General features: G+C 50.0%; 1 protein-coding gene across 4 annotated transcripts; it reads right to left on the reverse strand.

Moving 5' to 3' along the window:
* Window positions 1–4,555: 4,555 nt before the first annotated feature.
* Window positions 4,556–108,141, reverse strand: Mgll (monoglyceride lipase). Of its 4 annotated transcripts, none has more exons than XM_075983540.1 (9): window positions 107,993–108,129; window positions 106,784–106,928; window positions 71,386–71,492; window positions 25,945–26,081; window positions 24,529–24,639; window positions 19,574–19,657; window positions 14,524–14,613; window positions 9,696–9,911; window positions 4,556–7,292 (listed from the first exon to the last, which is right to left on the reverse strand). In XM_075983540.1, exons 2-9 carry the CDS (start codon window positions 106,906–106,908, stop codon window positions 7,167–7,169), a joined length of 996 nt encoding a protein of 331 aa, XP_075839655.1. In that variant the 5' UTR covers window positions 106,909–106,928; window positions 107,993–108,129; the 3' UTR covers window positions 4,556–7,166. The 4 variants fall into 4 exon arrangements, with proteins under 4 accessions (XP_075839655.1, XP_075839654.1, XP_075839657.1 ...); XM_075983539.1 differs by lacking the exon at window positions 107,993–108,129 and adding an exon at window positions 107,385–107,919; XM_075983542.1 differs by lacking the exon at window positions 19,574–19,657 and having other exon boundaries at window positions 107,993–108,141.
* Between the last annotated feature and the right edge of the window lie 4,838 nt (window positions 108,142–112,979).

A 112,979-nucleotide genomic window follows, 5' to 3' on the forward strand; every position in this document is an offset into this window, starting at 1 on the left:
CGTTTATAGATCCAGAAAGGGACATTTGCACCAATCAGGGCCACGCTTTGGCCGTCATTTGTGTAAAGAGTTCTATTTGAGCCAATCACAGCTTTCTGTCGACCACCAGAGGGCGCACCTCTGAGCACTAGGAGGGTAAACAGGTCCCTGAGGTCCATGTGTCATGGAACCTGCTGAACTGCAACCATGGAGGTCTCAGCTGATGGTGAATCATTCAACAGCCCTGGTCAAGGTGTGGTTTCAGTCCTGATTGACAACAGTGTTATCTTTTGAGGGGACCAACCTGGTCCTATAGGACAAATACTTTTGCTCCTGGGTACAGCCTCTCTCTCAAGGACAACTGTCTTCATCTGAGGGATGGTGTGCCCTGGGGGCGTCCTGTCTTGAGGGTTGGCCTGACACGGAGGGGCATCTGTCCTTCCAGGCTCTGCAGTTCCCGAATTCCAAAGTCAAGGCAGTTTTAGGGCAGTAACTATTTCTGTGCCTTTGAATTTGAAGTAGGTTGTTATTTATTGCTGGGGTACAGAGGTGAGCTGCCAACCAAAAGGAATGCGTCACAGGACGAAGGCAGAGATGCCAGACTTTCGCCCTGCTGCTGCTTTGTGGGACCAAATGAGGAGCCAGAGCTGTTTTTGCAGACGCGGTTTCTAAAAACCTTTGAAGATGAGGGGATGGGTCAGCACAGCATTTATATTGGGTTTTAGGATGACGGAAACACATCGGTCTCTCACTTGACAGTTCATACTTTATATTTCATTGTGATGGAACCCAGGACCTGCACTCCTCTCCCAAGCCATACCTACCCCCCCTTTTTTTTTTTGATTTTCGAGACAGGGTTTCTCTGTAGCTGTTGGTTCCTGTCCTGGAACTAGCTCTTGTAGACCAGGCTGGCCTCGAACTCACAGAGATCCGCCTGCCTCTGCCTCCCGAGTGCTGGGATTAAAGGCGTGCGCCACCACCACCCAGCTTGTAATGAACATTTTTAAGGCCTTGTGCATCTGGGGAAAGTGCCTGGTTTCTCTGGTCGGACATGAATGATGGGTTGTGCAGGTCACCCCCTCTCTACAGGGTACGTGGGTACACTGTTAGAATACTATGGTGGGCTTTCTTGGGTCCTTGGGGAGGGGACATCTGTCCAGGTCTGGGAGACAGGTTGAAGGTCCTGAGGCCTCAGTAGTTTTCTGTGATGCTGGCCTTTAGGCCTTGCTGTGGGGGCAGAGGGGTGTGTGGTTCTGCCCCGACTCTGCCTCAGCTGTGGTTGTAGGAAATCATTACACCCTTGGGTTTCCAACCAGTCAGAGAAGCCCACCACTCATGGGGCCATGATGGGGTTCCACCAGTCATTCATATGACCCCTTCCCCCCTGGGAAGCAGGACCAGAACTCTAGAAAATGGATGGTTAGCAGCATGGGCCGCCTGGCAGTCTCCTTCCCTCCAGTACCCAGAAAGGTGGGCATTCTCTTCTCTCCCAGAGCCTGATACGCCCATCACCTACCTCTTGAGCAGCTTTGTCCCACCTGTCAGACACTGCTGGCTGGGCCCTGCCCCGCTCTTCTGTCCTCTGCCCACGCTGCCATGCCTTCTCTCTCTGAAGGCCTCCTCATAGGCAACAGCCCACTATGTCGAGTCCCTCACCCTTCCTTTCTCTGGCTGGTGTCTCATTTCCCAGCCTCCCCAGCTGTGGCCATGCCACAGGCAAGTGGTCCTATTATAAAGAAGTACTAGATGCAATTTCTAATTTCTGTTCTGTTCTTTGAAGGGTGCATGCAGACTGCTCTTTCCCCAGCGCCTCATTCTTTCCCTCTCATTACTGTGAGCCCAAGTTCCTGGAAAGAAGCTGTCCTTTCCACTGAACTTTATACACGGCTGATTAGAACGTCAAAGGCCGTAGAGAGGCTGAAACAGTCCAGAGGCTAATTTCAATTTATTGTGGGCTATCTCCAGCCTCTTTTATAGCCATTTCTTACCCACCTCTGACCAAACATCCTTGTGATTAATAGGCAAAACCCTTTGAAATAAGTTAACCTAAAAGACCAGTGGCTTCCATCAACCAAAAGCTAAGATAGCTTCTGAAGTCTATAGCAAAGTGCTGTGGAATATTATTTTAAGATGTGTAACACTGGTTTATCCTGTGGAATATTTGTTTAATGATGCAAGGATGTGTTGCATTCTTTTATGTTGCATTTGCTTAACTCTGTAAAGCTGTTATTTAGCCTGTCTAAACATCTGATTGGTCTGATAAAGATCTGAATGGCCAATAGCTAGAGAGAAAAATAGGCGGGGCTGGCAGGCAGAGAGAATAATTGAGAGAAGAACGAGAAGAGGGAGGAGTGAGAAGAGGAGGAGAGGAAGACAGCAGGGACCAGACACCCAGTCACACAACCAGTCATGGAACAGAAGAAAAGAAAGGTGTATAGGATAAAGAAAGATAAAAGCCTAGAAGCATAAGAAGGTGAATCCAAAGATAAACATATAGGCATCCTCCTGAATATTAACCTTCATCAGGCGATGAAAGGAAACAGAGACAGAGACCCACATTGGAGCACCGGACAGAAATCTCAAGGTCCAAATCAGGAGCAGGAGAGGGAGCACGAGCAAGGAACTCAGGACTGCGAGGCGTGCACCCACACACTGAGACAATGGGGATGTTCTATCGGGAACTCACCAAGGCCAACTGGCCCGGGTCTGAAAATGCATGGGATAAAACCGGACTTGCTGAACATAGCGGACAATGAGGACTACTGAGAACTCAAGAACAATGGCAATGGGTTTTTGATCCTACTGCACGTACTGGCTTTGGGGGAGCCTAGGCAGTTTGGATGCTCACCTTACTAGACCTGGATGGAGGTGGGCGGTCCTTGGACTTCCCACAGGTCAGGGAACCCTGATTGCTCTTTGAGCTGATGAGGGAGGGGGACTTGATCGGGGGAGGGGGAGGGAAATGGGAGGCAGTGGCAGGGAGGAGGCAGAAATCCTTAATAAATAAATAAATTTAAAAAAAAGCCTAGAAGCAAAAGGTAGATGGGATCATTTTTTTTTTGAGACAGGGTTTCTCTATGTAACAGTCTTGGTTGTCCTGGCACTCACTCTGTATGTGGACTAGGTTGGTCTAGAACTCAAGAGATCTGCCTGCCTCTGCCTCTGCCTCCCGAGTGCTGGGATTAAAGGAGTGCACCACCACCGCCGGGCTAGATGGGATAATTTAAGGAAAGCTAAATAGAAACAAGCCAAGCTAAGGCCGGGCATTCGTAAGAGTGCATCTCTGTGCACTAATTTGGGAGTAAGACACTTGCAGCAGAGACTGCCCTGATCTGCTCTAACTTGCTGTATTAGTTGCTTCTGGTTGCTGTGATAAAATACCATGGGTGACTTTGTCCATCCACAGTGACACGCTGCTTCCAGCAAGACTCCACCTCCTAAAGGGTCTGCAGCCTCCCCAAACAACACCACCAACAATACCAGAGCCTACGGGGGGCATTTCCTGTACAAACTACTACATCTCTGCACATCATGTTTCCATCAAGGTACTTGAGAAGTGCCTTGATTAATGACTTTCTTAGTTCGGTTACTATAAAAACTCCATGAAACTTGAACATTGGAGCATAGAATTTGGAATGACCTGAACCCACATTTCCAGGCCATCACCAATCCTAGTTAGCTCCATAACAAACTCTTTTATCCTTCTTTGAGGTGGGAACTGTTTTATTTTTGACACTCCTTCTTTCCTCCTTGCTCACCTTCTTCCTTCCCAGACCCCTGCATTCACTGTCAGCCATTCTCTCACCCCGGATGCTCAGTTACTTCCTCTCTGACCTTCCTCCCATTCATTCTCTCCCTCCATCTACAGCCCCATGACACAGTATTTCTGGGGAGCCTCTGGACAACAGATGGAACATGTGCTTCTCACCTCGCAACCCACGTGGGAGACAAAGCAGTGTGTCATATCCAATGGCATGGGGGCAGTGGGAGAGAAAGCAGGGACAGGGCACGGAGAGGCTGACTGTGATGTAGTTCGAACCCACTCTCATCAGTAGGGACCTCTAGTGAGCTGGAGCCACGGTGGCCTTTGCATAGGGATGCCCGAGGAGGCTGCTGTTCCCCAGCAGTTACAGTGACAGTTCTGGGGAAAGTGGGGCAGTCTGAATTTGGTGACATTCTGAAATCAGAGCTGTTAGGTCAAGAGATTATGGGGAGCAAGGGAAGGTGACCAGGACACCAGCAATAGATGTTCTGGATTCCCCTCAGTCAGGGAGCAGACGTGGGTGAAGATGGGGCTTGGCAATGCTGGGCACCCAACATGACAGCAACAGAGCACCAAGCTGTTAAGATTGCCTGAGCACTGGAGGTGCTGAGGGGATGAATCTGTGCTCCAGCATGACCTCCCCAGGAACGGACGGGAGAAGATAAAATCCATGCGTCCAGTTGGCATTTGGCCCTGGAAGGACTGCTGAGTTCACATCAGGTGACTAGCGCACGACACTTCCAGCACAGGCCAGCAGTTCTCTTAGCGGAAGGGCTGACACACAGAACATGATGCCAGGCACACAGACACGGGTCTCTCCAAAAGCACATGGTTTATTATGGTGAGCTGTAGTGCACATCGGTTTCTTTAGTAGTTCTAAGCCGGTACAGGTTCCCCACTAAGAGTACACATGGGGAGTGACTGAGCGTGGTGACAGCAACAGACCAGTGAGCCACTGTGATCCCTAGAAAGTTACAATAGCAATCAGGAGAGAGAGGGAAGTGTGAGGTGGCCTGGGGGTGGGATATGAGTAGAGCCCTGTGGTATTAGAGCACCCCGACTGCTCTCATGGTGGTCCCCAGGACACCCAGAAGCTGAGGGGGCCATGGTGGAGGGAGGAAGTTCCCCATTCTACCGTGGAACTGGGACTTAGTCGTTGAGACACCCTACTACCTGCAGGTGGCACCCTTTCCTAAAAAGCTTTTCGGGCACTAAGTCCATCCTTGTTGGAGAAGGTGCTATGTTCTTAAAGGTGCTCAGGTCTGGTTCCCCTCTCCTTCACCTGGGGTGGCGCGCTCTCCTGGCCCCCTGCTGGCTTCTGCCTTCTTCTGGCCAAGCCTTGTGCGTCTTAGCTTCCTCCCACACCCCAATCCCTCTGCATTCTGGTGGTGGGGTGACTATGAAGCCCAGCCTGTCAAGCTTCCTCCAGAGCCAAGGGCAGAGCCTGCACAAGGCTGGCCCAGCTCTCTACAGACAGTCCTGTGCTGGTCCCGACTTTGTCATGCAGGACATGATGCAGTCATGTCCCTGTCCCCTCTTCCGGGTTTCACAAGACAGTCCCAGTTTCTGGTCATTTGCCCCCTTTTAGTGTTAACGGTTCTTTAACCAGATGCACACGCATCTCTGTAAATGAAGTCATGCACGAAAGTTACCAGCCCAGGTGGGGCATGTGGTTTGGAAAGTGGCATTGTCAGCATGTGCTTCTGGGAGCAGCCCTGGGTGGCTCTGGGCCCAGGGGCACAGTAGTTTGGAGTGGGGTCCTTTTTTTTTTCTTAATGGAGAACAGAAACACCCCATGCCTGTCTGCTGCTGACCAGGCTCCCTGAGCAGCCTGGAGTGCTGACTGACCCTCTTAGCACACTTTCATATCTTTATTTTCTCAACAGATGCAGAGCTAAGAGGGGGCTCAGGACAGCTCCTGGGCCCTGCCTTCCCTGCATGCAGTGCTTGGCCCTGATGAGGGGCGTAGTGTCCTTATGGCCTGTAGTATGGCCAGCTTTTGACTGCCATGCATGGTCAGGGCCACTGGAGAAGGCAGAGAACCCTCCCCAGGACCTAGAATAAACTCTGGAAAGGACGGGACCTAGGTGGACAGGTGCCCTTCCAAGACCACAGGGCCGTGGTTGGCAGCTTCCTGGAGAATCGAGGGCCCACTCTCCCCTCCCTGCAGCCAAGCAGCTCTCCCTGGCAGCAGTGCCCCTTCCCAGGGTCCTATGTGCACTAACAAGACTCCTGAGGTAGCAGCAAGCCCCTCTGTGAAGATGAAAGTGCTCCAGGAGGGCAGTGAGCCCCAGTTATTGCTGGCGCTAAGTGAGGCCTGGGGCGGGCCTCTGGGCGGGCACCTGAGAGGGCAGGGGCTTGCACATCACTGCTCCAGGGTAGCCTCTATGAGGCCTGGCTGGGTCATCCTGCTGCAACCTGTGACGGGGTGCAGACAGCTGTGGTCCTTGTCTGCAGATGGTCACTGAGTGTGCCTTTGCTGCCCTGGGCAGGCAGCCAGCACCATGGCTTCATGAGAGTCTCCTCTGCCACCAGAGGTAGCTGTGCTACTGGCAAACAACTCCCAGTGACTCTGGACAGAGGGACAGCCCAGGCCGCAGTCCTCTGTCCCTTGTGTTTTCTCTGCAAGAAGAGCCAGGCAGTCTTCAGTTAGGGGACTGGCCCTCAGAAGACCAGCCCTGTGTGGGGTACCAGTTCTTCTAAAGCTGTCCAGGCTTCACCCATCCACCCATATAGTCTTTATTTTAGAATATACCATATATATTAAATGCTTATCTTTAAAGCCACCCTCCTCAGCATGGGGTACTTAGTGACCTGAGAAAAGGTGCCTCTCTGGATACACAGACCTGCTGAGGGTAACCCAACTCCCAGCAGGGGGAAGAGTTGTGTGGGGAGAATGGCCACCCTCCCTCCCCACAGCCCGACTTCCATCTGAGAAGTCGCTGACCAGGTCATAGGGTGGCTGCCCATTTTGAGGAAGTGCTTCAGAGGGGCACATGAGCCTAAGGAGCTAGCTCTGGGGACACAGGCCACCTCGTCACATGCCAAAGAACAGCCCGTCAGAGAAGGCTTGGGAGAGGAGGAAAGAGACCTCTGATTATTGCAGGCTGGGACATGGGACTGCAAGAGAGTCCCTGAACCCCATGGGAGCTGGGAGAGGTGGGCAGAGGCTGAACTGTTTATTCATAGGACATTCCAACAGTCTCTGTGTAGAAAATATACTCCTCTTTCATAAAGTGCCTACCCTTTCAGGTGGTAGAGCCAGTGGCCACAGCCTTATATATAACAAATTAGCTTTTTTTGTCAGAGTAAATTGCACTAGGGTTCCCTTCAATTTGCGATTATTTTTTTTTCGAGCCAGTCAGCACTGCCCTTCCTCTGCCTGCTTCCCCCAGACCACAAGCTGGTTGCCTGGCTGATACATTCAGGGTGGGCACCCAGCTCCTGTCGTTGCTATCCTGTGAGAGACCCACGTATTTATTTCATGGAGGACAGAGTTGGTGACTTCTGGAAGCTCCTTGTGGAGAACGTGGTAGGCACCTTCATACATCTGCAATCAGAAGAGCCAGGGAGTTAACCCTGTGTGTGGGATAGGCAGGGCACAGGAGTGCACAATGTCATACTTCTGAGCTCATGTGGCAATCATTCCCAACATTTCCCCTAGTTCATTTTCAGGCAGAGCACTGCCATGTTGCTTAGGCTAGCATAAATGTCTAACCCTAAGTCATCCTCCCACCCCGGGCTGCTGGTGGCTGAGAAGGCAGGTATGGCTCGCCTCTGCCCTGCTCCAGCCAGCATTTTCTAATCACAATTACAATTCTGCCACAGTCTGGACATTCCATGCTATTCCCAGGGCTACTGGTACAGCTTAGATCCCCAGGACCTTCCTGCCAGGAAGCTCTGCCCATCTTCACGCCCCCACCTTCCACCACTTCCTTTCATTCTCTACTCCTCCCTCCCCACAACCCAGAGCGGTGGCCCTTGGCAAGGTCTCCAGGGATCTCATCTGCCCTACTCAGAGCCACTTGATGCTTGAATAACTCTGGACTTCCCAGCAGTGTCCAAAGGCAAACCAGTGGCCCTCAAACACACCGTGGCTCTGGCCTGTCCAGGTCAGCTCCCTCCCTTGCCCGTGGCTCCTATAGTCCCAACAGTCTAGAAACTACTCATTGCTTGGAAACCCTGTACTATGTGGCTGACTAGGATGTCCCTTCGGTCAGCCCTCTTCAGAAGTGAGACCTAGCTACTTGCCATTTGTCTTAGGATTTCTTCCTGCTATCTGCTGGGGTCACCTGTCTCAGAGGTGAAGTCGCCTGCTTTTAGAGACCCCAAGCCCCAGGAGCATCCGCCAATACTGTGTCAAGCAATCAACATATCCTTTACTTCTCTGTGCTAAGAGCACTCAACATGCCTCTTCTGTTCTGATCTATTCAGTGGGCTACAGAACCTCAGGACATAGCCACCTGACTGCATTTGCCTCTAAAGTCCTCCTGCCTCTCCCTCCTCACTCCTCAAGCCTTGGGAATTGAAATTTAAATGTTTATAGTGCAGGCTTTGGGGATTTAGTTTACACATGTCCATAAGTGCACTCCACTCTTGGCTTTCCGAGCCTGCCTCATTTTGATTTTGATACATTTACCACCCTCCAGAAGCCTCCACGTGGTGCAGGCATTCGCTCTTTAGGTGGGACTGTGCTCCAGCGGGCACAGGCGTCTCCCATCTGAGGACGACACGCTTGTTTCCTCACCTCAGCTGTGAACAGTGTTTCTCATGAGCGCCTCCTCCTGTGCCAGCCTTGTTCTCACAGCTGCTCCCTGGGCCAAGACCAAGGGCCTCCCACCCCCATCCCCACTTCCCTTGCTTGGTTGGTCTGGAGTGTTCTTCCATGGCTACTCTCCCTCTAAGTCCATGGGAGGGGAGTGCTCTGGTATCCCTCTGTCCTGCAGACCCCAAGCCCTGTCTGCAGCCGTCCTGAGCACCCATTTGCTCTTGGCTCACCCACGGGAGTACAGGCTACAGGGGAGGGGAACCTTTGTCAGACTGTCCTCAGGACCTCCACCAAGTCAGCACTCAAGAGACAGCAGCTGAGCGAGTGAAAAGCTAATTCTCCTGGGAGCGTGGAGCTGGGCCCCTTGAACGAGGCCAGAGCTCTGCCACTGAGAAGAAGCCCCTGACAATTTGCCAAGATACACATCTCTGCCAGAGCGGTGGCAGGTTGGGAGGGACTGCAGATTCAAGCCCAAGGACCTCAGTTCAAATACTGACTCCACCACTTCTGAAGTCACCTAACTGTCTCTGTAACAGTGAGGATGTAGTCCAGATTCTGTGGCACCCCACCCCACACCTGCCCAGGCCAGGAGCCCAACCATGTGGGCAAAAGGGTGGGTATGATTCAGTTTCAGGGTTCCACATTGTCTGACTGGTACCCAGCAGGGTCTAACCTCCTCAGGTGGGGTGCCTCCTAGTTTGATGGGACAGAAGGCAAGTATATCTGGACCCCAGACCCTATGTCTTGACAACCACTGAGTGGTAGGTACTCTGACTGTTCCCTGTGTCTAACATGTCACATCATCATCTGTGGCCTGTCCTCAGAGACCCCAACCATAGGGCCAACTCCTGCAGATGCCCTTGCAGACAAGACTCATCCAAGTGTCCCAGAACTGGCACTCCCTGACCCCACAGTCCCTGTGTGTCCTGAGGCCCCAGGACCTGTGGACTCTGAACAGGTGAAGGGCACTGGGGCATCGCAGGGAGTCCTGAAGCTCGGAGAAGACAGTGTCTCCTGTGCCCAACTGCACGCCTTTATCTTGCCCATAGCATCATATTATTCTCTTCCTCTGTGAGGGTCACTCTTGTGAAGCGAGGGGCTGGGGACCAATGCGCTGTCACAGAGTTCATTTGCCTCTAACCCCGTACCAGTGCTTCCGGGGAAGTCATGTCTCCTGTCCCTTACCTTGAGTGTCTTGTCCTGACTCCGGGATGATTCCATGAGCAGGTAGGCTCCTTTGCTATCGCACAGCCGGTCAGCAGAACCCTGCAGCAGCAGGAATGGCAGTGTCAGCTTGGGCATTGCGCGCTCCACTCTCGAGACAGCGTTCATCAGCTGTATGCCAAAGCATACCTTCACCCCTGCGCGACAGATGAGTGGGTCCGAGTCGTATAGGTCGACCTGAGAGGAGGAGAGCCTGTCAGATTGTGGGCTCCAAGAGGGTGTCCTTCTGCCTGCCCAAGGGTTATGGAGACTGGCAATGTGTTCAGCTCCTGGAGAACCGGGGTCTAAACTGGGTTCAGAACCTTTGCACTCGGACCTAAGTTTCCTACAATCTGACTCAGCGTACACTGGGGAGCAGATTCAGAATCCCCAAAGTCTAAGATGATCAGGTAGCTTGATACGTATTGTCTGAGCAGAGCCCCCACCTACCCTTCCCTATGCTTCAGTCATCTCTAGACGCTCAGATGAAGGCCACGGTCAGCACTAGAGGAATGCTGGGCTTTGCAGGACAGATAAGAAACAGCTGTTTGGATTCTCCCATATGGAGTCCAAGGATATGGAGGGCTGACTGTCTACAAAAAAGTCTGTAGAAATTTTCCAATGCTAAGGTGGATTTTTACAAATCGGCAACATGGAGGTGACACATGCTTATAACCCCAGTCCTGGCCAAAGCAGGGGGAGCGTTAAGTTCAAGGTCACATTGACCTTGTCTCAAGTTTAAAAAAAATACACACACACATATAAACAAAACAAAACAAAACCAAAACACGAGAACACCATGTCCTCTACACGGGTTATTTGGCTCGAGCAGCTCTGAGGTACCAGAGAGGGTTTTCTTGTCCCCATTCCCAACACTGTCTCTATACAGGGTAAAGGGCTGGGGATTACGGGTTGGAGTAGGAAGTCCCCCTCCCATAAGTCTCTTAGGCTCCCAAGAATAGCTGTGAAGCTCTGACACCTGTTGCTTAATTTTCTCCTTGCAGGTAGACTCTGAGCAGGTTTGGGACAACCAGATGGTGGGACCAACGTGAGGGGAAGGGAATGCTACTGGGCCTGGTACGGCAGGGGTCTCTGAACCCTGACTTAAGATCATCCACTTCTGTTGCCACCCCTATGAAGGTGGCCTGGCTAGAATTCCAGACCCATGGACGAAGGGACAGGCTGTCCTGCAGTCACCCTGGCATCCTGGATTTGAGCCCCACCAAGCTGACCATTTGTGCTGAGCTGCACGAGACAGATTAAACACTTCTTGCAGCTGAGCTGGCGAGAACCCCACAGAGCCAGACCATCTGTTCAGCAGGCTAAGAGAGGACTCGAGTCTGACGGAGCAGCGCAGGGGCAGTGTGGGGAGATCTGGCCATGGACCCAGGGACTCCAGGGAGTCCTACCTGGAGGAGGGTTATGGGGACACCGGAAGAACCCTAGACTTGAGGGTGGCAAAGTCTTGATGGCAATAGTAAGAGTGGCAGCAACAGCTGTGCCACCTGTCACAAACACACCACCATGGGCACAGCCTGGTGTTGGGGGTGCCATCCAGGACCCCACTGTGTATACAGCTCAACAGCTGCCATCTCAGCTCCTCCTACAGATGCAATGCCTCACAATGGAATCAAGGCGCTTACTACCCATGTGATACAGGCGAGGAAACTAACGTACTGAGAGGTCTCCTGGCCCACTGGCATTACTGCCTCAACTCCTGTTTTCCTTATAGAGCCCTGGGCATTGGGCAGGGTACATAACCTCTCATTTAAAGAATACACATCTCAGTCTCCCTTGCAGTTAGATGTGGTCATGTGATCATATCCTGGCCAATAAGAAGCAAGTAAAGGAACTGGCAATGTGCTTTGGGTCAAGGATTTGCTTTCTTCTCTAAAGAGTGAGAAGTACTAAGGAGAGGGTCACCCTTAGGTGGCACAGCAAACAGAAAGGGTGTCTTGACTCTGAGAAGGCAAGGGGCAAAAGAAGGAAAGGAACCAGCTCCTGCCTCCCAAACTGCTGCTTCTGAATACGTTCATGTTGCATCTATGCTAATCTCTTACAGAAGCTGGGGATGGTGGCCTTGTGGGCTCCAGGCCACCTGCTGTACAAAGTCTACTATTAATATCCTCCTAGAGGTTTCATCCTGCTCCCTGGAGTGTCCCAATATGCTAGGTCCCAAAGGAGTCTACTCCTGGGTTTAGCTGCTTCAGGGCCCCAGCCCTTCCTGATCTTGGCTTTGTTTCTATTTCCTGGTCACACAGACATTGTATACACAATGGCACCTTCCGGGGAAGGAGCACCAACAGTGTCAAGGAAAGGCAGGTCCCAGATAGAACCACAGCAACGACACGAGGGAGGGAGATACATGTGCCATTCAGGGAAACTGAGGGAGGCTCCGAATCCTTTGGTCTGGTCACTGTGTGGCTCTCTTGTGGCTCTAAGAGTGGAAGTCAGGGCTTCACGCCCATCTAGAAAGAGCGGCACTGAGTCAGCTCAGCTAGCATTTTGGAAAAATTCATGTTGTCAGGACTAAAGATGGGCTGAGCACAGGCAGGGAGTGACTAGCTAGGGTCAACACCCAGCTGAATGCTGCCCTTCCTGTTGTGGGCTGCAGGGTGACCGACACATGAAATGTTTGCGTAGCTCAGTGATTTCAATAAAAGAGACCCCCTCCGTCTCTCTCCCTCCCTCCCTCCTCCCCCATCTCTCTCGATAGTTATGTTTTTGTTCCCAATGTGTTAGTATCAAGCGCATTTGGCCCAGAGATAAACTCGGGCTCAAATCCTGACTTTCTAACTGTGCTGTTGGGTGATTTGCTTTCTTTTGACCCAGGTAGGCTTCCATAACTTCATGGTTACCAGGAGACAGAAGGGGCTATGGTGTCCAGAAGATGTGAAAGGAAGATTATAGCTTCAGGAAGCTCCACAGAGAACAAGACTCAGGGCTGGCCATGTCAAGTGGCACTAACAGCTTTGGGTGGACTAGAGTGCTGTGTCAGGACAAACCCAAGGAAACATCTGCTTCTCCCAACCCCACCTTCTGCCCTTTCGTCTTTCCTCCTGTGCTATCCCCCAGCGCCCAGCTTCAGTCCTTCAGTCCCCCAGCCTGCACTGGCCAGTTAGGGGAACATTGTTTGGTGTGTGGAGGCTTTCCTAACTGTAGGGCGCCATGGGCAATGTGCCCTACAAAAATGAGCCTCAAGACTCCCGCTGTGCGCTGCTGGGTGGGGCCTCTTCTCGCCATTTCTCGTGGGTGGGTGGAGTGGCTATTTTTAAAGCTCAGCACAGGTTGAAAGGCAGCAAGGAGGCAGAGACTCTACTCTAAGGATGGGGGCCGGGGAGAGCTCTAGCCACTCGAAGGCCGAGATCTCTAGGCTGCCCAGAACCCCCAGTCCCGTGACCCCTGCAGGGAGACATCTTAAGTTCTCAGCTTGCCCAAAGTACACAAGAGGCAACTGGGGGCTGTGGAACCTGAGAGCACCTCCACAGTATCCTACATTCTCCATAAGACATCAGAAATGACTTGCTGCTTTTCAAGAGAGGGCCTTGAACGATTTCTTCCTCCTTTCTTTCCCTTTGCCATTTGTGTAGGAAGATAGACAACCTGGCTGTTTGGTGCAGACGTCCAAGGGAAGCCCCTCTTTGCCACCCTCTTTGATTGGGCTCACCAGCCAGCACCAATTCAAGCTGGGCCCATTATTTGAGATTCAGGTCAAGGAGTCCCTGCCTGCCACGAAACCCCCTTCACGCCAGTAGTCTCTACCACAGAGCAAAGGCACCTGGAGTGGGCTGAAGGGCCCAGCACAGCAAAAGGAACAAGTTTTAAGAGCTGATGTCCATTGGTTGGCATTGGCATTTCTGGGTCTTTTCAAACATTCAGAAAGAATGTCATATAAGCTGCCCACCCTCTCCATCCCCTGGCAGTTAAATTTGGCCCCAGAATGTGGGTTTGAGAGTCACTACAGGTTTTAGAGTAAAGCTGTATTAAAAGTTTAAGGGAAGATGAACAGCTCCCTGAAACGAAGCCCTCAGGTTTCCTGGAATGCCCCTGCATGGATTTTTTCCCCTTGAGCTGAGGATAGGAACCAGGGTTTCTGCTCTCCACCCTGAGCAACACTCCAGCCCCTACCTGTCTCTTACACAGCTGGCGGGAAGCCTGGGGGCTTTCCACTTTCCAGCATGATGACAAGGGCATTCTCTGCCCCCAGACCTAAATGTGCCCAGGGTGGAACCCGACCAGGAAGCCAGAGTCTGACTGCCCAGGAAAGCAGGCCAGGGCACAGGGGTTGCCAGAGTCCCCACCCTGGGGGGAGGGGTTTAGGGTCTTTGGGGAGCCTGTGATTCAAGCTCCTAAGGTAAGAAAAGAAACCAAGGCAGAAAAGTGGCAACAAGTTTGCTTAGTTGTCAGAGTAATTCTGATATCTTCTACACGTCCAGGGTTACTTCTTCAAGCCTTCAGGTTTTCACGATCAATCCACCAGTGGGCACTCCCAGCAAGTTCTCAGGCTAGCCCAGCAGTGGGACCCCTAAGCAGGCCCTCCATCCTAACCGCACAGCGTGTCCTCCATCCTAACCGCACAGCACGTCCTTGATCCTAACCGCACAGCAGGTTCTCCATCCAGTTCCCTGGTTGTCTGGAGTGGAGCTCAGACTCTCCACCTTCCCCTAACTTCTCACTCCACTGTGTCCCCATCTTCCCACCACCCAGAAATGGCAGCAGAGTGGCGAGGATAGAGCCGAGGTCAGATCTCCCTGGACCCCGCCTTCACCTGAGTATTGTTCCCAACACCCCAATGTCCATCTGCACTCACTTCCGACTTGTTCCGAGACAGCGCGCTGGAGTCAATGCGCCCCAAGGACATGTTTGGCAGGACAAAGTTGAGCACTTTGGCAGCAAGGACCTGGGCAGGGAGGTAAAAAGAGAGTCATGAGTGCAGGCCATCCACGCTGGAGGGCTAGAGTACCACCTGGGCAAGGAGCTGGCACTCCTGCTGAGTGTGCTGGCCTTGATGCTCTTGATGCTCGGGACGCAGGGCCCCGACGCAGGGCTGCTCTCCTGCTGGTGTGACCACCGCGTCTGTCTTTTTGCTCTGGATTCTGTGCAGATATAACCACGCATCAGATGTAATTGTGAATGGCTTCTGAGAGCCACTGATGAGGCTGTGCCCTGGGATGCACCCCTTCTCCAAGGCACCACAACGACGCAGCAGAGTTAGAATCATTGCATCAGCTGTCAGCGAGCAAAGAAAGCAGGGCAGCTTGGATCAGAGAGAATCTCTTGCATGTTATGTTCCACCACATGGAAAACAAACCATCACCAGCCTGAACAGGAAGTCCTGTGGCAGAGAGAAGGAGCCCCCTATCTGGTTCCCAGCTCCGTGAGCCAGGAACACAGGCTGGGACCTCAATACTGAGCTGTGTTGGCACAGCTGCCGGTGGGGACCCTGTCATTCCCCCAAACAGACCACAGGGAAGATTAATAACATTCTGTGTGATAAAGCCTGGCATTCTATACATGCCCAGCCAACACGATGAGCCTGACTTGGTCTCAGCCCAGCCCCCCTTTGGATCTCAGATATTCTCAGTCTTGCACGTTTGCCTTCTGAGAAAGGCTGTTTAATTTCACGTTTGCAATGAGTGCAGACACTTCGGGCGAAAGAAGCTATGTCAGAAGTGAAATGCTGAAATTAGAACCATAGGAGCTGGCAAAGAGTGAGTTCTTAGGTGTGGAGAACTTGACACACAGGTTGGTCTCTTGATGGTAGGTGAATTGTTTGTGGCATGGGAAGCCTCTGCTAGGTGATATTGACTAGATCCTTTGAGTAGGGCTTAACTGTCATCCAGCATTTGTAAAAAAAAAATATTAGAACCTTGGGATACTGGGACAATGGAGGCGCTGACCACACGGCCGACTGGAAACACACCTGCCTTTTTTACTGTGCCTCCCTTTCTCTGCCTGTCTCTCTTTCCATGATAGCACCTGAGCGTTCTAGCTCTTCCTTCTGATGCCCGCAGCAGCCACTGACGTTCTCCAGATGATGCTGTAGCCAGGACTCCCCCAGCCTCATTCAGCCAACTTGCCTCCTCTGACCAGGCAGAGTAAGGCCTGCTTTGCCCATAGAGGACACTGTGCTGGAGTGTACTCTGAACACCCTATCTTGCCCGTCCATAGAGGGCACTGCCAACTCCTACCTCTGAGAATATCTTAGCTCGTTGCACTCTGGACGCACCTTGGCATCCAGGCAAACAAAGCTCACTGGTGTTAACTGCTGCTGCTGCTACTGTGTCAGGGTGCCAGAGCCCTGGGCTCCAGTGCCGGACAGTCCAGTGTAGACACAAGAGGACTCCATCGGTACACCCTGTGTCGGGCGTTAATAGGTTTCACTCTGTGAAGCCATCTGGGGTGGAAGTATGAGTGATTAGTGTGTGTGTGTGTGTGTGTGTGTAAGAGATGGGTTTTATGCAGCAGCTCAGCACTTGTGCTGAAAGGGAAGGGATTAGGATCTGGAAACGCCGACAAACGCTTGGAGGAAACATCTGTAAAATACAAGAAGCAGGGGCTTTCTTGGGAGCCTGAGTTCTGGAGTTGGAAGCTGTGCTTTCAAAAGTTACAAAATCTAAGGACAAAGCAAAAACAGCCAGTAAGTGCAAGGAAGCTGTGGGCTGCAGCCTTGTGGCCTTCACTGAACTCAGACTGAAGCAAAGGGGTGTCCAGGGCCATAGCCTCCTTGAGCACTGGAGTCTGGTAGCAGCACTGCTATGGGGAAATCTTCACACTACCAGCAAGCTTCATAGAACTGACTTCCAGACACTCTGCTGTTCTCCACGACTTCCGTCCCAGCTCCTGAATCCATGTGAGGGCTGATGGCTGGTCCCCTCTATCTCTGATATTCTCAGAGGTTGCAGCAAGGTCCCAGGCTACAGAAAGACAGGTGTGCTTATACCACTATCCCAGGCACTGTCCCCTTCTGCTTGATCCAAATGATTTTTTTTTGCCACAGCCACAAGCCAGGGAACAGCTGGCAACCCACTGCAAAATTCTTCCTGCAGAATGGATGGATCAATTGATAGACCGCTTGACCGTCTACCGTGTCACCACAGGGAGCATTCGTGGTTGCGTGGTTGAGTGCTTATATATGGTACAGATTAGCGCTCTCGGCCGCATTCACGGGAGACAGTGAGACAGGACCAGGAAAGTAGAGGGACAGAGACGGCCTTAGCACTGGCCTGAAACAGAGAGAAACCACATGGTGCCTCTTCCCTTTCAACAGCTCCACCACCAGATCCCTCTCTTGCTGCCATGTCACCTGATTCCATGTGGCCCTGGGCAAAGAGCTTCCAGTCCTATTCAGTATTGCTCATGGAACAGACAGGGCAACCTGCTGCGGCCCCACCTTCAGGTACTGTGGCCTCCACCCCAGGCTCTCAAGCAGACAAGGACATTCAAGATGGAGACAAGGACTGGGATGGCCGGAGCCATTTCTAGTTCCACAGGGGCTGCAGAGAGGGGCTCTGGTGCCAGGCAATCTGCCTCCAAGGGAGAATTACAGTGAAAACATCTCTTGTCTCCTCTTGCTAGCCAGCAGTCTTCTTCCTCCATTTGTGGGGAACATTTGGGCAGCTAAAGGAAGCTTTTTGGGAAAACTGAGGGGTTGAGGGAGAGGTCACTACCTCCTGAGATGTGCTGCTTTAAAATAGGCTGTCCCCCCCACAGAGATGAACAGTGGACTGTGGCCTCACCTCCCTTCCCAATACAGAGGCTGTGCCCTGACAGTCATTTTCTTTTCCCCAGCAGCCTAAAGCCCAGTGGGGAGATGTGGTGGGAACACACCGGGCCTGGCCTCAGCCTGTATGGGGGAGGTGATGCCATAGTGGCCGCTCAAACACAGTCGCTCCTGCCCCCTGGAGTTACTGTGCTAGCCCTCAGGATGGGGGAGTACACTGCCTAAGCACCAACTCCTAACAATGAATGTCCAGTGCTGGCTGTATAGATGAAGATGCTGGTGTCCTAGCAACAGGACTGGCTGCCCACTCACAGACATGGATGAGGGCCATAGCCTGCAGGGATGCAGCCTTTTGTCAGGGTCTGCCCCACGGGATGCCACCCAGAGAACAGAAGTGTCTCAGTATATTGGTGGCTGTGGGAGATCTGGGTATGAGCCAACTCTGGAGAGAGAATGGCGATGCCCGGGGCAGATGCCCCATTCCTGGATAAGGATGGAAGAGAAAACTATGAAAGAGGGGTTTGCATGTGTGGTGGTGATGTGACAGTATTTATTCGTTGTCAACTTGACAGCATCTAGAATCACCTGTGAGACAGCCCCTGGGTGTGTCTGATAGGGACTGTCTTCATTGCTATAGCCCCTGGGCGTGTCTGATAGGGACTGTCTTCATTGCTATAGCTCCTGGGGGTGTCCGATAGGGACTGTCTTCATTGTTATAGCCCCTGGGAGTGTCTGATAGGAATTGTCTTCATTGCTATAGCCCCCAGGGGTGTCTGATAGGGACTGTCTTGGTTGTTATAGCCCCTGGGGGTGTCTGATAGGGACTGCTTGGTTGTTATAGCCCCTGGGGGTGTCTGATAGGAATTGTCTTCATTGCTATAGCCCCCAGGGGTGTCTGATAGGGACTGTCTTGGTTGTTATAGTCCCTGGGGGTGTCTGATAGGAATTTTCTTCATTGCTATAGTCCCCAGGGGTGTCTGATAGGGACTGCTTGGTTGTTATAGCCCCTGGGGGTGTCTGATAGGGACTGTCTTCATTGTTACAGCCCCTGGGGGTGTCTGATAGGAATTGTCTTCATTGTTATAGCCCCTGGGGGTGTCTGATAGGAATTTTCTTCATTGCTATAGCTCCTGGGGGTGTCTGATAGGAATTTTCTTCATTGCTACAGCCCCCAGGGGTGTCTGATAGGGACTATCTTGGTTGTTATAATTAAGATGAAAGACCTGTCTCCTGTGGGCGTGACTTTCCTAGGATTTGCTTAAAATGGAGAAGGGAGCTGAGCACTAGGGAGCACTAGCAAGCTTCCCTTGCTGCGCTCTGCTTCTTGACTACAGACGCAACTCCCTCGACCTCTGCTGCTGTGTCTTTGCCACCATAATGGACTCTAACCTGGAGCTGAGTGCTAAATAAACCCCTTCTCCCTTAAGTTGCTTTAGTCAGGATAGTTTTCTTTATCACAACAACAGAAAAAGAAACAAAAGACAGTGATGTCTGAGGACCAGGGTTCACACATATCCAGGCCACCCCAAGATCTCTGACTTCCGGTCCCAGGTATGGCCCAGCAAATCCCACCTGAAACCTCACTGACCCCAGCGCACAGGCAGAGTAGGAGGCATATACCAGCCCCTTCTGCTGGGCAGGCTGATGCTTGCCCAGTGCTGGTCACCAACTTTCTAACATGTGTCGGAAGTTCTACATAAGGTTTCTAATGGGACCCGTTCAGAGGGGAGCGTGCCTTTGGACAACAACCACCACAGGGCATAAAGAGATTAGGTACATTAGCAGCTGCTTCCACCAGGAAATCAAGGCAGGCAGAGGGCTGTTCCTGAGACACAGGGCACCAAGCATCTGCGAGAGGCCCTTCCCCACCCTGCACGGCAGCAGGGATGGAGGCTGGGAGGAGGAAGACCTCTGCAGTGGAAGGGGGCTGATGGGATGAAGGACAAGAGGGATGAGCAGCAGACAGGGGCCCAATGCCGAGGAGGCAGAGAGAAAGGCGGCACCACAGTAGATCCCACAACCTGGGGAGCGAGGAGTCAAGGTTGCTAGATGGCTCCTGGAAAGCAACTGATCACATCTGTAAGCCTTGGCCATGCTCCTGATTTCCCCAGGAGGTGGAGGGTGGGGTTGTGCTCACCCACAGGTGGAAGGCATACGGTATCCAAGCAGTCGTCACTTCAGCTGCCTTTTCAATAGGGCTCTTCACGTACGTCAAGTTGTCCTGTAGGCATGGAGACAGCCGTGGACCCAGCTCAGGAAGAGGAGACTATGAGCTGCCTGCCTTCCCCACGATCCCAACAGGCAAGCTGGACTCAAGTTAGTCAACTTGCGTGTAAACTGTGGGGCTGAATCCTTGAGAAACTCTCTTTAACAACTTTTATTAGCATATGTTAGCATATAGTCATTATAAAACCTGCTGGGTTTTGTAGACATTTCATTCAGGTAGACCATGTATTTTGCCCCTATTTACCCCATTTTCTCTCCTGCTCCCACATTCCCTTATTTATTTATTTATTTATTTATTTATTACTGAACTCATTTCTTTTTTTCAATAGTACCCCTTTTCAGATTATATGTGTCTGCATATACATGTGTATGTGTGGTAGACACAGCCCTGTGTATATGTGTACACGCATATGTGCATATACATATGTACATGTGTTTATGTTGCATGTGTATGTGTGTGCTATGCACAAGTATATGTGTATATGTGAGTATGAGTCTGTGTGAGTATGTGTGGCTGTGTGTGTATGCTGCAGGTCTTGTATATGAGAGGAAATGTGGCATTTGTCTTTCTGGGTCTAGTTTATTTCATTTCACATAATGATCTCCAGGCCCATCCACTTTCCCGTGAGTGACGTAATTTTGTTCTTTGGGGCCGAGTACAACACCGTTGTGTGAACAGACCACACTTCCTTTACCTAGTCATCTGGTGATGGGCATCGAGGCTGGTTCCTTATCTTGGCCACCAACTACCGCAGTGGCGAACCTGGTGTGCAGATGTCTCTGTGATAAGCCAACTGGGATTCCTATGGGTAAGCTCCAGGAGGGGTGATGTCTGGATCACATGGTTTCTTCATTTGTTAAATGGGGTCAGTAAAGGCCACCTTAAGGATTCTTGGGGTGTTTCTGAAGACTGACCCCTGCAGAGCTTGGCCCTTGGTCCTTGCTTCTCAATTGAATGAGAAGCAAACAGCGCCCCTAGTGGGGACTCTGGAGACTTGTATGACCTGAAACTTTTATGCTCTTTTTTGAGACATGAGCTCACAGGGTAGCTCAGGCTAGCCTTGAACTCACTACTCTTTGTCTCCACTTTCGGAGAATTGGGATGGCAGGTGTGCGCTCCCACGACTAGCTCTGTGGCTGAGCTGCCGGTCATGATGCAGCCCCTATAAACAGAAACTCCGCTCCCACGACAGGCTGCTCTCCTGATGAGCAAGGCCTGGAGGAGGGGGTGTCCTGAGTCCTGTCACACCCTGGGGACAGCTCTGAATCAACTGCAGTGCCCGTCACTGTAAACAGCAGAGACATGCATAAATGCCTTTATTGATCAAAAGGCCTTAACGGCTCCTGTGATCATTTTTAAGCTTCTGCCTGTGAAGGACTTGCTGTGAGAAGTAATTACGGCCCCTTCGTTCTGACGTGGTTCCCGCAAGCTGTACTGCATTCAGGAGGCCATGGGATGGCGCATCTGTGATCTGGCAAGGCTTTCTAGGGTCGCTTCAGGCCGTTCTGGGCAGGAATGCAGCTCGCCAGGCAATCGTGCAATAGAAATGTAGCCGTCCCATGTTTTTCCAGGGACTCAGATGACTCCGGGGTGGAGAGCTTGCTTTCAAGACACAGGTCTGGAGATCTAAGCCCCAGCTCTCAGAGAGCAGGTGCCTGCCCATGAGGGGTAGTCACACCGAGAGCTTATGGTGGCTGCCCCACTGGCCCCCGCCAGGCCACTTACCTGCAGCCCTGTCCCATTCCCTTTCCACTCCATACTCTTTCCAGCTCACTGGATGGAGTCCACTGCCAAAAACAGGCTTGGCGTGTTCAGATGGGAAGTAGGATCTAGTCACAGGAAGATGACCGAGGTCACGGTTTAGGGTGAAAGGGGGCTGGATCCCTGGCTCAGTAGCAATCAAGCTGACCTTGAGGAAGACAATGGCCTCATTTCCTCTCCTGTGAATTAGGAGTCACTTCCTGTCCCAGCAGCTGGTGTTCTCTGGGAGACACAGGGGCTCCTGGAGATAGCCCCTCTCCATACTTTGGCTAGGGACCCTGCAGAGCTCTTCTCTGGACTCCAGGGACCTCAGGCAGGGACATGGTTTCCACTCATGACAGTCCTGGCAGCCCCAGCCCAGTTCTGCCTAGGAGTTTTGCTTTCCTTGAGGCTCCTAGAAAAAGCAGAGATCCTAGAAGACACGCGAGACTGAGGCGACAGCCAGGGCAGCGGCTCAAACTTGTTCTCTGCAATTTTGGTCTCTAAATTTCTGCTGCTGCCGTTTTCCCTGTGAAACCACTTCCTCAGCAGAGAGCGCTGGGCGCTGCTGTCTTTGTCCCCAGTCTCTTCCTCAGGCTAAATATATCCCAGCTTGTCCGAACAGAGCCTCGGTGGAAAGAGCAGATGGTGGTGACTGGGCACCCTCCCATCCCAGGGGTGAAGCTGGTCACCTTCCACACCCACATGCGTACGAAGACGGAAGACGGATGTGTTATTTGGGACCAGCTGAGGTTAGGCTAGTACTGGCTGGATGATGCCAGTCTGAGGACCCGGGATTTCTCTTCCTGTGTTGGGTTCTGCTGTGCGGGTCCCACATTCACTCACCGGAGGCCAATGCCCACCACTAAGCTGCATGCCAGTGCCATTAAGTGAGCTCAGGATCCGTTTGGCTCTGGGGCTATTCCCAGGACAAGTGGGGAAGCTCCTCCTTCACCCCTACCCTTCAACTCTGAGTCCTCACCTCCTCCACCCCTCAGAATCCCCTGCCTGTGAACCACACCTCCATTTCATTCCCCAGAGCACAGTCCATCTGTGAGGCTCACAGGAGCAAGTGACTAGAAACGGGGGGGGGGGGGGGAGACTAGTGTTTGCTTCTCCGGGAGCTCTAAGCCAGGATCTGAACCTGTTGGTAGATCCCATTCAGATTTTGATGAAGAAAGATCACCAAGACATATAATAAAAAGGACAAAACCAAACCAAACCCCTCAAAGAACAAGCAGATCAACCAAAGGAACACGTAATAATATTCCCCATGATATGTGGAACAAGCCCCCATCTGCAGCCAGAACAAACGACGCATGTGCACACCAACTGTATCTCCTAAGCGAGCTCTGTTAGCATGACTGCTGCTCGCTCCCTGAGGCAGGCTTTTTCTCCATACCTTTCCCCACCTTTTAGTATTTGAATTCTGAATTATTCTTCAATATTTAAAACTACACTGAGAAAAAAAAAAGATGAGGTGAGTCCCTCTCAGGGAGCCTGTCTGAGGAGAAGGCCGTGTGTGGAGAGCAGCCGCATGACCCAAGCAGGTGAACCGGGAATCACACTTTGTGCCAGTCCAAGACAATACCGGCTGAAGCCTGAAGGCAGCAAGAGACATGGGTGGGGTTGGCCCTTGGCAGACCAGGGGAAATCTAATTTGTCTTGGTAAATCAGAGGAGACCTGTGTCCCCCTAGAGACCCCGGCTCCTGATTTGACAAGGTGATCTATTAGTACCAAGCCTGAAAGGTCACCAGCTCAGAAGTGTGGCCACTGCTGGTCCTAGACAGAGCCCTAGGGGACCCTGGGAGAAAACCTTGGCGGCCTTCCTCTGGGCACAGCTGCTGTGGTGCACTTTATCTAAAAGGCTCTGTGGATTGTCTCTAAGGGGGAAACATCCATTTTCTTCTCTGTGGGGGCAGCCCCACCGGGGCTCACATCTACCACTCGCTAACCCTGGCTAACGACCCCTTCCCAAGCCTCAGTGTCCCCACCCCTAGCACACGGGTCTTGCCTCTTCCCTAGTCTGGGACTGTGTGGGTGAACACACAGCTCCACTTGGCAACTCCTGACACAGTTGGAGACTCCTTGGTGCACAGGCCTCCAGAATGAAGCCATCAGGACACAGTAGAGCCTTCCCCTCTCACCTCTGTCTTACTCGAGTTGGAACAGCGCCTCAGACTAACTTGGCCTTGCCCCATAAAACCACAGCCACCAGGGCAGATGTGAAGAAGGCCACAGCCTCTGTACCTTTCCATGATGCCACTGCGCAGCCTGGGAACACAGACAAGTACCAGCTTCCACTGGGTGGGTCCCAAGAGACGGGGGAACAAGAGGCCACACTGGTATTGAAATAGCCTCCTGTCATTATTTGATGGTGAGAATATAGGCTGCCCAGGGCACCTGGACCCAGGTCACATCACCTCACCCTCATTCCCCTCCAAGCATCCTGAGAGCTGGCCCAGGCCACAGCAGCCTCTGCCAGGGCTGGGGTACTCCTTGGGTGCTTCTCCTAAGGACAGATCTGCACTGAGGCCACATCCGCAGTCCCTCAGTGAGACTGGCTTTGGCTTCTTTCTTGGAGTGGGGGTTAGATTCAAGGTGTTTCCTTGCCTCGTTAACCTTGTCAAAAGGGGTCAAAGCTCTAGCAACGGCAGCAAACTGTTATACAGCACGTTATACCCACAATCCAAAACGATGCATCCGTTCATCAGGTTGGAAGAGCTCAGAGATGGAACGGAGCAGCCGGGAACAGGATCCACAGCTGCCGCTCCACTCCGAGTTCACGTTCTGCTGAGGCTGGCAAACGTTCGGGTACAGAAGCTCACACTTGCGTGGGACTTGTCAGCAAACGTGACTTCGCCAGCTCGAGAACAACTGTAACCTTTCCTTCTCTTTACTTTGGCCAGCACAACACGCACAAACAGGAAGCCTTTTCTTTTGTGTTGAGGGGAAAGACATACCTGACTTTAACTTAAGCCCTGGTGACTGACGTCAGTCCGTCACACAATAGTGTCTGAAGCTGAGGAACAACAGTGGGGCCTTTGACACAGACTCCAGCTATAAGGGGGTGCATCACACTCAAGAAGCTTCTGGGTCCCTACAGACTGCAGTGAGCTCTTACCTTGAAAGTTGATGCAGATTCTGGACTGGCAAGAACCAGAGGGGAGATCAGGACCATGCCAGAGAAGTGGGTTGGTCTCTCTGCAGCCGCGAGGATGGAGATGGCACCGCCCTGCAAGGCAAAAAGAACAGAGTGGCACCAGCTTCTAGCCAGCGTGACCCCGACCCCCTCACCTGCTTCCATGCTGGCCAAGAGCATGTGTGTGGACCTGGAGCAGACTCCATCCACTGGCATGCAGATCACTCCTTCCTTCTTTTCTCCTCTTCCTTCCTGCTTCTCTCTTTACCTCCCTCCCCTCCCCTCCCCCTTCCTCTCCCTCCTTCTCTTTTCTTGCCCTCGCCCCTTTATTATTTTATTTTTTAGTTTTTTGAGACAGGGTTTCTCTGTAGCTTTGGAGCCTATCCTGGCACTAGCTCTTGTAGACCAGGCTGGCCTCGAACCCACAGAGATCCGCCTGCCTCTGCCTCCCAAGTGCTGGGATTAAAGGTGTGCACCACCACCGTCCGGCTCCTATTTTTTTTTTGAGACAGAGTCTTACTCTATAGCCCAGGACAGCCAAAGACTCATGACCATTCTCCTGCCTCAGTCTCCAGAGTGCTGGGATTATGGGAGTGAGCCACCGTGCCTGACTCTGTAGGGTCTGATTGCACGTTTCTCTTCTCTGGGTTTTCCAAAGCCAAATATTTCAGACAGATGCAAAGAAGGTTCCCTGCTTGTGGGTTACAAATGTACAATGTATTGCTTTCTAGTCTCAGGCCCAAAGCTAGCAGACCCACAATTCATCTCTTCTGACAGACAAATGTGTTGTTTCCTTTCTTTAGGGGGAATCCAGTGATAGTAATAGATGGATACGTGTGTGTGTGTGTGTGTGTTTTCAGTAATGATTCCAAAACTTAAGTTCCAGGAAGAATAACCAGTCCTGATGTGGATGGAGCAGGAGGAGGAGGAGGAAGCAGCAGAGGCAGTTTTGTTTGTCTGAAGCCCAGAGGAAACTGACAGAAAGACTTGTAATCTCCAACATTTACAGGGGCCAGGCAGTGAGGAGGTGCCCTGCAGAGCAGCCCTCTGGGTCTCAGCAGTTCTCAGACCCCTGTTGCTAGCTTTCCTGGTGGAAGGAATGGCCTGGGGGCTGCTGTGGTGGTGTCACCTGAGATTAAACTTGGTTCTTGGAGCTCAGAGATCTCCAAGGGAAAGGGACTCAAACTGCTTTCAGGTCTGCTTCATGGGATGTTCCTGCTCACTGTCATCCATCCAGCCCTGAGCATGAGGACCTCCAGGAGCTAGTTCAGCTTCTGAGTGCTGGGAGTGCAGGGGACTCCACAGATAGGGTCTGTGAAAAGGACATTCCATCCGGGCCGATGCTAGTGGGGCAGGAAGGGACCAGGCTTGCTTTGAACTTCTCTCTGACCTGCTTACCATAGAGTGGCCTAGGAGGAAGACAGGGACCCCAGGGTAGTCCTTCTGAACGGTGTCTACGTGCTGCAGCACATCTCTGACAAAAACCTGGAAGTCCGACACCACCATCCTCTCTCCTTCACTCTGCCCATGGCCAACTGGAAAGAAACGGGAAGAGTTTTAGTCCCGCCCTTAAATGCAGCAGGCACATCACATTTAACCCGGTTTAATCACTCCTCTCCTGTAAGCACTGAGCGCTTAAGGAACTTGCCTCTTAGAGCACTGCCAGAAACACCAGGCAACACCCTTCCTTGGAGGAGTTTTCCAAGGAAGAAGGGAGGGGCAGGAGGCACACAGAGTAAGCCTTAATGAGGCTCAGCTATTTCCCTGCATCCCCAGCTCCTTGACCCTTAGAGTTGTGCCTCACTGGTGGCTTTGACCAAGTGTGTTCTGTCTCCTCTCCTTTCATCATGAGATCACACATCAAATCAAACAAGATGGCCAAAGGGTGCTTGCCAAGGCTCTCAACAGAGCAGCGTAAACAGTAGGCCCCATCTTCTTCTGGGGTTTGTCAACCTATCACCTGTCTGTGCAGCTCATCTCCCCTTTCTCCTCTGCTTAGGGTCTCTGCACTCCCCGCCCCCAGTTGCAAAGGGCATCAGTTGCTATAGAAATGGCGGCTGGCAGCTGTGGGGAAAGTTTGGAAACTGTAAGATGGACCGGCTTCCAGATAAGGCGCCAGTGCATAAGGCTGTGGCTGCAGCAGGCTGCCAGGAGCTGACAGTGTTGCTCACAGAGCCTGGGTCATCTATTCAAAGGGACTTTGCAACTATGGGGCAAAATCACTCTTTCTACAGCACAAGTGGGGAGAGGCTAGCAAGCCTAGAACCAACTCAGAGATTCTGCTGTGGTCAAACTCCTCTTTGACACTGATGTCCCCCTACTCTCCCAGACGCTTTCCGACCAATGTGTCTTACCATTGAAAGGAATGCTTCCAAGTCTCATGCCTGTCTAGGGTGTCCCTTCTTTAAAATTTATTACATTTGGGTAAATGTGTGTCACAAAAATTGTACCACACCAACCATTTCTAACCAGCTCAGTGGCACCAAGGGTGTTCACAGCATTTTGAGATTACTATTTACCACCAGGGCACTGCCATCTTCCCAGTGGGCTTTGTATAGCCTTCGTCATCGCTTCTTCCCTTTGCTGAAGTCCTATGTTTGCAGGTGAGGACTTTAAAAGGTGATCAAGTTAAGATGCTGTGATCTGGTGAGACTGATGTCCTCATAAGAGGAGGACATGCAGATGTCAGTACACAGAGGGACAACCATTACAGCAAGACGGTGCCCGCAAGCTGAGGAAGAAGGCCCCAGGAGGGCCCACACCTTCACCCTGGAAAAAGGAGTGCTTGTTATTTTACAAAGATTTTATTTATTTTTATTATTTTTGATTGTGTGTGTGTGTGTGTGTGTGTGTATAGTGTGTGCACTTACATGCACGTGCGTGCCTTTGGTGCTCAGATGATGTGGGAGTGTCATATATCAATCTGTTGGTTTCATTGGTTAAGTAATAAATAAACTGCTTGGCCCTGATAGGCTAGAACATAGGTGGGTGGAGTAAACAGAACAGAATGCTGGGATGAAGAGGAAGTGAGCTCAGAAACCATGCAGCTCCTCTCAGAGGCAGACACGATGAAGCAAGCCGCCAGGTCAGACATGCTGAATCTTTCCCGGTAAGACCAGTGCTACACAGTTTATTAGAGATGGGTTGATGGGGATATCAGAATTAGCCAGTAAGGGCTAGAGCTAGTGGGCCAAGCAGTGTTTAAATGAATACAGTTTGTGTGTTGTTATTTCTGGTGTAAAGCTAGCCATGTGGGAGCCGGGTGGAACACAGCCCGCAGCTCTTACAACATTCAGAAGAGGGCATCAAATTATCCTGGAGTTGGCATTACAGGCAGCTGTGAGCTGTCCAACATGGGTGCTGGGAACCGAATCTAGGTCCTCTGCAAGAGCAGCAAGTGCTCTCAGTCACTGAGCCGCCTCTCTGCCCCCTTACCCACTCTGTAGACTAAGCGGTCCTTGAACCTGTGATTTTCCTCTCTTGACCTCCCGAACATCTAGAAACAGAGGCATGAACCTCCAAGTCCAGTTTTTGCTGTGTACTCTATGTCCATTCCTTAGATAACATGCTTCATTCGTTCACACATTCATTTTTAAGGCAAAGAGTCGCCCATCAAAAGATCAGTCTCATGATTCACAAACCGAAGCCGCACAAAGCTGGGACACAAGGAGGGTTCCTCCCAGCGCCCCCATCTTCTGCCCACCCAGCCATCTTCCCCTAAATGTTAGCATTTCTGCCTCTTTGCAACCCTCTGCAGGTATGAGCCTGCTCTACAGCCTCCTCCTACACAGGCAAAGCACAAAGAACCCACCTGTAGCTCCATGAAGCAGCCTTGCTATCAATCCCCTCCCAACTTTTTCCTCAACCTTTCTGTCAGAAAATTTTCAAATACATAAAAATTTTGGAAGAATATTTCCATTTGTATCTGAATTCCTACAATCTTTACCCACAACTTTGTTGCTATTTTACTTTCTGTCTGTATACATATGATGATTAACAGTGACGTCAATTTGGCTGAATGTAGAATCACTTTGCAGAAGGGCCTCCGGTGTGTGGGGGGCGGGGTTGTCTTGGTTGTCAATAAACATAAATTCATTGAGGTGAGAAGACCCATCTTAACTGTGGGTGAGACGTTCCCAGCATGGGATCCTGGACTTCATAAAGTGGAGAAAGCAAGCTGAGCAGTAGATGACATGCCCACTGCTCTCAGCCTCTGGCTGCCGATGTGATGTGGCCAGCTGCTTCAGCTTCCTGCTTTCCTGGCCTTCCCCACCAGAAGGAACTGTCATCTGGAACCATGAGCTCAAAAAAAGCCCTTCGTCCTTAAGCTGATTTTGTTTTGTTTTGTTTTCGGAGCGTTTTATCACTGCAACAGGAAGAGAAGCCGAGGCAAAACTTGTAAACAAAGATGGTTGAGTCACTCAAAAGTAAGTTACAGATTTTAACAGCTGGGAAGTCTGGATCATGACATCCACACCCGTGACCTCCAGATATGACCTTGAGCCTTGAGGTTTTTCATCTTTCCTCTGCTTGGGTTGGTATTCCCGGTATTCACATGAAGTCACCCATGTGAGTCCCAGCAGCTCAGCAGCTTTTCCATAAATGCAATACTGTATATGGAACAATCAACAACTCTTAGTCTCAACACCCAGTTCTCAGTTGTCCTAGCAGAAGGTACGAGAGAGACTTCTCTCACTTCCTAAATTTTGATGTCGCCCTGATGTTATAGTTCCTGTTCCAATTGAATCCAGCCTATTTTTGGATTTTATTTATTTGTTTTCAGTGTTGAGAGATGAATCTAGGAGGGTGTTGCTCACGCTGGGAAAATGCTTTCCTACAAGCCCACACCTCAGTGTCCCACTTATTTTAATGATTGATGGATATGTACATATGAATGCAGATCCTGAAGCGGTTAGAGGCATCGGATCTCCTGAAGCTCGAGTCACAGAAGGTTGTGAGCTGTCTGACATGGGTGCTGGGAAACTGGTGTAGGAAGCTCTTCTATGTGTTGCTTTTATTGGTTAATGAATAAATCTGTTTTGGCCAGTGGCTTAGCAGAATGGAGGTAGGTGGGAAAACCAAACTGAATGCTGGGAGAAAGAAGGCCGAGTCAGTGAGAAGCCATGTTGCCCCACAAGAGACAAACACCTGAAGGAACGTTAGCAGTTAAGCCACAGCCACATGGCGATACACAGAGGAACAGAAATGGGTTAATTTAAAATATAACAGTTAGCCAGAAATATGCTTAAGCTATTGGCCAACCAGTATTGCAAATAATATAGTTTCTGTGTGGTTATTTTGGGTCTAGGCAGCCAGGAACGAACAAGCAGTCTCCCCCAGCTGGAATGAACCCAGGTCTTCTACAAGAAGTCGCCTTTCCAGCTCTCCAACACTCCACCCCCTTTAAAATGTTTTCAAAATTTTAAAATTTATTATTATTTTTATTTTTATTTTGTACACATGAATATTTGCCTGCATGTATGTTTGTGCACCAAGTAAATGTCTGGTGCCAGTGGAAGCCAGAAAAGGGTATCAGTCAGATACCTGGGACTGTGGCTATAGATACTTGTGAGCCACCAAGTGGGTTCTGGGAACAGAATCAAAGTCCTCAGCAAGAGGAGCCAGTGCTCCTAACTGCTGAGCCATCTCCCCACACTTCCTCCACCACTTAAGACACTCCTCACTAAGGTGCCCACGTTGGACTTGAACTCGGTCCTCCTGCCCCAGTAGTTGAGACTGCAAGCCTGCACCACCACACTCAGTTTGCACACTGCTTCTGGATTTCAACTCAGTTCCCCTGATGAGTTCATGAGCTACTCTCTCACCAAGTGTTACCTCTGCCCTTATCCAGCAGACCTCACATCCCACAATCCCTCTAGGTCATCCGGTCTCCAAACAAGGCTGGCTTTAGTTTTATGCTTCCATCCATCCCATCTTTCCCTACCCTTTGGTTATGGGATCCCAGGCTACCAAGTCAGCCTTTATATGACTTGCAGGATTGAGAGCTCTAAGCTACCTGTGCCTGTCTCCTCCTTTTCTCCACCAGCTTCAAAGTGGGGGCTCCATGCTCTCACATCTCCCTTTGCTTCAGAACACAGTCCTCACCTTCCGGTTCAGCCAGCGTTCTTGACTCTGCTGAAGGCTCCCACTGGCCTGAGGCCTGCTAACTAGCACATTCCAAGACACCTGCCCACAGTTCCGAGACACGCCCACACTTTCCTGCCCCGCCCCTCTGATCAGGCAGCCCATTGGTCTTGCACAGGCCTGGCAGAGGACAAGAATGTGATGGATGTTCAAAGTGCTGTAGGAAGAGAGCTGTGATGGCCCCTTGCCAGAGAGACTTGGCTGGCTGGTGTATGTCCCTTAACTGCCCCGTGAGCAGGCCCCTCTGGGCAGCAGGCTCTGCACTGTTGCAATGAGAACTCCTGGCTGGAGCTGCAAGCTTCAGCCAACTTCCAGAATCACAGGTGCAACTGCCACACCCAACCCAACCATACTTGTCATTTTCAGTCATCATTTATGTATTTGCAGGCTTTTCTTATGCTGGAGGGCTCGGCCCTGCCCCTTCCAGGACTGGCTATTACTGGAGAGGTAACCAATTGTAGTAATATGGAGCGGCGGCAGGGCTACATCCCCAAAACCCCAGCCGCCTGCCCTGCCCGGCTCCGGCTAGCTTATGGCCCGAAATAATTACACGGACACTGTATTCTTTTAAACACTGCTCTGGCCCATTTCTAATAATCTATGTAGCGCCCCTAGGTGCGCTTACCGGGAAGATTCTAGCCTAAGTCCATCCTGGGTCGGAGCTGGGGCATGGTGTGTGTCTTCCCTGGAGCAGGTAGCATGGCGTCTCTCCTGCGTCTGCTCCGGAGAGCAGAGCTGCGGAGTCTGACCTCACTTCCTCTTCCTCCCGGCATTCTGTTCTGTTTACTCCACCCACCTAAGGGTGGGCCTATCCAATGGGCCTAGCAGTTTCTTTATTGCTTAGAGCCAATGAAATCAACAGATTGATATATGACACTCCCCCATCACTTCCCCTTTTTCTGTTTAAACAAAAAAGAAAGGCTTTAACTTTAACATAGTAAAATTACATATAACAAAACAGTTATCAAGTAAAAGTTACATCAGAAACATTTATACATATAACAAAATTGACCTTAAAATCCATACCAATGCAAATTATTCATACCTATATCATTTCCCCCTTTAAATGTAAAAGAACATTTATAAACTATATTTGGGAACATGGGCGCAGTTTTTTCTCTCCAAACTGCTTCCTGCTGAATGGGGGCGTCGTTAATCAGATTATTTAGGGTGTAACCTGTGTGCCAGGTTTATCTCAGTTGGCAGTTGAGCAAAGCAATTTTCTGAAGATGTTCACAGCAACCCTTCAGGAGGACGTGGTCCATCATACCAAATCGGAATAGAAGAAATCCATAGAGTCTCATCCTCTGTGAAAACAAAAGAAGACTCTCTCCAAAGCATCATATCCTTAGACCCAAATTCTGAAATCGTAATACCCTTATATCCATTCTGGTTTAGCTTGGCAACCCATGTAATGAAATGTCTCTCTGTACTTAGCTCCTTCACAGTCAAAAATTTTAAAGAAAACACAATGTACATAATCCAGACTCTCTGTGAATTTTCCATCTTTACGCGGCTTATTTTATTTATATCTATAACTATCTGTACTCTGTCTCTTTAAAGACTTTACTTTTACTTTTTTCTTTTTAAACCATTAACTTTATTCTCTATATTCTTTTTCTTCTCTCTCCCAAGCCAACGTACATTCATCCAACAGTGTGACTCATTTAGTGGTCTGAATCTGTCCTATTGTGAATCTACAATTTTTTACTATCCAGGAGCACTTTTGATTTGCGCCTTTAAATCATTAGGCGCTTAAGAATCTAAGCTGAGACATTCCTAAGTTAACTTTTTGCTTTTTGAGCGTATATCTGTGGACCAGGCTGTCTTTGAACTCTCAGAGATCCGCCTGTCTCTGCCTCCCAGGCATTGGGATTAAAGGTGTTTGCAACTACACCTTGAACTCACAGAGATGTGTTTGTCTCTGCCTTTTAGGCACTGGATTAAAGGCGTGTGCTACCACACCTTGAAGTCACAGAGGTCTATCTCCCTCTGCCTCCCAAGTGTTGGGATTAAAGGTGTGTACACACAACAACTCTCTTCCTTTTTTTTGTTTTTTGCTTTAAGAACTTCAACTTTCAGCTTGCATATATTTTTAACACACTTTAAACCATTTAAAAATTTTCTTTGTCTTTGAATCTCTCTTTACTGTATATCTCTCTTTTTCTGACCACAAGAGCCTTTAATTTACCAAGCAATATCAGTAGGACTAAAGGCGTGGCTTTGCCAGCTAGATCCAGTCCATTTCTTAGCTTTCCAGCCTCAAGGCTGAGGTACTGGCTGTAGCCATGTTTATAGCATTTCAAGGTCCCTGCCAGCCAACAAGCTACAACAGACAACACTCAAGTCCTCTCTCGGTAGCCGGCCCTCCTACCTCAAACAGTCAGAGTTTGCCCTGGCAGGATGGCCCAGAAAGCCAGCATTTTTAAATGGCGCAGCTTTTTCCTGCTACGGCTGAAAACCGAAAAGCATGCGTTCAGCTTTTCGTCAACACCGTTTAAGTGTTTCGTGGCAGGACCTCTTAATGAGCTGCAGGGTTTTGCAGCTGAAGCTGAGTCAGGAAGCCTCTTGGGGCTACCAGGTAGGAGCGGCACTCAGCACTTTAATTCTGAGACTGAGCGTGCAGCACAGAAATTCTTTTCATCCAAGTAACATCCAAATCTGACAGGCAGAGCACTGCTCAGTCTAAAAACACGTCTCTGTATGGCGGCAGGAATCCGCCATGCTCTTCCGCCTGCCTAAGCCTGATTCTGCCTTCTGCCCAGGAGCAGGCGGGGAGCTCTGAGTCATCGTCAAGGTCTCAGAGCACTCTCCTTCCGATCCCAAGCGGGAACACAAACATAAAGCCAGAGTTTGCACTGGCGGCAAAGCCCCAGGAAGCCGCGCTTTAAAATAACGCAGCTTTTTTTCTGCTGCTGTCGCTGAATCAGGAAATCTCTCTACAGCACGCCACCAACAAACAGCAAAAATCTGTGTTAAACGCTCTCTTCCTTATTTTTAAGCCTTCTCAGGTTTTTTAAGTAGGTTTAGTTAGCCACACGTCTGGGCGTCATTTGTAGTAATATGGGAGAGGCGGCGGGGCTACGTCCCCAAAACCCCAGCCGCCTGCCCTGCCCGGCTCCGGCTAGCTTATGGCCCGAAATAATTACACGGACACTGTATTCTTTTAAACACTGCTCTGGCCCATTTCTAATAATCTATGTAGCGCCCCTAGGTGCGCTTACCGGGAAGATTCTAGCCTAAGTCCATCCTGGGTCGGAGCTGGGGCATGGTGTGTGTCTTCCCTGGAGCAGGTAGCATGGCGTCTCTCCTGCGTCTGCTCCGGAGAGCAGAGCTGCGGAGTCTGACCTCACTTCCTCTTCCTCCCGGCATTCTGTTCTGTTTACTCCACCCACCTAAGGGTGGGCCTATCCAATGGGCCTAGCAGTTTCTTTATTGCTTAGAGCCAATGAAATCAACAGATTGATATATGACACTCCCCCATCAACCAATTGCTTGTGAGCTAGCCTTTAAACCGTACCAGGCTGCAGGAAACCACAGCCACAGTCACCACCCTTTATCGGGTGCTTACGTGGGGATCTCCTTCCTGTAATCATCCGTAGGCAAGAAGTCAGTTAGGGTCAGTCCCATGCCCAGCAGCCTTGCAGCTATCCCACTCAGCCCATCTGATCCCTGCTCATCCTGGTTCAGCCACAGTAGGCTCTCCCTGTGGCTTCTCCTTGCTCCCCCTCTGCCTCCTGGCTTCCTGTGGGACCCGACATGGCACATGCTGGTGTTAGGTGTGTGCTCGGTATCTGTGCAAACCAAAGGGTCTCCTCACCTCTCACAGGTATCTGTGCAAACCAAAGGGTCTCCTCACCTCTCACCAGGTATCTGTGCAAACCAAAGTATCTCCTCACCTCTCACCAGGTCTCTGCACACACCAGTGTCTCCTCACCTCTCACCAGGTCTCTGCACACACCAGTGTCTCCTCACCTCTCACCAGGTCTCTGCACACACCAGTGTCTCCTCACTTCTCACCAGGTCTCTGCACACACCAGTGTGTCCTCACTTCTCACCAGGTCTCTGCACACACCAGTGTCTCCTCACCTCTCACCAGGTCTCTGCACACACCAGTGTGTCCTCACTTCTCACCAGGTCTCTGCACACACCAGTGTCTCCTCACTTCTCACCAGGTCTCCGCACACACCAGTGTGTCCTCACCTCTCACCAGGTCTCTGCACACACCAGTGTGTCCTCACTTCTCACCAGGTCTCTGCACACACCAGTGTCTCCTCACTTCTCACCAGGTCTCTGCACACACCAGTGTCTCCTCACTTCTCATCCCTATTCCTCTTCAGGTCCCACTGGACTCTGCAAAGTGGCCTGTCTCCATCTGCCACCAAAGCCAGTGCCACGGACAGATGGAAGGGCTGATGGTGGAACAGGCCTTGGGCCTGGCCTTGTCCCAAATGGACAACTCAGGATGGAGAGAGCCATGTGCCGTGGGCTCGCTTACCAGGCTGTCATGTCTGTGTACTTCACCCAGGCCCAGGCCTCCTGTTGGGGTTTATTTTGATGAAGTCCACAGGGCTAGGGCAACACTATACTCTAGCTAACTGGCCTTGGCTTCCAGAGACCATCTGGCTGTCAAGATGACAGACATTTATTTCCTGCCCCTACAGTCTGCATTCCCAGACATCCCACAAGAATAGCAGGCACCAGAGGATGGGATACTGCAGGACCTAAGATCAGGACAGAGAGCTGGTCCTGAGAACTGGGGGGTGGACCTGGAAGAGATGGTTGTGGGAGCCTTCACTCCTTCAAAGGACAGTGAAGTCCTTTGTCCATGAATACCACAGTGATTGAGGAGCATAGGGGGAGGCTTGAGTGTGTCCCTACTTCTAAATCTAGGGGTTGCCACAGACTCACAAGTGGCCCAGGGATGCACCAACTCCACCAATGCATGGTGTCCATAAGCTTGATGTCCAGCCTGGCAATTCACCCCACCCTGAGACAGTCATCCAAGGGAACTTCCTGGGATGCAGAATAACTCGCAGGCTGCCACTGGGACATTTAGATGTCACAGCAAAACGATTACTAGACGACAGCCAGGAAAGATAAAGGAAAGACGACTGGGGGAAATCTCAGAAACCAAGCACAGGCGGGTAAAAGGCCATCACAGAAACCACACATGTGCTTCACCATGGTGAGAAGCGAAAGCGAAGAGCTTGTGGCTCAGACCCACGCCTTGGAGCAAGCACGGAGCAAAAGAGCCAACCGTGAGCTCCTGGTCACTTCCTGTATTTGTCTGTTTGCTATGATTGTTATGAAAACCATGAGCCACAGGAACTTAGAGACAAGAAGGGTTTATATCACCTCACAGTGTATACAGTCCACTAGGAAGGGTAATCATGGAGTTAGAAGGGAACTTAAGGCAGGAACTGAAGCAGAGGCCATGAGAAGCACTGCTTCTTAGCTTGCTCACCAGCCTGCTTTCTTATACAGCCCTGGACCACCTGCCCAGGGGTGTTACCGCCCACAATAGGCTGGACCTTCCAAATCACCAGCAAGGAAATGCCGCACAGACTTGCCTGATGGTTCAATCTAATGGAGGCAAGGCTTCAATCGAGGTTCTCACTTCCCAGATGACCAGAGCTGTGTCAAGTTGACAAAAACAAACAAACAAAACGAAACTATCCGAGCAACTTCCCTGTCTGTAAATGGGGAGATGTCTACATATGTCAGAGAGTCACTGAGGAGCAGGCCACGGTGTGGGTCTGACAGCCTTGAAGCCGTCAGTGAAGGTGACCAGCCTGGCTGGCACGGAGCAGGTCTCCCGCAGCGACAGCTTTTGGCCCCTTCACACTGCTCCCATTCACATGTCATGTTAGTGGACTTTCTCCCTTGTCAACAGTCTCCTTCCTCTGGCTTGTGTTTCAGACATACGAAGGATTTTCCACCTGTTCAGCTCTCCAAACAGAAGCGAGAGAAGGCCCCGTCTGTGTCCTCAGTCACCCTGGCAGCTTTCTCAGGTCCACCTATCAGCCCAGTTCCCTCAAAAGTGTCTTCATTGATCGCAGAACAGATCTCTGTGGGTTTTTTCCTTCATAAATATTACTAGATGAGTTGTACTGTCCATAAGACTGCAGAAATTCCCAACTAGTGCTAATGTGGGTCAAGCTTGGGATTGGTAAAACATGAATGAGAAGATAACACAGAAGCTGGAGCAGGGCATAGCAGCACACACCTTTATTCCCAACACTGGGGAGGCAAAGACAGGCAGAGCTCCATGAGTCAAGGCTAGGCAGGTCTACACAGTGAAACCCTGTCGTCAAAAAAAGGAAGGAAGGAAAAAAGAAAGAAAGAAAGAAAGAAAGAAAGAAAGAAAGAAAGAAAGAAAGAAAAAATACAGCAACTGGGGACTGGGTATATAGTGTTGAACACCTGTAATCAAAGTACTTAGGAGGTAGAGACAGGAGGATTACTGTGAGTTCAAGTCAGCCTGAGCTATAATGTGAGACCCTGTCTCAAACAAACAAGTAAATAAAAGTACAGAAACCCAAGTTTAACCCCTGTTGCAAATGTATTAAGTGTGGCATTTGAAAAAATAAGGCAAGCTTGACTGTTCCCAACACCAGTATCTCTGCTCTGGTTACTGTGCACTGTATCCATAATCCGTGCCATTATGGACAACTGCTACATGCTAATGAAGAGAACTCATAAAGGATGGGGCTGGAGAGATGGCTCAGCAGTCACAGGTGAGCACTGCTCTTAAAGAAGACACAAGTTTGGTTTGTAGCTTGCACAGATGCCTGTAACTCCAACTTCTAGGGATCTGATGGCCTCTTCTGGCCTCCGAGCTCACCTGCACTCACACATGGACATATCCACATGGTGACACACACACACACACACACACACACACACACACGCACACAATTAAACATAGAAAAAATATTTAAACATATATTAACAAAAGCTTATATTTCGTGGTAGAGCACTTGCTTTTCAGGTGTGAGGCCCTGGGTTTCATCCCTAGCTGCCCAAACACTACTTCTACTGATACTATTAACCAAGGTCACTTCCCAAAAGGACACACGACTTTCGGCTTCTGTAAAATAATTACTTAAAAAGGGGCGGGGTGGGGCAAGGGGGATTTCACCTGGCAGAGCAAGCTGTTTAGAAAGATATGCAGATTTGATCTGGCAGTCCAGGATGGGAGGCATCACGGTTTTAATGGTTCAGTAGAACTTTCAGAAGGCCTAGGAGATGATGCTCGCAGCTAAAGCCAGTGAAGCCAAAGGACTTTCACATGAAAAGCAGGGACTAGGGGATTGGGGTTAAGCGTAGAGGTGTCTATGTGGCCTTGGGCAGGTGACTCACTAAGCCTATGTCATGGAGACTGTGAGATTAACAGGCAAGTGAATGTGAGGTGGCCATTATGGTGTATAAACACTCAGTACCGTCACCATCCTCCTGAAGGTTCCCCGTGAAGACGTGGGGCTCAGACAAGCCCTGCATGTTACACACGAAACTAAAACTAAATGACTCCCATCCTCCACAAGGCTGGGGACATCCATGGCCTGGCACGGCTTCACTGTGAGAGGAAGGAGCACGAGTTGTCTGACATCTGACTACTTATGCTTTTAAGAACCGCAGGAAAAAACATTTGTTTTCAGTGGGCTCATATATATTGTATATCGAAACACAGAAGGCTCGAGAATGAGAATTTGTTCTCAATGGTCATAGAGGTGAGCCCCACCCTCACTCTGGTACTGGAGAGTAAGCTGAGGACCTTGAATACTCCAGGCAAGGGCTCTACCGCTGGGTTATACCCCAGATAGAAAACAAACAACACAAACCAACTGTTCATTTTGAGACAGAGTCTCAATTAATTGCCTACCCTGGCCTTGAAGTCACTCGGCAGGGCAGCTCGGCAGGCCTGGAAGTTGCGATTCTCCTGTTTCAGCCTCTTGAGTGCTGGGATTACAGCTGTACACTACTGAGTCTGGTGATCAATGCCTCCTCCTGTCCCTCTTCCTCTCTCCTTCCCTCCTTCCTTCTCTTCTCTGTGGTGCCTTGTACATGCTAAGCCAGTGCTCTAACCCTGAGTCACAGCCCAAGCCCCACCTCTCTTTTTTAAGGGCAACCGATTTCTTTGCCATTGGTGTGACAAGAGAGCCATAGAGTAAATAAATAGGACCCAAAGAATGGGCCACAGAATACCCCAGCTTTAGGCCATCTGAAGTCCTGACACAGGCAGATCCATAAGATTGCCTGGGCCACATCAAATGCCCCCAAGAACTTTTTTTTATTTTGTTTTTGTTTTTCAAGACAGGGTTTCTCCGTAGCTTTGAAACCTATCCTGGAACTAGCTCTTGTAGACCAGGCTGGCCGCAAACTCAGAGATCTGCCTGCCTCTGCTTCCTGAGTGCTGAGATTAAAGGCGAGCACCATCACTGCCTGGCCCCTGAGAACTTTTGAGATAAAATCCTGCCTATGTGCCAGGAAGAGCCTTCCAGCTCCAGCCTGAGACTGTTTTGATTTCTGACTCCAGTCTTTAATCTCAGCTTTATAGGAACAAGGGGACAACCTGTGTGTACTTTCTTCTCTCTGTGGTGACTTAGTACTAAGCTTTCAAAACATCAGACGTCACAGTTTCCCACTAAGTTTTCTATTTGGTGTCTCCGCCCTTCTGCAACATTCAAAAGCAGAGGTTCCAGGAGCACACGCACAAATATACGAGCCACTAAAACCAGTAACAAATTAAAATGCAAGGGGCGCCATATATTCATTTTTTGCCACCAAAAGGAAAAACAACAACAACAGCAACAAACAAAAACAAAAAACTGCCATCCATCAGAAGACACATTCAAACAGTACCACAACCAACAATCCTGTTAGATTCCAAGAGCAGGGACTGACCAAAAGATCACAAGTCAGTGGGAGAGGAGAAGGGCGTTGGTATAGGTAAGGCAAGAACTGCGTGCCCGTGTGTGGCCATCCTTTTTGCCAGGGCAAGGGATGTCACACAAGCAGGCAGGTTGCTTTTCTCTCTCTCGCTGACAAACACGCAGATGGCAGAAAGACAAAGGCCACAGCTTGTCGGCCTGGAGAATGGTTTGTTTCCCTCAACAAAAGCCATTTCCTCTTCTCTGTCTGCTGAGGATCCAAGTTTCTGTCCCAGGGCACTCAGCACAACCCGCTTCATTCTCTCCAGCCACCACAGAACTGAGGTACCTTTGCTGGAAGAAAACTATCGCCTTGGGCAGCTCCCTGCAGCATCTAAAACAAGCTCTGAATCACAACAGAGATCAATGCAGAAATTAATTTTTTTTACTAATTGACAACAGCTTGGGAAAGGTATAAAGATGCCAGAATTCAGCATATGGGCTATGGAAACACATCTCGACTCAGTTTTTTTTTTTTAAAGCTGTTACAACATGCTTTATAATGTAACCAACTAAAAGGCTGTTATCGGTGCGCATTTTCAGAGTCGTGCATTCTCAGAATTTCTTATTTAGAGGATTTATTTGAAAACATCCTACACTCCACTGTATAAATAGGAGGAAACAACATGACAAAAAGCGTCATAACTGCCATGCTTGGTGTGTCTAGCAGGACCAGCTTCCTTTTGTGTCGTGCTATAGGATGACAGTTTGGAGAACAAGGGAGGCAGGATCTGTGGGATGGGCAGTCACATCCCCGTGTTCAGTACATGTTCAGGCCTCTCTCCTGCTAGGCTTCTCTTTCATGAAATGGCGAGGCTCTGGGAAACTGTGCGGGCTGGCCAGAATCACCCCGGAAAGCTATCCCTTTGGCTCACATCTCCCGATGGGAGTGGCCCTGGCTTCTGAGCCAGCAGCAGCTGGGAGGTGGAGAGGCGTGTACCACTAGAAACTTCCAGGATGCGACACACCAAGGAATGAAGTCCGCAACAGAATAACAGGATGCTTGAAAAATCCCGAGAGGGCCGGAGGCCAACTCAGCGTTTACTGTAAGCAATCCCATTGGCCTTTAAAAAATTCATGAATATATTTGGTTATTATATATATAACCAAATATATAATATGTATAACCAAATATATATATATATATATATGACCGAATGCGAGTGTCACAGGGACAGGCAACTTAGCATGCTACTGAAGCAACCCACGTTTGCAAGGTGGTTTCCCGATGACCATTATTTGTGTCAGGAGATCAGGTAGAGACTATGTTTTAGATATTTGCCCCTATGTCATAAAGCCACGGGCAGTTTCTGGAAGGCAGCAGAAAGAATACAGGGTTTGGTATGAGATGCAGGCTCCACTGGCAGGGTGACTTTTTAGCTGTGTTTTACCCCACACATTTCTTTGCCACTAAGACCTTTGATATTTCTTTCCACCAGTGACAGCTGACACCAGGGTAATTCTATTTGTTTGACAGATTGTTCAAAGGGTTAAATGAGAAAGCACCCTCCACAAAGCACCCTGCAAGCCTATCTCAGTATTTATTTCTCACAGGCACGATTAACGAAGCCTGGCTAGGCACTTCTGAGTTCCGCGTGTGGTGGACCTACATAATCCAAAAACGCAATCTTACTGCTTGGGCCAAACCAGGCTTTCAAGAAGGTCTGGACCTAGAGCAAAGCCCAGCCTCGGGGCACTGTTTCTATGGCAACCCACCCTGTGTGCAGGCACAGACAGGCAGAGCAGGGGAAGAGGGAAGAAGGCAGGGTGTGTGTGTGCTCTAACCCCTTACGAGACTGGATGAGAAATTTAAACTTTTGCATATCATGTTAATGAAATCATTTTGACTTTTCTAGAGTAAAGAGAAAGAATAGGGTGTTGAGGGATAGAGACTCAGGAGCCAGGAGCTGTACGAAGAGGTGGCCCAAGTCTGGAACAAGAAAAGTAAGAAGACAGGAACCAGCAGCCCACCAGGGCTGATGGAACCAGATGAGATGGAGAAGAACTCTGGATGATGGTGAAGCTGGGTCCAGACGGGTGGCAGAATCCCCTTGACCTTCCTTCTGTGTAAAACACAAACCACAGTTGTAGCCGTAAGCACTGTTTCTAAAGTGGACACCACATGTAGGTCTTTCCTATTTTTCTGGAAGTTACTCTAACCATTCATTGTGACACTGCTCTGAGTACCCAGGCACCAGGCATTGCCCACCCTACTAGGCATGATGCACGGCCCTTCAGGCATCCTATTGTCTGGACCACTTCTCACTCCAGGCCCTGCCCACCCAATAGGCATGATGCACGGCCCTTCAGGCATCCTATTGTCTGGACCACTTCTCACTCCAGGCCCTGCCCACCCAATAGGCATGATGCACGGCCCTTCAGGCATCCTACTGTCTGGACCACTTCTCACTAGTGTCAAACAACACACTCATCCTGTCCTCCCTTTCCACTGTTCTCTGGGCACCTAGAATACACAAATCTGGTGCCATCCTACCTAGCACAATGCTGCCTCTGGATCCATGACACCACATCTCACTTGGCTAGTCCCAGTGTGTGGAAAGTATCAGACTATGGCAGATTTTTGGGAATTAAGCCAGAGAAAACGAGTGGTCACTAGACAAGAGGAGCTAAGGCTCTCGGGTCCGGCCCAGTCCCCTAGAGGAGACAGGCACAGAGTGTTCTCCCGGGACTGTCCAGAGACTGGAGAAAGGATGTCCAGGCTCTCTCCCAAGCACACCCATCTCAGCTCCATCATGTCCCACTGGAGACTCCAGAGATGGCTTCAGGCTGCAGCCTCTGCCCCCTCTATGATCCCTGGGCAGCTGAGCCAACTGAACCCAAACAAACAAGGGTTTGGTTACAACCCTGGAGCCTGGGGGACTGATCCTGAAAACCAGCTGGAGTTCCTATCTTGTAGAGAAGAAACTCCACAGGGGAGGGGCCCTGGGTCATCCACTTGGAGTAGAGTTAAAAGTAACCGACAAGAACAGGCAGGGTGTCCTCAGTGCTTTGGCTTTTGTTTTCCCTCAGTGCTGAAGATCAAACGCCTGGCCTCACACAGAAGCCACTGCTGCCAGTGACAAGTGTCAGGAGTAATCTGAGACAAATTCACACCGGGTGGGGGTCCCCAGGGCAGCAGGGTCCCTGCTTCGGTTTTCTCTGTAAGCAGAAAGTCTCCATACCACTCCCATCGAGCTGCACGCCCATTCTCCAATTTCAGAACATAGAAGAAAAAACAATGCTAACACGGAGGGGAATGCCCCAAACAGCAAGTGGAGGCTGGACCCCAGGGCCTCGTAAGGGGCCATCTGTCCACACTGTGTGGAAAAAATCACTGGCTTGCCCCCCACCCCTCACACACACACACACACACACACACCATGGCCAACTGGACAATTAAAACTACTTGATGTTTTGTTCATTTTTCCCCATATTTTTCTAAAATTTCCGTGGCTTTAATGGTAGTTTTTGTTAAAGGGAGATGTGTACAGGCTGAACAGGGCATGAACCTGAGGGGCCGTCAGCCTGCAATCAGAGCTGCTGGGTGGCTGTCATTGGCGTCTGATCGCTTGTGCACTGCACTGAGGTGCGGGCTGTGGTGAGGTGTTGAGCATATGAAAATGAGCCTGCTAAGTGGATGTGAGGGGCGGGGGAGCAGGGGAATGGCAATCAGCGTCAAGAGCCCCTTAATAGAGGCAGGATGCTCTGCTGGCCTGGATTGAAGCCATCAAGACAATTCCCTAACTGCTAGAGAGGCATGCCTGGGACAGAAAAGGCAATTACCACAAAGAGTTTCACGAGATACCGTTTGTGATCTGAGCCACCCAGGCAAACCATCATTGGGCATTTGGTAGGCTGACTGCAGAAATGGCTCAGGCTTTGACCCCCATATGCACTTCTCTGCAATGTGCCCAGGCTTCTCCAGCAAGGCTAGATTGGAGCTCGCGCCTTTAGCCCAAGCCAGTGATTCTCAACCTTCCTAATCACCTTCCTAATGCTTGACCTTTTAATACAGTTCCTCATGCTGCGGTGCCCCCAAACATAAATTATTTTTGTTGCTACTCCATAATTGTAATTTTGCTACTGTTATGAATCGTAAGTGTCTGATATACAGGATGGTCTTAGGTGACCCCTGTGAAAGGATCATTTGATGCCCCCAAAGGGGATGGGACCCACAGGCTGAGAGCCACTGGAAATGTAGCATGTTCAAACCTCAACTGAAAAGGACTGGTGTGGGCTCCCAAGACACTGTTACTTCCTGACAGCCATGTGTACAGCCCAGGACCTTTCTGGTGTCCACAGGTGCCCCGACTGGCACTGCCCTCAGAACACAGAGCTGCCCTGCCCAACTGCAGCTGACAATGCACGCGTGAGATCCTGGATGCGATCCCAAAATTATCCATCCAAATCCTGCTACTCGCACTCACTCATGGCATCGAGAGCCAGATAACTAGCTACTGTCTCCAGCTACTACACTTTAGGGGTAGTATGTTACACAGCTAACACATTAGCTTACTGTTGCACAAATGCACCGCGCTACATCTCATTCTGGAGCATTTCATTCTAAAATATGACAGTCTGGCCAATGGACTATCCTCCTTTGATGGATGTCTGAGCTTTCTGATCTGCAGTGAAGCCTTATGGAAGTCAAGTCCAAAGAACCATATATGACAAGTGCCCAGCAGCCACTGTGCCTACTGATATAAAATTAGTATGCCTTTTAAAAGACAAAATACCTGGATAGGATCCTGCTGCTTCTCTGGCAACTGGCCCTGTCACTTCCCCAGATGTTTCTGTACACACTCATGCCTGTTTCTGATCTCTATGCAATTCTAAGTGGTCTTCTGTCTGCCTTCCATAAGTAGATCTATTTTCCCCCTTAGCAATGTCTTGAATACCTTTTTATAGCCAAGTCACAACATGAGCCAGACACGGTGGTGCACACCTGTAATCCCAGCACTTAGGCAGCGGAGGCAGGGGGGCTGCTGTGAGCGTGAGGTCAGCTGGAGCTCCACAGGAAGACCCCATCTCAACCCCTTGCTTAGAGTCTTGGGGAGATGTGAGCTTGCCTTAGCGTGGCTGGGTTCCTCAGCTGGCCAGCATGTAAGACACTTTCAGAGGTTCAGGAACAGGGTGGTTCTCCAGAGCAGATACGGAGAAGAGGCATCACTGACTGGCGGATGTTTTGAAGGGAGCCTAACAGACTTGCCTTTCCCAAATGCACGGATCAGTGAATAGAGGCATCCGCCCCAAACCCACAGAATATCCGTGCTTAATGGGTTTGTCTCAACTCCCATTATCCTCTGGGCCCATTCTACCCCACCCCCTCCATACGCACACCAGTCTTCGGTAGTATGGCTTATCAAGGAGAGAGAGACTGCTCTTTCCAGCTTCAATCTGAGAGGAACACACAACCCGTGGCTACCTTCTTCCTTGTTTAATTTTTATTATATGTGTGTAGAATGTGCATGTTGTGGAGAGGCATATGTCATATGTATAGGACAGAGGACAACTCTGAGGAACATGTTTGTCTCTTCATTTTCACGTGGGTCCCAGGGACTGAATTCAGGCCTCCACAGCAAGCACCTTTACCTGCGGAGTCAGCTGACCAGCCCTGCTTTGCTTTTTAAGACTTTATGTGGAGGTCTGGAGGCTGGAGTTTCCTGTGTAGCCCCAGCTGGCCTTTGAGCCCACTGAATTCCTGAGTGCTGGGATCACAGGTGTGCGCCCCCATGCCTGGCTCCAGCAGCTGCTCTTTGCCTTGTTCTGCCCATGGTTGATTTTTTTTTTTTTTGTTCCAAGGCTCTCTCTCGTATTTCCACTGATGTGTTATACAATGGCCAACAGGTTCCTATGGGAGGAAGATGAAGGAGTGATTGTAATAAAAAGGGGGACATACACTCAGAAAGTAGAAAAAAGGTGCCCCTAAGAAAGCAATAGAGGAGGGGAACCTCAGAGCAAATCTTGAGGCTGGTTGTGGTTGTCAACTTCACACACCTTGGAGGAACTGCCTCCCTCAGATTGGCCTGGGGGTATCATGTCTGTGGGGCCTTTTCTTGACTGCTAAATGGTATGGGAGTGTCCAGCCCACCACGGGCAGTTCCATACCCTAGGCTGGCGGGTGTGAACTGTTGAAGAAAGGTAATTGAGCATAAGCCAGACAGAGCAAGTCCGTAAGCAGCATTCCTTGATGGTCTCTGCTAGAGGTTCCTGCCTCAAGCTCCTGCCCTGGCTTTCCCCAACATGCAAGCTGAAATAAACTCCCTAAGTTGCTTTTGGTCTTCACAGAAACTGAAAAGTAGCCAGAACACAGATCTACGTGTGTTCCAGGTGTCACACAGAAGACAGGTGAGTCCTCTGCTTCACATCTGGATAAGGACACATGTTCAGGGCAAGCCAGGGTCTGCAGGCACTGAAGGTGGAGGACACTGTGCCACCTCTGGAGGGTCTAGGCTCGGAGGCCTTCACTTTATATTCTGTTAGAACACTCTGTGGGGCTGTGACCTTTCCACAAAGTGACCTAGGACACTGAGTTCCCACACGGCAGGGAATCTGCTTGTCTTTAGAGAAAATGTGACAAGCCAGGCCAGTGAGACCCAGGGGTCTGCTGTGTCCGCCTCCCCAGTGCCGGGTTTATGAGCGGGCATCACCATTACGCCTGGCCTTTTCATATGGTTGTACGACTCAAGTCCTTGGGCTTATCAGGCAAAGTTTACCAACGGAGCCATCTCTCCTGCCCTCCCCAGGTCTGTCCTGTGTCATTTTTTCATCACTTTAGGCCTCCCCAGGCCTTAGGGAAGAGTTGGTGTACAGTTACCAGCAGGGCACAACCTCAGAGAGAAAAAGAGAAGAAGGAGGAGGAGAAACTAGCTTCAAATCACCCAGGGTAGGTTCAGATCAAGACTGTGTTCACAGTGCCGTGTCTTTGAGAGGGGAGAGGGTGTAGGGGGAATGTTTCAGAACACATTCATAGCTCTCCAGAGAGTAGGACAGATACTTCTCCCTTACCAGCCCACTCAGTGGCCTCCCTCCCATGCCCAGGAGGGACAGGGAATGTCAAGTGTATGCTGTAGGGTTTTCTGTTTGCTTGTTTTGAGATAGGGTTTCATATGTAGTCACAGCTGGCCTGGAACGCCCTAGGTAGATGAAGCTGGCATCAAACGCACAGAGATTCACCTGTCTCTGCCTCTCTAGTGCTGGGATTAAAGGTGTGTGTCACATCACCACAGCGGCTGTCACTGGGCTTTTGAACAAGCTCTAACACAACAGAACAGTTGCTTTGGAATATATGTAGGCAGAGGCATGGCCACAAGGGTGGAAGGCCACAGAGAGCCTCTTGCACAAATGTCCTTTGTCCCTCTGACTCCTGACACACTTGCTCTCAGAGGTCCTGTGTAACACGTCCGCCCCTCCTCTTGGGAACCGTGTGTAACAAAGCGCCCTGCGCTGTGCTGCCCTCTGACCCACTGGCCTTGCTAAGTGGTCACACTACTGGATTCTCTCCACTGAGAAAAACAAACTTTCTTCTGGTTCAACTCATAGTTATATACAAGAGCAACTGTCTCCAGGATGCTTCCTATGGTGGTGTGAATAAGAACGTCCTCCATAGGCTCAGATATTTGAACCCTTGGTCCTTGGCTGGCAATGCTGTTTTGGGAGGTCATGGAATCTTTAGGGAGTGCAGACTTTTTGGAAGAAACATTTCACTGGGTAGGGGTGAGTTTACAGCAACCAAAAGTAACTATATAGCACCCCGATGATGACAAAGGTCAAGGTCAGTAGCAGGAGCATCCTCGGGGACACAGGTCCTCCCTGCCCCTCCCCCACCAACGTGGCTCGTGACTACGTGACTTGCTTTCAGTGGGATGTAAGCAGAAACAATACAGCTGAGCTGCAGCTCTGAGAAGCAACACTTGACTCTGTCACCCTCAGTGGCTTTCGCCAATGTCCCGGAAAGAACAAGACTCAAGCCACCACCGGTCTGGTCTAAGCTGAATGTGAGACACAGAGAAACCAGGGCCAGTCAAAGCTCAAAGCTGAGCTCAGGCTAGTGACTAAGTAAGACAAAGAAGACATACCTGTTCTAACAAGGGGAGCTTGTTACACAGTGCCATCCTGGTCTTCGCTGACCAAGTCAGTCAGCATAGAGCCTACAACTACTGACTGATGCCTCATTGCGTCACTATTTACCCTGAGTTCTCCTATTTATTAGAAACTGCCAGGTGTATTCCCGTTGCTCCTTACAGTGCCACTGTGCACGCAGAGCAGCAACCTAGGGGCTTCCCTGGGGGCCGAGGCTCACTCCCTCAGCCCTGCCATTTATCCGACAAGAAAATCACAATCCACAATTGGAATTCCAGTTCCTAGTGGATGCAAGCTGCATCAACACGGAGCTGAAAAGCACAAGTAGAATCATTGTAAGTTGGGGAGCATCTGCCACAGGGACACCCACAGACACAGAAACAGGACTATCAGATGGACCCCTCTTCGAGGAGCTTGTGTCTTGGCTTTGGGGCACTCTTGGGTCACCAGCTACCCAGAGCACTTTCTGACCGAGCCAGGGTAGATCTGAGTGTACGTGCAATGTCACCGAATTAAGCTGTATCAGGAGAGGGCTGGCTGAGCACCACCCCCACACGAGTCAGGAGCCTACGGCCGGGCGCAGCCATGGCAGGTGCCCATTAGAGCACGGATAAGACCGGGGCATGTGCAGAACCTGCAGAGCCACAGCTAGCCCCGCTCGGCGTGCGGTGGAGCCTGTGGGCCCAGCCTCTGGCGGCAGCCGGCCTTACCTCTAATTAACTGGCAGCCCGGCTTCTCTGTGCTGGGGCACGGAGCTGAAAGACACAGTGTCAATCTCTTCTTAATAGCTCTGTTGTAGGGAGCGAGGAGGATGGGGGAGCCACCTACAATTTTCTCTCTTGCTCTTTCAAAAGACCTTCATAAGGAATCAGATATATATTAGAGCAAAACAATGGGAGAATCAGTCAACCTGCCAGGTCACGTCAATGACAGCATTTGTTTGAAAAAGTGCAAATATGCCCTGGCCGGGAGGGCAGCACCACTCTGGGGCTTCGGGGGTCCTTGAGGCTCTTAATAACTCCCATTATAAAGAACCAGCTCTGCTTGTGGTTCCAAGATGCAGTGTCTGGTTCAGCCCTCAACCCCACCAGGCAGCAATTCACCCCCAGACCCATCCGCATCTCTCACTGGGTCTCCTTCCCCCGTCACAGGTGTGGCCAAAGCTCCCAAACTCTGTGCCACACACAGAGTACTCTGTAGAGCTGGCATGCCTTCTTCTGGACCATGTGTCATGGGCATCAGAGACTGTCACTGGCACCCAGGGTTCCCTGCTCGCTGGGAGGAGCGATGCTCCCAGGAATGACTGAGGACACAGAAGCAGCACCTTTCCACAGACTCGCTGGGTTCCAGGGGCCTCAAGACCCTTGGTTCTGGGTGGGCGGGAGCATCAATCGGTGCGGACTGAGTACACCCCAGACTCTGTAGCCTGTCCTGCTTCTCCACTCAGGGCTGCAGAATCTCTCTCTGCCTCCTGTGAAAACACAGCAAAGGATTCCTCTCCTTTTTTGGTAAAGAAAGTTTCTACTGAATAAACACCCTTAGGTTCTCCCAATCTGTACAGACAAGTAATTGCCAGACAGTGTGCTAAGTGGCCCTGTGTGTCTCTGATGGGGGCCAAGGAGCTCTCCATCACCTCTGCGGTTCACCTCTGTGGATCACCACTGCGGCAGGCCTCACCCTGAAGGCCACAGTCAGGCTGGGATATGGGTTTTAGAAGCAAAGCAGAGGCAAGGCAGAGTCCCTGGCAGAAGTCACGTCTGACCTGCTGGGTTTGTGTTCTGCTGTAAAAGAGTCTCAGGAGGAAGATAAGCCAGTAAGGCACAGAGGCCCTGAATCCCCCACCAGCAGATTCAGATACCAGAGAAGCTGAGTGTCAATAGACAACTGGTCCCTCGGGGGCCCAGGCAATGTAACTGCCACAGGACGCAGAGGCACTGAGAATCAGGAGAGGACTATCTTTTCATTCCAGTGATGGGCCCCGCTTCTGTCTCTGCCCCCCAGCTGGGTTCAGGTGACACCTCGGGGAGTTGGAACATCTACAGAGCCTTGGCAGAAGATGGGGAGCTGGCACCACACCTCACCAGACTGCCTGTCATGAGCTATTCCTGGAGTTCTCCTGTCACGTGGTGCAGAAACCCAAGGCCACTTGCTTGAGGGACTGCACCCAACCAAGCCAGGCTTCTCAGAGGCAGGCCCTAGTGGGAGTTGTGGCTGCAACTCCAAAAGCAGCTTCCTAAAATTAATTGCAGCAAGGTGAAGCGGTGTGGAGATTTGAATCTGGCATTGCCACACTATGGCTGTGCCTCCTGGGACAACTTTCTTAATGTCTCCAAGCGTGCTTCCTGCAAAGGGATACTGAAGGAATAAACAGGCCATTTTGTGGAAAGAGTAACATGTACCATATGATGGAATTTCCAGTCAGGAAACAGTTGTTCAGCTTTCTTTAAACACAGGCCATCTCTGACCCCAGTTTATACTCACAGGTGTTTGGCTCCCAAGTCTGACTTTCCCCACAGCCTAGGAGAACCCTCAGCTCCAACAACTGTTCACCAAACAGCTATTAGTGCTGGGTGCTTGGAAGGCAGAGACCAGCAGGCCTTGGTCGCCGTTCCCAGCACGGTGATGTGGTTAGAAGTGGAGGATCTGGCTCTAGGGCCCACTGGCACTGAGACAGCAGCTGTGCATGGGAGGCCCCCCAGAGTCTGGTGACTGACTTCCAGGCTATGCTGAGCCCACTGGGTAGCTGGCTTCTCCCACAGGCTCTGTTTCCTAGAGTGGTCAAGGCGGTGCTGGACTACGTTGGGGGTGAGGTGCTTGTGGGGCGAGGGTCTCTCTAGGCTTCTGCTGTACCATCCTCCATGGTACCAGAGCCCACATGGGAGCTGCAAGGTCCCGAGGACATCAGCCACTCAAGTTGTTCGCGCAGCTGCCTCTAAGTCGACGGACTCAGGCCAGAGCTAGCAAGCTGCGTCTCACACTTTCTTCAGGCCTGTCTGTGCTCATAATGAGCAGAGTGGGGGCAGTTCTTGCCAGCCTGCTCTTTCCAGGGTCCCCATGAGTCCTTATCAATCCCATCTCTGGCAGGAATCCCTGAGGTCAAGCTCTCTTGCAGGCCTTCAGTGAAATCCATGCATTTAGCTTCTCTTTCAGATGTCCAGTCAGGTCCTAAGGGCTCTTGGTACCACAGAGTGTCTGTCACACGTGAGGCGAGGGTCCTCTTACCACGATGGGAACAAGACGCGTGGCCCTAAGAATGCAGCTGCACTCTGAGAGCTGGCCCTGTCTTGACTTGTCAGGTGGGGGCAAGAATCCTCCACCTGACTCCCAGTCAACTCACAGAACGGAAATCAAACAAAAGCTATGAAGCCCTGAAGAGCACATGTCACCCCAGTGCTACCTCCAAGTTGAAGACATCATCACCAGAGGCTTAGGAAGCACCCTTCCTACCCAGATGCTGGACTGGCTCTTCCACTTGAGGGCCAGCTGGGTACCACCCCGCCCTCTCCCTCCAGCCCTTCACTCACTCCTGCTTGTCCTTAGCGTTGGCAGAGGCCCAGCCATTTATTTTTAGTTGTTGATGGGCTGGCCACTTCCTGGTCACGTGCTGCAGTTTGAGCTCTGTCACAGAAAGGCTCAGCTCGCAAAACACCCTATCCCCCTAGCAGATCTTCAGCGTGCACCCCACACAACCATGCGGGCTCCTCCAGGGTAGCGCCGTCTGCAGCAGGGTCTTGCTAAACCAAAGGGAAAGGCAGCTATTGCAAAGCACAGAGCCTGGTGCTCATATCCAGGGCCAAACCTATGGCTTCAGTTCTTGGGGACTTGAAGACCATCCTCACCCCAGAGGATGAGAAGGGGAGGGGCCTCCTTGTAGATCCACTCTGCAGAAGGAACTGAACACGGAACCAAAACTCCCCCCAACACATAGGAAGTGGGGACACAGAGACAGGCCCTTGCCTGGTGACAGGAACAGTGGCATTTTCTCCCAGTTTTGGCCTGGGAAGCTGCCCCCCATCACCTCAGCAGCTTCCTTCCCCCTGCCTCCTCCTCAAGAGTGCTAGAATATCACATTGTGTCCCACTGATTGGTGACTGAGGACAGACACATGCTCCACCTTCTGTGACTGTCTTTAGGAAAACTGTCAGAATTTAGAAGCAGCAGCAGAGTCCAGGTCCTTGTTACCTAACCAGGAGGCAGAGGATTTAAATTTAGATGGTGTCTGGGCACGGTGTGGAGCCAGTTCTGGCAGCGACACACGTGTAGCCACAGGCAGAGCCTCTTCTGAGCCATCCCAGCAGCCAGGGGACAGTAGAGTCCTGCAGGAAAGGGCTCCACAGTGCACAGTGCCTCCAGGGTATATGTCTGGCCTGATTTTAATTTTTTTTTTTGAGACAGGGTTTCTCTGTGTAACAGTCCTGGCTGTCCTAGAACTCACTTTGTAGACCAAGCTGGCCTCGAACTCACTGAGATCCTCCTGTCTCTCTGCCTCTGGAGTGCTGGAATTAAAGATGTGTGCCACCACTGCCTTGCTTAATTTTTTAAGATAGCGTCTCACTCTGTAGACTAGACCAGGCTGGCTATGAACTCCTGATCCCCTTACTTTGGCCTCCTGAATGCTGGGGTTATAGGCATGTACCACCAGGCCACTACAAGAAAACTGAATCACAGCTCCATATTACACCCCTCACCCCCTCAACGTGAAGCTATCACACCTGCCCAGTGTCCCACTGCTATGGCTGTCCAGCTCCCCCAGAACAAGGTCAGCTTAGAACTGGTCAGAACTGGTCAGAACTGGTGGCTCCGGAGACATACATAGAATTCAACCTCTGCTTACTAAGCCTGGAGTCAGACTGTCTGGTGGGTTGGGTCTCCTCTAGAGACCTAGACACTGCCAGAGTGACTCCATTTTGTCCAAGTTTTAGCTAATTTCATCTTGTGCTTTGCCAATCGCTCCCTAGTCCCCACTGACTGCATCCTGCTGAGTAGAGCATTCTCATACATTTGCACTTGAAGTTTTGAAGAGGTCCACTGTTTGACAATATAAAATAAATTGTTTTAGTCAACTGAACTGAAACTTTTTAAACTTCTGCTCCTGGCCTGCCTCTTGTGTGATGTAGTTGCGGTTTTAGCTTTATAAACCCTGCCCTTCCCCTCTTCGGAGTCAAGAGGTCTTTCCGGAATGAGCCTGCTCTCAACAGACTTTACCTAGAGGGATTCTCCGTGTCTTGTGTGGACACATTTGGAGGCCACTCAAGAGGCTAGGCCTTACTCTGTGTCTCTGTGGCTTGGTAAAATATTACAGAGGAGGTGACCCTGAGACATTCCGGGTCCCTGTAACTCTTACTCCAGGGCCATAGAATTCCAGAATGATCACTGTGTTTCCCAATACCAAAACTAACCAAGTCCTCTGGGCCTCCTAGGAAACAGGTTTTGGCGTTTCTGTCTGGGTTACTCTCTAGTATGGGAGTGAGTACGGACAGGGGCCCCTCCCCAGCACCTTCCTCTGGGAGTCAAGACACCAAGGAAATCCTGGCTGCGAACTTTTGCTTAAATCCTTGTCTTATCTCTATCTCCGTGGATGCCTGAGTGAGTGACTGCATGGTTCAGCTTGTTTATTCTCGCCCCGCTATTGCTCTGTGCCTTTCCGCTTGTCCTTGTATTTTGTCAGGGTTTTCTAAAGGAACAGAACTTATAGAACAAATCTCTCTCTAATAAATTCCATATATATATCTCATGTATGTGTGTATAAACACACAAATACACAGAGGATTTATTAGAATGACATATAGGCTTCGGTCCAGCTAATCCAACAATGGCTGCCTATGAATGAAAAGTCCAAGAATCCAGCAGTTGCTCAGTCCACAAGGCTGAATGGCCCAGTTGTCTTCGGTATGTGCCAGAATCCCACAGAAGTGGGCTCTAATGCTGGCAAGGCAGGAGAAGCAGGCAAAGAGAGCAAGCTTCCTTCTACCACGTCCTTACATCGGCTGCCAACTGAAGGTGCGGTCCAGATTCAAAGTGGATCTTCCCACCCAAGATCTGGATTAAAGGTGTGTCTTCCCACTTGAAATGATTTAATTTAAAAAGTCCCTCACAGGTGTGCCCAGCCATTTGAGTTTTAGTTAATCCCAAATGTAGTCAAGTTTACAACCAAGAATAGCCACCACAGTTCCTTTCCCTGGTTTCCCTGGGGACCAGAGAGCCAGCTCACTCTCTGAGTTCACTGTGGCTTAAAAGCCGACCCAGGTCTCCCCTCCTCTTGGGAAGAGTTTCTTGTGGTCTATGCTCCATGAGCGGTGCCAACCTCTTTTCTGACATGGTATTCGTGCGACTCCAAGCCTCCCCTCTCACTTGGCTCCTCCCCCTTTCCATTGTCCACACCTCTCTGATCTCAAGCCTTCTCATCCCTGCCACCCAACTCTGCCTTGCAGTCAGTCATGCCTAGAGTCCAAACCTAGTCAAATCCTGCTCCATTCTCCCAAGGGTTTCCCCAGCCATATGGGAGTGGGTCATACAGTCTTGAGGCTGAGCCCTGTATGGCAAGGTCCCAACCAGGGCAAAAGAGCCTGGTGTGCAGGGCACAGGGTGGCTGCTGAAAGGTACCAGGGCAGGAACTGAAGGAAGGGCAGTCACTAAAGCTGCCTTTCTTTATCACCGGGGAGACCCCAGACATCCTGGCAGTCTTTATGGCTGGTGAGCATAGGATCCCACCTCAGATGGCCAAGGGGTGTGTGGCCAGTTTTCCTGTGGGGGAGAGTCTCTTGGCTGCACGGCTTTGGCAGGAGACTGGAGATAAAGGCTGTGCTGGGTCCTCTCTCCTGCATCTCCAACCCGGCATCCTTTGAGACAGGATGTTCTTTCTGTTCTTGGCTCTTCTTTGCCCTCTGCCTGCTGTCTGCCTTTGTTTCGGCACCATCAAGCCTGGATACTCTTGCTTTTGTTTCTACCACTTTCTGGGTTCCTTAAATGTCTGCGTTTTTAGGATTTTCTGTTTAATGGCCCCTAGCTTACAGGCACTTATAAGTTTAAAAGGGCCAAGGTGAAAAAAAATATTAGAGGGTTGACCCACAAAAGAGCCAAGATTTCCCTGCTTTATAGAATCATAATATCCTGCAAATCGATATTTTTTTTAAGATGGAGAAAACTTACTAAACTTCTCAGGTTATATCTGGCCCCATCTGCAGACACACATAAAATTGGTTATGGGTACGTAGATCACTGGGTTCAGTCTTAGAGAGAAATAATTGCCTTTCGGGTGTGGATACTCTTGAAAAACTGTCATATGCTGATTTAGCTCACGGGGAAGTTGGCTCTACAGACAGGATTTGGCTGCCCACTTCAGACCAAATATGTTTGTGTCTGTTTCCTCCAAAGGCCCTGTCCTGCTGGCTCCCCCGACTCTGTGGCAGGGAAAAAAAGAACAACAGAACAGTCCAGAAAAAAAAGCATTGTGTGTTTGAGAACAGCTAGAAGGCTACTATTGCTTATCCCATGGATTAAAGATGCCTATAATAAAACCAGCTAATGAGACGCTCATACATAGGAAGGATTAAAGAGATTCCATGTCTAAAATCTCTCCATAATAACTCCAGCATCACAGTCAGCCAAATTCTGTGAGATGCTGTAAACATCACTTGAATGATGATTGCGATAAATAACCAACCACAGGCTGCGTAAGTCATAAAGTCTGTCTTATGTTTTCTGTAAGGTTTATCCAGAGACTTACAAGGCCCAGTGGTTTAGCAGAATATAGACAGGTAATACTAATTTACTACATTACCCTACTGCAGAATCTGGATTCAGCCTTTTATTATAAGATGATGTTGCCTAGAAACTTCTAAGCCGCACAACTGTCATCTTCATAACTCCAGCTGTGCCTGCTCAAAATAATCACAGCTGGGCTTATGCAATGTAAGTATTCCCTCAGGAAGGTGGAGGTAGGCAAGGTCACTGGCCACTCATCTGAGCATCCTGGCACAATTCACAGCTACTCACATGCAGTTCGGCCCTAACTGCATAAAGCCTCAAGGTCTTCTGCAGAAAGTAGGGCATACAGGCTAGAAAACTGCAGAAAGTAGGGCATACAGGCTAGAACAGAGGGGATGTGTTCACCTCTGCAGCTGTCGGAAAGCCGCTACACATACTGGGTAAAGGCCCCGAAGACAGATACTGCCTAAGTCCCCACAACCCCTGCTTTAGGGAAAATTTCTTAGAGCAAATAGCAATTGTTAATGTTATTATGCCTCATGGTATTTATCCATTTTTAATTGTTTAATCAAGGGGATTTATAGGTTAAGGTTAAGATGTAGTTACAGCTATTTAGCTCTTTGGCTAACCCCAACCCCCTTCTTGGTTCTTGTTTACAAAAACGTTCTCTCATCCAAGATCACTGGTATTGCTCAGTCTCTTACTTTCTCTCTCATTCAAGGTTACTGATATTGCTGAATCTCTTACCGAGATGTAACTCTCTCTCAGGATCAGTGAGACCATAAAAATGCTAAATTATTTTAGGTAAGATAAATTATATAGAGACAAAACCATAAAAGCTTGAAGCCAATCACAAGAGGTGTGAATATGTTGTACAGTGTTTATAGGAGAGGAGATTTAAGGTGAAAATGCTTAATGGCTAAAATCTGTTAACATTCCCAAAGTTATAATGATCTACTTATGTAATAACACCTGACTTGAAAATGCCTGGTCATCTGGGTCTTTGCTAACTTTGTTAAACCTGAGTCATGACCACAGCTGCAGTTATGTGTGCACCTTTTTATTCTTGTAAATGTCTCCTTGTGGAAACCGACCTTCCTGTTCTCTCCTGTAATTATACTCTTTGTGATGAGCTACCTAATACTAAAGATCTGTTAAACTGATTTAGATTTTGTAAGAGTACACTATAAAAGGATCACGAAAATAAAATTCCCAGTTTTCCCACAAACTGTATTTTTGGTTTAAAGTTTGTTTTGCTACGAAAAGAGCATCAGTTCAAACTTTGTAACTTTCAAAACTCAAAATCTTAAAAGGGATAAATTGCTCTAGTGTATAAAAACCCTATCCCATGACAGTTGCTAGTTTATTGTAAATCATTAAAGCAAAAATAAATAAATAAAAGTTTATTATCACTCACCCTATAAATGAGTAAATTCCCTTAATATGCCTAGGATTATGCTTGTGGTCGGTCACACGAAGTACAAATATAATTTATTTACAGGGACAAAGCTGGAGGGAGACACCAGCTTCTATCTCTGCATACGGTATCAAAGTTAAGCCTAAAGCGGTAACACAAAACCAGTTCAAAAGCAAGTTTAGAGTTTGTTTAATATAAAACAGTATTTAAGATCTGATGTATTTTAAAAACTGGTTATGGAAATTTTAATACATGTAAATGGGTAAATTTTATAATACACTTACATGACAGGCCATCCCCAGGCTCAAGAATACCCTTTTCCTTGCTTGGGACACAGGTCCCATCACTGTAAACTGCATGCAAGCCTCTGTTCAGGGAGGCATGGGGAAATCAGACTTGCCAGCGTCTGCTGTCTCTGGCTGTGCAGATCGGGCTAGGAAAGCTTCCTCCTTGTCTAGAGGGAATAGAAATGTCTCCCCACATCTCCTATGACAGGGGTAGGTGGGGGTGAGGTGTGGGGGATGAATTGTCCCACCCAGTGGAGGATCTGCATCCACATCCTAAATGTCTCAAATAGGTAAAGAACAATGAGTCTTCACTTACTATCTCCTGGGCTTGAGGTTGCTGTGAACGGGGTCGGGCGGGGGGTTGGAGGGGTGAAGGAGGTGGGCTGTGCCCAAGCCTGCCACCAGTCTGCTATGCGAAATGCTACAGCTCAATAGGCCACGCCCTTTCCCCAGCCTTTCAATTCTCCTCCTCTTGGCACAGCTAATCCCAGGGCTCAAAAGTCAACATCTGATTTGGTGAGGAGTCCCCAGGGGAGTTTTACATAAAAGACTACAGGGCCAGTCAGCACAACAGGCTGAACTATGGGTACTCACTTTAAAGCTAAGTTACAGTTGTCATTGTCTGGCCCAGCTCTTCTGCCCTGTTCCCCTTGCAAGCCTGGATGCCAACAGGTCTATGCACGGCTGAAGTTTGATAATGCTTCCGGTATGGTTAGGCACACCAGCCCCCCAGGCCTGGACTCAGACTCAAAAAAAAAAAAAACCTGTTACCTGTTACTAGTTCTGCTGTATCTGGGAATAATTTGTCATTTTTTTTAAAAAAAAAAACCCAACTCATTTCTTAAATGAATTACGCCTGACTATGCATCCAAATAACAGTTGGTCCTTGTAGATGATATAAATATTTTCCTAAAAATAAATAGAGCCTTACAACTCTGCAAAAGGCTTAACTCGACTAGCTGCTGAGGAGAGGCCAACAATTCCTGATTCTGTAGCTGGCCTGATGGAATCATGGCTGACCACCTGACTGACGGGCCTTACAGGTCCTCTTGCCCTTCTCCCCTATGTCCAATGATCAGTCCCTCTTTATTTAACTGGACAGCATTTGTTCAATTAATGTACCGAAGGACCCAATGTAACCCCTGTACAATGAGTCAACGATTTGATTCTCCCTGAGACTGGCGGGGAATGAACTGCCCAGAGTGACTCCATTTTGCCTTGTTTCAGCCAGCTGTATGTCCTGCTCTGTGCAACTGTCCCTGTCCCTGGTAAGCGCAGCCTGCAGAGGAGAGCAGTCTCATGCAGCCGCACCTGCAGTTTGGGGAGGTCTATTGTTTTATTACATAAAGCAAGCTGTTTTAATCAACTGAGTTAAAACTTCTGCCCCTGGCCTGCCTCTGGTATAATGTAATTATGGTTTTGGCTTTATAAACCCTACTCTCCTTCTCTCCTGGGTAGAGCTCACTCTGGGATGAGCTTGCTCTCAACCGCTGACAAATGACAGGCTCTTCATCTGACTTTTGTCCAGTGGTATCCCGTGTCTCAGGTGGACACAGCTCCTGCCTGTATCCAGCTGTGTCCAGCTGCATGACTCTTACTATCCACTCAGCCTCTGTGCTGAGCTCAACCCCTGGAGTCCTCCCCGGCACCTGCCCCTTCCCTCTCATTGCTCCTCATTCTCAAACTCATCAAGAAATGAAACCCCAGCTGTGGGAAAGTTGGAAATGAGGCTAACCCGAGGACAGGGGTCCTCAGGGAGGAGGTCAGTTTATTCGTGTCACAGATGCCATTGTCCTCCCTGGCCTCAGTGGCCATAACCTCAGTAGTGAAGGAGGGAGACAGAAAGTTAACAACACCGGAGGAGCCAACTTTAGCTGGGAAAGGAACATATGACCAGGACACTAAAAATACACCCTTCGGTAAATGCCATCCTAAAGCAAATTAGGGATATGAGAGTCTGGAGCAGGTGTGTGGTGGTGGTGGTGGGTACTGAGAGAGGTGTGAGCTGGACCCCACTATGCTGGCCAGAACATGGACGTTTCAGGGAGGCTGGGTCATTGGAGAGGCTGCTGCCCAGTCACAGCCAGCGTTAACTCTCAAAAGTTCTGCCACTTGCATGAAGCTGTGTGTTGGGAAAGAGCTGGGGCACCCTGGCCAGGCACCCCAGATATCCCCAGCAACTGCTTAAGGCAGAAGTAGGAATCCACGGCGGGGACAGCAGCCAGCGTTCTGCCTGACCCCAAAGCCCTCCTCTGGGACATCCTGATGGGTTTGCTGGTAGGAGCTGGCCAAGCGGTTGGCATCAGCACCATCCTCCTCCCCCTGGGCTGTTTTAGACATCTCCAAACTTTTGCCATACCTGTCGTCAAGCCCATGCTTCTGTATGCCACCCCTGCAGTGGCCTCCATCACACGCCATTAGGAGAGGAGCCCTGTCTAGCCATGGGGCTTCGGCCTGGCTTTGTCTCTTCCAGGCTGAATTCCCCACTTTTGAGTGGAAGCACATGCCCAGGGTGTTTGGGTTGCAGCATTGCCACTAGCTCTGGGCCCATTCTGGGCTGAGCGGCCTCATGCTGTCTTTCTGAGGATCTCTGTCACCGCTGTCTCTGCAGCCCCTCATTCTTCGCATTTTTACACCATGTTTAGTTATGACTTTTCAGTACCCAGTGAGCCCAGCACTATTGTTGAGGTCAGTAACCCCTCCTCAGTAGGCCTCTCTCTACTCAAGGCAGAAACCCACTTTGACGTGCCCTGGGGTGAGAGCATGCTTTTCCTTATGGATGGATGACCCGCTGCAGCTCCTTCATGCTCCTAAAGCCTAAGGGCCTGGGGGAAGGGAAGCAAAGGAGCTGCCCAGGCAGGGGCAGGGGGGCAGCAGAGTGGGAGTGGCTTCTCCTCATCTCCTCCACCTCCTGTGTGATGGCTCCCTGTGCTGCACAACTGACCTCTGGGTGTCTTAGCCACAGGCCTGGTACGCAGAGTACATGGACCAAAGGATGGGAAGTCCTGGAAGAGCTAGGGCCATTCCAGGCCATAGTGAAGAGCTGAGCCTGTATTTCATGAGCTGTGTGCCCCTCTGCCACAGTAACTGGACCTTCTCCAATGACGTCATTAGTCACATCAAACAAGGTTTGGAAGGCTCCTTGCCAAAATAATCAGGAGTAAAATAACCATTAATAAGAAAAATCATTTGGGGCTGAAGAGATGGCTCAGCGGTTAAGAGCACTGGCTGCTCTTCAAGAGGACTCAGGTTCAATTCCCTGGACCTACATGGCAGCTCACACCTGTCTGTAACTCCAGTTCCAGGGCTTCTGATATCCTCACACAGACATATATGCAGGCAAAACACCAATGAATATAAAATAAAAATAGATTACATTTTTAAAAAGAAGTATCACCTTGTGCTATGACTGGTCTTATTTTTAAGTAAAACATGAACTCAGGGTTCAAAGGATTCTCCAGCCTTAGCACTCTGGGGAGCACCTGGGGAGGCTAAAGAATCATGTATGTACCACTGTGGTAAGCAACCTGCACAGGCTGTGAAAGGGCACACACCATAAGGACCAGCTCATTGTATAAACTGACGACATGACAACAGTATATGGTTAAGGGGATGGTTTTTCAGATAGAGGCATCTGGAAGAGTCCAGAGCCGAGAGAGAAAGTAGTAGATTGAACATGACCAGGAGAGAGGCAGGAGCAGATCAGAATACATGTGAGAACGAGGAAGAGAGAGCAAGGAAGAGGAAGAGAGAGAGGAAGAGGGGGGTAGAGCATGGGGAGGACAGAGTAAGGGCAAAAGAGAAGACAAGAAAGAGGGCACAGCAGAAATAGCAGGGCTATAAGGAGGAAGAGGAGGAGAAGCAGGGGAGTCTATGAGCTAGGGAAGTTTAAGGAAGTGGGGAAGGCAAGAAGGGCTGGGGAGAGCAAGCAGGCCATCAACTCTGAAATGTGTAACAAGTTCTGAGGGAGCCTGGAGGCCAGCAAGCACTTTGGTACGCTAACAGTCACCACAGACAGCTGTCTGTCCCTTCTGCCAGTGATAAGGGACATGGCTCCTTTGGTGGAGGAGACCCTGCTTCACAAATTCCTGAGGAATGCTGACTTTTGTCGAACCTCCAGGATTTGGGGAAATGGACTTTCCTCTGGACCTGATGCACATGGCTTCCAGTAAAGGGACATGTAGGGGTCAGACTTCTCCAAGCCTAGTATGGAATCACAGCCAGTATCAGAAGGGTTTCCTGGGTCAGCCATGCTCCATGCTACTGACCCCGGGGGACTAAGAGACTTGGGGTCCTCTCCTGCAGAGGGTGGGAAAATAGGCTCAGAGAGACTGGGTGATCTGCCCAGGGTCACAAAGCCAGTAGTTTACGGGAACCCAGACCTCAGAGTCGGTGCTTCTTCTCTTATACCTGGGTGTAACCCATAATATGCGCGATAATAGATATAACCCACGATACATAAAAGTATTGTGGGTATAACCTATAACAGGCCAACCTTCCTCACTCCCAGGACCAAAGAGAGCATCATCTCTGGAGCAGGCACCCTCCCTGCTCAAGCTTTCTTTCGACACAAAACCACGTGTAATCTTGCTTTCTTTCCTCCTTCAACAAGTGACTCATTTAAACACTCCAGAAACTGCCTCTCCTAGAGCCCTAGAGCGATTCTGTTTTCTTTTTCGCCAGGAAACCTTAAATATTTTCATCTGAGGGACCACATGAGTAATTCTGGACCAGTGACTATGTCTTCAGGGTAAATTCCTCTTGAAATACTACAAACAGAAAAAATCACTCGGCAGCTCCCACAGCGTCCAGGGAAGATGGCCTGCCCCTGCTCCACCCCCCAACTCAGCTGTCAGAGCCCCAAATAGCTGCCACCAGACACACACCCTGCAGGTTCCTGCCACTTCCATGTAGCTGAGCAAACAGGGTGCCTGATTCATGGGTAGCTCTTTGGGATCCCTTGCTGCTCCTGTGTACGCGAACACAGTTGATGACAGCCCTGGGAACTAAGGTGGGAGGGAAAGACCTGACTCCCAAAGCTGCCCTCTGACCTCCACATGAATGCTGTGGCATGCATGTGCTCCAGCGTGAGCGCGTGTACACACAAGCACAAATAAATGTAATAATAATATTATTGAAGTTTGTGCCAGGCATAGTGGCACACACCTTAAATCCTAGCACTCGGGAGAGTGAGGCACAAGGTTGTGAATCTGGGGTCAGAAGGTCAGGAAGTTCTAGGCCACACACGGCACCGACAAAGAATGATGGAGTTAGTGACAAGGGGCAGCACAGGGATGGAGACGGCAGCAGTGGAAGCCTGCAAGAATCGTCCCTGGGTGGCCTGGGTCAGTTTCCAGAAAAAGCAGGAGACTTAAGCAGCTCTCCTGCTTCACTTTCAAAATACACGAGAAAGATCTCTGTGAGTTCTGGAAGTAGGATGGGCTATAGTAACAATGTTGCTTTTTAGACAAAGTCTCACATATGTTGCCCAGGGTTGCCTGGAACTTGCTACATAGACCAGGCTAGCCTTGAACTCATAGCTGCTATACTTGCCTCTGCCTTTAGCGTGCTAGGATTAAAAGTGCACACCCCCACCACCACCCCTTCCCCTCCCACCCCCCAGCATGACAGTCTCTGTGGTGAGACTTTTGGAATGAGCCCCCTTTTTGTCTGATATAAAGCCTTGCTTGCTTTTAGCTGTTGCACCAGGGCCCATCTGCTTTGGGGCTTCTTCCTTCAACACCACTATTCCGGTCAAGCTGCCCTCTATGAAGATCTGCATACCGGGCACCACTGTGCACAGACTACTGTCCCATCTTATAAAATAGAGCAGGGAGGCTCTGAAATCTTCCTGAGGTCACACAGACAGTAAGCAGCAAGGTCAAGGTTTCAGGGGCAGTGACACACGCCAGAGAGAACAGCCATACAACTCTGTACTTCACGGCTGATGGCAAGGATGGAACACAGGGAAATAAGAACTTAAACTGCAGGGCCCTGGAGGGCTCTGGCCTAGCCCGCACTGACCCTCATGGAAGGCACTTCATGTGTTTCCTGAGCAGGCACATGAGCCGACGAAAGAGATTCAAGACCCTCTGAGTCCTCAGGGCCTCAGGGCCTTATAAGACAGAAAACTGTGCCCCAAAGAAAATTTGTAGCCACTCAGTTTAGCTGTAGAAACGAGCCAACATCAGCAATTCGTAACTTAAGAGCATCAGAGTGATGCCAGCTCAGGCAAGTCTCCGCTGTCAAGAGACAGAATTCGAGACTGGATGTGGTTGCAAATGCCTTAAAGCCTTGTGCCAGGCAGGCCAAGGCAGGGAGACACTGAGTTCTTGCCAGCCTGGGCTACATAGCAAGACTCTGACTCAGAAAAATCACGTAACAACAATTCATCGTTTAGAATTTGTCACTTGGCAAGTAGCTGAACCATGGGGCCTGAGGCTACCAAGAACCTCTAATGCTGGATTACTGTGTTGCTGTAGCCAAACGCCCAGGCTTTTCAACTTACAAAGAGGAGACGCGTATTTTTGGCTCATGGTTATGGAGGGGTCAGTCAGTCTTGGGTATTAGGCTTTGTTTTTGTCATATGGGAGGTAGCACATCATAGTGGCCGTGTGTGATGGGGCAAAGCTCCTCACCTCCTGGCTGGACAGCTAAAGAGAGGCAAACTTTATCCCCCACCCATGACCTCCCACTAGGCCTCACCTTTTTAAAGTCCCCACCTCACCCCAGCTGAGGACCGAGCCTTCAACACATGGACCTTTGAGGACATCTTGGAACCAAACAACAGCAAACACTGTACCAGAATCTTTGGTAACAATTCCATCTGCACTAAGAATGGAGATATAGCCTGCCACCCCTGCACTCAGCAGGCTGAGGCAGGAAGATTGTGAATCCAAGGCCAGATCGTACTCTATATGGAGAAACAAAAACAACTGCACCCCTTCCATTCATGTGACAACGTAATCCACACTCTAGTTCAAGACAGACATTTCAGCCGGGCGATGGTGGCGCACGCCTTTAGTCCCAGCACTCGGGAGGCAGAGGCAGGCAGATCTCTGTGAGTTCGAGCCCAGCCTGGTCTACAGAGCTAGTTCCAGGACAGACTCCAAAGCCACAGAGAAACCCTGTCTTGAAAAACCAAAAAAAAAAAAAAAAAAAAAAAAACAAAAAAAAGACAGACATTTCAATATTCCGTTATCTGGTGAGGAAACTGAGGTTTAGCATGTTCGAGTAACTTGTCCCTGTTCCCAGCTGGTGTTGGGCATTCAGTCAGACGAGTAGTTAGTTACCAGAGAATGAAGGCCTGGGATTCCCCATGTGGACCCTGCTAACCATCCTCCTCTCCTCCATGAGACATCTTTTGAAATCCTGCCCCAAACTCTTCCCTGTGGCTCCTCCCTGACCCTGCTTACTCGGACATGTGCAGAGTCTCACACAGTGCCCTAGTATGAGTTAATGGCTCCCACAGTGGGTCCAAGGCCAGCAGCAGTGGCGTCAAGGGAGCCTATGTCCATTGGCATGCATGTGCCCAGATTCTGACAGGTTGGCCGAACCTGAACATCTAGGGGTGCTGGTGCCCCCTGAATGGAAGAGCTGGCTTGCTCACAGACTCAGCACTGGACATTTTTCTTCTTGTTGCTGCCCTCATCTTACGGATGAACCAACCAAGGCTGGCAGGGACCTCATCGTAAGCAGGAAAGAGGCAAACAACGGCATTTTGATACAGATTCACATCAGAGATTTACACAAAAGCCGAGGGTCTGGATGTGTGTAATTGAATAATGCAGCATGACATGAAAGAGGCGGGGCAAGAAGGGGAAAACACCAGGGGCTGTAGGCTCCCAGTGCTCTGAGGGCGGCCAGACCAGTGTCCCTGCACCTCCTCCTGTTCCCTGCCACCCCAAGTCAGCTGGGCCTCCAGAGCATCAGCAAACAACTTCCTCTGTTATTTTCACTCTTGTATTTACGAAGGCGAGAAATGGTGTCAACACATTCTCAAGAATTTCTGACAGACGTGCATGACTTGCAGCTGGTGGCCACCTCCTCTATTAACAGAGTACATCTCACGAGGCAGCGAATCAGCTCTGACTCCTGCGTGGAAACCACCACAGGTCACCTTCGGGCTTGCCCCTGAATTTTCTCAGTGCTGTGTGTATCCACACGGAGTCCACCCCTGCATAGAATGTCATCGCCAACACCCACGGCCAACCCTTGAAACTTCCTCTTTTCTCACAGCCTAGCTGAGGGCTCGGGGTTTGTGTTTTTTTTGTTTTTTTTTTTTAAATCTTCCTTTAGCACTTTCTCTCAAATATTTGCAGATAATTAATTCACTGTTAATTTGCCAAGGATGCTTTCTTTATATTGTGTAAATAGAAAGCCAGACCCAGTAAACTCCCTCAAGTTTCCTTCCTCCTTTCTATCCTTTCTTCTTCCATTCTTTCCCTCTTGCCCCCTTCCCTTTCTTTTCCCCACCTTCCTATTTTTTTTTAAAGTGGGGCTAGGATGGAACCTGCACACAGTGAGCAGGTGCCCTGATGTTGAGTGACACCCTGACAACAGTGTATTTTTAACAAGTCCTGTTAGAGAGACAGAAGAACACTTGCTGGGAAAGACAAAATGCTTTAAAGAATGAGACAAGGGTGCCAGGGTGGTCGATTCCTGTTGCCTCTCCATGGCAGGCACTGCGCCTCCTCCCTCTGTCTCCGCAGTCTAGCTGGCCAGCATGCCCATGTGAAGGGCCAAGGGGTTCTGAGTGAGTCACAGAAGCAACTGCAGACCCAGTGACTGCATGCACACCCACTATGGTTTTCAATCGCTATGTTTAGAAGGCCACAGGAAACTCCCTTCTGGTGTCTCTACCTGTGCGGATGTGCTGGCATCCCTCTACCTCTGCCCGCCTGCACTGCTTCTTTCTGGGCCTTGTCGTGGGTCCCCTCACTTAGGCCAGGCTCAGAGCTCTTCCCAGCAAGGAGTGTTCCTCCCAGCTTACCCCTCCACAAGGATTCTCTATAGGTCAGAGTTCAGCGCTCAGGGCTCCCTCTCCTTCCTGTTCCTCCCTGCTTAGACTTTAGGGCCTGGCTAAATTACAAGATGCACGATCCTACAGATCAGAGGGGCTTCGCTGCCTCCCTTGCCCTGGCTCTCAGCCTGGACTGCCACAGACTCACATGCGGTAACTAGGAACTGCAGTGTCTGGGCTGTGCCGAGGACCAAAGACAGCGGGGCCTGAGGATGAGGGAGGCAGACATCTATCTCCATCCAGGCTCCCCAGGGGTTTCAGTGGTAGCCAAGGCAAAAGCAGGGTTCCCTGTGGCCAGTGTCCTACTCTGCTGGCCAATTTTTTAAAATTAATTTTTTATTGAGCTCTACATTTTTCTCTGCTCCCCTCCCTGCCTTTCCCCTCCCCTTTTAACCCCCCCCCCCAAGGTCTCCTTGGTCCCAATTTACTCAGGAGATCTTGTCTTTTTCTACTTCCCATGTAGATTAGATCTACGTAAGTCTCTCTTAGTGTCCTCATTGTTGTCTAAGTTCTCTGGGATTGTGGTTTGTAGGCTGGTTTTCTTTGCTTTTATGTTTAAAAACCACCCATGAGTGAGTACATGTGATAATTGTCTTTCTGTGTCTGGGTTACCTCACTCAAAAAAAAATGTTTTCTAGCTCTATCGATTTTCCTGCAAAAATCAAGATGTCATTATTTTTTTTTCTGCTGTGTGGTACTCCATTGTGTAAATGTACCACAATTTCCTTATCCATTCTTTGGTCAAGGGGCATTTAGGTTGTTTCCAGGTTCTGGCTAAGACAAACAATGCTGTTATGAACATAGTTGAGCACATGTCCTTGTGGCACGATTGAGCATCCTTTGGATATATACTCAAAAGTGGTATTGTTGGGTCTTGAGGTGGGTTGTTTCCCAATTTTCTGAGAAATCACCACACTGACATCCAAAGGGGTTGTACCAGCTTGCATTCCCACCAGCAATGCGGAAGTGTTCCCTTTTCCCCACAACCTCTCCAGCATAAATTGTCATCAGTGTTTTTGATCTGGCCATTCTTACAGGTGTAAGATGAAGGAATCTCAGAGTTATTTTGATTTGCTGGCCAATTTTATGTCAACTTGACACAGTCTATAGTCATCTGAGAGAAGGGAACCTCAGTTAAGAAAATGCCTCCATAAGATCTGGCTGTAGGCAGGTCTGCAGGGCGTTTTCTTAACTAGGGTCTATCTGTATACCTCAGAGACACTGATCATTGCCTTGGCATCCAAATATCAGGTCTGTGGCTCCCCTGTTCAGGACATACACTCGCCTCATTCACAAGCTCCCCTGGCCCCAAGCCACCAAACTCAGGAGCTCTGGAGCCACCAGACCCACTCCACAGCGACAGGTCCTGACAATGATCTACTCCTGCAGAGACTCAATGTGGAAGTTCTACAACTCAGATCTGAAACACTTCTGTCTCATTTAATGTGTGTTACAAATTCTTCTAGCCATTCAACAAACACGGTGATGGTTCTAGTGTCCGGGCTACGTGTAGATGATTGGGAGATTCTGTGGCTGAGAGAGGGGCTAATGAACAGGACAATGAAACTTGAAAATGAGCTTGGCTCAACTGAGGGAAGCCATCTCTCCTAGAGCGACAAGCACCACACACACACTTTTGGAGTAGGGCTGCTGGACTAAGGGGCTGGCTGGGCTATAAGTTACTGTGCCAGTGTACCCCTCTTTACACAACACCCCACTCAGAGTAAATGTGCAGTTAGGAGCTTGAGACCATATTACTGTCGATGCTTGTAATAGCTGTCACCTCAGACTTATGGCAAAGGATGGCATGAGAGACGGCCTTGTGACTTAGTAGCGTATCCAGAATATACCCACAGAGGAAATGCCCATAAATGTGGTGTGGTACAGAGGACGCCAGCCATGACTATTCTCTCCCTCCTTCTTTCTCAGGATCCCTGATTGGATTAGCAGTTGAGAATTTTATTTTCTTGCCTCCCTTGCAGCTAGCTAGCACCATGGAAGCATTTCTGGCTGGTGGGATCAGGCGGGACCTGTTTCAGATCTCTCAGAAAGGTCTGAACGTTAGCCCCTCCCTCATCCTACTTAGTACTCCTTGTGGGAGGTCATGTGGCTGAAGCAGGGTCCATAGGGGTGAACATTATAGACATGTAACATCTGTGGGACAAATCTCTGGACAAAGTCTGGGGCATTGAGAGTACCTTGCCATTTTTGCCCTGCCTGTCACAGTGGCATGAGAGAAACCAGACTTCTTTAGGCTGCTGTGGGATTTCTGTCTCACACAGTGAACCCATATATGGTCCCAGTGCAAAGGGAATATCGTCCTGGGTTATCCTACCTTAGATTTCCCACCTATGAGATAGAAATAGTAACCTCAATCTTTAGAAGTAACATAGGAAAAGTGCCTCGAGAAGGGCTGGCAGGCATCAGTGACAGACAGCATCATGGTTTCCCTTCCAGTAATCTGTCCAAACCCACGAGGCCATTCTGGAAAACTCCAGCAGATAAAATAGAAAGCACAGCTAAATTTCTGTCTGCAGGCAAGCTGAGAAAAATGGACAGATAGATAGGTCCAGTACAGCCCCGGGGGTGTACCTAATGAGAAGTCAGCAGGTGGCTGAGCAGAGAGAACTATGGCATCACACGGCATCAGGATTACAGACGCTGGCACTTCTGGAACGAGCTCTGTGGATGGCAGCATTGAAGCTGCTGTGGGTTGTCTGTCCAGCTGCTACACTGAATGTCTCCTGTCTATGGCTTCCCTTTATCGCCCCATGGCCTCTGCAGGTCCAAGACAACCCAGCTGAAGGCAGCAATGCCTGGATAAGAACTTCCCATCCTAGCTGAGCTGTTCCTGTTCAGAGTCTTGGGCACATGACCATTTGGGGACACAGCACAGCAGCTGGTCTACCCTGCATCTTCAAGAGTCCTGGAGGGGCGGATCCCCCTGACCCCCACTAGGCCCTTCCTCTACGTTATCTCAGCAATCTGACAGCATCATGGCCCACATGGAAGGTGAGAGAAGTGAAGGATGGGGATGGCTCAAACAGGTCCACGTTAGATGGCTTGTGGGACTTGGACCCGCTGTGTGTGGGGCCGTGCCCTTGTCTGGAGAGAAAGCAAATACATGTGCACATATACACATGCTCAGTTGGGTTCCCACTGACACGTGCAGAGGTATTTTCAATGTGTCATTCTGGGAACTTGGAACAGGTGAACCCAGCCATCCCCGCCCTCCATTTAGAACATTATAGACAGCCCTGCCTCAGCTCCAGATTTTTTTTTTCTGGTAACATCAAAAGCTGCTTCTTTTCTCCCTGAACTCAAAAAAAAAAAAAAAAGAAAAAGAAAAAAAAAGAATCCTTTAAAAATGGTTTTTCTAAGCACCGCAGTCAGGCAATATAAACAAAGCCTCGCATTGACTTCATCTGGCCTAGTTTATCTGATAAGCGGGCTGCTGCTGAGCTCGAAGACAGATGCCAGAGATTCAGGGTGCTCAGTGCAACAATTCTCTCAAGATGTCCCCAGCACATAACGACAGCCACAACTGATTTTAATGGAGACGAATGCAGCAGGACAAAGCATTCCTGTCTTGGGATTTTTTTAGTGAGCAGCGTATTGGGCTTAATAATGACAGAGTCCCCATCGCAAAAGCCTTGGGGATAACCCTGGAATATTATCTCCCAAACAACAGACTCACCAATATAACCAGGGCTGACTGCAGAGCAACAGAGAACATGGCAGCTGTAATAGGGAAGAATTTAGTTAATAATCCCAATTACTGGGACACGTGCATACATCTAGCTTAAAAGGAGCTCCTGGCAAATCAAATTCACAGATCTTTGTGGACAAAAATCACCTAGCAGGCTGTTTTTCTCACATGAGCTTCTCTGTGTGTGGCTGCAGAGACTCTCTCCTAGGAGACTCAAGTCACTGCCACGACTCCCCTGTCCCTCCTTCCAACGACATCATTTAATTATCTACTCTCATATCAGATAGACAAAGTGGCCTTTCTGAATCTGGGCAGAATGGCAGAGAACTACACTGGGATGTGGGGAAATGACCACGCTGTCACTGGGAGCCCAGCTTCAGAGAACACTACAAAAATAACTCAAGGACTGCATACTGGGTTGAGGGTATAGCTCAGCAATATAGTGCTTGCTCGCCCAGCATATTTGAGACCTTAGTTCAAATCCTAGTGCAACAAGGACTGGAAGTCACATACTGACTTGGGCAACGAGCCCAGCACTGCTGGCAGTAGGGTTTTTTGTCACATGAAAAAAACCATTTATTTAGCCTGGAGGTATCTGTGCATATCTGTCTGCTTGTAATCACATAACCTTTACACACATGTGAGTGCATGCATGTGTGTCCCCATGTGTGCTTGCACACCAACACTCCCACACCCCTATGGGTGTTAGGTGTGCATTGTGCAGATGCGACTACACGTGCACACCCATTTGTGCTCGTTAATCTTCACTGTCAACTCGACTGACTTGAGAAATGTCTGAGAGATTATTAGGAACAATTCTGGATGTGTCTGAGGGCATTTCAGTAGAGGATGAGCTAAGTGGGGAAGACACCATTGGGATGTGGGTGGTGCTATCCCCTAGGCTGGGAACCTGACAGAATAGGAGGAGAGGAAAAAGGTCCTGAGTGCAGACTTGTTCTCTCTGCTTCTTGGCTGCTTTGAGTTGCTCTGTTCTGTTCTACCATGATGGACGAAAACTTCCAAAATCATGAGCCAAAATAAGCTGTTCCTCCTAATCTGAACAGTGCCGTGTATGTGCATACGTGTGTATGTGTGTGTACACACACATGTGCAAACACACTCAAGGCGTTTCCTGTGTGCTCAGCTTGAGGCACTTTATAAACCTCTGCTGGTTCGTATGAGATCAAAATTTGACGTAATCTGACTTACTGCATCCACCTGAAGTCCTTTGGGATAGAACCAAGTGTCCACTTTGAGAGAAAAAACCTTATAGACATACAATAGGACTCCTTGGCCCAGGTGGGCTCCTGGAGAAACAGGCCCAGCTTTGGTTTCTCAGCCAAGCTTCCAATAAGCCTGCATGCAAACTCTGATTTGACAGTGATGGCTGGCCACACATCGTCCCATATATAATATCACATGTAAATTTTAACCCAGAAAACAGAATCAGACAAGAAGACGGCGGGGGTGGGGTGGGGACAGGACAGAGTAGACAGGGACCTCTCTACCAGCCTTTGTGGCATGCTAGAGGTACTCACCATGGTCATGGGCGAATACCATCATGTCCAGCCCCTTCAGCATCTGAGCCAGTTCATCGTAACGGCCGCAGTGCTCCCCAGCGCCATGGGACACAAAGATGAGGGCCCTGGAGGATAAAAAGGGAACAGTTAGGAAAGCCACACAAAGGACTGCTGGAGCAGCTGGGGAGCCAACACCAAATCAGCAATGAGCCAGAGCCCAAACCCCAGCTCCCTGTGCCATCCCTAAGTCAGGGGCTAGTGTTAAAATGCAGTTCCAGGGTGATGGGACATAGCTCATAGCCTGGCTCGCCTTCTGATGCACTCTTAGCAATGCCCCCCCCCCCCGCAGCCTTCCCCTCTTCACCTGGAAAGCCAGTCCCTGAGAGGCCATGGGAGGTCATAGGTCATCATGACCTATGCCAGGGTCAGGCAGGGAGCTAGCACCTGGTGGGTGGCACCCTCACCAGGACCCTTTGTTTCTGGGTGACAGCACAGGGCACGTGGATTCTGAAACACAGTTTTCAAGCAGAAAACCGAGAGTAGAGCCCGAGAGTCCCCTTCAGGTGAGGAGTTCCTGACCATAATGATGACGGTGACAGCCACAGCCGCCATTGCATCTGGCCTTAGAGCCTGTCAGTCCCTCTGACAACTGCATATGGAAGGATTTTAATTCTCTGTTGTTGTCTCTACGGATGACAGCAGAATTCAGAGAAGTTAAGCCCAAGCTTCACAGAAGGTTAGAAAGATGCCAGTCAGAATCTGTCATCTCCGGCCATAGGACTCAATACAAAACCTACCCAGCCCCTCTGCAGGCCCTTCTGCATAGCCCAGCCCCATCGTTCACCACAGGGAGTGGCAGCATCAGCTGTGTGTGTGCTTCCTAACTTCCCTGCCACCAGAGCTCAGCTGAGGCGTGGACCTCCGAAATACCCCAGTCTTGTACCCTGGGCCAGCCCCTACCCACAGGCTGGGTAAGCGACCAACCGACTCAAAAGCTGGGTTCTTTCCACAGTCCCTCCCAGTCAAGCCATGCAGGCTGCTAACAGTGTGGGTATGTTTCACCCTGCTCCATATTTTAATATTCGAGAAAATCACCTTTGGCATATGTGTTTCCTGCCTCTTCCTAGAGAACTGAGACCTGCTCCCCCACCTGTTGTGTTCCACAGATACGCAGGTGCTGTATTCACCTGGACATCAACGGGCAATGACACCTGCCTGCTTGACATTCCTGGGGTGAGCAGACAAATGTTTTCCATGTTTCTCTCTGCTGCTGGGGTGTGTGCCTGGGATCCCAGCATCCCCCATCTTCACAAGGTATTCACTTCCCAAGGGATGGTTCAGGGGTGCCCATTCTTGGCACTATGGGTTTCTATGGTGACTCCGTCCATGGTTACTAACAGAAAAGTGGTCAAGCTGGATTTTGCAAACGTTTCAGCTCCTTGCCAGGGACCACAGCAGAGGGCTTCAGAGGGGTCACTTGGGGTCACAAAGAACAGTACAGGTACCGTTTCCACGCTCATGACAGCATCCACTCCCAGCTAATACGTGACAGCAATGACACTTGCTCTGCACAACTTCCTGTCACTCCAGCCACTCGCGACCTCAGCCCTATCTGAGCACCACTGGGCAGCACCTGAAACCACTGGCATGAGGGTCCGTCTCCAGAGACCCCGGGTGTGACTGGTCTGGAGCTGGAGAGGCTCCTCATGGCTCATGCACAGCCAAGGCTGAGAAACACCTGCTCTGGTCAATGGTCAAGATGCTGCTCGGAGGCTCTGGGAGACTCCATAGAGATAAACATGCAGCCACTGAGGATGCTTAGCAGCTACTTCTAAGTCACAGCCTTCCCAGGTTGAGCCACGGCTTCTGTCCACAAAGGCACGCAGCTTTCAGGAGCTTACTGCTGTCACCTCCTGGGAAGAAACTGACTGCGTGGCTGTCCGTAATGGGAGCAGGGTCGACGACTTCTCTGTACCTGTCCACTCCACCGCAGTCCCAGTGGGGACTCATCTGGTGGGCAAGCTTTACTCTGTTACATAAAGTGGGCTATTCGTAGCTCTAGGTCTCAGATCTGCATGGAACCCATTTTGACAAGTCAGCAGACACACACACACACAAACACACACACACACACACACACACACACACACCATGCATACATTTTATATTGTTTGTTGGGTCTTCAGAGATCATCTATATGACAGAACAAACTCTCAGAAGCACCACCTTCTTCCTCTCTTTTACTCTCAGGAGCTTTTGCTTTAGCTTCCTTCAGGTTCCCCGACATGCCAGTCAGGGCATGTTATCAGGGCATGCTTAGCTGGGAAAGCCTCCTGCCTGACCATCTCCTTAGTGTAACTGCACTCCCCACAGCTGGTGTTCAGCTATTAATGGATGTCCCTAGACACTCAGTTCAAAAGATACCCACAGCCCCCTCTCCCAAACAGGTTTGAGCTGGCCTAAGGGCCGCCTTCCGTATTCGTCCACACCTACACCACTGCACCTGCTGAGTCTTCCTGCTTGCCTGCCTTCTTCACCTCTCAGCTTCCTCCGCTCTGAGGTCTCAGACTCAAGGGGCTCCCTCCAGCGCTTGCCATCACCATTTGTCACTTCTGGGCACAGAGGCCCTGCCTGCCTTTCTACTGTGATCTTCCCAACTGTGATGCCAGTGCCCAAGGCAGCGGTGTAGGACCTGACACCTTGCAAGAGAACTCCTCCAGTATACCTGGCCTGGATTCCTCTGTCATGGCAGTCTCAGGTTTAGAACACAGGATAAAGTAGGGCCTGTGGCCCCCTGCCATCTGGCTTTCCTGGGGTACGGCTCCTCTACATACATGCCTGCGACTGTCCCTAGAACTCCCTCTGTATGCCTCGCTAAAGCCCAGTGGTTTTATGTCTCCGTCCATGGTCCTACTTTTATGTGGTCATTTAAAGTGAAGGGCCAGCCCCCAGCTCCAGGATTGTTAGCGGCACATCCACAGTCACCCCTGGAAGCTGCCGCCACTCACAAGCTTCTCCTTTGGGGTTTCACAGAGCATTGGGATCAAACTTCTGCATGAACAGATCTGTGACAGAGCAATCCAGTGCTGCTGAGCAATGCTCTCTGGGAGGAAGGGCAGCTCAGTGCAGCGGAGCAATGCTCTCTAGGAGGAAGGGCAGCCCAGTGCAGGGAGCAATGCTCTCTGGGCCCACAAGACTGGTGCGATGCAGAAGTCAGAGAAGTTGTCATTACCTGACAGACGCCCTTATAAGATCAGGTCTGTGACCATTTCCTCAGAGGAGAAGTGGAAGAAGGGTCATCAGACCCTCACATAAGAGCCTAGAATCTTCCTGCTATGCCCACACAGCCGCATATGATGCTGCCCTGGTTACACGTGGTCTCAGGAGGTGCCAGAGCCCAGAGGTAGAAGGTTAGCTGAAGGGGGGACACCATGGTGCAGCTTCCATGAGGTTGTCATTCCCAATAGGAGGGAACTCTTGGGTGATGCAGTTGTTCTAAGGTACCCTACATGCCTTTAACTCCACCCACAAATTCTTGTAGCTCCCATAAATTCACTGGCTCTACATGCTGGACTCTGCCTCTTGTGAACACCCTATTTAGACTTTTGGTCACATCTCAAGCTTGGTTTGATTGTTGGTAACCATTGGTGACCCTAGGAAAGTCCTCGGACTACTCTGACCCTCAGCAGGGATAGACAGAAATCACCATTGTACCTAATATGGCCCAGAGGTATGGGAGCTTATTAAAGCCAGACCAGGGAGACTCTGAGATAAAAGCACAATACTGCCTCAGGCTGCACACAGCTTCCAAGCAGAGCAGGAAAGATGCTCAGCAAAAGGGGACATACATATGAGGGAACAGGCAGGAGAGCCCTACTTGGTTTCAGTGGACTGGCCTTCGAAGGAAGGCCTAGGACAAAGTATCTGAGAAGCAAAGCCCAGGCCTGATGAGAGTGCTCCGATTACAGGGACAGGTGCATGAAATTCAGGCACAGGAAGGATGCCTAACAGCATCCAGGCATTGCTTGGTGGTGCTGACGGAGAAAGGAGGGGCTCCAAGGTATGGGCAACATGGGGGAGCTGGGAAGCTTCTCTAAGAGAAATGGTACCAAGCAGGGTGGTGACCTGATATGACTTCTGTGCTAAGCTCTCGGGGCTGCTGTGCATCATGGAGCCAGGAGCCAGGAGGATGCTTGTCAGGGAGCTGATGCAGCCAAGCCCTGAACAGGTGCCAAGGGAAGCGGTCCAGGGCCGTCCCGCCTCCCCTGGCATCCCATATCCTCAACAAAGGACCATAGCTGAGCATCAGCAGAGCTGTTTGTGCAGACAAGGCAGGACCCACAGCAACAAAATTTAGGTTGCAGAAGAGGCCGCATAGATCTTTCCCCTGGAACTTCCCTACGGCTGCAGCCAGACGGGAGCCAGGCGTTCAGGGGGAAGGCAGTGGCTGTGGGAGGGGCAGCAGGCCTCAGAAGCAGATGGCCTGCCTGGCACACAGCCCCGCGAGGAGGGGCACCCTGGAAACCATTTGGAACCTGAGATAAAGGAGCCAGAGGCTCAAAGCTTGTCAGAACGAGTGAGCCCTCACTGGGTGGCAAGGCTCTTCCTCCCAAGCACAGTGAACTTGCCCCTTCCTAAGGGTTCAGGTGGTCTAGTCTTGCTGAGTCTTGTGAAGTAGAGATGAGCCCACCACCGCACACCTCGGATGGCGCTGCTGGTAAAGGAGACGTAGATGTGCAGCCCACATGAGGTATGAAAACCTAGACTCAAGTTCAGGGCTCTCCACAGCATACTCCTAGGCCTCCACAGACCTTGCTTTCTACACCTGTGACAAGGGAATCCCTGAGTTTTTAAGGTGGAAGGAGATAAGGGCCTTGTGCTGGCTACTTTTCTGTCAACTTGATACAAGCTACAGTCATCGGAGCGGAAAGAGCCTCAGCTGAGACACTGCCTCCATAGAAGCAGGATGTAGGCAAGCCCATAGGGCATTTTCTGAGTGATGTGGAAGGGCCCAGACCTTTGTAGGTAGCATCACCTCAGGCTTGTGGTCCTAGGTTCACAAGAAAACAGGCCGAGCCAGTCACCATAAACAAGCCACTAAGCAGCACTTCTCCATGGCTCCTGCTCCAGCTCCTCTCTCCAGGTCCCCACCCACTCTGAGTCCCTGCCCTGGCTTCTCTCAGTGGACTGTGTGATTCAGGATGCGCATCTGTCTTTATAAACCCTTTCCTCGCCAACTTGCTTTTGATCATGGTGTTTTTTTCACAGCAGTAGCAACCCTAATTAAGACAGGCCCAGAAAAGCGCCCAAAGGCTCTGAGTACCCTCTGCCTTTGAAGCATCTCCTCTGCCTCCCCTACCCCTAGGTGACAAGCGAAACAACCTGTGACCATAGACTTGTCACAGTATTATCCTTCCTCACCAGCCACCTGCTCCAGGAGCCCGAGCAAGACCCCTGGGAAGTCAGGCAACAGGCAGCAACCACAGTCACCTGGGGACATGGAGCCCAGGCTGAAGAACCAGGGCCCTCCCTTCTGTTCCCCACAGGACTTTGGACTGGGTGGGCCCTGCTTCACCTGCTCTGCCTATCTGTGGAGCAAGGCCTGATGCCCTCCTAGCACTAGGTGGGGAGACTTGGCTCCATCCCGCCCACACGTGTGCTCCAGGACAAGGGGAGAAACAGTAGGATGGGAGAGATGCTCTGCTCATTTGTCAGGAGGGAGCGGGCAGGCAGAGGGACACAGCGCCCATTCCTACCCAGACCAGGGAAGCACAGAACCAGCGCCTGCCCCCACCCCGCCAGGGCTTCCCCTGAGGAGGGTGATGTGTGCTCTTCCTTCCTGTGTGTTCCCCAGCACCCCATCCACTCAACTGCTTGCTTCATCATTCACCTCTTAAACTGCAGCTGCCCAATCTTACGGCTGTACAACACGTCAAAGATGTGTCTCTGGTCCTCAGGTGTGAGAGTGAGCTGGACTCCTTCCGGACTCTGCCAAAATCCAAATTTAACTCCTGTTCCCTCCTTGGGGTTCTAGGAGGCTTGACCGCCTCCCTGCCTCTGGCAGGCCTTCCCATTAGAAACAGGGCAGGGGATCAGGACAGGTCCGCACCTGCCAAGGGCCACACAATCTAGAGGAAATGGAAATAAACTTGGCCTCTGCTACCCGGATAAGTACCAGTGATCTCACTAAGGGGTGAGACCATAGGTTGAGGAGCCTGGCATGATGACGGGAGAGGAGGGATAGGTCTGTAAGACAGCCATACCGACAGCTGCCACTTGTGCTGATCTAAGAATATCATTGCGAGTTGATTCGTTGAGCCCTCAAAAAAGAAAAGAAAAGCCCACCACATGAGGTTTTGATCTCCATTCTGCAGATGGGGGAAATGAGGTTCAAAGAGTCTAACCAAAGAGCTTGCTTGAGCTCATATAGTCAACAGGCTTTGGACACAGTCTCTTCTGCAACCTAAATTTTGTTGCTGTGGGTCCTGCCTTGTCTGCACAAACAGCTCTGCTGATGCTCAGCCATGGTCCTTTGTTGAGGATATGGGATGCCAGGGGAGGCGGGAGGCACTGGACCGCTTCCCTTGGCACCTGTCCAGGCCTTGGCTGCAAGTCTGCCCTCCTGAACACCATATAAATGAATCACAAGAAGATGTCATGTCATGGTGGGTGACCAGGTCAGGCTACAAAGCCCACCCTACTCCAGCCTGACCACTTATTCCTCTGGCCTCCTGCCCCTGCTCTCCCCTTTCCCACCCTGTCCTCCAACCACACAAGACATACATCTGTTTTTCCCTGCACCAACTCGACCTATGCCCTCCAACCTGGTGTGAGCTGACCTCTAACCCTATGAACACGAAAGTCCTCAGTAGCTTCCCACACTAGATGATCACTCCCTTCAGGCCTTAAAAACCTCTGTCTTTATTTGGGTCATCCAGCATCAGTCAGGACCTGGTATAAGCAGATCCTTTGTTCCTTGAGGACAAAGACCACACTCCACAGACTCATCTTGGTATCCCTTATCCAGGAGCATGGCCTCTGAGTCATAAATGCCATGTGGGTGGATGAAGAGACGGACGGGTGGACGGATGGATGACCAGGTATGCGAAGAAGGACAGTGGAAAGAAGGAAGGAAGGAAGGAAGGAAGGAAGGAAGGAAGGAAGGAAGGAAGGATGGGCGAATGGACAGAACTCTCAGAGCATCTGTTCAAGTCCTAGCGGTATCTCCTACTGTTATTTACTTAACTATGCAAAAAAAGGACCCAGTTCCCAAAAGCCCATCTGCCCCAAATGCCTCCTGTCACCCACAGACGACCCTGTTTACAACACAGACAAACACTTCTATAGAGAAACTGAACAGGGAAAGCGTGCAGGTGGGAACCACCAGCACTGGGGCATTCAAGGCAAGTGTGGAGCTGTGCGGAGACGGGGGCTGGAACAAAGAAAGGCAGAGGCCTTGAGGGCTGGAAGGGAGGCCTGAGATTTTGCAAACACGACAGGAATTACATGAATCATCCGACTGAAACCCAACCTTCATTTCTTACTAAAAAGCAGAGGCGTTTTTTCAAGAAGAAAACAAGATTGCAATGATAGCAGAACCACAGCCAGTTTTCTGAAAGCTTTCCGCCACTTAATACACTTTCAAAACAGAGCACTTGAGACCCGCAGCAGCCTGGCCTGGATGTTTCTGCCTCTAATACTCCTATCCACCCAATCTGTGCGCTCTCAACTGCCACCCAACACTGAAACAGAAGACTGAGAAGGGTCCAAGGCAGGGAAGTCAGCAAAGGTCACTGAGGAAGACACTGAACAGTCACCCTGACAATGGCACTTAGCAGGCAGAATCCTGCTGACCATATACATTGCACCCCTCTATCTACATCAGCATTGATAGCGACCTTGGGGCTCACAGCCATAGCTGTGTGAGGCTCCATTTTCCTGCTGTGCCCTGTCTACTGGAGAGTGCAGCTGAGGTCCCCGTGTACCTCCAGCCGTCTTCCCAGTGCCCAACAGTCAGCAGAGGATAGCCTAGCACAAAGTGTGGCTCCCTTCTGCTCCCTCAGATGTGCACACACTGGTCCCCAGAAGTGTTCCCAGAAGGAGAAGGCAAGGGGAGGTTGACACACACTCCACCTTCTGGGCTGAGTCTCCCTGGAATCACTGAAATTCTAGAAGAGTCTATCCATGATGCTAGAGCGCTAAGAATGCCTGCCTCCTCTCTGCCCTCTTTCCCCTTCGTACTGAAACTGGGAGCTCCTGGGCCTCTCCTGATTATTTCTACATGCAGCAAGCACAGTTCTGACACATGGGCTAGGTGCCTTCTGCTGGTCTGATGGATGACACCACTGTAGACTCCTTTAAGACCAGGGAACAGTACACTTAACTACTTGGGTCAACTTGAAACTCAAGAGACTAGCAGAGTCTCCTTCCTCACTTTTTAGAGAAATTCCTTATGCTACAACTGCTTTATTTACTTACTTACTTATTTATTTTTGTCAAGGGCAAAGAAGAGTGTGTCCCTCCCCCTTGCTGTATAAGGCTCTGGAAGCCACTCACTAAATCGCCATCTATTCATCTAGTTTCCTCTCCACAGAAATTTACACCTGCGGGTCCGATTTTAGGCACTTGTGTGGGCTGTAATGTGGGACTCTGCAACATGCTAGCTCTGGCAGCTCTCATCTAAGAAGCAAGGCAACCAGTGTTCCAGGTGACCTCCACCTGACTGGATGCCCAGCTTCCCTCAGTGCAGGTTACCTAAGCCTCCGTCTGCACCCTGTGGTGTCTGGAGGGGGCGCAAAGGGCAACCAGATTAGGCATGGTGGCACCAAGGGGGTGATTCGGAAATGCAGATGGCTTGACTCTTAATAAACCACAATTATTATTAAAACATTAGAAATCCACGTGTGTTATAACAAATATAATTCCAGTTTTAAAATGATACCGTGTTAAATGCTTAAGTATATACCAGCTACAGGGTTGGGCCTCCATGGGCACAGTTCATTTCCCCATTAGGAATCCCATAGGCTTGAATAAGCTGTAAATAAGGTTTGTCCCCCTAAAGCTCCAGAAAAGGCATGATTCCTCTGAGGCCACAGTGCCGAGGAGAAGTCAGTCCTGTGCTCCTGGATCCCCACAGCGATGAGCTGAAGCAAACCTCCTTCCATTACAAAATATCCAGGCTCCAGCATTCTGCAGCAGAATACTGAAACAGACTAGGAACCGCAGGGTCCTTGAGATGGCAGTGTTCTTTCCCTGCTTCCTGACAGCGTGTTCCTGCTCCACGGAAGCCAAGCCTCCTGAGTTCTGCTGGAAGTTACTGAAAGTTTCTAAATGTCTTCAAATGAGATTATGTCATAAGCAAACACTGCCATCTTCGGCCCAATGCCCCTCTTTGAGGCTCTGATGTTGAGTAAGCCTCCCGGTGCTGTGACACATGGCTGAGGTAATCGACTTAAGAAGAGAAAAGGTTCATTTTGGCTCGCCACAGCCCCACTGCTTTTAGCCAGCGACAACACGTCATGGGTGGGAGACAAATGGGCAAAGCATTTCAATTTACCTCACGGCCATGAACAAAAGAGGGAAAAGGAGAGCTGGAGTCCCAGGATCCTTCAAGGGCATGCCCTTGGCCCAGAAGACCTCTGACCACCAACCCAGCAGCTTCCACAGAGGGGCTGAGAAGAGCGGAGGAAGCCTTCCCTTCTTCAGGGACATATATTCAAACCACAGCAGGTGCCTTTGGATTCCCAGTGAACTCTCACCTTTTGCTCACTCTTTGAGGTCAAGGCATTAGAACTGGAGGAGGCCATGGCAAAAGCCGCTGTCCAGATCTCAGCCCCAGATAAAACAGCAGTTTGGAGCAGCCCTTTATAACTATTTCAAATTTAAGTCAGGAAGAGTAATTAATGTCTCCTATGAATTTATGAAGTAAAAAAAATGCCACAAAATCCCCAAATATGTAATATTTTTTAAATGCACACACCCACTCACACTTAGTTTATGTATGCTTGAAAAAGGAATGTGGGTCATTGCAGAAAAATAAAGACAGACATAAAGGAAAGAAAATCTAACCGCTGTGAGTATCTAGATCTACTTCCTTCCAGCTTCTTCCTTGCTATATATATTTAAATTTGTTTTTTATGATTCAATTATATAGTCATAAGTAGAAATCACCATGTAATTAATTGTAATTATGTTGTGTACTTCATTTTTGCCTCCTGCTTTCAATTCCTTCACATTGTTCCATGAACATTTTCCTGTGGAAACAGCACCATTACTTATTTCCAGAGTTGCTGCCTCTGGGAACAAAGGAGAGAACATTGGAGAAAGCCCCTAGCACCGCATCAGGGATCTGGGAGGCCTAGAAAATGCTAGATTACTGAGATGTGATGCATGAGCCCCCAGAGCAGGCATCACTAACCACAGGCTCTTGAACTCAGAACAGACATCACTAAATCACTCAGAACAGACATCACTAAATCACTCAGAGCAGACATCACTAATCGCTCAGAGCAGACATCACTAAATCACTCAGAGCAGATATCACTAATCACTTACAGCCTCTTTAACTTGGAGCAGACATCACTAGGCAACCACAGCTCCCTTTCCTACCAAACCCAGACAGCCTAGGAGCCCTTTGCAGTGGTGTGCCCTAAACAGCCACACTGGGTCCACCTTTGAAACGGCCATTTTTAAGCAGCTCCAATTTACAATCCCCCCCTAGGACTAAGTTATCATTGCTTAGAGCATCCACTTCCAGCACACAACGAATCCAGCCAGGTCTTTTGTATTTTGCTAGGACATTCACTAAAAAGCTGCAGTTTTTCCCAATTCCTAGGCCTTCGGAACGTAAGAATGCCATCACACTATATTCAAGCCAGCTGCGTCTGCAGGTGATGAGCCCTTGGTGACTGTCGCAATGTCTGGCATTGTCCATTCCTCTGAGCATGGACTTCAGGACAGCTTCCAGTGCATGGGTAATTACATTCCAAAGTGGGCCCACCCCGAAGTCATTCAACTAGAAAATTACAAGCCACTGCAAGGATGTGCTTCCATATGAACGAGCAAAGGCAGATTCAGCATTCAGCTGGCTGAGGTGCCCAGCAGCTCGATGCATTTTACCACATGACCTAGCATGCTGCCAGCATCTCTCAATGAACATTTAACTCTCCCCCACCGTGGTCTGCCTGCCTACTCTAGCCTGCTGAGCCTGCAGGTTCTGAAAAGCTGATGCCCCCACCCCCAGCTCTCTAGAACTAGCCACAGGAGGCCTGCAGTCAGTCGGTATGCCTGCAAGCAGAGTAGCAGAGACCACACCAGACCATACAGTCCCCAGGCAAGGGACTCATTCCTGCGGCCATTGGTTGCGTGAACTATCAACATCATCTCCCCATCGACTCTGGTCTGATCCCTACTTCATTGTGCAGCACCAGTTCCAGGGTGGCTCCCCACTAGGATCTTGGGACAATCACCCTGGTCCCTGATGAGCTCTCCTCACAGGTTCCTCCATTATGCACGGCTGCCCTGGGGAAGACCCAGGTACAGCCTCTAGCCTGACCTTCTGCAAGCAAAGGAAATCCCCACGATGCCCAAGAGCATGTTGTCTTCCAAGTAGTATTTTATCTTGACTGCTCCGTGCTCAATCCAGGATTATTTTGCACAGTGTGCTTCCTGAGTTGGAAAGTTAGAGTAGGTCATGGAACAGCCTGCCTCCATCTTAGGCTGGAAAGCCATCTTATAGTAAAGACAATCTAGGTTCATTCCTATTTATGATTAAACCTGTTTCTCAAGAACTGGGCTATGCCGTAACTGTAACCTTAACAACAAATGGTTCTGTACAGCCTATTCCAGGAAATGGCAACCATGTTCTTGTTTCAAAAAGTTGTTATAACCATCTTGCAACCCTACCTTTATTTCAAAGATTATTATAACCATTTGTTGTTATGGCTACCTTGTTATGACCAACAAGGGTGTTATATTTTGCTCTTGTAACCCAACATATTTGTCTGGTAACACCCCTACATTTGGAATCCCCCCATCCCTGAGCTATAAAAACCTTGTCTTCCTCACATCTAGTGATGACCTCTTGAACCCCATCTTAGGTGGAAGCAGCCTGTGTACACGAATAAACAAAGCTTGCTTTAATTAATTTGATAATGATGATTTGAGTCTATCATTGCATCTTTGGGATTAACATGGGGGCAAAAACCTAGAGCAAAAAGATGGAGTTTTCAGGACTGCAGAGCCAGCTCAGTGGTTAAGAGCACCCGCTGCTCTTGCAGAGGGCTTGGGTTCCCAGCACCCACATGGTGGCTCACAGTCATCTGTAACTCCAGCTTTAGAGGATCTAATACCCTTTTTTAGCGCCTGCAGGCACTGTACATATGGTACACACATGCATGCAGGCAAACACTCATACACATTAAATAAAACATTCTTTAAAAGATGGATATTTAGCCGGGCGGTGGTGGCGCACGCCTTTAATCCCAGCACTCGGGAGGCAGAGGTAGGCGGATCTCTGTGAGTTCGAGACCAGCCTGGTCTACAAGAGCTAGTTCCAGGACAGGCTCCAAAACCACAGAGAAACCCTGTCTCGAAAAACCAAAAAAAAAAAAAAAAAAAAAAGATGGATATTTAGCACAGTTCTTTTCTTAAAGCTGTATTTCCTTATTTACATACCTAAAACTTTACAAACACCCTAACACATTTCAGAGTAGGAAAAACAACATTAGGGTATCAAAATTCTTGTTTGTCCCCCTCTGATAGCAAAGAAGATGAACCGAGGGTCTTATGTATGCCTAGCACATGCTCTACCACTGAGCTACATTTCCAGTTCTGTTTACTTTCTGAGACTAAGTTGTCCAGGATGGCCTTGAACTCATTCCATAGTCCAACCAGATCTTGACCTCATGATCTTCCTGCCTCAGCCTCCCAGGTAACTGGGCTTACAGGTTAGTACCACCAGGCCCAGTTCAAATTCCATATATAGCCTAAGAGAATCAATGTGTCCTCAACCCTTATCTCCAAATCCACACAGGCCAATGTCACACAGACTGGCAGGCCTGTGTGATTTCTCAATGTGAACCAGCCATGAATAGCAAAAGGTACAAACAGTCCTGCTCCTGCTTGAATGACAATGACGCAGTGAATACCACCCTCCACGTCAGCTGAGGGAACAACAGAGGCTCATGCCTCTTGGTCTCTACCTGGAGCAGCCAGGGTCCGTCTTCTGTGATGATTAATCATTTTTCCGCTTTTCTTCAAAGTGTCCCCTACATATATATGTAGATAATAACATGTTTAGGGCTACATGCATTTAAAATTTCCATACCCAGAGACTTATCACAAGGGACGTTACAGCCAGCTTCCTTTTAACGTGCTTTGGGTCATGTATTCACTCTGTAGGAATCTTCGACGATTTCTCTCTCCATCCTCCCTTCTCAGAATGCATGGACCATGTCCAGCTGGGTGAAACACAGGTCCCATGGTTTTAGATATTTTTGTGCCTCCTGGTGATGGCGACAAGGTTGGGACATGCTTAACATGGAGGAATCAAAATGAAGGTGCTTGCTTGTATTAAAAATGAGGGCAGAAACCTAGGAAGTTATAAAAGGAAGTTTCTTAACACCGTGCCTGATAATGCCCACCCCAAAAGACTCTGCCAGAGCCACAAGCTTGTACAGTGGACTGAGCAGCCTCATCCAGAAAGGATTTCTTCAAGGGTTTCTGCCTAGCCACTGTTTGTTCAACCTGGGGCTGGTGCCACATGGGTATTGTCATTGTGACCAAGGATTACTGCTTTAAAATATCTAAAGCAACCCTCATTCTTATCTTTAAAAATGTCCCCTGTCTCTCCCTCCTGGAAGAACACATGGTTCCACGGCAGTGTTCTGTTCTTCCCAAATAAATGCCAGTATCCTCCCATTGCTTTCTGTTTAAGGTGCGGTATAGCGGAATGGTCTGTGTTATCAGATCCTGACAAACTGCTTTCTAAGGAGCACCGATTTGCTCTGCTGCGTGCTGGGGTGAGGACGCCTTGACTCACAGCATCAACGCCCAGTGACACCAGACCTTCTGCTCTGATAGCTGCCCCTCATAAGAACAGTGCCACAGAGAGTTCGGGATGCAGAACTCTTCTGGGTCATGCTATCTAGCACTGCATTATCCTGTGTATCCCAGGCCTTGGCCTCAGGTGCCCTCTTTCCTATGCCTGGTGAGCATCCACTCAAAAGAGCAATACCCAGGGCTCTGGGTAACAACACCCCCTTCCATCTCACCCAGATTTACCCAGACTCTCTTGTCTCTGGGTTCCCATGCTCCTGGGCTTGTTAGTACCCGTCGTCCCCCGCCCCCTACCCTACTCATTCCATGTTCTTCTTCCTCAATCCTCACGTCCCCGTACAGGACAATACTAGGCCTAGAGCAGCTGCTCGGAGTGCTCATTGACTGATTTCATCAGGTTCAGAGAAACCTCTTTCCCAGCGGAGTTCAAGTGAAGAAAGTGTAGATTTAGATAGAATGTCAGGCCTGGACATGTTCCCAGGTCTGCACCAGCGTGATAACCACAATGAACTCTTGGGCTGCCCTACAATGGATGGTGTGCATCCTTGGATCCTGTCTTGGGCTTTTAGCTCTGTTTCAACTTGAACCCTAAGTCCTGAGCTCCTGAGATCCCAGTCTGGACACCTGAAGCTCAGGGCTTCCTCCCCACAAAGCTCTTCCCCGAGTCCACACAGCTCGTGCATTCCTTCTTGCAATATTTGCTTACCCCCATCCCTTCTAACCAGAGCACACAGCAGCCTCCTGACTCTGACCCTTTCCTGCTTCTTCCACTCAAACCCGGACTCCCACGGCTCCAGCTCTCCACTCAGCAGACAGCCAGGCATGGCTCGGCTCTGCTCTGGCTTTGCCGCTTGCCCTTCCACCCTCACCTGCACTGAAGCCGCCCATCTTAGAGGGTCCCACCACTTGCCATCCTAGGTTCCTCGGCCTCTGAGACCCTGAGAGGAGGATGGAGGAGGCTTGTGGTCCACAACAAGCAAAGACAGTGGGCAATGTGTCCTTGCTGGAGGGCACCAGAGGGACAGAGCAGGCCGGAGGCAAGATGTGGAGGACCAGAAATTCCCATGGCGGACTAAGCACCGCAGGGCCAGGTCGAGCCTCCTGCCAGCTGGCCCCAAGTCTACAGACTCATTCGACAAGTTCTTGGGACATCATAGACTGTACAATGCAATTGCCAGGTAACACAAGCTCTGCAAAAGCCAGAGGGGAAAGAAAACCAAGGGAGCATCATCATCTTAAATCAACACATGATCCCAGAAGATGTGCCCGATCCTGTCACTACACACACTGTGCAGTGCCTGACTAAGGTGACTTAGGAAGAAAGAGTCTGAAAAATCAAATGGCACGGTGCCAGCCCTGGCAAGGGCTCCTGGGCTGCATCACCTCATGGTGGACAATAGGCATAGGAGTTGGAACCAGAACCTGGAGCTGCCTGGCCATGACTTGGTGCTTTGACTGCTTTGCCACAGGACCTGAGAGAGTTGCCTGGTTCTCGCCCACACCCGTGGCTCCCTGCACCTGGCCTGACTCCCTCAAGGGTGAGTAGAGTCTGAGGGATGTAAATATGTCAACAGCATTTATTTCAGTGGTCTGTGTCCACAGGTCTATGCCTCGAGCCCTTCCCACAGTGAGGCAAATCAGTGAGGGTGGAGGAATGATCAAAATCCACAGCGAGTTCCGCCCTGTCTCGTGGCTGCTGTCCCTCCTCCCCACCATATCACACAGCCTGCCCACCCCAGACAGACTGCAAAGGAATGCCTTTGGTGTTTACTAAGTGAATCAATGTGCTGCCAATGGGATGTGAGCAGAGGAAAAGCAAAGTCTCCACAACCCTTGCTAGCACACTGCCTCAGACCTGTTCATTCCTTTTGCCACAGTTAGGACCAGCTTTGGTTACTGGGTCATAGCCTAAGGAATGACCAACACAGTGGAGGGAAACTGGGACAGCGCTATCTTACCAGCTTTGAAAGTTCACCTCCATCTTACTGGTGCTGCTACGTCCTGATGCCTTTCTGCTACAATGCCAACTTGCTAGTCCTTAACAAAAGCAAAGTGGAGGGGCTAGTGTACCCGGGATCACCTACTTCCCCACTCCTTACCACCACATATATGGCATGAGGGGGACAGCAGACACTGCATTGGGAACTACAAGACAGGAGACACACAGTGAAGCCGGCAACCACTGTGTCCCTGTTGATGAAGCCCTGGCCCCATCTGCTAGTCTTCCTGAGCCAGAGGAAGCAGCTCTCATGTTGATCACATGTGGTAACATGTCTTCCTGCGCAACTGACCTGACCACCCTTTATCTGTTCCAGTGCAAACCACTATCAAGTGTGGGGGTGGAGGCTACCCACACTGGATCTGGGAACCAGTGATAGCTTGGCTTCACCCAGAGGGCCTGAGATCTGCAGCTAATAAGAAAGCCCCAAGGAACTGGAGCTCATAAGACCCTGGTTGGCCTCAGTTGATGAAGAGGAGAGGAGAGCATAGGGGAGCATGGGCAAGGGAAGAGAAGGGCAGGGGAGGGACCCTGGTACTATGCTTAGAGTCAGATTTATCTCCTTGATCTGGTGTGTAAACATTCCACCCCACAGTAAGCTCCTTAAGAAAGAAGGTAAACAACTTAAAACAGCTTCAGGAAGTCCCTGAAACTGACCAGATTCACTAGGCTCCTCCCTGAAGGAGTAGGCACCAACAGCTAAGAGTGCCTCTCAGATGGACAGAAGCTGAGCTGCACTGAAGACTCTCAGGAGAGAAAAGCTGCAAAGACTCCTGAGACCAGACCAGCTGCCTGGAAGAAGCAGAAACCAGCCAAGTCGCCCGGGAGAGGTTCAGGCCTAATGAGGCACCAGGACACTCTGCAGGCTATACAGCATGTTCCAAGTTCCCAGCTCTGTGAGCTGCCACCCATGCTGGGGTGGGCTTTGGTGATGCAGCTGTCTTGTTTCTGCTGCGGCTGTAACCCCTCACCCATATCCCTGTAAGCAACCCCAAGAGAACTCACTGATTCATCAAAGTGGACTTTTGTGGCATGTGTACTTTGGTCTGTCATGGGATTCCTATCTGAAGTGAGTAGATGTGTGTGCTGTGTTTCCCCACGAAAAGTTCTGGGAGTTTCATCTCCACGGTGATGGACTGACTGGAAGGGTGGACACAGCTCGATGCTGGTGTTCAGTTAGAGGCAGGAGACCATTAGGTTAGCTAGGGCCAATGAGGTGGGATGACCAAAGCTTAGAAACCCTATAAGGAGAGAGCAGAGACACGGGTGCTCCCTGGCTCTGACCCAAAGCCAGCAGCAGATGTAGCCCTTGACCCTTGGACTGGAGCCATGAGCAAAGACAAGCCTCTGTTTAATAAGGTCTGTGGCATGCAATACTGCAGGATGAGCCATAGCCACAGACTACTGCAGCTAATAAAAAAAGGTGGTATTACAAAGTTTGAATATGTGTATGAGATATGTACTACACAGGCAAGGTTTCCTGAAGCAACTGTTTCTTCTTAAAAAGACAAAAATGCAAACATATATAACATGGCTTAAGTACAATATATTATAGTATGGCAAACACATTTTTCAATTATGTATAAATGTATATATATATATATTCCTCCTAGTGGAAATGAAGCCTCAGGCAAGTGACCAGAAAGCTACTCTGGCTACAACTGCGACCTGACACAATGAACAGACGAACCCATACACGTCACCAGCCTGAACTGGACAGCTCTCAGCCCTTTGTTTCTTTGCTAATAAAAACTGGCTGAAGGGCTAGGGATGTGGCTCTATGGTGGTGCCTTTGCCGAGCATGCTCGAGGCCCTGACTTCCTGTGACTGGAAGAGGGGGAAATGAGCCACTGAGGACTTTGATCAGGAACTGGCTTAGGCTCCGAGAACACGCTTGAGTTAGATAAAGATCTCCCTGCGTGGGGCCCTCCAGCAGGGGAGAGGAGAGCCGACAAGCTGAGTGCATCAGGACACAGGGACATTGTGTCTGTCCCTCAGGACACAGGACTGCCTCCTAGAGTAGTGGAGACACCGGAGTTTAAAGAAGTGACACAGAAGTGAGTTCTGTGGCAGCGAAGGGCTGTCTGGTTCAAGGGGGCTCGGAGAGAGGGTGTCCCCACCTTGAGTTGAACAGTATACAACGTATACATACGTCACATGACATCTCATACATACTAGTTTTGATTTTCTTAGAGCTTTAAAATTTAGAAAATCAAAACAGCAAAAGGAATTTAAGAGATTCTGTCATGTGTGTCATTTTATAAGAAGTTGGTCTAAGACAGACCACATAACATGAAGGTGCCCCATAAGATGGCATCCCTGGGTGCCATCACAGCCAGTTCTCTTAAGAGTGTGGTTGGAGGCATTTCTCTCCCTTCAGGGTCCACCTAGTCACTGCAGTAAACCGCAAGAGGCAGTGAGCAGCCTGAGAGTGCTGGGGCCCCAGTGCTATAATGTACAGAGAAGCTGACATCCGGGTTCCCTCATTAAGCCTAATTGTCCTCTCCACATTTCTTTTCTCCTGTAGTCTCTGAAAGGTGCAGAAAACACGTCAGCTCCCGTGAAGGGAGATGGGTAATTGCCTTCCATAAGCCAGCCTAGAAACTTGTCTGGAAATTATTACTCTTTCACTACCAGGCGTCTCCTGCCTCAAACCCATTAGGTGTGTTTTGGGGATGCAACCTCCGGAAGTGGTCTGTCTTTTTAGAAGGTGGCTCTGCACTGATTGAGGCTAGGAGACCAGACCCCTCATTAGCATGTGGAATCTCTTCAGAGGGCTCACCAGGGCTCTGGCTGGCTCCAGTAAGGATCCGATGCCAAAGGGCTCCTCGGAGCCGCATCCAGATCAATACTGGGAACTGGCCTTCTGGGAAATCACTAATGGTCTGTGGGAAATCACGTGGTGCATTAATGAAGAGCTTCACAGCTGTCCTAGGATCCCGAAAAAGGATAGCCAGAGGCCAGGTGTTGGGACCGAGCAGCTCCTTCCCAAGCCGAGGGCCCTTCTTGCTGCATGGCAGGAGGATGAGGGCCGTCCTTGCCCTTGCATCTGCCCATCTCCAGGCTAGGAATGAGGGGTGTCCTGGCCCAGCTGTACCTCATTTTCCCCAGACACCAGCCAACCTCAGAGCAAACCACAGCCGACGTGTGATGCATCTGAGATACTTGGACTACACAGGATATGTGTATGAGACATGTACTACACAGGATATGTGTTGAGATATTACTACACAGGAAAGGAACAACACACGCACACGGGGTAGCTTTTGAGTGGAGAGAGCTGTGTGAGGCAGGGCAAAAAAGAGAACTGGAGGCTCAATCACTTGGAGCGCCCCAGCCTCTGTTCTGTCTAGTCCATGTGATGAACCATCACCACAGCAACACTGTCTCTCAGCCTCTAAGATGCCCACGGTCGGTTGTATTTTGGTGTGGCATTTGGTGACACTGCAATAGAGCAGGAGAATGCTGTTTATGGCCAGGCTCATCCAACGTCTAGGCTCTTAGTGAGAGGGGACGACGGCAGGTGCATGCCAGTGCGTTGTCTGCAGAGGATATGAGATCCTGAGATAACTTCAGAGTTAAAGATGGTTGTGCCCTGCCCGGGGTGGGTGTTGGGAACCGAACTCTGGTCTTCAGCAAGTGCTCCTACCACTAAGCCATCTCTCCAGCCCCATTATTTCCTTCAAAGACAGATTTAGAGTGGCGGTGGTGGGGGAGAGGAGAGAGACAGAGAATATAAAAAGCAAGCCAACATGAATAGCACTGACTCAAACCAGCGGCTGCAGGTGAGTACTGAGGTCAGGGCAAAGTTCACATGGAGCCTTGTGACAAAGTGATGGACCTAAAATGGCTGGATGTGAGTCCAGCCTACGAAGTGGCCTCAGTGACCTCAGGGGGATGAGGAGCCAGAACGCCTCATTGTCAATGAACTTCAAGGCCTGCAAAGTCTCAGGGCCTAGCTCAGCTCTGGCCAGCGGGTTTCTATCCAGAGGCAGCTCAAATGTCACTTCTGCCCAAAGCCGATCTGGCTACCACAGTTGTTGGCTGACCCTCTCTCCCTATGCTTGCTATTCCATTCTCACAGCTGTTCTCTCACTTGCCAACTGCCACCTCCCTGGGGACAACTCCCTTCCCCTGCCACTGTCACCTGTATGTATACAGGAGCAAGTCAGGTTTACTCGCTGCACCACTCCCCCAACTAGGGATTGAACTGGCTCATTTTAGGAGAGTGTGGGACGTTAGCAACCATTACCCAAGCCAGTAAGTCTACCCATTTATCAAGGATTTGTAATGAAAATGTTCGTAAAATATGGAGGTGGTTTTACTGGCAGCGCAGAGTAAAACCGCCCCAGAGAAGGTGGAGGAAGGGCGTCTGGAAGGGAAGGTACGACAGCAGTAGGGCCAAGCCATCCTCAGGAGGCCCTGGGAGGAGGTGGTTGGAATCTCTGGGTATATGGGACCCTGGAGGCCATCCCCGCCCCCAGAGAGGACAAAACATCCAACACAGAGCTCAGAGGAACACTGGTAAGGGCGGGTCTGTGCCGCACAGATGCTCCCTGAAGGTTCTCCTGGGGAGACGGGCCCAGATTCAGACGCAGTGCAACTCAGGAGCAGGATAACAGGAGAGCAGGTAGGGCTACTGTGCCTGATTGCATCGGCAGGAGGCTCCCTGCCATCCTATAAGAAGGTGCTGGGCTTCATCTTATGTAATTTTTTTTCCTGGAAGGAAAACAGCATGAACTCCCCAAGGCTGCAGATGGCTCCAAGTTCTGGGTGGTGAAATGCCAAGCGGATGGCAACGAGCAATTAGGAATTTATGGAGCATGCAGGAGAGGTGGGGAAAATGTCCCCATCTAGACACGTGATGGGGCGTATGAGCTCAGCTGTGACCTAAGTGGGCAGCTGCATTAGGCCGGCCTCACGAGAGCAGCTGCTGGATTTGGACACTCATGCAGGGTGGACAGAGTGTGGACCAACAGGTTGTCCAAACCTGCCATCCCTAAGTGTGGGACCTCAGTCACTAAGTCTTCTCAAGCCCCAGTATTTATAAAATGGGACCGGAGGACCACAACTGGAGAGGTGGCTTAGCAATTAAGAGCTGCTCTCCCAGAGGACCCAGGTTTGATTCCCAGCACTCCCAAGGTGGCTCGCAACCATCTGTAACTCCAGTTCCAGGGGATCTGACACCCTCTTCTAGCCTCTGCAGGCCCTGCACACATGTGGTACACATATATGCATGTGGGCAAAACATTTATACACATAAAAATTTAAAAAAAGAACCTTAAATGAAACTGTAGTGCCCATTTCCCATCTAGGGAAGAATATGGCCCACAGTGGGTCACACATACAGTTCTGGGATTGTATTCATGTGGCAGAGCCTGGTGTTGGAGAGAGAACAGGGCTTTTAAAACTGGTAGCTATGGGCTCGGGTTGCATTGCTGCGACTTAGTAGCCTGTGTCTGAGACTTACTTCCTACAGCAATTAAAATAGAAAGAGAATTATGTTAATCACCTAACAGGCACCATGTGAGCCAGAACCAAAATACCCAGCGGCACAGCATGCACTGGCCTGTGTAGCTTCTGTCACTCTGCCAAAACTAACACAGGTTTAACTAAAACCTGATCAGAAGGAGTCTAAGAAAGACGTATTCAAGGAACATGTGCCTTCTGCATCTCTCTGAGGTGAACCGTGGCGGCTCTCTGAAGTTGTGGTCTCAGCAGAGAGAGCTCGCCCATGCTCACTTTCCGTGTGCAGTGCACCAGACAGGCAGACAGGGTATGAGCGAGAGACTGCTGAGATCCCTCCTCTGTGATGCTCTCCAGCCTCTCAGGACCGACAGCTGATCGCGACTCCAGATCCTGGCACACGCACCAGTGGCTTCTCTACCTGCCTTTCTCCAAGCTGAGGGCTCTCGGCAGAAGGTAAGGCTATGTGGCCGTCAAGGTTTCTACATCCTAAGTCCTAGCCCAAGGTTTGTCATACAGTGGATGATTGCAGAGGGCCATGGAGGTACACAGCTGGTTGACAGCTAGTGCTCCGTAGGTCGACCCACCAGACGCATGACTCTCTGTTGGGGAGACCTGCTGAACTCTAGTTGTCGCCTGCTGTATACCCCCATGGCCCTCTGCATGCTCCTCCTTTTTTGCTTAATAAAAAAAGAATCTACTATTTTGGCAGTGGGATCTCTGCTTTTCTCTCTGGTTCACTCCTACTGGAAGTCTCCAAGGTCTTCCCAATAGAGGCACACGAGAGGCCATCTCCAGCCCATCACTGGCTCCAGCCTTTGCTTCTGCCCTCACTAGGCCTCTGCTGCTGTCCAGTCCCCAGGGGAGCACATATCCCCTTCGCTCTGATCCCACAATCCTTCAGGCCTCGTTCTCCTATACGGCCCTTCAAAACCTTCCCCTACAGTGGTCCTTTGGCAAAAAGTTAGAAATACAGAAAAATCTAAAAATTAGAAAGGAAATTACCCATTGAAATTCCACGCCCCAGAGCTGACCACCTCTGCCTGCCCATCCCTTCCCACCTGTATTTAAAGCACAGTTACTGTCTTAGACGCACTGCCAGAACAGCCAGTGGAGGAGCCACGGCCTAGAGGCAATGCGGTGAGAGGCAGCCATATCTCCTCACTCCTCAGCTCAGGGGAAAGGTGTGGGAGGGCCTGGCATCAGTTGTGGGGTTCTGATGCTGCCTGTTATCAGGTTGGGGCAGGTCTCTTCTTTCTAGGATATTTGGTGTTTTAGATATTGAAAAATTATCAGATCTTGTCAAATGCCTCTTCCATATCAAGATGATCATGTAGTTTCTGTTTCAGACGATTAATCTGTTTAGTTGTACTTTTTCAGATATTAAGTCATCTTTGCATTCCTGGGACACACGCCACTTGAGATTTTTATCTTTTTATTGTTTTTTAATGTTGCTGAATTCAGTTTGCTGGGTTTTATTTATTTATTATAATTGTGTGTGCGTGCTATGGCACATATATGGAGGTCAAAAGACTAACTCTGCAGGGTTAGTTCTCTCCTTGCACTTTTACACAGGTTCTAGGGATCAAACTCAGGTCATCAAGCCTGCATTCTGGATTTTATTTGTTTTTTTTTCTTCTCTCTTCATAGGAAATGCTGGCCCAGTTTTCTTTCCAGGTAATGTCTTTAGCAGCAATGCCAGCTCCTGGGAATGAGTTAGGAGAGTTCCCTCTCCTGACTTGGTTGGTGTTGGCTTGATGTTGCTTTTTAGGAAGGTTTGTGAAGGGCAGATATCACTTCTTGTCTGCTAATTTCAACAGGGAAGCCACCTGGGCCTGGGTTTTCCTTTGGGGGTAAATACTTGTTACCTGTCATAAGTCTACTGAGATTTCCTATTTATTTTTGAGTCAGTTTTGGTAGTTTGCATCGTCCTATAAATTTCTTCATTTTTGCCTAAGTCATTTATTTCATTTTTTATCTATTCTTTTATAATTATCTTCATTTTTAAAAATTTGATAGTAGCCGGGTGGTGGTGGCACATGCTTTTAATCCCAGTACTCGGGAGACAGAGGCAGGCAGATCTCTGTGAGTTTGAGCCAAGCCTGGTCTACAAGCACCAGTTCCAGGACAGGCTCCAAAGCTATAGAGTAACCCTTTCTCAAAAAACAAAACAAAACAAAAAGAAAAAATTAGTAGTAATGTCCTCTCTCTAATTTCTTGATTCCATTATTTAAGATTTAAGTCTTCTCTCTCTCGTCAATTTAGTTTAAATCTCGTCAATTTTGTTGAAGATTTCAAATAGCCAACTTCAGATTTATTTTCTATCTTTCTCTTTAGTCTAATCGCTTTCTGACTGAATCTTACTATTTCACTCTCTTCTTGCTTTGGCTTGGTATGCTCTTTGCCTGGTGTCTTAAGACAGAATTTCGGTCCCATGAGTCTCTGGTTAGAGACTCTCTGAGTGACAAGGAGAGAAGGAAAACACAGGAACACAGAACTATTGGGGTGGCTCTCAGCCCTGTGGCTGCCTCAGCACTGACCTCCCTATAGAAGCCAACAGCCTCATAACGATCCTCTCCACGCCTCTTGTCATGGGCGCAACATGACTCCGACCTGCTGTCCCTTTCCTAGGCCCAACAAGGCTTCCCAGAGCTCAGGCTGGCAGACTCTCCTCCCTAGAGAGCCATGGGGTTGTCTCACCAACGGCTGCCTCACACAGCAGACTTGCCCATCCCTGACCCAATCACCATGGCCAGGAAAATGAAAACCAGGAAGGGCTAATTTTGTTACACGATGATGCTCTGAGCAGGCTGGGTGAAGGCCCCAGAAACACACAGGCTGCAAGTGGAGAAGAGATACCCTCTCGATGTCACGCACTGTTGTGGGAGAAGGCTCAAGGGGCAGCAGGGGCATGCATGACCTGCTGGAGTCTGTCCTCGGTGTCTGGCATCACCCTGGTTATCTGTGCTCAGCCTCCAACATGCCAGGTGTGCCCTTCCTCCTCCTGGCTCATGCTCCTGAGAGCATTAGGACCACGAAACATTTCAAACTCCAGCAGCCCCAACACTCCCGTGATGGAGGAAGGTCATTGGTTAAAAAAATAAAGAAACTGCTTAGCTGGCCCTCATAGGTTAGAACATAGGTGGGTGGAGTAAACAGAACAGAATGCTGGGAGGAAGAGGAAGTGAGCTCAGACTCGACAGCTCTGCAGCGGAGACGCCATGCTCTCCTCTCCCAGAGAGACGCGACAGCTCTGCTCTCTGAGGCACACTCGATGAAGCTCCGACCCAGGATGGACATAGGCTAGAATCTTCCCGGTAAGACCAGTGCTACACAGTTTATTAGAGATGGGTTGATCGGGATATCAGAATTAGCCAGTAAGGGCTAGAGCTAATGGGCCAAGCAGTGTTTAAAAGAATACAGTGTCCGTGTAATTATTTCGAGGCATAAGCTAGCAGGCGGCCGGGGCGCTGGGGATGCAGTCCCGCCACTCCTATTTACTACATTCCCGCTCACCTCCATCCCTGGCCCAAAGCATCAGAGCCCAGTGGTGGCTGAGATGCACAGCTAATTCCAATCTCTTCATAGGGACTGAGGATTCCCGGCCCTTTCCCACTCTGCATGGCACAGCAGTCTTGTGCTCATGTGACTGTCACGTGAGTTATGGTGTGGCTGGACCCAGAGACAAAAAGGAAGGGAGCGTGTCTGGGAACCCTCCAGAAGGTTCTCCCACGTCTGGTCAGCTATCACTGAACCTGACAGCTAGCCTTGGCTGCAGATGACACTGGGAAAGAGAGAACTATGTCTTATTGGGAGCAACCCTCAGTCCTGCTCACCCCTGGGGCTGAAATAAGTCAGAAGGCATGGGGGAAGAACCCCAGAAAAGGCCAAGTCAGGGCCCTCACTCTCTACAGACAGGGTTGACTTTTGGAATGTTTTCTCTTCTGTCAGCTGCTGCCCTTGGACTGAGACTGCACAAAGCAAGGGACAGCCCCACAGGCTGGGGTTTCCCCCAGGGTCCCCCTAAGAAGCGCAGATGTGAAAAGGCAGGCTGCTCATCCAAGTCTAAAAACCCAGCCATATGGAGCTGGGAAGATCCACCCAGTTGGTTTGGCTGTACAATGCCGTCCACAACATCCAACCTCAAGAGCCCTGAGACTCTGACAGCTTCCACTAAGGCTCACACACCAGGCCCAGGTCAGTGCACAAGTTAAACAGGCTGTTAAAATTAAGCAGAATTAACTAAATGTGCAGGCCAAGGACACAGCAAGAAGGCTGCCTTCTGTACACAGGGGCAGTGACCTCGGAGAAGCCAGCCCCACCCACAACTTGATTTTGGACTGCCAAGCTCCAAAACTGTCAAGAAATCAATTTCAACTTTTTTTAAAGTCAACTGTGTGTGGCATTTCAATAGAAGGATCCAAGCACTCAAATGCATCACCCATTCCAATCTGGGCCCCCAAATCAGCCACTCCATTCTCACCTGCTGTGTAGTGGGACTCATTCCCAAAACCCTTTACAGTTTCAGAGTCCCATATCTTTTCCCATGTCCAGGTCAGTACAAAAGTGGTTCCCTATTGACTAGAATGATCCTTTATACCTCCAAGACCCAGCTGAAACCTGTCTGAATTTCTCCCTCAAGCCCCAACATAAAATTCCCGACTTTTCCAAGCAGACTCCTCAGGGGCCTGGCACTGCCTCCCTGATCAACATGCAGGGCATCTTCAAGGCAGAGATGGCAGCTTTTGTCTCCACGGAGAAACCAAGACACAGGTGCGGTGCCCAGAGAAAGCTGTGCCATAGAGGACGGTCCAGGTGTCTGTGGGCCCTCCTCTGCTGCCCTGGGAGTTACATGTGCAGTCCACCCCCAGGTCTTGGCATCCATGTAGCTCCCAGGCTGAAATGAAAACAGCCTTGATCTGCAGTTCCACAAACCCTGCATCTTCCCAGGCAGCCTCCCACGCATGTCATAGCGAGGTTGGTCAAAGTGCTGCTACCTGGTAAGGGGCTCTTGTGGATGTCCCCACTCCTGAAATGACAGCCATGGGCTAACCCTTCTGAGAAAAATTCTCCTTTCCTAAAACTCCATTGGGGGCTCTGGGAATTGCCCGGGTCCCTAGTCACCCCACTGAGAACATTGGGAGGCGGATTCACGATTGCAACAAACATTTTGGTGTCTTATTTTGTTCCAGAAGTTGGGAGACACTGGAGACGATGGAACAGAACATGAACAATGACTCCTTCCCTGGAGAAGCTGACAGCGATGAGCTCTGTGCTCATCATGATACTCGTCCTGACGCGCTGGGCTCTCACAGGCCCGCAGCAGCTAGACCAAGAGACCCTATACCGAGACTTGGGTGAGCCAGAATAATTTTTTTTCCTCTTTTAATTTTATTTGCCTCAGATATTTGACACGGCAACAGGAAAATGGTTAACAGACCCTGAAACACTGTTACTCCAAGCACAAATAATCTGAGCTAGTCTGAAGGATGGGGCCAAGCGGAGCAGCACTGGGGTGATCCTCCCACAGCCCCCCATTGCTGGGCGTGTGAGTAAAGCCATCTTGACCAGCAAGCACCCTCCCAGCCTGCCATACTCACACTCATGCTGCCGCCACAGAGACCTGCCAGGTGGTGCCCTCGCAGACCCACAACTTCCGAAACCATGCACTGAGCCACTGCGACAGAACATGAGCGAGGACACCCTGACCACTCGAGACCTGGTGAGTGCACTATACTGACAGCCTCACCCCGTGCATCTCCCAATAACGAGGGAGAGAAACTCCCATGCAGACCGAGAGTGCTTAAGACTGGGACCACTGAAAATCAGTCTCTTTAGGCTAGACTTGACTGCTAGGCGTGCCTCTGGAGCTGTCCTAGTCTTCTTCCCGGCAGGAAAGATCACACTAAACCTCACAGATGGGACAAATAATAACAACAATGAAAATAAAAATAACAAGATACAAATGCCAGCCACCTTCTCTTGGTAGGAATATAAATGAGTGTGGCCAATAGAAAATGACGTGGGCCTCCACTAGACACCAGCAACAGAACTGTGCCCCGTCTCCTCAAAATACCCTGCAGAAGTCACTACAGCAAAGACAGACCCACAGCAAGCTCCTGTTTACTGAACAGAATGGACAGATAAAGAAAATAAGGAAGTGATTCAGCCACGAAAAGGAATAAAATTGTATCATTTGTGGCACTGTGGATGGAGCTGTGGGACACTGTGTTAGATGAAATAAGCCAGGCACAGACAGACAAGCTCTAAATGTTCCCACTCCCATGTGGAAGCTAGGAAATTTATTTCATAAAATCACAGAATGGGCTCACTAGGAGCAAGCGGGGGGCGGGGCAGAGTATGGGGAGAAGGCAGTAACCAGGGGCAGGAGTAAACACAACAGACTAGCCATTACTGTGGTCTCTTCAGGTCTGTGACCAGTGCCATGAGGGAAGCAGAGGATGATAGGACAGCTGTCAACAGGCAGCGATGTGTATGCACAACCTGGAAAACGGACCTGCTCTGACAGGGGGGACTTCAGCCAGAAGCAGTTCCCTCACTTCCTCCACCTTCCTGTCCATTAACTCCACCCCTGTGTCCTGCTTCACTTTCTAACTCTGTGATAAACATCACAGCCAAAAGCTTGGGGAGGAAAGGGTTTCTCTCATCTTACCATCACTGAGGGAAGTCCAGGTGGGAACCTGGAGGCAGGAACTGAGGCAGGGGTCATGGGGGAGAACTGCTAACTGGCTTGCTCAGTTTGCCTTCTTTTGCCTCCCAGGACCACGGGCTCAGAGGGCAGCACTCCCCACAGTGGGCTGGGCCCTCATCAATCATTAATGGAGGAATGCCCCACACACTCTCTTATAGGTCAGTATGATGAGCCTCAGCCGAGGCTCCTCTTCTCAGATGACCCAGTGTGTGTTGACAATCAAGCAGCACACTCCGTGACTATCCACAAGCCTCTGGAAGTCCCCAAGCTAAGGGAACCAGTGATTACAGGGACATTCCATGCTCAAATCTGTTCTTCTCCCAGCTTTTATGTCCCGTTTTCCTTTCTTCCTTTTCCCTTCCTCCCTCTGTATTTCCTCCCTCTCTCCCCCTTTCCTTCCTTTCTCCTTTCCTCCTTCCCTCCCTCTTTCTTCCCCTTCCTTACTTCCGGTGGGCTGATAAGGCTAAGATCAAATGTGAAGAAGCTAGTGTGGCTCTCACTGGGGACCGCGACAGGGACCATGAGGCATAAGCTCCCATCACCGCACCCGCAAGCATCTGTGGAATGAGAGCAGAGCCGGGTGGCCAGTAGCACCAAGGCATTGGGAGGCATGGCAGGGATGCCGGTCTTGGACAGCTGCAGGTGGAGCTATGTGTGTCTATGGCACACAGCTCTTTATGAAGCCCTCAAATACACAGAGCACAGTGTTACCCCAGTTTCACCCACCATGTAGTACCATCCGACCCCCACAGCACCAGGGCTCTGAGAAACCAAAGGAGCCACCTCCCAACAGGAACCTTGGATGACTCTAAAATATGGAACAAGGGTCATCTTGTGACCTCAGCTGTGAAAACTTGCACCACAAAAGACCACCCTCCCCCCCAACTGCACAAAGACATCAAGAGCCTGGCTTGCAGGCACAGACAGAGTGCTCCTGGGATTGCAGTCTGAACCCAAAGGTGCCGACAGACCATGGAGGACAAGGCGTCCATTAACAAAGGGGCTCATTTTGCTATCTGCCCTCTCAGACTCCGTCACCAAACAAAGCCAGATTTGTATCTGCAGAACATTCTTACAGCAACTGGGAGAATTTATTCCTTAACGAAGCCGTTGGGAAAACCAACCCCAGAACGGCAGCAGCCTCTACTCTTCCCACCAGAAAAATCTCTGCCATTCGAAGAGTCTTTAAAAAACAGCCCAGAAGGGACGGCCTACTTAACAGCAAGATGGTTTGCTAATGCACAGGCAAACACACCAGCAGGAAAATAACAGCTTCCTGCGAGGGAAAGAGACTTGTGGAAATTCTTAAAATAGGCCAAAGAATAGAGAGGTGCTTCTAAACGGAGGTAGGGGATTAAAAATAGCTGTGCCGCCGGAATGTGCACAGTAGGGCCCACGTTCACTGGGTTGTGGGATAACAACAGGTGCTAAATCCTGTGGTGATGAGCTATGAGGGCCCACACTGCTCTCCTCCACTTCTCCCACCAGCTCATTCCGGATCTGCTCCAGCAAGTGTCCCAGCGCTTCCTGAACAGGGACTAAGTGGCCAGGTGACACTGTCTGGGCTCCCTGGGCCCTTGGGTGGTGAGACTCTGTGGATGACCTTCCCTCCCTCCACAGGCTTGGTCTTCATCTCCATCCTCTGGGACAGCCCTTCTTCTCACTCATATCTCAGCCAACACAAGCAGCCGGCCAGCACTGAGGGCTGCTGTTCTGCCTTTCTGCTTGGCACCTCTGCCCTGTCTGTCCTTCTGGAGGATGGACACTGCAGAGGACAGTGGGTAAAAGAAAAATAGCTGAAATTCAGCCCACACTCTGCTTACCAGCCTTTGACGTGAAGGCTGTCCATGGCATGTAGTTTCACAGGCTCCCTCTGTCTAGCCTTTGCCACACGGTATCTTCTCACACACACACACACACACACACACACACACACACACACACACACACACACACAGACTCTCCTCTCTGTTTGGCAGAGTGCCATGGCCCGCCCTCTCCCCACCTGCTCATATGTCTGGTGAGTGGGAATGGCCATGCTAAGTGACCTGGGAGTGAGAGCCTGAGGGTAGAGAAGAAAAGCAGAGGAGACCCAGCGCAAGCCTGAGTTGCTGGAGTTCATCATAGAACTAATTGCTAGAGCTGAGCTACGGAAACCTGGCCATCTTGATTCTCATGCAAGTCACCAGAAAGCAGCACAGAATAGCCATGGGAAGGTACCCCAGGTAGGTGTCAACTAAGATGCCTAGCCCCAGGTGACATAAGTTCAGAAGGGGTACAGGGAGATGGAGACATTAAGACACAACCTGTAAGCAGATGCCCTGAACACAGAACAAGCAAACAGGGAGGCAAGAAAGGGGTAACGACCTGGCCCACATCTTGTTTGGAGACCCCAACAGGAGAGAAGGCTGACCTCTAAGAACAAAATTTCTGCTGGGTGATTCCAATTCTTCACCTCCCTACCTGCCTCCAGATAGCTGGAAGGGACCCATATCCTTGACAGATGCATACCCAGGGTGAGGAGGGTGTTATGGGGTGGGCAAGAGGAAGTGACATCTGAATAAGCTTCTAGCAAGTGGCTTCTTCCCAGATAAATTTGCATAGGTGGGAGGAAGTGTTTCAGGTTGGCACTGGCAACATTCCAGATGGAGAGAGACCACAAAGAAAGGAGGACTCAAGCTGTCTAGGTCAGGGGGCACAGAGGTCCCTCAGTAGAGCCCCACTGAGGAGCTGGAGAAGACCAGCAAACAACCGAGCTCCAGCTCCCCACAGAGCACCAAAGAGCATGGCATGCACACACAGGCGTGAGCAAACATCACCCTTGGCGTCCATCACCCGTGTATGGCCCTCATAGCCCCACCCTACACTCCACATCAACAGAAAATCTTGGGGACGGTGCAGGTGGCACATGGTCTGAGCCTGGCCTCGCTGAGAAGTACCAGTGGGGGGCATCTCGAGCAAGGACACGAGAAGGCTTGAGTTCTGGAGTCCGAGTGGTGTGGACATCTAGAAATACTGATAACAATGGAAAGATTCAGCACTTGCCAAAACCCAAGACTGGGCCTTACAGCCAGATGTAGACCAGCCCACTGGTCCATGAGCCTCAGAAAACATCTGAGACTGGAGTGGTCACGTGTGAAGGCTCCTTCAATTAGGGTCACAGTGGCCACAGAAAACAAAGCATGAAGGAACAAGGGCATGGACAGCCAGCAGACCATCAGGCTGGAGAAGAGAGTGCTGGGGTCTGGCTCAACCTGTCCACTCAGCTTCTCCTCCAGCAGATGAAGAGAGGCACTCCTGCCTGGAGCCAGCAGGTGGGGCAGAGCTGAGTAATCCTGTAATTACAGAGTAGACTCCAGCCTCAGTCACAAGAAGCAGATGAGCACTTTAGGGCCCCATCACCAACTCAGCACTGTTCTCAGAACAACAGAATCCCCATCCAGAGCGCTCACTCTTCTTGAGAACAGCTATGTGACTCTCACTCCTGATTCAAAGTTTAACTTTGTAGGACTGACGGCCATTTGGTGAAAGGAACAAAAAGGTAATCCCAGGGCATGGCACAACCATAGATGTCAGTTCAGGAGAACGTATGGCCTCCTGACCCGCTCCACAGGCCAGTGGCCGCGGCCCTGCCCATCAGAGGGAGCTTGCCAAAGAGCTGGCAGTTGACCTTGCCAGCTTATGGAGTCTGAGTAAGGCAGCTTGTCACCTGGGGCGGTATGAGTGCTTCTCTCCTAGTCTTTCCCCAGGACAGACATATCTTTAATCAACACGCCACTTATGATGTGTAAATAATTGTGAATTACTTTTCCTTTTCTTTTCGCCCTATGAAGTGATCTTTATCCTAACCCCAAAAATGTAAGACTTAATTTAGAGAACACCTACCAGGAAGGTCAACGTTGGCCATGACTGGTGATGTCTCTAGAAGAGTAACTGACAGAGGATCTGAAGAGTCTAGAGCAACCCAGCAGGGACAGTCACAACACCGTGTGTGTTTGTGTTGGGTTGGGGGTGAATGTGGGTCTATATGCACTTGTGCACCTATGTGTAGAGGGCAGAGGCCAACCTTGGAAGCTGCCCATCTTGGTTTTTGAGACACATTCTCTCACTGGGACCTGATGCTCAGTGCACAGAGCAAGGCTGATTGCCTGTCTTGGTCTCCCGGGCACTAGAAATACACATGCCTGGCCACTACACTGCTCCCAGCTTTTTACAGGGGTTCTGGAATGGAACCCAGATCTCCACTCACACGTCCACAGTGTCACTGCATCATCTCCACAGTCTGCAAGAGGCTTTATAACCCCAGATCTCTGCTCCTTCCTGGGAAAGCAGCCACAGTAGCAACTACGCTGCTTCCCTGTGGACTGGTGTGGGCATTAAAGAGATCAGGAATGGACAGGGCCTCGCCCCAACTCTGACCCTTTCTAGGTCCTCCACAAAATGAGAACCACAGTAACACTACGGCTATAGTAGTTATTTTCATGACTGTAAATACATCTGCATGCGTAAGGCCTGCCTTGACGTGGGAGTAATGATTAATGGAACCCAAGATTCCAGACTACCATATTAAAATCAGCAAGTTTGCACATTCGCAGTTTAACAACTATCCCAAGAATGTGCTCTTCTTCCTTAGGGTCTGGGGAGTTTACCACACGTAAAGACATAATCAGCTTCCCCTGTAACAAGTCTCTCAAGAGCAGCTCGCTCTCCTCTTCCTCCCATGGGAGTTTTAACCAACTTCCAAGAAGTAGGTTGGGCTGGTTTGCCAGCTTGTGGCCAGCAGACTCCTGTAACTTTGTTGCCTGGGAACCTGCAGAGCCAGTCCTCCAGGTAGTTAGGCCACTCAGGTAAAATATCCCAGCAAGTGCTCTGGGAAGGCCCAGGGGATAGGAGGTCAACTGACCAGAAACGCAGCTTAACAAATGCCAAATCTCAAAGGCAGACACAGAGCCCTGTGGGAGACAGGCCCCAGGGCTCCACAGGCAGGGCAGTCTTCTGAGGTTCCAAGTCACAAAGAAGCAGGTGCACATCACGTGGCCAGTGAGGCAGGGGTGGAGGTTCAGTCTCTTTGTTCTTTTCTCATCATTTCTTCCCCTCTCTCCTCCTGACTGGGAGGAGGCCTGTTAAGCAAGAGGAGGCCCAGATTGCACTGAGGGAGGGGAAAGGGCCTGGGGTAAGGGTGGGCTGAGGTACCCTCTCTTCCTGCCAGCAAGCGGGAAGTGCTATGTGTGCAATGGTATTTTGGGGTCTCTTAGACCATGAGAGACCAAAGCTTGCCAAGCAGCCGCTCCTGTGGCTGAGACCTGGAGACTCCTGGTAGCCCCCTGCCCTAAGCCCCACTTCTCTGTTCCACCATGAAGACACTTTCTCCTGGACCACTAAGACCTCTCCAAGGTCCATTACTATAAGGAGCCTTCCAGGACAGTGTTGTCCCAACTGGTCTCAGTTGGTTGTGAAATGTTTCCAAGACTGGCTCAATCAGAGGCAGTTTCCCAACCCCAAAGGTAGTTCAACAACTAAATTCTCTCCAGGAGGTGGTGGCAAGCTACGTGGACATTGGGATCCAGAGAAAACTAGCTGCGTTACTTGTGAAACCATGGTGGGACCCCGGACCTGCCTATCCTCCCTGACAACACAGAGCTAACAGCATGGGAAGTGGCCAAGCCACAAACGGTAGTGGCTCTGTGGCTCTCTTTAGTTCATGCCTCCTGCCCTTTAACTTGGTTTTTTCTGGACGCATGTTTCTTCCACATCTTTGAGCCCAGTAGCTGCCAATGTCCAGGTCTGTTTCTGTGCCCATTGCATCCATCACAAGACAGATGCTGACTTCCCAGAGCCAGCTCAGTGGAAGCCAAGATGTTGGGTTGCTGTCTCTAACTGGAGCAAAAGCAAGTGAGCCGGGAGCTGCCTGCATCACAACTTCAGTGGGGAGATTGTGAAAACCACCCACAGCTAAGGCGAGGGCAGCCAACTTGGCCATTCCTGGCCCAGTCCATCTCCCTTCCCCCCGCTGAAGACTGCAGGCTCTGTGTTTCACTGTGAACTGGGGCACTGTCACTACTCCACCAACAAAGCCTCCAAAGGTTGAGGGTGGACATTAACGACGGACTTCCATTCCCGGCTTCCCCTCCTGAAGTGATTAAACTGCTCGCTGTAGAAGGACTTGTTAGAAAGTAAAAAGAACGGAAGGTGCTGGCGCTGGTTAAGTCAGGGTGAGAATTAATGATTAATGGGGGTAGCAACGCTCCACACAGCACACACCTGCACACTCTCCTCTACCACACAGAACCCCTACCAGCCTGTGCACCACTGCCCACTGTGGGACACACAAGGCGGCAGTACAACTGGTGTGGCTGCCCTGAAGCTATGACGTGAAAAGTCACTATCTTTGTGCTGTTAACAGGAAGCCAGCTGGGCCGCACGCACCTGGTTGAGAAAGACACCCAGAGCCTCCGTGGGAGACACACACATACCCCCCAGGGTCCCACGGAACAAGTAAGCCTCCTCTGACACTGGGAACAGGAAACAGGAACAGTCACCAGGCCAAGGCGGCCACAGATACTCTCTTCCCTGAATAACACAAATGAGCAGGGCTTTTCCTGCTTGGCCCAGAAGGAACAGGGTGGCCAGAGAGCACTGTCTGGCTGTGTTCAGCCCCAGCCTGTTTCTAACAGTGAGACAAACCCTGGATGGAAAAGCGGGGAAGGGACAGAGTGAACTGTTTGGGAAGGAGCCAGGAGACACCAGACCCGTCTCACCCCAACTAGCTGGGTATCATCTCTGAAACCCAGAATTAAGCAGGAATAGACAGCAAAGGGTAAAATGTACATACACACACATATTTTTAGTTTTCTTATGAATTCAGTGGACTTTTTTTTTAAATTTGGGTTTGCTTGTAAATGAATGCTTCCAATAAGAAATTAATTCCAATAAGAAATTTTAAAAAGTCATGTGAATCTCTGAAGAGACAGCAGAATCCTATTGTAGCTGTAGTGAAAAGGAGAACTCTTGACCCCTCATCTTTAAGAAAATCGTCTGTTAAGTACAGCTCTCAACTTCACTAACACTGCTGTGCCCAGGTGTTAACAGCACCGGAGACAAGTCACAGAAAGGGTGGACCCCACGATGACCAGGGAAGAGAGCAGGTGCCACGAAGGAGGAGCCATAGGGAGAGGACTTACTTGGGTGTGCCACTGGGCTTCCAGTACCTACAAAAGAGGTACTGTCCGTCTGCGTTGACCAGGTGAGGCAAGTCCTGGTAGGGAACATTCTGTGGAGTTCGCCTGGGAGAATTTGCCTCAGGCATCCTGCTGAGGTCTCCTGGCCCTTGGAAGAAAGGTGGACATATTCTAAAGTCAGAACACACTCATGCCCATTTGGGAGGAAAGGAAGCAGTGTTCAGAGTCAGGACTGTGGCTTTTTTTTTCTAAGCACCTCAATTTGATATATATTTTTAAAATTACATACATTTCTTGCAAACCTCTCCAAGACTGAAAATCCCATTTGTCCTTAAGAAAATGCTCACTTTATTTTTTTAAAGTGCCTCATTACAGCCCCTCCCATATGTGTTTATTTTAAATCATCTCAGGAAACTTCATCTTAAAGACTGTTTTAGCTGTAATCAAGCGGAAATTATAGTCAGTTCCGTGGGTACAAAGCCCCAGCTGCAAGGACCCATCTTTCCTAAAATCTCCACTGAGTGGATTCTAGGGGGCATAATAAGTAGGTGACGCGCCCCCGGGCGATTTTTCCCTTCTGAATGCCAAAGATGCCATGACAAACCTGTTTCCATTCCGTCCTGGCTTTCGCATTCCACTACCGCCACAGCCTCGAGTATCAGCGCCAGGCGAAAGAGGGCTGTTCCCTCATCGCGGCCGCAGGGCAGCACCGCGGGGTCTGCGCCCTCCCCGCCTGGGCTGCAGGGGTGCGAGCAGCTCCCTCCTGCCTCTCCAGCGCTAGCTCATGTCACCACTTTTCCAGAACACACCCCTGAAGGGGTTCCGGGAGCGAGGAACAGCCGGTCCCCAGCTCGGAGCTGCAGCGAGACGCGCTCCGCGGCACCGCGCATTCGCGCAGATGCGGGTCCCCGAGCAAAGTCACCCCGATTCTCCGACAAACTTTGCCTCCTGCCCGCCCGCGACCGCGTGGGGAAGCAAGCCCCGCGGCTGTCATCGGCACGCCACACGCGGCGGGGACTTGGCCAGTGTTCCCACACCGGGCTGAGAAGATGTAGTTGACTGGCACAAGTCGGTTTGGGGGTTGGTGCGAGGGCGCGAGGGGCGCGCTCACGCGCACGAGCTGACACGCGCGCACACTCATGCGCAAGCACACGCGCGCAGGGGACCCCTGGCGGCGGCTCCTATCCTGAGGCAGGGGCGGGAGGCAGTTACCCGGGCCACGAGCGCCGCTGTCACGTCCCCCGAGCACCACGCGGGTCCGGGTCTGCGGCGGGCTAGAGCCAGACTACTGCGCGCGGCCGGCTGCGCGGCGATAGGGCGCGGCGTCTGCGCCGCCACTTTATCCCCAGCCGCTCGGCGGCGGGGGCGGCCCGCTGGGTGGGGACGCGCGGGGAGGCGGCGCCGGGGGCCCACGTGTGCCTGGCCCCCGGGGAGGAGCGGGGCACCGCCCGCCGACCTGCCACGCGCTCTTCCAGGCCCTAAGCGGCAGCCGCAAGGGGAGTGTCACGGGGCCCTGAACCGAACTAAGGGATTCTTCTAGCCCAGGCGCGCAGGCAAAGAGCACTGACCCACACACAGGTACCCCGAAGCAGAAACATGCTCCCAAGTACTGAATGTGCTTGTTTACAGAAGCACACGTGCGAGACTCACATTCAGATAGCACAGGTGCGGGCACACCCAAACGGACATAAGGACACATCCTGAGGATTCTTCCCCCAGATGCTAGCTGTAAGCTGCTATGCTTACTGGGCTGCACACAGGGGCACGCATGAATGCCACGGTTACATGAGTACAGGCACACTCCCTAGACATTATACACACAGATAAAAACAATACACCACGTGCACAGAGTAGACTCGAAAACTACAGCTCTATCTTAAAGAGAATCAGAGGTTATTCTGGAGCCATTTTGTGTGACGATGGCCTGGGAACACAGACTTAGGTTACCTCAAATTCCATGTTTCAAAATGGAAGCAGTTTCGGGAAGTTTTTATGGTTTTACAGAACAGAAGAAGTCACAAATCAAGGCAAGTTTAAAATACATTCGAGGGGTACACCAGAGAGACAGGCACCAGAGATGGGGAAGTTTCCTTCCGGTTCAAGATGCTCTCCCAAGGCATTCTTGGCTTTTGGGTTGGCAGAAGCTAGCTGTCCTGTTAAGTCTGTAGAGTCTAAAAGGGTTTTATCTATTGTCACAGATGTTAGTTCCGACAAGAAAGGGCAAGGAAGGAAGGAATGGCTGTTCCAGAGGACCAGAATTTCCCCCAAGAAAGGATAATACCTCTTTGAACCCGCAACATTTCAACCTCTCCCGCAGTCCTGAAATGCTAATCAGTCAGTCTCTGCAGACAGTTTCCTTTTAGGTCTCCTTCACAACCAGACACGGCGGCTTCTGTCCGGAACAGAGATGAACAGCACACCACACACACTAAGACAGGCATTCACACACAAGTTCTTATAACCCCGGAGAAGGAAACAGACACATCACACACACACACAAATACTACATGAAGCCTCTTCTCCTAGGTGCCCCAAGGGCAGGGTCCCACCAGTACAGCTGGCTATGTGGCTGTGGAGAGTCTGGAATGCGGCCCTAAATTTACAGCCTGCCCACTGTGTCCTAGGCCTGACACCTGTGAGTGACAGCTGCAGTGGAGCCAGAGGGATGACCCTGACCACCTCCACAGACCTTCCAGAGCTTTCTTCTAGGCCAACCACTTTGCCAAACAGCAGTATTGAATAGTACCACTGTTGTGTGACTCAGTGGTAGTGACCATGGAAGTGAGGCTGCGGCAGAGCCTGCAATCTAACTCGAAGAGAGGACAGTCTGGTTGTAAACCACACACCGAGGGATCTAGGCCACCCTCTGCCTTAGGCGGGTCTCCAGGGCTTGGACACAGAAGGAGTGGCTAAATGACTTCTTGGGGCGGGGGCTTTTTGTTTTGTTTGTTTTTTCTGGCAGGCTTGGGTTAGGGGCAGCAGCCTCAGGGGAGGGCCTGGGAGCCCAGTCTCAAAGCTGGATTGGGCCTGTTGGGTACACACCACTGTTCACTTTACTGGAAGGGTGGCTAAATCCAGCAGCACCAGTGTTTTCTGATTTTTCAAGAGTTTGAAGTTTTGAGAAGAGAGGTCACTGGGGCCATTAACAGTATCTCTCCTGAATCCAGAGCTGCTCCCACTTGAACACCGAGATTAGGGCCTGTATGCAGTGCCATACCCTTAGTCTGGTTATTCAGGGAGTGCATTTGGCCATCCCAAGAGGCCATAAATTCCTTCCCATCCGGAGCAATAATGGTTTTACCGAGTTCAGATTTGCCAGGGGAAAGACCATAGATTTGAACCAAATTATAATTAAATCATTTTATTAGTTATTGCTAGCAAGCTGACAGCCTTAAAACCAAAGAGGCTAGGGGAAGGAGTTTAAAAGTGGGCACCACAGTCATCTCGTTTGTGTGGAGTGTGTAAGTTGAGTGAGAAACTTCATTTATTCTCCTTGGTTGTGAGGCACTGTCTCTCTTACCCTGTATACATCGATAAAGGAGCTGCCTGGTGCACAGTGATAAGTGTGTTTACAAAAGCCAGAGCAAACAGTGAATCATCTCACAGCACTTTTACATTTTGGGGAAGGGGCAAGGAGTCAGAATTTCTGTGAACTTATCTTTTAGGAATTTAGAATGGGTGCACAGAACAAAATGGAGTCTCCCTTAGCCATCACAGTGGGACCCAGGGAGAGGGAGGGAGAAGCTAGGTTAGCTGCCTCTAATGGTAATGTCTTACAAAACTACAGAGCAATATCATGGTGATAGTGGGTTTACTTTTTATTGTTTATTTTATTAATTTTTCTGAGAAAGTGTCCCACTCTGTAGCCCTGGGTGACTTGGAACTCAGATAGCCACCTGCCTCTGCCTCCCAAGTGCTGGGATCAAAGATGTATGCTGGTGCGGGACAATGGTCTATATCTTGTCAATTATGTTTTAAATAAATGCTGATTGGCCAGTAGCCAGGCAGGAAGTATAGGCGGGACAACTAGACAGGAAGTAGAGGCGGGTCAATGAGGACAAGAGAATTTGGGAAGAAGGAAGCCCATTCTTCCCCAATTCTGTCCAGACACTGAAGAAGGAAAGTGTGACCTACCCTGCTGAAAAAGGTACAAGCCATGTGGCTAACATAGACAAGAATAATGGGCTAATAAAAGTTATAAGAGTTAATAAGAAGCCTGAGCTAATGGGCCAATCAGTTTATAACTCATGTAGACCTCTGTGTGATTTTCTTTGGGACCTAAGGACTGTGGGAACTGGCAGGACAGAAACCTCTTAACAACAGTATGCCACCATGCCCACACAACATTGGATTTATACAATAAAGAAAGGGTGTCTCCATCCACTGATACCCCCCCTGGCACTTGTTATAGCCACGTTTCCCTCCCTTTTCTCTTTTCCCACAACTTCTGGCAGGAATGGCTTTGTTTCTATTTCTAAATTTCTGTCATCTCAGGGTGTTTTGTTTTGGAATCATGAGGTAGATATGAACTATCTGGCGTCACGTTCTGGCTTACAAGCACTACAGAACTACCCAGTTCACCTGGTAAAGGACAGTTCATCTGTTTGGTTTCTAGTTTACAGCTAGTTCTGAATGAAGCTACTGTGTACACTGGCTAGGCAGTGAAGCAAGCTCATCATCCCAGCCTTCGGGAGTGTTAACACAGGATTACTTGGAGTTCAAGGTCAGCCTGGTCTGCACAGCTAGACCCTATTTGTCTCAAATAAACAGGAAAGGAAAAGGAAATTGCTTGCTTAGTTTTCTAAACAGCTGATAAAATGTTTTCCAAAGTGAGTATATCTGTTTACATTCCCACTGTTGTTGCCATGAAAATAATGTTTAAAATTTTTAAAAATTTTATGTGTATATAAGTGTGCCTGGGTATATGTAATGTGCACTACATTTATGCAGGAGCCCAAGTAGTCAGAAAAGGGCATTAGGCCTCCTGGAACTGGAGTTCTAGATAGATGGCTGTGGGCTGCCATGTGGGTGCTAGGGACTAAGCCCGAGGCCTCTGCAAGAATAGCCAGTGATCTTAACTGCTGAACCATCTCTCCACCTTCCATCCCCATTTTTTTTAAAACCCATCTGTTGTGCGTCTTATGTTTTTATCTGCATTTGCCTGATAGCTTATGTTGCTACACGCCTTTCCACGAATCTGTTTTCTCTTTATACTAGTGAAATGCCTCATTGTGCCCTCTGACCACAGTCTTATTGTGTGTTCTTAAACCATTGAGTTCTGAGTCCTCTGGATGTATGAGAGATGCCAGTCCTGTGTCAGACGTGTGATTGGCACATATTTGCTCCTGATTTATAGCCCATCTCTTCAGCCTCTTCAGAGGGTCATTTGCAAAGTAATAGCTTTAATTTGGGTCATAAACAAATCTTTAGTGTTTGCTTTAGTGGATCATGTATTTAGTGTTGAGAGAAGTCTTTGCTTAGTCCTACATTTGAGAGTATTCGATCATATTGAGAGTTATATTGTTTTACATTTTATGGTTAAGGTGTGGGATTTAGTTCAAGTTTTTTGTTTTGGTTTTGTCCACATATATCAACATATAGTTGTTCCTGCACTTTTAAAAGGGTTAAAGTTTTTCTTCCCATGAATTATTTTTCCACTTTTTTCAAAATTGGTCTTTCTGTATGAGTCTGTTTCTGGCTCCCCCTTCTACCCCATTAGTTTGTGTCAGCTTCTCTGGCAATATCATTGATAACACCATGGCCTTGGTTGTTGAAGTTCTCTAACAAACTTAGACTTCTATATACTGATAATCCATATTTCACAAGATTGGTTCAGCTACTCTAGTTTCTTTATCTATTTTTATTTTATTTTATGTGCATTGGTGTGAGGGTGTCAAATCCCCTGGAATGGATTTACAGACAGTTGTAAGCTGTCATGTGGGTGCTGGGAATTAAACCCAAGTCCTCTGGAAGGGCAGTCAGTGCTCTTAACCACTGAACCATCTCCCAGCCCCCCCACCCCGTCATCTCTCCAGCCCCCTCAGTCATCTCTCCAGTCCCCTCCTTCACCTATTAATGTATATTTTTGGTCAGTGTTGTCTATACCTACTTTAACAATCTTGTTGATATTTTGACAAAAACATGGATATCTATTTGCCCAGAGTTGACATTTTCAAGGTTAAGGCTTATAAACCATGAA

The sequence above is a fragment of the Microtus pennsylvanicus genome, chromosome 8, assembly GCF_037038515.1.
Source record: "Microtus pennsylvanicus isolate mMicPen1 chromosome 8, mMicPen1.hap1, whole genome shotgun sequence".
Lineage (NCBI taxonomy): Eukaryota > Metazoa > Chordata > Mammalia > Rodentia > Cricetidae > Microtus > Microtus pennsylvanicus.

Bases quoted from the DNA above. Each gene is read 5' to 3' on its own strand.
- Mgll (XM_075983539.1), bottom strand. The intron at 26,082-71,385 runs GTGAGTACCTCT...GTTTCTTTCCAG, and splicing joins GGTATTCGCCCATGACCATG to TTGGCCATGGGCAGAGTGAA. The intron at 19,658-24,528 runs GTAAGAGCTCAC...CCATGCCTACAG, and splicing joins AATCTGCATCAACTTTCAAG to GACAACTTGACGTACGTGAA.